General features: G+C 40.7%; 5 protein-coding genes across 9 annotated transcripts; 2 read left to right on the top strand and 3 right to left on the bottom strand.

Moving 5' to 3' along the window:
- Nucleotides 1-68,877: 68,877 nt before the first annotated feature.
- LOC108929686 (keratinocyte-associated transmembrane protein 2-like) lies at nt 68,878-73,981 on the bottom strand. The gene is made up of 3 exons (XM_018744374.2): nt 73,838-73,981; nt 71,436-72,097; nt 68,878-70,747 (listed from the first exon to the last, which is right to left on the bottom strand). Exons 1-3 carry the CDS (start codon nt 73,944-73,946, stop codon nt 70,616-70,618), a joined length of 903 nt encoding a protein of 300 aa, XP_018599890.1. The 5' UTR covers nt 73,947-73,981; the 3' UTR covers nt 68,878-70,615.
- Nucleotides 73,982-84,919: 10,938 nt separating this feature from the next.
- LOC108929645 (lymphoid enhancer-binding factor 1-like) lies at nt 84,920-116,177 on the top strand. 3 transcript variants are annotated; one of them, XM_018744326.2, is made up of 11 exons: nt 84,920-85,490; nt 85,608-85,677; nt 86,774-86,874; nt 103,151-103,277; nt 107,317-107,404; nt 109,224-109,310; nt 110,051-110,170; nt 110,868-111,030; nt 111,534-111,641; nt 113,001-113,049; nt 115,216-115,909. In XM_018744326.2, exons 1-11 carry the CDS (start codon nt 85,251-85,253, stop codon nt 115,371-115,373), a joined length of 1,311 nt encoding a protein of 436 aa, XP_018599842.2. In that variant the 5' UTR covers nt 84,920-85,250; the 3' UTR covers nt 115,374-115,909. The 3 variants fall into 3 exon arrangements, with proteins under 3 accessions (XP_018599842.2, XP_018599843.2, XP_018599845.2); XM_018744329.2 differs by lacking the exon at nt 115,216-115,909 and adding an exon at nt 115,925-116,177 and having other exon boundaries at nt 84,926-85,490; XM_018744327.2 differs by lacking the exon at nt 109,224-109,310.
- Nucleotides 116,178-119,705: 3,528 nt separating this feature from the next.
- On the bottom strand, nt 119,706-122,826 carry LOC108929701 (S-phase kinase-associated protein 1-like). 3 transcript variants are annotated; one of them, XM_018744399.2, is made up of 6 exons: nt 122,717-122,826; nt 121,877-121,973; nt 121,224-121,297; nt 120,695-120,838; nt 120,262-120,402; nt 119,706-120,166 (listed from the first exon to the last, which is right to left on the bottom strand). In XM_018744399.2, the coding sequence occupies exons 2-6, from the start codon at nt 121,971-121,973 to the stop codon at nt 120,131-120,133; spliced, it is 492 nt and encodes a 163-aa protein (XP_018599915.1). In that variant the 5' UTR covers nt 122,717-122,826; the 3' UTR covers nt 119,706-120,130. The 3 variants fall into 3 exon arrangements, with proteins under 3 accessions (XP_018599915.1, XP_018599916.1, XP_018599914.1); XM_018744400.1 differs by lacking the exon at nt 122,717-122,826 and adding an exon at nt 122,411-122,483; XM_018744398.1 differs by lacking the exon at nt 122,717-122,826 and adding an exon at nt 122,195-122,361.
- Nucleotides 122,827-123,942: 1,116 nt separating this feature from the next.
- On the bottom strand, nt 123,943-130,263 carry LOC108929745 (serine/threonine-protein phosphatase 2A catalytic subunit alpha isoform-like). The gene is made up of 7 exons (XM_018744490.2): nt 129,877-130,263; nt 127,286-127,495; nt 125,489-125,662; nt 125,281-125,370; nt 125,025-125,186; nt 124,667-124,785; nt 123,943-124,560 (listed from the first exon to the last, which is right to left on the bottom strand). Exons 1-7 carry the CDS (start codon nt 129,976-129,978, stop codon nt 124,488-124,490), a joined length of 930 nt encoding a protein of 309 aa, XP_018600006.1. The 5' UTR covers nt 129,979-130,263; the 3' UTR covers nt 123,943-124,487.
- A 6,433-nt stretch (nt 130,264-136,696) lies between these two features.
- Nucleotides 136,697-143,976, top strand: LOC108929647 (ubiquitin-conjugating enzyme E2 B). The gene is made up of 6 exons (XM_018744334.1): nt 136,697-137,055; nt 139,405-139,485; nt 139,858-139,883; nt 140,221-140,310; nt 142,179-142,267; nt 143,291-143,976. The coding sequence occupies exons 1-6, from the start codon at nt 137,012-137,014 to the stop codon at nt 143,417-143,419; spliced, it is 459 nt and encodes a 152-aa protein (XP_018599850.1). The 5' UTR covers nt 136,697-137,011; the 3' UTR covers nt 143,420-143,976.
- The last annotated feature ends 203 nt before the right edge of the window (nt 143,977-144,179 follow it).

Below are 144,179 nucleotides of genomic sequence, written 5' to 3'. Positions count from 1 at the left end.
TAAAAATAAACAGGACTTTTTCCAAACGGGAGGTTCAAATAGCCTTAATTACTTGTCAGTTAGTATGAAGAAAGAGCCATCCTAGTACAAGGGGCAAAATTTATTCTAAATAATTTAATGTTCTTAGTTGAATTACTTAGTTCAGTCACCTAATCTGTAGTTACAGCATTAATCAATTTCTGACTTATCACTAATTAGTCATAAATACACACATAAGTTTTCTATTCCTGCTGTACTAATTAGTATCCTTTCACAAGAGGGTATTTGTGGAGAATTATTGGGATTTATTTAATACAGTAGATGCCTGGCATGCATATAAATAATCTTCCTAGCATTGTAATTTTATGAACACAAATTTGTTTTGCTCAATAGCTTATATTTAGCATTTATTAATGTTTTATTCCCGGTAACATAAAATTGAGCATTCCCATCACATAAATAAAGAAAAAGCCACGAGGCTGAGAATATTGATGCATAGCTCTAAAAATAATTCCAGCAGAAAATAAAAAGCAATAAAAAGCCATTTTATATAACAATGACAGGACTAATGTGAGACTCATGGCCACTTACATGACCGTGTGCTCAAGGTTATTCTGCAAAATGAGTATTATTGACTGTTTGAGAGGCCTTCAGTAGACCATAAAATCCCCGTTGCCCAAGTAGCTTCTATCATTACAAGCAACCTCCAGTCAAGATGTACTTCAGAATGCGGGAGACAAAAAGAAAGAAAGTGGGGTAGACACTTACCCTGAAGTGTGATCCCTGTGGGGAGCTCTCCGTTTGGTTCCGTGTGCCCGCGGCCCCATTTCCTTCAGCCAGACCATGGAGGGCCACCAGCAGTAAAGGAACCGCCCAAAGATCCAGGGCACCCATCTCTGCAGATCTGAGGAACAGCACAACACCTGTCAGATACCACCACCGCATCGCACCTCGCTCCAACATATAAATTGCATAACTTCTCCACGAGGAGGCTAATAGACACTGAAAACCAATGTCTGCTTCTTGTTACCTGCCTGCTCAGTTCAGCTCAGCTTAGTTTTACAAAACATGACACGACTGCCCTGTAAACATATGTAGGCATTGTTACCCTGGGCGAACAGATCAGTGCATCCAACCCTTACCTTTAAAAAAGGAGGGCCTTAATTGACATTCTAAACTAAATCCGCTCATTTAGCAGCTCAGTGTGGTTAAAACGCTCACTTGGGGGAGCAGAAGATGTTAATCTTCCGGTCCTGTGCCCTTCAATCAGAGTGCCGTGCCTTGGCACTGAATGCAGAGTGACTCGATGATGGGCTTCGAGGGCTGACGGGCGGGGCCTTATCTGCATTCCGTTTGCAGGACAGCCTCTCGGGGCCGCGAGCGACAGCCTGTGTAAGCACAGCCGCCATATTGACAGCGTAAGACGGCAGGCCAGCACCATCAGTGGGATTAGTGCTGTCCTCAAAACATTCTTCAGCGACGTACTTGAGCCCAGCAGTTACCTCCTCTGTACTCAAACACCACCCCCGTCAGAAAAAACATATTACATTACAGTCTGCTTTTCCGTGACAGCCACTTAAATGGAAACTCTCCTTTAAGTCACATTTTATCGTAAGTGAGAAGGAGTGGAGACCTTGCTGATTAGGGATGCCATAGGCACTTGGTTTTATGCCTCAGACTGACATTGATGTGCTCACAGCCCCAATTAAGTGTGACCTCATCTGGCATAATCCTAATAATTAATCTGAGCTCTCACAACAAATTAGCATGTAGTTCAATGATGTCTGATGTGCATCAGTAAATTTATGATAAGGAGATGCTCAAGCCTGTAGGCTTGTATTGCCACCTGGGGTTTTACCTGTGCTTCACTTTTGATTTCTGTCTTAGACCATGTCATGGGCTCCAGTAGCTCAAGTCTTACAATATAATGGAACTGTGGTCTAAAACAGGAAAACAATGCATGTTTTATTAGGAAAAACACTAATTTGCCATGTTACTCACTTTTCTCCAGGTTAAGGTTTTCACAGTTTCATAGAAAAGATGAAAGCTCATTCTATTTATACCATATAGCCTATATAGGACAAAAGGCTCAGGGTAAAACTCAGGGTTTTATGCCTTTAAATCTTTCTGCATTGGCCAAGGCTGAAAAATGATCTGTAAAACACTGAGTGACATCTTTGTAAATAAAAATACAGCCTAGGGAGTTGGCTCTCTGCTTTGTTACACCAATCTTTCGACGTGTTTGTTTGTCTTTCCTTGCGGCCACCGCAGAGGCTATGGGAGTTAACCTTATCATCCACTAGGAGAACAGCTCACATGTTACCTCCTATCATGCTGACACCAGGTTAACAGGATGAATTCCTTGCAGAATTTCACATGACAAGACAATGTGATGAATTTTCACCATCTGAAGTTTAGAGGCACAATACAGAAATTCGAGCTTGTTCAAATCTGTGGATGACGGCGTGCTGCAGAAACATCACGTTATAAGAAAGCAGCATATCGCATATTCTCTCATCTGTAACAAGAATTTTTGTGAACAGTAATCAAAACTATATAGTTCATAATAAATGTATTTAGATGCTATATACCGATGAACACAAAGATGCAAAATATGAATTGTAAAAGGCGACTACTTCCATATCAGCAGAGATTCTACAGGCTTTATTTTGTGCTTTCTTCACATAAATTCATTTGTGTAGGGTCCTAAGCTGGAATAGCGTACTTACTTCTAGTGGCATTTAAATAAAGCCCCAACGTTACTGTATCATGTGCCTTTCTTATATTTGTTTTATTTAGAGCTGTTGGACCCCTTAGCAGAAGTACCCTAAGTCATATCGTTTTACTGTACTTTCTTATTTTTAAAAAGTGTCTCGAAAATGCTGTCTAGTTAATATATATAGGATCAATAAGCACAAAAATTAGGTTTTCTGATCCTTTCGAGTTTGACAGGACATGGAAAGGCAGTGTCACATTTTGTCGTCACGTAAACACGCGTATGTAGAGAATTTAGATGTACTGCCAGCAGCGACGAGCTTACTGCTCACACTTGGAAGGGTCAAATACCAATTAAGGACGGAAGTGAATTCAATGGCTGGTTCAGACGTTAACTCCACGAGACGGTCTAATTACGGCGCTAATTCCACACATTGTTCGTGATGTCACGTTGTCTCCTCAGAGGAAAGTAATTGCCTTCAGGACGACAGAGAACCTGCTATTCCAGGTGCAGCCAGTTTGATAGGGAGTCAATTATGCGCTCTTTTCCAAACAGCTTTGCGTTGGCCCAGCTCTAACTTGCAGCTATTAAATCTAAACCATGTGCCACGCAAGGTCGTTCGGCGTGGTACAAAGGCAATTAGCATTTCACTAGAAACTTGCCACACGCTGTCGAAATGCCAGAAAGGAAATGGTCGCTCCAGTTCTGCTGAAGCCTATTACAGCTGACAGATCACAAAAATCGCAGGTAGAGAACACGTCTAAGGTTAATTCCTCTACGCTGACCTTAAAGGCACTTTTGATATGTAATTAGGGCTTTTTTGCACCCCCCCCCTTCTTTCTGCAGTACATATTTTGTTAAGCAAAGAAGGCTGAGATCAAGATTAAAAGCAAATTCCCTCAGAAACACAAAGAATCTGCAACGGAAACATAACATGAATTTTAAAAAATGTTAGTGTAGCTATACCGTGTTTGAACAGCTCCTTCGCCCCAGATATTACTGTGATCACTGCATTCACGTTTACCACCTGTTGATGAAAACACAGGCTGCAGCTCCTGCTACTATTTAAAGTTGTCCATACCAACAACTATGATGTGAATATTATGAAAGGTGCTTATGAGCTGGTGGTGTTCCTCCACACAATAAAACAGAAGGTCTCTGTAACAGCTTTGTTTCTACTGCATTTATCTGCTAGCCCTTGACTGGCTTCTGCATGAGTGGAGCCACCTGTTGATCACTAGCAATTATAGCAGTCACTTAAGACTGCAGTCAGTGAGGTACAAAAATGATTGATTATAAAATTCAATTTGGGTGTGTGAGAGCAATTTACACAGAGAAAGTGTGCATAAAATTGTTATAGGCTTACATTCCAAAACACATTCATTTTGCATTCTGAGGTCAAGTAATGTATATTAATGTAGGAATAATTATGTTTTCCAGTCCAAGCAAATGTGCCAAATGCAGAATCAAAGTCTGCAGTTGCTGACTGCATAATGCGATACAACCCAAAGCTTTTTGTGGTGTATAGTGCTTGAAACAGTAAATTACTCCTAAAACCTTCCCATACATTACTGTAATTGCAGTGTAAAATAAATTGAACCTGAAACCAAGGACAGCTAATTTATGTCATTATCATTCAATTAACCATGAAATGAAATATGACAGTTTGGGTAAGGAACCTATGTTACAGCAAATATGTCTGAATTTGCAATTTGTAATAAACACGGAAGGTCATATTGTTGTTTTTTTCTTCCACCCACATACAGGACCACCCCATAAAAACAAATGTGAAAGCTGCAGGCATCGCTCTTCAATAATGGATTCCTGTTAGATAACGGGCAACAAGAGTCACAGAAGTGTAACAGGGCTTCTCGTTTACTTTTCTGCAAATGAAATAAAGTCGCCTTAATCTGAAGCGACTGCAAAGAATTTGTTTCTCACGTCAACGCAGAATAATAAACACTGTGGATAAAATTTCTTGAAATTAACAGAGGACTGAAGATGGTCAAACCAGAAACAACTGAACCGTAATAACGGCAAGACCAGTTTGATGTTCCCAGTATTAGTGAAACTTGTAACAGAGGGATGGTGACACATACTTTACACCTATCCTGCTTGATCTACCTTACTGGCATGTAATTCAAAACACTGAAGTTGCTAGATAAATTTATGTTATTGCAAGGCAAATATATCACATTTGACTGACTGCTCAAAGGCACTAAGGCAGTAGAAGAGGAGGACAGAAGCAAAGGGACACTGCAATCAAATCAACACTGAAACCATGGTCTTCATTTAGCATGTTTGACCTTGATTGAAATGAGACCTTCATAAAAGCTTAGTTTTTGCTGAAGCTACATAGCCAGAATCAAATACACACACACACACACACACACACACACACACATTTTCAGAACCACTTGCCCCTTACGGTAACACGGGGTGTAAGGCCAGAGGGGGAGGGGACACACCCAGGACGGGACGCCAGTCCGCCGCAAGGCACCCCAAGCGGGACTCGAACCCCAGACCCACTGGAAAGCAGGACCGCGGTCCAACCCACTGTGCCACCGCACCCCCCAGAATCAAATAAACTTGTGAAATAGCGGGTTTTTAAAAGTGGTGGGTTTCAGAACCCCATCTGTGGACAGCTCCTTCTTCAAATGCCCACTCAAAAATGAAGTTTGTCTTGACAAAACCTAAATTCAGGTTAAGGATTCATTTATGTTCCACAAAAGATGATGCTTTATGCCTTATTGAAGTTTAACTGAGAATAATGTGCAGTGTGAATCCACTGGGTATCCGTTGTCCAACTTTGAAAGGCTGCAGATCTGTGAGGACCTGTCAAACATCTTCTCCACACATCTGCTCTACATTCGGCTACAGAACATTGTGGAGAGACCAGGAACCTCAATGATTCAAAGTTAGAAAACCTTTGGTTTTGCAGTGATCGGTAGATGCGGAGACAGCATGTTAAGGAGCACCTAGAACATAAAACCTCATGGTTTGGTGTGCAGGAGAAACGGTGCATTTTCAATTTCGAGCATTACTGTCAATCGCAGCTCAGACTGCCGGTCCCACGCGTGGTGTCGAGATGCCACCAAAGCAGCAAAGGATCTTTTTTACCATGATCCCGTGCCGTGGATCACAGTGTGTCTGAACATTTCCAACTCAGCTGTCAACAGGAAGGATCAATACTCGTGAAAGACTCGAAGGTCAGGAGCAGTGTCGTCCTTGTTCGCAATTTAGCACAAGAACAAATGGAAACAACGTGAACCAGCCATTAATTTCTCTCGCCTCCTCCTTCTCTTGTTTGTTCATTTTATATACAAGTTACATTCTATGTTTTATTAATAAGCCTTATAAGGAGAAAAAATACTTATCAGTTTGAGAAAATCTGTACTTCAATCAGTGCAACTGACAAAGTTGAAGGAGGACAGAAATGTTATACATATATATAACCTCTTCCTTCCTAAATATTATGCTTTTGTTGTTCAGTCCTTCCAAACCCGAAAAGCGCGTAAGACTGTTGAAAGACAGCTGCCCGTCGCGACCCTACCGTCCGCGATCCACCACCGGTGAAGAAGCCCCAAAGCGGCCGCTCGCGGTTCGGTCCGGTCCGGATTCCGCCACTTGCGTTTAGTTCCCCGAGTGTTCGGACCCGCGTGCGTGGCGCTACGTGCGCTCGCGGCCGCAGACGACGAGGCTCGTGAACGCGCGCGAGTATTCCCGACCAGGCTGGAGGGCTGCGAGCTGCGCCTCTCCATCCAGCGGCTCCTCCGCGAGTGGACGCGGGGCTCGTCGGCGTGTCCTATTTCACTCGCTCGCTCGCTCGCTCGCTCCGCGCCCCTGTCCACGTCACGCGCTGCATGCAACGCGCCGTGGGTCCACATTCATCTCCGCGATAACGTGCGCACGTGCGCTCATCTGCATAGCAAAGGCTTCACCCCGAGACTGCGAGGCGAGTACATCAGATCTCCCCACTGCGAGAACAAACAAAACGGCGCACGAAGGATCCAGGGGCACTTGAAAGGAAACATTTGGGGGCTGTGTTTTATGCAAATAAAAGCAAACAGAAACATGAAGAAATAATACAGTAATAAAACAAATAGATAATTGTGGCAGTATGCAGAATACAACGATAAATAAGGTGAGAAAAGCAGTGTCCTCATCACACAAGATTAGTTCATCCATCAAACGAACAGTGCGGAGGTTCTGCACAGTCCTATATTATATATTACTCCAAATCATTAACAGTTTCCTGCTGTGTTATACTTCTGTAGTATCATACATCCTTAGTTTGAAACTATTATTATTACTATTTTTACTGTTATTACTGACCTTCACTTTGCTGTTGCTTTTGTCCAACGTGACAGTATCAGATGAACATCTTACAATGCTGCACCTGTTTATACAGCAGGATATTCCTAGAGAATCAGCTGAGGGTAAATACCTTGCTCAGGGGTACTACAGTAGCAGGAATGGTGAGATTGCGACGCAGCAGCTCTAGGCACCGTGTTCCCTGTTGTCTAGATTAAGGCTAGACATTAATCAGCACTGTCAGTGTTATAATCACACTGGCATGAGCAGCAGCACTAAAGTAGGTATGTAGCTCTTTGGATTGTTCTTCTTTGTCCAACAGACTTTTCCATTTGGGTAGTACAGAATCTGCTAGTAACTGCTGGTGACTGTTGGAAAACTTTACAGATTAACTAGTATTGTTGTTACCAGTGGTAAAGAACTGGTTAAGAAAAGGCCCATCAGAGGAGCTGCAGCTTGTTTTACTGGTTAGTTCAATTTGCAACATAATCGTCTATTAAATTTACAATAAATTCTTCAAAATTACAAGGCTGACAATCACATATGCCACCGTGGTGATTCTTAGCGTGCTAGTGTAATATGGTATAAATTACTATAAATCACGGAGCCAATAGATTGCTACTTAGTTCCTGAACATAATCATGACCAGAATGTCTAATGAGCAAATTGTCATATATCAATGTTCATTTAATGCAAAAGACATCATTACTCCCATGAAATGATCCAGTGTCTTACTGTTTTAACTTAAACTATTCAGATTCAAGAAGGGGGTGCGGTGGCGCAGTGGGTTGGACGACAGTCCTGCTCTCCGGTGGGTCTGGGGTTCGAGTCCCGCTTGGGGTGCCTTGCGACGGACTGGCGTCCCGTCCTGGGTGTGTCCCCTCCCCCTCCAGCCTTACGCCCTGAGTTGCCGGGTTAGGCTCTGGTTCCCCGTGACCCTGTATGGGACAAGCGGTTCTGAAAATATGTGTGTGTGTGTGTTTATTCAGATTCATGATTCTGTTCTACATCATAATTACAAATGATATTTTATGAATACCGGAGTAAAACTGGACACTCCATCATCTTCACACAGAGGTGAGTGAAATTATTTCTGGTTATGCAAGTGTATGACATGTTAACTATATTAATAAATGCCTCTTTTATTTTTCATATGCGAACAGTTACTCTGCTGACCTGCCCTTGGGTAGTTGTCAATAAAGCCATTTATTGTAGTGCAATGGTCTTCATAGCCTAATCAGGATACACATGCTGTTCTGACAGTATGGGAAAATGTGTTGTTTTTCAGATCAAGTGAACCTATTAGCTGATAGTTGTTTGTTTCTGTGTGTGTGAGTGTGTGTGAGTGTGTGTGTAACCTATAATAACTCAAAATGTTTTGCCACACTTTAAAATTTGACACAATCTGCCACTATGATTGTCCTCCAGTAGGTGCTGTAGACACTGTAGATACTTTGAAGTGCTGGTTTAATGTACATTAGTTAGCTAGCTGTAATGATACCCTGTCAGATGTGTCGAGTTCTTATCCTGAATATATTAAATAAATCCGGCTGATTTACATTTCTTACATGTATCGCTGAAGAAATGATCACAAAATCCACATGGTTTCTCTAGCTCATCACTGACGAAGACTACAGAAAAAGATTAGAAGATTGTTTGCCAAGTTATCTCGAGTACCAGATTTCCAGGCAGAATAAAAAGAAGTTCACAAGATGACAATAGTTTGGAGCAAGTGGGTGTAGAATATAGAGTAGAAAATGAACATTTCGCACCTGGGTTATGGAATGCCATTCTAACGTTCCTATCGCACCTGCCTCCTGACAGTCCAGCCCACAAATACCCAAGTCTTGTCTGTGATGGTCTGCTGCTTTTTACCTGAAGGCAAAGTAGGAGATTTAGCACAAATGAGGCGTTTGCTATGGCTTCCCCAAAGCTATAGCCATTTTCATGTTGTTAAATTTCATGGGTGGATAAAACAGTACTTTATTAGTTTACTTGCGAAAGCACTTACTCTTCCATGGAAGTTTTTTGATATTGTCTAAGTTCATAAACTGACATGATTTAACTTCTTTTAATGTAAAAGAACTTTTCTTGTACTTGGTAGTAGTTTAGGCTGCTGGAAAGAAGCTTGTTAGTATTCTGCAGACATTTACATTTATTCATTTGGCAGACGCTTTTGTCCAAAGCAACGTACATCTCACGATTCAGACAATGTTTCATCTTCTTTCCAGGGTGTCCAGTTTGACTGACTGGTCACTGTGTTTAATAATTCAGTCTTACTGTATATGTTCCGCACAGAGTTTTGCAGATCAAAATAAATCAAAATATCTCTATCACCATCAGCAAGGTTGGGCACAAGTAAGATGCTCATTGTGTTATTTTTTCATGAAAGCACAACACGTCTTGTAAAACTGTGACTGTAATTTGGTCAGCTTCATCAGTTAGAGTGCATCTTACACCAGTCCTCTGTTATATCATGATAATTATGGGCTGTAAATGAGCTTATCACAACACACAAGTCTCAGTTCACAATATTATCCATTTTGCATACATGTTTTCCAGAAAACTGCAGTTTTGTCGGCATCACTGTTTTTAGACAGCTTTCGCTTGTGTGTAGAACCTGAGCAGCTTCCCTGGAACCGCGTAATAAGGTCATAGCTCCTTTTTGATCTCAGCTTAGGGCTGACATGACCATCCCATCTATTTTGATGAGATCACTTTTGAGGTTGATCACCTCTGCATGTCCACATCTTAAGAGCATTCCCACAAACTGAAATTCCCATCATTCTGATTGAAGAGAATAGCGCAACAAAAATCTGGAGAGCAGCAAACACAAGCCTGTTTCCGCGAACTAGTATGATCTGAATTTCACAGGGCAGGCTTTTCACACCTTGCTGTGCATAGACTGCAAATAGCACCCAGTGATTTTTTTCTGTTAGTGTTTTTCATTTCTTACACACAAAAGGTTTCATTGCTTCTGTTTAGTATATAAACAAAGCAGGCTGGTGCTGCATTGTTTTGAAAGTCGGTGCATCCACCGCTTTGCGCACTGTGGTCATTCTCAGTTCTTCTGCATTAATGAATGAATGAATGAAAGTTTCATCGAGTTGAAGGAGACCCTCTACAACGGCTTGCATGGTTTGAAAGGCAAGGGCGGGAACAAAAGTGGTTTACTGTTGCCTTTGTCTCTGTATGTTTGCAGGGTGTAAACACAGGGAGTACATGCAGAGTCTGCATGCCCTGAGATGGATCTGAACCCAACATTCACTGAGCAGCTCAGGAGGCATGCGGTACCAACATTATCCACTGCACCACCATGTCAGATTATGTGTTGACACTGCCACTGAACTGGCCTTGGATCAGGATGGACATGTCAGCTTTTAATCTCATTGATCCATCCCCAATCCACAGCAGTTGGGGCTGCTTCACGGCACTGATCATACATGACACTGATAGTCACTGCCCACCACATCAACAAATTTAAGCACACATTAGTGTTGAGAGTAGGGTTGTATGTTCAGCTCTGCTCTTTCCACACACCACCATGCACAAACTGTCCATCTTCACAACAAATGGGCATAAGTGTTAGTATGAAGAGTATCAGGTGAAGCAGGCCAGGGTCTTCGCTGAAGGTTGGGGGAGCTCTTACAGTAAATGGCAGACTTGCTACACTCAACAGCAAGGTCCACACTCCTCAGTAAAACCAACAATGTCCAGGATCAATAAAAGTGATTTATTACTTGGGTTTCCAGGTTGAAATTTAATTTGCTGGGTTTGTACAGTGCAATGAGTGATTGTGAATTGTGTGACTCCTGTGTGTTTGCGCATGTGAGTATATGTTTTGAGAGATGTCAATGGTTAATATTAGCTGACTCCTACACAGTACAGCGCTGTACTGGAGGTATGATGGATTATGAGGAGCCACTGCTTTAGGTAAAATAATTAATTATTTGACTACAGAAAAACATGGCTTATTGTGCAGCTGTACAAAAAATTTTCAAATAACATCCAAACGGAGACTATTGCAAGAATTTTGATACAGCGGGGAAAACATAGTGTTTGTTATAATGTTGCAAGACATTTGTCTTCTAAATGAGAACATAGTCTTTCAAAAATTTTAAGTTAGATTATCACTCTTCTGGAAAATGCAGCTACTACAGCATAGTACTAATTGCCATTGTGCCAGCTTTATGTCACATAGAGTCTTCCCTGTCAGGAATTTGGACTGACAAGTACATGTAATTTATATGCTAAAATTCATATATTCAGCTATCAACTAACCAGAAGCACAGGAACAGAAATTTTACTTCTAAATACAAGCCTGGGTGTCATGAAGCACTACACAAGGCAAACAGTCTCCCCACATCCCACCCTCACATGAAAAGAAATTTTATTTTAAAGAAATATTTTTTACTTATTACAGTGTAAAACCACCATCTATCATAATAATGAACCCTAAAACAAAAACATTTCAAAGAAAGTGCTGAAAGAAGTTGAAAAGCCAAAGAAAAGCCTTAACTATCAGTCTAAAACTTGAAATGATAAAACTCATGGGCAGTATCATCACGAATGTTTTTTGTATCATTTGAAATTTGAGTTAATTTTCATTTGTTGCAAATGACACTTCAGGAATAGCGCAGCAAAGGGGTTACAAACAATAAGAGTGATTACAGTACTCACATTCTAAGAATTCAATAATTAGTATTCTAGTAAAACAATAATCTTTATTTTATACAACTCCTTTAAAAGCTTCTTAAAGTCATGTTACGGTAAGAAGGAAAGATTCACGGGGAAACACTGTAAAGCAAATAAATTTACAATAAATGTTAGCATTTAAACAATTACAATACGATTAAATACAATACAATAAAAAACTTAACAAAACACCAAAATTAAAAAAGAAGTAAGATTAAAGATGAGAGGGGAAGAACATAAAACGAGGCATATAATGCGTTACATTTAACACATATATAAACATTTATTTTATATTTATAATTGTTAATTGTCATATAATTTATATACAATTATGTTATGTATAACAAATTTATATACAAGATATATTGAACAGATCTTAATCTTGGATTTAAAGCTCAGAGTAGTTATATTTTCCATACATTTTAAATTAGATTTTCTCAGTGTTTAAAATATAAGGCTGGAATTTAGCATATTTGTTGACAAAAACTGGTGAATCTCTTGTGGCCGAGAAATGCATTATTTTCCCCATGTAAATTAAGGGTAATTAAGAGTTTGTTTAGGATAATTTGTTTCAGTAACCGATTATGTTCAATATGCAAGGTAGGTATGTCTTGCAATTTCTTGAAGTTCCTGTAATTCCTTTTAACTATTAATTGTTGTAACTCCATGATTTTCAGTCTGTGTTCCTACGAAGAGACTAATTAAAATAACTTTAACTGTAATAAAAATAATAGTACTAATTTGACAACGTAATTAATTGAATAGAAATATTTGCTTTAATTTTAAATCCTGCCTTTATTAATGTGTTGATCAGGCCATGTACTATATCATTACTATAGCATGTGATTTACATAGGCTTACTTGCCATTATTCTTTTACATTCCCACTCTGAGATATGGGAGGGGAACGAGTAGAAAAAAACATCAATTTTGCTTTTTAATACTTTCTTCCCCTTCTCTCTCATCCCCCAGGAGACCTGCTGTCTATTCAGAGGAGTTTCATTCCAAAGTGCAATTTTCAATATTGCCAAAATGACCCCATCAGAAGGCACACTGGCAGCACAGAGGCCTGGCCCTTTCCTCTCACAGGATGCACTCTAAGGACAAACTGATGTTTTTTGATTCTGTTCACAGCTGCAGTCATTCCTTGATGTGCTGATAATTTCTTTTTTTCTTACTGTTTTTGTCTTTTGTTTGTTTCCTGTCCCCGCCTCCAATTTAATGGTGCACGGGGCTAAAGATGACTATGAGATGATGCTGACTGATAAAAGGTTTTGCAAATCCAAGGCAACAATGTTTGCATCAGTCCCTGTGTATGGCATTCTGCTTCTGCTAAGGGATCATACTGTGCAGCCTGGAAATGATGCTGGTTAAATATGAATTATAAATATACTGTTCACTGAGCTCTACTCAACCTCACACACAAACACAACAGACATTTTTGAAGAAGACTGCATCATCATCATCATCATCATCAACATCATCTTCATGTTCATTTTCATTATTATTATTATTATTATTATTATTATTATTATTATTATACTACTTACCTGATGGATTTTTCAAGATAACTTTTATCTTCTGTGTAGCGGTAAAGGAGTTACAACACCACAGTGCATGGGAGACAGCAACTTCTTACACCGACCTCAGAACAGCTGTAAACAGGGCAAACTAATAATAAACATTTCACAAGGTCATAAACACAATGGAACATAACAAAAGTATTGAATTAATAAAATATACTGTAGTTGCAGTGATCTTGATGGCTAAGCATAGTGCTGTAACTTTATTTTTAATACACCTATCATTTTCAGCTTCTTCTCATGGCATGCAGTGATTTCATAGGTATTAAAGGGCTTGAGCTGTCATGTTGCCTAATATGTGTTTCTCATATAGCAAGCTCCTTCAGTGTATTACCAGATAACTTTAACAGCAGATCTCAAAGCTTTATGTTGTGTGCGTGTCTACGAAATTATACAAACATAAAAATAACTATACATTCAAGAAAAAATATTTTATTATACCCAAGCTGCCAAAATGAACAGTTTAAAAAATTAACACCTTAGCTGCAACCAAATATAAGCGCTGCTGATGACAGTCAGCTGCTGTCACTGAACTGTACCTAAGACTAGAATGACAGAATAGTGAGTTCTAGAGCTTATTCCTGTACCTCTAGATCTCTGTAACGGTTGTGTAGTCTTGAATGAATTTAAGTTAGTTATCCATTAACCGTTCCACATGGCTTAAAATCATCTCAAATAACCATCTTCATTTTCAGATAAACCATCCAAAAATAAATCTAATTTCTTCAAACTTTGTCACTTTGTAAGTCTACGAAAAATATATTCAAGACCAAAGTGAATAAAGTCATAAAAATGTAGGAGTACAAAGCAAAGAAACATTTCTTGTACTATCTGGGGCCAAAAATAACAAAATGCACATGGGTACATACTATTATAGTGGCTGAATCATTAGTATTGTATATGCAAGCAAAATACTTTTCTGTAACAATGTAAGGTCTTGCAGGATGTGCTGACCTTTGATTTAGACCTTTCTTTTACCAAATAATTGTGGCCTTTGTAATTTTCACATTAGCATTTCTTTGAAGTCTCAAAATTAATCAAAAATTCACCAGAATGTAAGTTATTGGTGTCCTCTCTTCCCAGTTTGGCAGTTAATAAGAGCAAAGGTGCATGCATTTCATCCTCTCCTTGAAGAAGTTCCTAACTACATACATCCAGGTGTGATCATCATCACAGAGCTAATTCCACATCCATGACAAACACCTGTACCTCATTAAAACACTCTTTTAAAAAAAACCATCTAGCTACAGTATTCATGGAATGTCATTGGAAAAACCTTTTGCTCAGTTCCACTTTATTAATTGTTCTTTGGATTATGCTTTCCATACTTGAATCGAGGCTCTTCAGATAACAGCCTTTGCTTTTCAAACCACGACTACTTAGACTCTGATCTTCATCGTCACACCCCAACTCTTCAGATCACGAGCCTCGCTCTTCAGGCCACAACTACAACACTCCAGACAATAAACTTTGCACTTGTGTTCTGACCCTCATACCACAGGAAAAATGTCAACAGGTTTTTTATCTCTTCTTATGAGACTTCGCACAAAACCTGTTTCTGAGAGTATCATAATAGTATTATAATTTTGTGTATAAAATATATAATAGATATATCTATGGTGATCTTTTTTAAAAAAAAAAAAAAATCTTATGCTTAGCCAAGCAGGAAAATGAAGTGTTCTTGAGCAAAATCAATGCCTGGAGTGAAACAATCCAATCAATGCACCATATCAAGCCTGATTGAGAACACATCAAATGAGCTGGTTAGCTGCTCATTCTTTAATCCAGGTTGCTTAGTTCTTTCTGAGGCAGCTAGGAGGCATGAAAACCTCTTATGTTACACTTATTCATTATGCTGATGCATTTCTCCAAAGCAATTTACAATGTTAAGCTGCTTCCAATTATTTACCCATTTATACAGCTTGGTAATTGTCCTGGAGTAATTTTAGGGTAAGTACCTTGCTCACGGGTACTACAGAAAGAGGTGAGATTCAAACCTGCAACCTTCGGGTCCAGAGGGAGCAGCTCGAACTACTATCCTATCAGCTGTCCCCTGTCTGCTCTTACAAGCAAGGGTATGCATTAGGTGTTGGCACACAATGGGCTCCCTACAGTCTCATATAATGAGACAAAACTCATCAGTACAACCACCACAATGATAATATTTTTCCAGAGTAAACATTCACAGGAGTTATTTTATTTATTAGCTGCTCCTTACACGGGATCTTGACAATTCAGGTCACATTAGAGCTGGGCTTTTCCTGCGATCTGACATCTTCAGGTTGTATTAGTATCTTTAACAACTACACTACAGATTGCATGGTTATTTGATGTGAATGTATGGAACATTCATTACATTTTAGTTGTCGCTTTCCTCCTTATATAAAATGTGTTTAAAATAGGTTACCTCTCCTTCTGGTACCTTATTTCCAAAATAAAACCCTAAATGCCAACCCTGCTGCGATTGTGACAGGAAAGACAGTGTTGCTCTAAGATTTTCTGCCCTGTGATGTCTTGTAGCAGGACCATGATTTGACCATCAACTTTTCAATGGTTGATGCTGTCTGTCTCATCAGCAAGTGGACACATTTAACCTCCAATGGCTGTCACTTATTGAACACGCAGAACCATTCTGTAAAGTCTGTAGTCTTTCATTTCACATCAATTGCATTTCACGCCACCGTAAACAGACCTTTACAGCTGTTCCGAGGACTGGAGGCAATAAGCAGACTTGACCCAAAAACAAGACAGTTCATGCAGCTTCATCATTTTGTTTCAAAAATGTCTCAACCTCCCTTTTCTTGACACTAAAAATATACGAGGAAGTTTGCAATATGCAGTTGTGTACAGAATTGTGGTTTGAATGGGTATACAATATATTACACTGACATTTTCATGTTCACATGTTTATACCTATGTTAACGTTATACGAGGTCTGTTTTCCACATCCTTGCCTCCTATGAATGGATATGGAACCACTACATGTATCATGATGCCGACATAAATAAGGAACTTTTCCTCTTCCGATAGTAATTTAAAATGCTTCTTTCTGGAGATGGACAATATGTTCATTTCTTGTCCAGTTTGCCTAGATATGGGTGGGGTATCACCATGGCAACAAAGAATATTAGAGCTTTCTGCCAGTTGTTTTTGAAACCATTCCCTTGGTTTGAAATGGATATATGTCCTGTAATGAGACCATATAAATACCTGGAAAGAAATACATTTTAAAAAGCAATCCAATTTACAGAAATGTTTTATTCTTTCAGTCAAAAATGTATTAGCCCTGTATTTACAACATTAACAACCAACAATTGCTAACAATCCTGTAATGCTTTTAGTTTTACTTGATTTGAACTGTGCCATTTATTCAGTAAACATCTAAATTAGTACTAACGAATTACAAGTTTGGAGGGGGTGCGGTGGCGCAGTGGGTTGGACCAGGTCTTGCTCTCCAGTGGGTCTGGGGTTCGAGTCCCGCTTGTGGCGGACTGGCGTCCCGTTCTGGGTGTGTCCTCTGGCCTTACGCCCTGTGTTGCTGGGTAGGCTCTGGTTCCCCGCGACCCTGTATGGGACAAGCGGTTCTGAAAATGTGTGTGTGTGAATTACAAGTTCAAGTTAAAAAAAAAAAAAAAAATTGCATACAGAGAGGAAAACCATAACCAAGACTGACTACCTCTGGTCTATAATTTTACAGACAAATACAAAACTGTCTGACTGTATAGTATTTTCTGAGTCAGTGGAATCATTCATCCATCCATCCATCCATCCATTTTCAATAGCCACTTGCCCTGATCAGGAGTACAGTGATAAAGAGCCTATCCTGGAAGCACTGGATGCAAGGCAGGGGCAACTGCCTTGGACAGGACACAGTGTCAAATCATTTTTTTTTTTAAATTAAGCCAAACAATGGACAGAAACACATACATACTGGCTCATGCCACTTGTCCCAAGCAGGGTTGCAGCGAACCAGAGCTGAATATGGCAACACAGGGCATGAGGCTGGAGGGGGAAGGGACACACCCAGGACAGGACGCCAGTCCATCACAAGGCACCCGAAGCAGGACTTGAACTCCAGACCTGTCAGAGAGCAGGACCCAGGCAAACCCACTGCACCTCCGCATCCCTCTGGACAAAAGCTTTTCTTGAAAATATATTTTAAAAAATGAGGATAAAACATGGAAAGGTCTGATTAGAGTTGTATTCTTCTTTTGAAAATGTTATAGATCATAAAAATCAATTTTTAATAAAACACCTTTAAAATATACATTACTGTTTGTATATTTAACATACAATCTATTAAATAAGTTTTATATTTCTATTCTTACACGTGCACAGATCATAAAAGTGTCAAAATTAGGTATAACACGTTTTCAAAGGTCAAAACTTCCACTGAAATGCGTACAGTCAATTACTCTGTACATGGTGTTCTATATGCACCTAACATTCTTTTCATGAAAGCAGAAATAATCCAGACCCATGCACTGAGCGAACTTAAGTCTAATTTTCATGGAAATATCCAGCTTCTCATGAGGCCAGTCTTCTCTAAGCAAATCCTCTTGGCCTGCTTAAAGACGACTGTAAGAATTACATACAAGAGTTTTATGAGAGACATTTTGCTGAAATGGATGTGTCTGACTTAAAAGATCTAGAGCTTAAATTTAATGTCTTTATATGTCAGTTATATATATTTTTTATGTAATGCAATGATGATTACTTATTATTTCACTAGACTTCATGCAGGCCATTGTGATGTATAAACTTTTTTTAAACTGATTTTTTTTTCCCATTACCTATATTTAACTACATCAACAAGAATTTTAAATTTTAGATCTTTTGATGTTATACTTAGTATTAAGTCAGTATAAATCAATTTTAGTTAACATATGTCAAAGTAGTTATTTTTAAGTATGGGTTTTATTTCAAACATATATTATTTAAACTTCTCTTTTTTTATCTGTTGCTAATTCCACTGACAGCCTATTTGACTACCATAATTTAATTATATAATGACTTATAAATGAATTTAATTAAACTTTAAATTTCAGTTGCAAAAATTATTTTTTCACTGCATATTATTTACTTCTTGCAGAACCAGTTGCAAATTTTGTCAGACTCTGCTGTTATAATATAAACAAATCAAAATAAGGATTCCTAACAATGAAAGCAATACTGTGAGCAAAAAATAAATATAATATTTATAAAATGTGGGCAAATTTCTTTATTCGTTTGTTTGCTACTTTTACTTCCTGTGTACATATGCAATTATTTTGTGGCATACAGAAGCTGTAATAAATACATTTATTAGTTAAAAGTGTAATGTCCTGTATGCAAATAAAGATGAGGGGTATTACTGTGTCATTGCCACTTTCTAGATTTCCTTGTGAAAAGAATGTGATAAAACATAATTTTCAGTGTTGATAAAAAAAAAGGCAAATGTACCTTTCCATTTCTCCACGGTAATGTAAATGCACTACAAAACAATTATCTCTGCTTCTCTATTTATCACTATCACCATCTATATCTGCTTCTCCATCTGTCTGTTGTCTCCATCCAAGCTTCTCCATCCTATCTCTGCTTCGCTAATCTATCCATGCTGCTCCATATATCTCTGCAAGCTATCTATCCCTGCTTTACCATCTATCTCTAGATCACTCTATAAAAGTCACACTTTGCTTTCTATGGCATTTCTTGTCCTGGGGGTAAATGTAAGTAAAGGTCACGGATGGAAGTTTGATTCCTACCCTACTACTTACTTAATGATGAATTCAAACACAAGACCACAAATAATTTTCTCCCAAACCTCCTGAAGTGTCAGTTAAAGAAGGCTTTGAAGGGTAATTAGTGGAAATGCTTGATTTGGACGAAGTACTTTTTTTCTTTGAGCACCAGGAACACACATCAATAAACTTAGATCCTGACAGAAGCTTCATATAATAAAACAGAAAACCTTGTCCCAGTTACAGGGTATAATGAGCTCATGGTGCTTGATATAGGCAGAATCGTCTTCAAGCACAAAGAGATAACATCTCCTTGTCATGTTCCCTAGAGTTGCAGAAGAAACTGAACTGATTCTGCAAACTAACTGTGTGGACTTCTCTAAACCCGCTCTTCATGCTCAGGTTTATATACCACATTTCTTCCTCTTTAAGGCTGCTCTGAAAGCCGAAGGATGGTAGAGCTTCCCAACACTCAATGCAATACCTGTGATCTTCCCTGAACTTCCTTTCCTTCAGTGGAGCAGAGCTTTTGTGGACAACACATACCTCCTTGTGCTTGTCAGCTGATCAAAGCTACAACTCCTTAACTGCTTTCAGGTCAAGATCAGTTTTTTATGCAGAAGGTATGTGGGTTTTATCATAAGACAGCTGTAGCTGTTGATATGAAAGTGTAGGGCTAGGGTTCAATGGCATCGCTCCTTTTAACATCGCCTGCAGAACAACAACAAAACAAATCACTTAAAACCTTCAACCTTCACTGCTTATCTTATTTCACTTTTTTATAGCGTTTCACCCTACCATTGCCAACATGTGTAATATCTTTTGCTGGTCTCTGGTACTGTTCATTTTCATTAGATCCCCATCTCAATTTCTCAGAATCCATGCAAACCACATTTAATTATAGCAGTGAAACCTTCGGAATGAAGCTCATTATCGCTGTCATTCATGGGATTCTTGCAAGGAACCCTTGTGCCTGTTTACACCTGGTTTAGACAGCACCTATGTAGGGAAAATACTTTTTTTCTTGGATGATCACCACTTCACATCCTGTTAATTAGAAATCATCCACAGCAGTCTGGAATCCTCTGTTTTTTGTCATTTTCACATTTCTGCAAGATAGGACTTTTTAACACTGCTGTTGGGGCAGCAGGAAGTACAGTAGATAGATCTGTTGCCTTGCACCTGGGTTTGATTCCCACCCTCTGATGTTCTTATACCCTTGAGTAGTGTACCCTCTGACTTGTTCCAGTAAAAATATTACCCAGCTGTTTAAATAGGTAAGTCATTGCAAGCAAGTTAACGTAGTAAGGTTCAAGAAAAACAGCAGCTAAATGAGTAAATACACACGTAACACTACAGCTTAAGGTTCCACCACTGTGCCACAAGGACCTTGGTGAAAACCAGTCCAGGTCGCTACATCATCCACATAAATTCATTAACTGCATCTGAAATCTGTTTGATGTAAGTATTGTCACATCCCCAGTAGTTACGTTAAATGAGACGTGTTATGAGACGTAGCCAAGTGACACAGTTGTGCAGGTGCCTCATAGCTCTTGGGTTGTAGGTTTCAATCTGCTTCTGTCTGTGTAACTTCTCCCCAGCTTCACTTGGTTTCCTGTGGGTGCTCCTGGTTCCTCCCACAGTCTATAAACATGTTGGTTAGATGAACTGGTGAAAGCATGTAACACCCGTGAACCTCTTAAAGAAAATATGCTTATGATAATTGTACTTTGCCTCGTTCTGAAATTCAGATATTCTGCATTAACACTAATTTTACTAATTAGGTTTTATCTCAGGTCAGAAACTGCGGTTGTTATCTCTGATTATAATATTCCCTGTGAGACACATGTCACGCATGCAAAAATGTCATTCATCTTGGCAGTGCTGATAGATTAAAGGGGCCTCTCCTCTTCAGGGAAGCTGAAGCTCTTGTTCGCACTTTTGTTGCATTATGTCTTGTCAGTTTTACTAATTCTCTTTGTAGGAGAAAATCTGGAATGCTTAACAAGCGGCTTCAGCACATTCAAGACCATATAATGTGGTCACTTGAAGGCCTTTACCCAACTTTACGCAATACCAGAGCCTTCGAGCTAATCACCCCAATCCTAGAGCAGCTGTACTGGCTTCCTATAAAATATCAGATTGACTGTAAAATCCTACTACTTCTCTATAAAATGTGAAACAGCACAGTAGTCCGCTAAGTGAACCCTTTCAGGTTTATGCCCCCAATAGGAGAATTTGCTCAGTCTTACAGGGGATGCATCTCAGAGGAACCAAGCAGGACTGTGACTTTATTGTTTTCTTGGGGAAAATTAACCGAAGTAGCCCAGCTGGATGTATTCCAAGAGCAATTCAGGTTAAGCGCCTTGCTCCCCAGTATGACCTCACACGGGACTTGAACCACCAACCTTCCATAGCCCTAACCCCAGCAGTCGTTTCAAAACTCAGACATCTTTATATATTCACTCCAACTGACTTTCATTAACTGGTTATTCTTGTCACGGTCAGAGTAGTCCAGAGCCTATCCTGGAATCGCTGAAGGGGTAACCCCTGGATAGGACGTCAGTTCATCGCTGGGCTGCCTAGGGGTATGTTATTTTTTACTATTAAGATTTCAGGTGGGAAGTCAATGCAGAAAAGAAACACAATGTACAATAAGCAGTAACTATACCTGTACTGGGGCGCGGTGGTGCAGTGGGTTGGACCACAGTCCTGCTCTCTGGTGGGTCTGGGGTTTGAGTCCCGCTTGGGGTGCCTTGCGGTGGACTGGCATCCCATCCTGGTTGTGTCCCCTCCCCCTCCGGCCTTACGCCCTGCGTTGCCAGGTAGGCTCCGATTCCCCGCAACCCCATATGGGACAAGCGGTTCAGAAAGTGTGTGTGTGTGTGTGTGTGTGTATATACCTGTACTATGGCTGAAAATTACCTCATCCCTTGGCTATGAGAAGGCAGTCTGCTGTTCTGGCCCAATGTTATTTTCTCAGTTTATGACAATGATTTTACTAAAATTAAGAAAATAGGAAATGTTTTTGTGTGCTGAATTCTGCATTCATTTAAAACTTATTTAAGTGATTAACTGATTTAAAGTGATTAAAGTTCATGCAACTTTTTTCATTTCTACAGATCATGGAGTATGTCAGAATCAGAATCAGAATCAGTACAAGCTTTATTGCCAAGTATGTTCACACATACAAGGAATTTATCTTTGTGACAGAAACTTCCGCAGCACAGACAGAATGACAGTGACAGGATGCAGATGAGAAGATAGAACATGTGAATGAAGGATAAAAACTATATAAAAATATAAAGTACCCAATATACAAAAATAGTCACTAGACATTATATGTATGTACAGGTATGTTCTATACAAATGCAAGGGAATGTGAGTAAGAGATATGGTGTGATAAATAGATATAATTATAAATGTAATTAGCATTGTGTATTGCACTGGTTTACTCTCCAGGAGGGATTTAGCTGTTCATGAGGTAGATGGCCTGAGGAAAGAAACTTTTCTTGTGCCTGGCTGTCCTGGTGCTCGGTGCTCTGTAGCACCGGCCAGATGGCAAAGGTTCAAAGAGGAAGTGGCCTGGATGTGAGGGGTCGAGAATGATTTTGCTAGCCCTTTTACTGACTCCGGACGAGTGCAGTTCTTGGAGAGCTGGGGGGGATGTGCCGATGATTCTTCCAGCAGTCCGAACTATCTGCTGTAGTCTTCTGATGTCTGATTTCGTAGCTGAGCCGAACCAGACGGTTATAGAGGTGCAGAGGACGGACTCGATGACTGCGGAGTAGAATTGCATCAGTAGCTCCTGTGGCAGGTTGAACTTCCTCAGCTGGCGAAGGAAGTACAACCTCTGCTAGGCCTTCTTCACAGTGGAGTCTATGTGGAGCTCCTACTTCAGGTCCTGTGAGATGGTGGTGCCCAGGAACCTGAATGACTCCACTGTTGCCACAGTGCTGTTCATGATGGTGAGTGGGGATAATGCTGGGGTGTTTCTTCTAAAGTCCACAATCATCTCCACTGTTTTGAGAGTGCTCAGCTCCAGGTTGTTGTGACTGCACCAGACAGCCAGCTCTTTAACCTCTTGTCTGTAAGCAGACTCGTCACCATTCCGGATGAGGCCGATGAGTGTGGTGTCGTCTGTGAACTTCAGAAGCTTGACAGAGGGGTCTTTTGCGGTGCAGTCGTTGGTGTACAGGGAGAAGAGTAGTGGGGAGAGCACACATCCCTGGGGGACGCCAGTACTGATCGTCAAATAACATGCCAGTTTCATATTCATTCATTGCCTGTTTTACTATTAATGCAGGCAATCATATGAAACACTTCTGGCTGATTTTACATTGAACACATGAGAAAATGTCCCATAAGCATGGGGAATTATTTAAATGACTTAAATAGCTGTGCTTCACTCCTGTACAAATAGTCTGTCCTTCCAACCCAGTCAGAACCAATGGCCTGATTATTTATGAACTGCATTCATAAGTCTAAGTATTTAATGGTAATTTCATCTAGCTAATGTTTCACTATATCAACGTCAATAAATTCTGATAATCAGCAAATACTTAAGCTTTCAGTATTCATGCTCATTATTTCTGACAATTAAATTTACATGAAATGGGAATAAAGCCAGTTTCTGCTATTTAATACTTTACAAAACATAGTGCACAAGTGGTATTTCAATTGTGCATCCTCACATGTCTTCACTGTTTTTAGTGACCTGTCATAACATGCAGTGGTTTGCATTCATTACCCCAATACTCAAAGGGGTATCCAGAGAGAGTGGTCGGGATGAAGTGAAGACCCCCAAGACAAGGCCAGTAAGGTTCTAGTCAATGACACCGTTCAGCAGGCCACTGCAGGGCAGATTTCATCATCACTTACCTTTTGCAGTTTGTGACTTCGGGTCAGCTATGGTCCCATATATTGATTTAGCAGACACTTTCCCAAAAAGCGTGGTAAACTAATAGTTTCTTCCTTCTGTTCCATGGCTTTGCTAAATGAAATTTTGACGTAAGTATTGTCACATTAAGTGGTAAAAGTTGAAGTGTAACTGCTGTGTGATCCATTATCTTACTTATGTAACTCATGCAGCATAATGTACGGTATTCTGCATGTCATAAAAGTGCCGTATAAATTAAATCAATAGCTGCCGTCACTCAGCAAAGTACTTAAGTTTGCATTTCATTAATTACTTGAGCATGTTCGTGTGCGTGTACACATCGGTGAGCCTTTGGTCTTTTCCTCACAGGTGAATTACCATAAATATGTGCTGCAAACTTGTGCGGTTATGTCTCGTTAGACACATCAAAACAAGACTCTGACTCACACATAGTCAAAAGCCCCAGAACAGAGTAAATTAACTTGGCACACATTGTGCCCAAACCAATCTTTTTCAAGGTGAGCAACAAATTCACATCTTCAGTCAATAACCTTGAGAAGGCACGGTGCTACGGAACAGAAATGAGCTCCGGTTTGTGTTGGGCTACTGTACAGGGTTCAGGCCAAGAGAATTATAAGGTAATACCCCAAGAAGGAGGGGGTGTGATGGCATGGTGGTGCAGTGGGTTTGATTGGGCCCTGCTCTCTGGTGGGTCTGGGGTTCAAGTCCCGCTTGGGGTGCCTTGTAGTGGCCTGCTGTCCTGTCCTGGGTGTGTCCCTTCCCCCTCCGGCCTTACACCCTATGTTGCCTGGTTAGGCTCTGGCTCCCAGTGACCCTGCATGGGATAAGCGGTTTCAGACTGTGTGTACCCCAAGAAGCAGTGCCTTTGTTCTTTTCAGTGAGAATTTTGGCCTAAATATTTTAATTCAAGTTTGGTTGTATAGAGGGACACTAAAGTACATGTATAAGTACCTTTGAGAATGATATCTGCTGAGCAAATATTAGAGAGGACTCAACACCAGCTTATTGTGTTACATTTTGATTGCACTACCTAGGGGTGTAAAAATATTCCCTACTAGTGACTTTGTTAACTCAGCATTATATAAAAATGTTTCAAACATTTTTTTATGACTGAAAACAAACATAAAGCATAATGCTTTACAGTTTTTCTGTCAATGATGAGATATAGGATTTGGCATCTTTCCCCTCACAGATGGCAAATTAACCATATCCCTTTCTGTAAATGCCACAAGGACAGTGAGGTTGTAAAAGCATAAAGATGAATTACACCCAGGCTTAACAATTATGCTTAAATCAAAATTTATCAAAAACATAAAGCAGGATGTGCAGAAGAAATAGCAGCAGAGCTGATGGCCTGTTGTGAACATGACAAATGGTAGCTGACAATGTTGGAGAAATGATATTATGACAACACCAGGGAAAAAAATGCTCTGTGATGATTTGTGTAAAACAATGGTGTCAGCGTCAAACAAGGTGGATGCTAAAACAGGTGTCATTTGCCCAGCATTTGAAACATGGGCTGTTGACACAATTGAAATTATTTTTTGTTTTTTTTTTTTTTGTTTTTTTTTTTGTGGAAAAACATCTCCAACACAGCTTGATACACTAAGGGTTAAGGTGCTTTTGCCTTTTTTCACCTGTTTCACCAGCTGCGTTGTGTAATACAAGCACCAGGAATCATGATGTGGAAAAGCTCTTCTAATCTGCTTCATCCTCTGACTGCCTTCAGCCCCCACTAATGAGACGGAACAAAATCATGCTAGACTGCTTCTTAAAAACAACAACTTCTCAATATGTTACCTTTACGAACACTAGGACTGCAGAGGATGGAGAAATATAGCCTTATTTTCCAAGCGGATCACTCTCTGCACTGAACTTTACTCTTAATAAACAGAGTGTTACTGAGGCTATGATTATTGTTTATATGCCTCAGTGCAAAATACTGACTATTTTTCAGGGCCAGGAGTATTTTTGCACCAGTAAAATGAGCTGAATTACTACATTGACTTGACCACTGCTATTCTGATTATAATTTTTGCAGCCCCTACAAAAGATCTTAAAACCTGAAGTCCTCTTCAGCTGAGTAGTTTATATGGCATAGCATCATCATTTCCATTAGCTCTATTTTGATTCACGTAGCACAGCCCAAAATAATTGCTTCTTCCCATGATTTGATGCCACTTATCTTCACAGTAGATGATAAATATATGATGTTGCACCTGAAACAAAAGGGCCTTTCTTTATAATAATAAGGTCTCAGCCTTAAACACATGTAATCTGGGATGGTATCATACTGCTATTATATTGTGCCTACCTGTAGTAAAAGGTGGTATTCATGGCAATCTGGGCAATACATCTATGGGACAAACTGGGCAGGACGGTGAAAGTAAAGCAGCCTGTAAATGTCCTACACATCTGAGAAGTGCTGTAGATGATGCGGGAAGACACGACACCTCATTTTCTGATTAAATTTGTGAACCAAGCGCCTCGTAGAAAAAAAAAAACCTAGTTTCTTGCAAGTGTACTCAAACTTCTGACTCGTACTCTAAGCACAGAACACTAAATTACGTTTTAAGATGTCTAGATTTGTAAGTGAAAAACACTGAAGACTCACAAAACTTTTTTTTCAGGACCTCACACAGGCGCCACTCTTTGGAAATGTATTCAGCTCATTTGTTTTGCAGTCTGAATGTTTTGTATTTAATTAAAATCTGCTGCTTCTGTGTAATTTAGTTCCATCTGTGAATGCAACGTGTCTCCCATTTTAACACGAGACACAGTCCTCTCTGCTCCGAGTTTCAAAAATGTTGAAAAGGTGCTTCATTAGCATAGAACCTGTGTGGTTTTGACGTGCCAGGTTTGTATGTGATGTGTTCTGTCCATTGCAGCCCCAGCCAGTGGGGAAACACACAATAAAACCCCTGAAATCAGAACATCGGCACTGCATTCAGCACACACGCAACAAGCACAATTAACAACACGTATCGCTCGTATACTTGTTTGACCTTTTCTCCATTCAAAATCTCCGTCTCTTAATGTAATAAAAATCCAAAAAATATTAAAAGCTAAAAGGTTTGCATCTTAATTGCTATTTTCATTTCTATTCATTCTTATCTCAGCAATTACAAATTACCGGTTTCAGATCCTCTGAGAGCTCAGATGAGGCCTGGGGTATTTCACAGCGAAATACAAGGTTCCCTCATTGTTTGGGAAGAGATTTTCATCTAGAAAAAATGGCACGTAAATATTTTTTATTCGTTGAATGCATGACAGTATAATTTTATTTAGCTTCAGCTATTAAGCTCGACCAGTTTGTATAGCGTACCATAATGCTCCCTTGGCTGACGTATGGCCTGCTGTGAGGTGAGGTCCAGGCCAATGGCCCTGTTGCCCCCCCCCCCTTGTAGGTTCTGACCACTTTAATGGCGGACGAGGCTCATCGTAGACAACTCCATCCAAACTCTCTACAGATCTGAACTTCTGCCCTCATCCCAAAATTCAGCTTTGTGCACGACTTTATGAGATGTGCTCCAGCTCGTTATTTTCAGTGCTGGTTTGCAGTGGCTCTGAGCATAAATTCAGCGCTGTGTCCTGACCTCACTCCGCCGCGTGAACAGACAGGAGCCGACAGGCTGGAAACACAGACGGCTTCACCGCAGCTGGGGCAGCACTTCGACTCCCATTTTCACATCAAGCTCCTCTGCGGGGGAAGGAGCAGAACACCGCAGCAGGGTAACACATCGAATGGTGTTAATTGTCGCCTGCTAAGCAACAAAGAGTATACCATTCTAAAAAAGTCAACAGGGGATGAAGGTTTAGTCCTTTGCATGTTTTCTTTATAAGGGAGCAATGTCTTTAAAGCAGGTGGGGGTTGGAGAGGAAACATAAGAAATCAGCACAACTTGGAGGATGCTCTAAACAATCACAGTGTTGCACAGGGCCGTGTTACAAGGAGACTGACCTGACAGCAGGATAACTTCAAGGAAGTATTTCATTTCGAATGAAAGTCTTTTGAAATATTAAAATGCATTAAACGCATAGTTTTGTACAACTGCACATTCTTTCAGTAAGAGATAAATTGAACATTTAGCTGTAAATTCCATTTTAATTGGAATAAAGGCATTAGGGATGCTAATATGCAGTGTCATTATAATAAAATTTGTTGACAAAATTGACACCTGCGTTTGTTTTCCATGTCAAAAGCAAAAATAGCTTCTTCTTAACTTACTGTGTTGCACATGGGGAGCCTTGGCACCTCGTAGCTCCTGGGCTGTTGTGTTCCAGCCCTAGGTTTGAATCTAGCTCAGCCTACGTGGAGTCTTCATGCTCTCCTCCTGTTCGGATGGGTTTCCTCCCTATCCAAGCTGTACACTATCTCACGTCCTGTGCTTCCAGGATAGGCTCCAGAGCACTGCGACCCTGCACTGGACAAGCAATTATTCGTATTGGATGGATGGATGGACAGACAGGTGGACGGAACAAGATTTTACACAATATACGAAATGTTACTCAGAAGATGGCAAGGTGGGTTTGATTGTAACCTTTACATTTATTTATTTTGCGCACGCTTCTCTCCATGGGTCTCAGAGAACAATATAAAAAGTGCATGACATCAACAGATGGAGAAATATGGATGTAGACAAATGATTCTTGAGTGCAGCCAATTTGTCACATAGCACTGTATAAATCGGTATACTGTACATTACGAGTAACTGCAGATAAACACATACGCATTGGCTGAAGCCGCTTGTCCCAAGCAGGGTCGTGGCGAGCCAGAGCCTAACCCGGCAGCACAGGGCGTAGGGATGAAGGGGGAGGGGGTAACTGCATATAGGCTTTTTCAATTATTAAAGAAATTGTTCCTTTAAAAAAATTTTTGAAAAGAAAAATACAAGTAAATATTTATGAAGCACTTAGGAGATCAGGGGAGAGGTGAGTCCAAAAGAGAAGAGTTCTGAGACCCTTCTTGAACGTACAGAGAGATTCAGCAGTTCTGAGTGAGAAGGGGGTCATTCCTCCACATGGGAGCCAGAACCAAAAACCTTTGTCCTTTTGGATCTCTTATGCGTGTGGCCACCAAGCAGGAAGAGATAGAACAATGTAACAGTCTGGTTGGGATGAAGTGAGTGATAAGGTCTTGTAGTCACACACACACACACACACAGACAAGTGATTAGGTCCTGCAGACACCCACCCACACACACACACACACACACACACACACACACACACAATATCTACAGCCTCTTGTCCCAGCACACCAGAGCCTAACCCGGCAACACAGGGTGCAAGGCTGATGGGGGAGGGGACACACCCCGGACAGCACGCCAGTCCGTCGCAAGGCAACCCAAGCAAGACTGGAACCCCAGACCCACCACAGAGCAGGCCCCCGCCAAACCCACTGTGCCCCTGTGCCCTCGCACCCTCGCACCCCTGCACCCCCACCCGTCTTGTAGGTATTAGGGAGCAAATCAGAGGCAACCAGAGTCTTCAGTTTGGTGGTGGCAGCAATAGGAAGCCAACGGAGACAAACAGGGCAGGGGATACATGGGGATGCTTTTTTCTCAGATAGGGTATTTTACCATATGTATGACACTTTGACACCCAATAAGTAAATTCATAATAATAAAGTTAGTCTCATTAGAATCTTTCTGCCATGCCAAATCGGGTTTTATGAAACCAGTGCTGTGAGTTTTACTCTGCTACCTTCAATAACATTGTTAGCATAAAATAGGCCTTTAGTCAGCAACAGATGGGGTAGCAGTAACTGGCTGTCATCAATAGAAAGGACTATTGACCAGATGGTTGAAAGTTCAGTACCGGAGCTGGGGAGGGAGCGCTGATGAAATAGCTGAAGAAAAATATTTGGCTCATTAGCTTCAATAGTTTTTTTCCACTGCGGAATAGGGAAAGAAAGCTTCCCCATAAAGTACATCTGTGAATGTCCTACAATTGACCAAGAAACATTCAGAACTTTTAATCTTTGAAATTGCACAATTAATGTACTTATTTTGGTAGCAACAAGTGAGTCTGTTAGCTTTTCAAACTGAAACTAATTAAAGTAGTTGCCATTTTCTTTCAGTCCTCATGTAAGTAATATAAACAGTTACTGGTTGGGATTGTATTGAAAGCATCTTGTGATGTAATTGTATTAATTATATTCACTTATGTATGTAATTGTAGGAATCACTTTTAAGAGCTTTAACTAGTAGATTTTTTGGCATGCAGCTCTTCTTTGCGTCATTAAGTCTGATTCACTGCAGACTAAGGGCTAAAAATGAATTTTGCAGCATCTCGTCAATCCCTGTGAATACCGGAGGAGACTAAAAATACAGAGAAGGAGAAAAACTCAAATAAAAATTACTAGATCACTTCAGAGAATCGGTTCACCTGAGATGTTTGGCAGAAAAAAGTTATAATATCAAAATATCACTTGAAGAAGTACATCTTTCCTCATGGGCTTATAGTTCAAGTTCAAAGCGAAGACTTTTCAAACAAAATAAGTAAAAACTGTATGATAGGGGGTAACTGGGAAGGAGGAGAAAGGGCAGCGCTGAGAACAACAGCAGGTCACTTTTGGTGCTTCAGATATGCCGAAGCAGAAGTGAAGACAGCCACCAGATGTTGTTTAAACCTCATCCAGATGGAACATCACACCCTTTTCAACATCTTTCGCTGGTACAAGTTGACAGACTGGAAACAAAGGCCACTGTAAAACAGCAAGCCCTACCCGTTTGATAGCTCAGAACAGAAAATGTCCCTTAGGATGAATAGTATCCTTCTAATGTATTATCTTCAATAGTTACCTTGGTTCAACTGTCCATTATCTGTTCTCTCATTTTATATGCCCACCACTGGGCCATACAGGCACACCTGTTCATCTTTTGACTATGAAAGGAGACCACTTTGGAGAAAAGTACGTGTCGAATTAATGATAGTAAATGTCAATGTAAATGTAAAGGAAACTTACGGAATGCAGGCCAGCAGGGCATCAAGTGTGTGTGCAAGAGTTCAAAGATGAGACTAGAGCTCTAGCGTGGTGGAGCGGCGGGTTCAGCTGATGCCTGCTGTGTGGCGTCTCTGGCGTTTGAGTCCTGCTCGGGGTGCCTGGCGGCAGACCGGCATCCTGCCCTGGCTCTGTCCCCTCCCCCTTCGTCCCCGCACCGTTTTGTCGGGTAGGTTCCGGCTTGCCGTGACCTCGCTTGGGACGAGCGGCTGTTGACGACGGATGGACTACAGCTCTACCTCCTTTGCCAGCATGTCACTCAAAGCAGATATTTTCACTGCAATATTTGTTTCAACTGGCTCAAAAGTTACCGCGTTCTGTTTTCAAAAATGCGTATCATTCATTTGAATTCATCATCAATGCCCATTTAAACATTTATTACGTGCCATCTCTTTACAGTACTAAAAAGTAGCAGCTAATGATTTTTTTCATCCGTTCAATTTCCGAGTTAACGTGCAATCAGTGACGATACATTAAAAGACTTTTTCAAGCACAATCAAATTAATCATGGATTGACTGACTTGCGACTACCATAACATTGTAACATCATCATAATTCTTTTCAAGGTATCGTAGACAGGGGTTCTTCAAATTTTTGCTTGATGGTCTGGTGTATATGCAGAATTTCATGCTACATTAGCAATTAAGGGCTTGATTGAATCGGTTGGTTCTCTAATTGAACTCTGAATATTTCCCACTAGTGTGATTGCTGGTTGTTCATGGAATGCAAGGTTAAGATTTGAAGAACCCTTTCTGTAGCTATCACAGGTCCTTTGCTGGTGTCCACATTTTTCTTAGTCCCTCACACCTCTACAGACAAATAGCCTCAGACTTCACTTTCTATGCTTTTTACATTAACTCGTAATGAAATGTAAGACGACTCAAGAGCGTGATAGCATCTGCACCGTTACATTAATGATGCACCAGTTATAAATGTGAAAACAAACATTTTGTAACGAGGTCTGCACTTTCATTAGAAGCTTACAGCTGTAATTGGCCTGCTTTAGCAATTTCTTCCTGCAGTAATTAAAAAATTGCCAAACAATATTTGAAATTCATACAGTGTAGCCATGTATGCTTCAAAGTTGCCTATGTCTCTTTATCATTCAGACTCACATCTTGCATCTCCAGGCCTGACTGCTGGGGATTTTACCCCTGTCGTCTTGCAAAGTAGCTAGGACATATTAATGCGTCTCTTGTCTTATAAATATATTATTGTTTGTAGGCAAGTTATTAGTTTAAGTTGCATGCTGTGCAATTACAAATGCAGTGATGCTGGATATCAATATAAAATGATTTTGCACTGTTCCAAATGTTCCAGCAGACACCGCGAAACTTAGTTCACAATAAGCAGACGAACAGTAGCACAGCAGGGAAACTATGTTATATCTTTCTTCATTTGGTTGATGCCTTCATCCAAGGTGAACTGTAGTGTGTGCAGCATCGGTGTCACATTCTCTGTAAGAAAGTTTATAAGAGCCCAGCTGAGGTGAAGGCAATCTCTTCAGTTCAACTCAAGTCACTAGTAAATATATCATCTCTTGTTTTGGCCTGTAATAATCTTGCAGTGCATCGTTTTACAATCCCCTACTGCCAATGGAAAGAGAAGAGAGTGAGGGAGCTTGTTTACAGCTGTCCTTTGTTCTGTTTACATCCTGACAAAGAGGCTACAAAACAGACAGCGGTACCCGTGAAAACCGATGCAGCTCCCGTCCCTCGGTCACACTGCTGAAAAGCTGCAAATCTTCAGGGTGCTGCACTCCAGGATAGACCAATACCATTGAAAGCAGCTTTCCAGATTGTTCCCATCTTGCAATTGGAGCAATTTTGATTATTCATTAAGTATGTTTATTACTGTTTTTAGAATACACCGAATGAATATTCATAGTCTGAGACAAATAAATTACACATAAAGACAATTCACTGGCGTGCAAGCACATAAAATTAAAAGAAGCCATTCATCTAATTGTTTTTAGAACTATTTCTCTAGCCGGTTGCAGTCGAACGTAGGAATATTAACTGAAAGTGTGACACGTCGGTTTTTTATTGCTTTTTGTTGAAGTTTGTTTGCTTTTTGTTCTCATTGAATGTAGTTTGTCCAATGGTTCAATTTCTTCTGTTTCCTATAATTTAAAGCACTGCAATGCTGTGATGTCCTCAAGCAGTCAATTATTTTAGACAAAAGGGCTTTTGGCTAAAATTTTATGTATTTGATGTTTTATTGTGCATGCACTGCCCTTGAAATAATCCACATCATTGCAGATTTAAATTACTCCTCTAATACTGGCACTATTCAGTGCAGATATATAAATATATCTTACTTCTCTGAAAGTCCACAATACTTTTATTCATTTTAGGTGTACTTTAGTGTCAAGTATAGGGCTAATTTCAGGTTCCAGCAAGTGAATCGTGCACTGGGTGAGACAATGGCCTCAAAACAGAGCTGCGAATCACACCGATACAAACAAAGAAGACAGCTGGACAAGCATCAGTTAACAATGATAAATAGGCAGATTCAAAGCCTTTGTGCACAAGTTTCCAGAGCATGAACATGTGATATAACTAAGAAAGTCTCTTTCCCTCGAGCTAACAATTATGTGGCATGACTACACATTTGTGGGGGACATTAAGAGCAGATGTTGGTTTAAAAGCACTATGGTCACATATTTACGAATCCCTTCAGGGATGAGCTGTTTCAGATGCCTCTCGCGGAAGACCAGCATTTCTTCATTAGGAATAATTACCAGTAAATGAAAAACAAAGTCCGCTAATAAATGGGATGAGGGATATCTCAGATGACTCATGCTGTCGCTGATTCAATAACATCACGTTGGACGGAAAAGGGAATACAGAACATGGCAATTCAACAGAGGTGCAGGTTTTGCCATTTATAATGTTGATCTACAGAAATGAATCCTCACATTCTATCCCAAAGGGTGTTTTGGCCTGGGAAAGCACTTCATAGGACCTTATCGCATAGCAACCCTTGGAACAAGAACATTAAATAACCATTCATCTGCACAGCAACTATTAAAAGTATTGTATTTTTTATCAGGCCTAAAACAAAAAGTCTAGGGAAACCAAACACGTAGAGCCAAACTTCTGGGTCCTGAAAACAATAAGATAATCATCTGCGATATCAGACACAGAGAACCCTGGCTGTGTTTCCTTCTAATTTTAATTACCTGGAATATGTGAAGGTGAAAAACCTGGAAAATAAAAATGCATTATGCTGCATTATGAATCACTGGAAGTATAATTGCTTCTTTTGAATAATATTTTGTGGCCACACTCTCATGGGCAAGGACATTAGCTGTATGCACTGATTCCATACAGCTTGCATTCTTAAATTAAATACTCAGATTAAACAATGCAGATGTTTTTTTTTTTTTTTTTTTTTGTGAAAACATATCATCTGCTCTCACTGAGAGGGGGGTGCAGTAGCACAGCAGATTTTGCCTGTGCCTCCCCTCTGGTGGGTCTACGGTTCAAGTCCCGCTTGGGGTGCCCTGTGACGCACTGGCTCGCTGTGACCCTGCTCAGGACCAGTGGTTTCAGACTATGTGTGTGTGTGTGTGTGTATGTGTGTGTTCTGACTGATTGTGGTGCTGTGAAATCTCTACAAAATAAGGAGAATATAGTATAAATACATTGATAAAACTACAAAATGTTTTAGATTCTCTACAGGCTGCAGGCCTGACAACTCACACTGATTTTTAAGTAAGGTTTACCTTACCTCTTCTTGGTCAATATCAGCGGCTCAGCTGCAGCAAGCACATGGTGTTTTGTAATGCAGGTGCTTGTAAAGTGAAATGAAATCTGTACTATTGACAAGGTAATAAAACGCTGCGTGGCTGAGGAACACTGGCTCTTACTCAGGTGGCCGGTCGCCTGCAGATGTTTTTATGACAGCGCAGCTCGCCACAACAACAGAGTCAATGGGGTGTAATTGCTGCTGTCTGTCGCGGCGGTTTACTGCCATCGTGCTTGTTATTGTCTTAGCATCATTATGAAGTCCTGGACTGAGAGGGTGCGATCTGGGAGTCCTGTCAGAGGACACAAAAGGCTGATCGCTGGAAAGGCACCATTAACAGCATCACACAGGAGACCATCCATCAAGAGAAAGCACAGTAAATTACATGCTTTGGAGTCAAGCAGTATTTCCGCCACCAGTAGATTTTCAACATCTACAGAATAGACTGATCAAAACTATTTTTAGTACGCATGTATTTAAAATAATTAGTACCAAAAACGCGGAGTAAAGATACACATTAAAAAAGTTTGGAATGCCCCTTTCTTTTTTGATTACTTAGACACGAGGCATAGACAAAAAGTTTGGAAAACTTTTCTTAATATAAAATAAAAAGAATAATCATAATCGAGATTATAAATGTTAACAGCACCCAACAATGAAGGGCTGAAAGGCTGTATAACACTGCAATAATACTGATGGGGCTGTCCAGAAATTAAAGACAGGGTTTAAAAATACGATATTAGCTGACAAAATCTTCACAGAGTTAAAACGGTGATTTGGAAAATCACTGATTGTTATTGTAAGTTTTGCCTAATGAATAAGAACTCAGAAGCAGTTGTAAGTGCCAGCTAAAATAGCAGGCAATTTGCCGTTCTGGGCAGTGAATAGAATAGATACAAAAAAGGACTACATGATGTGGAACCGCCAGACAGTGAGTAGAAAACTTGCAGAGATGTTTGAGACAAATATTGCTTGAGGCATTTTGGGGAAACATGAGGGCTAGGTGGTCCATTCTAGCGAGGGAAAATATTGCTGAGAACAAAGAAGGGCTTCAATTATGAAGAAAAAAGGTTTTATCGGGCAGCTTCCTGGAGTGTGTTCAGATGTGAGAGCTGAGAGTAATGGGTTTGTGTTGTCAGACTTGTGTAAAAGAAACCTTCCGAAGGTTATTATCCTTAAAAAGAGTTGCCCTGGAGCAAGCTGAAAACACTCAAAAGTGGTGATTGAAATCCATTTTACTTTACAGTGGTAATTGTTATGACTTGAAAATATGTTTCAGAACATGATTAAGACACCAATTAATAGAAAAAAAAGTACAATGAAGGGGGCTGGACAGCAAGTGAAATTTTATTTTGGAGTCACTGAAGTAAAGATACCTCCTCTAAATAGATGGAAATGTTCTGCATCTGATGTTGCACAGTACAGATGTGTGTTCCGTCATTTCATTGTCCAGCTGTGAAACTCATTAAAGTAGGAATGATACCAGTTTTAACTGGGATGAAGCTGGACGTGGCCTCCTTAAATGTGACCAACTCAGGCACTGGGATCTTAACCCTTCTGTTTTGTTCCACACCCTTATGTAAAGTCATCAATAGCAGAACTTGAACCAACCAAAAAGATCATTCCTAATCATTCTCTGAATAACAGACCTGCTGGAATGAGCCTGTTACAGTCCCAGCGTTCTTTAGATTTGGACCAAGGCAAGAGACAGGGCGTTATCATCAAAAGCCATGTCCATGCTTTTTAACACTGATAAATGTTTAGATAAACTGGATTGCACAAAGTTATGATATAAAATGTTTTGCCTTTTAGCAGTTTTGCCTGCCTGCTATCTCCCGTCTCAGTGTTATACATGCGGGTATCACTTCAGCCAAAAGGTCAGTCACTGACAGGGATGAAGTCTTGGCAGAAAAGTGAGAGACTTTTTGATTATATGGAACTAATGTTTTCTTTCTACCAAATTTAACTCACTGAAATTTAATAGCATCGGTATGTGACTGCCTTTCAAAGATTAGTAACTAGTAGTAGAGAGCAGTGGTTAGAGCTGCTGCCTTTAGACCCAAAGGTTGCAGGATCAGATCCCAGCTATAGTATGCTTGAGAAATGTACTGACCCTGAGTTGACATAGTGAAATTACCCACCTGTATAAATGATTGAATTTTTGTAGGTAGCTTAAGTAAACTGCTTTGGAAAAAAGCATTAGCTAAATTAATAAATGCATATGAGACTCAGAATTAAAACCTGTGGATTTACGGCAGGTGAGGAAAATCCTTTGCATACATAAGAAATTGGATTCAACATAGGTATAGTGTAGGATGGTCATTATGTGCCTTGCTAATAAGTTGCCTTTTCCTCTGCTTATCACAATTACATTGAAGAATAATTATGTTGAAGAACTGTATATGACACCACATGTAGTTCACCATGTTATCCAATCAATGTAATCCATTCACTATGCAATATAAATACAGTCAGAGAGTTACTGAATTTAATGACATGGGACTATAACAGCATTCGAGGACGTTTAATCCAATTTATTTCATTATCCAGCACAGATTCACAAGCAAGACTGCACATATACTTTAGAAATAACTGCAATGTTTACAAAAATAACTTTAGAATATTTATTGAATGTTTAAAATGTACTGATTGTCTTTCAATTGTATCGTTTTGGTTTTGGTGACACATATCTCTCTAGTTCTTATCAGCAGTAATATTCATAGGTAAATAGAAAGTGTACTGTCTGCCAGCAATGTTTAGTGCCTGGAGCACAGAAAGCACTATTCCAAAAAAACAATAGGCTGCTCACCCAGAGGAAAAAAACAACTCAAAACAAAATGTGATTAAAATCCAGACACAGATCATGATAAACACACACACACACATTTTCGGAACCGCTTGTCCCATACGGGGTCACGGGGAACCGGAGCCTACCCGGTAACACAGGGCGTAAGGCCAGAAGGGGAGGGGACACACCCAGGACGGGACGCCAGTCCGCCACAAGGCACCCCAAGCGGGACTCGAACCCCAGACCCCCCTGAGAGCAGGACCCGGTCCAACCCACTGCGTCACCGCACCCCCATCATGATAAACACTGAAGAGTAATAAACTAATGGGATTAATGAAGATGAGAAAATCCTATTTGATAAAAATCAATAAAATGTTGACTTGTGGCATTAAGCCATATGTTGTTAATTAAAAATAACCAATGCATGCAGAGAAAAATGTGATTATGGCCTATGACTGAAGACGAATACATGAGAGGGGATGTATTTCTGACATAGTACGTTGAATATCAGCACATAGTTTTTCAGGACTAAATGGCACTTTTGATGATAGGGAACCATTCGGATTAAACCAATTAATGCTTGAGGGCTTCAAAAAAATTACATTTTTTTTTCTGACAAGGACACGTCGAGCAAACTTCTATGCAAACATCCATTTCAGGGGTGGAGCAATGGAAGTATACTTGTAATGTGGTCACAAAAGTTGTCCAGAAATAATTTTAAAAAAATGTTAGAATTACAGAGGTGGAGGGAGGCAGTGGTACAACAGGTTTGGATGGGTCCTGCTCTCTGGTGGGTCTGGGGTTTGAGTCCCGCTTGGAGTGCCTTGCAACAGACTGGTGTCCCGCCCTGGCTGTGTCCTCTCCCCTCCAGCCCCACGCCCTGAAACTGAAATTTCTTTGCAGGAAACTTCACAAAAATGATAGCTGAGTTAGAGAGCAAGCTTTGACAAAATGTCATAATGGCTTTTTTCATTATGGTAAACATATGAACTGATAAAGATGCTAGTTTTGGCAAAATACCAACCCAAAGACTGTGAATAGTAATCTCATCATTGGGACAAATACACACACACACACACACACACACACACACACATTTTCAGAACCGCTTGTCCCATACGGGGTCGCGGGGAGCCGGAGCCTAACCCGGCAACTCAGGGCATAAGGCTGGAGGGGGAGGGGACACCAGTGGGACAAATATTCTATGTATTTTTATATACAATTCAATCATTTATCCACAAAATATTCAAATGTTTCAGAACGTTGCTGATTTCAGTGAATCAGTATGTACTGGCCGTCTGATAAATAACTATACAATATCACTGAGTTAATAACGCATAGGAATACCATTAGCTTTCAGGTGACACCTCTGCAAATAAACATGCAAACAACAAGAAATCAACAAGGATCGACACAAAGTAACGAAAGGGACCAATGGATGATCAAATGAAACTTATGAGAACTTTAAATATTTTCAGTTCCAAAAACTGAAGCAAAGAACTTTAAGTAGGATTCCAGCACATTTTGAAATATTTCCCGGTATTGCTCTACCTTAAAGCAAAACAATAGCGGGAACAGAAAGGACACCAAGGACCAGGACTTTTTCTGTAGAAAATTATGGCCATCATGATTTTCTCCTCTTGTACACGTTAGCAAATTTCAGAGGCACACTGGCATTCATCTTAATCATAAGATACAAAATGTAATTGTGTTTTTTTGGGTCACCCAGATGGTGCCTGTGCTGAGGAGATTAATTACCCAATTGAACACATTAATAAAGAAAATATCTTAGCAAAAAACCTATCTTGAGGAGGGCCAAGAATGCCAAAAAACAGGTGAGTCAGGCACCAGCATGCATGAAAAGCCTCCCTTTGCTCAATTAATCCTTATCAAGTTGACACAAACAGGAATAAGAGAATAGGAAGACAGACCAGCACCAAACATGGTTGTACCATGGTGCAGGATGGTATAATGAGGGCTGGCATTGAGAACTGTGATTTTGCATTTTGAATTCAAACGAGGGTGAAGTCTCCAGGAGCACCACTGACTTTCACTCATTTACTGAATGAAATGTTTACAGTTAAATATTTACTGTATCCACAGATCCAGTTCACAAGCACTGATTCTTCTTGAGGAAAGTGTGCAAATTGTTGCAAACTGCAAGTTATTTCATTGCCTAGCTGACACCCTCACCCAAGGTGAATTGGAGCATTTGACCCACTTATAAACGTGTGAATGCTTAGTGGAGCAGCTCAGGGTAAGCACAGCGTTTGAGGATAATACTGCAGTAGTGAGGAGTGGGACTGGAACCAACAACCTTCTGCCTTTAAGGGCATGTCTTCAGTGCTTAAATATGCTACCTATATATTGCCAGGTGTCACCAGGTAACGTAGTGGACATGGATACAAACCGTTGCGTCCAAGTCCCATCTGATAATAAAAAAGTTAAGAAAATAAAACTATAAGCTATAAATTGTAAAGCATTTTTACCTATGGCTAAAATAAACAGCTATTTCATTTTAAAAAAAAAAAACATCAGCAATGACAGTCTTTTTTGCAGTCTCTGAGTTTAGTCATAGCTTATTATATGCACCTTATGCCTTCCCCTCAAAGCCTAAAATCGATGGCAAATTGGGAGTTTGAAGACAGACACACACCTCCTCTGATGCACATACTCTGATCTACACACGTTTTTTCCCTCAACGGGATGCAGCATTCACCCAGGTACACCTTCAGACCTTGTGTGCTGCTGTGGGTGGAACTGGGTGAATGACAATGAATAACAAGAGAGCGAGAACGGCAACAGCCACAGGGACCAGCCCGAGTTCCCTCGCACCCCTCGCTACACATAGCCACCGGGGCTCCAAACAGGGTTCTCACCACAGGGTATAAGTTCATTTTCAGTTTTTTTTTTTTTTTTTTTTTCAAAAATTGTGTGACAATTGTGAAAGTAATTAATATACTAGCTTGAGGGTTAGTTTTTTGGCTATTTGTATTGAAAAGAGTATAGTCATATTCTCTGCGTTTTGCCAAGAATGTGGCGTGGGCAAAAATGCAGCAGCTGCTTTGACCCTAATGACAGATTCCCAGTGCTGTGGTGCTCAGAAACAAGGTCGTGGAGTGTAGCACTAAATAATTTGTTGAAATCCATGTGATTGACATTGTCCGTAACTCTGAGCCAGATTTATTCTGCTCGTGGCAACCTGCTACAGAGGCAAGCGCTCTCAACGCCCATACAGTTGCGTTGGAAATCTGCTATAGGATGTCTGTGGAGGAAGTAGGACAGCTGTGTTTTGGGGAACATTCCTTCAAAACACCCTGAGGTCAAAAATGATTTAAGGCATCCAGTGGGAAAAAAACAATCACATAACAAGCACAGCAGACACTTCAAAGGTGAGTCTACGCCTCTGGAGAACGAAGCGTAATTTGTCTGAAGGCAGTGGCAGGGAAGCCTCTGGTCGGAGGAGGATCAATAAACCTGGAGATAATGGAAGGTAATGTACGCAATGTAGTGTGGAGAATTTGAGAACAAAACCAGAGTATGGTGGGGGCAGGAGAGGATAGGTCGCAGTGAATTTTTATTTTGTGATTTTTTTTTTTCTCAATTTAAGAGTAGGCGGCACTGGAAATCTGCATCCGCAAACCAAGAGGTGGGAAGAGAGAGGAGGAAATAAAATTCTTAGACCTGATCAAAGTTGGTGCTATGTAATTAGCATATTAACCCTTAGGAAGAAAAATATATAGAAAAATCTGTAAATATTTGAAAATGGCTTCTAAAATATTTTAAGAATTAAATCCAACTTACGTGGAATCAAGACTTTAGGTAAAGGAACCTGTTAATTTTTTTTAAATGAATTTATTTGATATTGGATATTTAAGATAGATTGTATAGCACCATGCGCAATGGTATGTTTATTTAATAATTTCCTAGGGATAGACAGTTTTTTTTTCACTGTAATGTATTATTTGTACCTGCCTGAGGAGCACACTGCTGGCCCTCAGGATCCACAAAACATCCAGTATGGGAGGCCAGTCAAGTATGGTGCCTTTCAGGTCAATACTCTCCACAGCCATCCTCACATGTAGCCGTGTGTACATCTTCTCACAAAGCCACGATCCATCTGGGCCTCCTCATCTGCTCCTTGCCTACTTCAACAGGACCATGATCATCTACCCAAGAAAAGAATAATCACCATCATCCTCCTCACCTTTCTTCTCAACTGACTGTTCGAAGTCTCACGTTGACACATTGCCATCTCCTCTCTTTCCACGCCAGGTAATACAGTTTATGACAGCTAAGCTGGAGTGCTAATAAATGGAAAGTCCTCCACACATTAACTGGCAGTCCCTTTTTCTCCTTTGCGCCTGAGTAAACGTGAAATAACTCATTGCTTCAATTAGTACCAGGGTCAGCAACACATTAGTGACCTTCATATACAGCAAACTGGCTTTTGAAATCAAGCAATAGTATATTATGCAACAAAACAAAAACAGTAGTAAAAAAAAGCACTGGAAACAAGTTACACTGGAAATTCATGTTTCCATGTGATTTAACAGATGTGCATTTTCCAGTTTCTAAATTAGTTTGGATGTTTGGATCAATGTGATTACGTGAATCAGCATTTTCGTTGATAACTTTGATCACACAAACACAGATGTTCAATTGCAGACATGAATTTCGAGAAGGAGAGGTGTAGACCGAGTTCAGATGTTCTACCATTTTTGTCTCATTCTCCAATCCTGGTGCCAAACTCTCTGTTAATATTTCAGCTGTTTATAATAACACATACAATCTGTACTGACAGTACTTATGCATTATCTGATTTTTTATGTCATGTTATTCATTGACATGTCATTGCCATTTTAATGGCAGACTACATAGTGGGCCACACTACGATGTATTACATTCTAATAAAGTCACGAAACAAGTTCCCTCCAAAAATGTGCTTCCATTTTTGTGGTAATATGATTTCAGATTGTATAAAATTTTACAAGAGTAAAAGTATACACACACACACACATTTTCAGAACCGCTCATCCCATACAGGGTCACGGGGAACCGGAGCCTACCCGGTAACACAGGGCGTAAGGCCGGAGGGGGAGGGGACACACCCAGGACGGGACGCCAGTCCATCGCAAGACACCCCAAGCGGGACTCAAACCCAGACCCACTGGAGAGCAGGACTGTGGTCCAACCCACTGCGCCACTGCACCCCCTGAGTAAAAGTATATTATCAGTCAAACATAAACCTCTAAGAAAAACCGATTGGCTGCAGACTTCCACTTTTTCCTTTCCACCAAAAAAGTGTAAAACCCTCCAGCAAAGAGGAAAGTTTATTAAGACAACTGCCTCCCTGTCCGTGGGCTTCTGGCCCTGAGGCTGGAATCAGTAGGTTCCATCCAGTATTTACACTATAACATATTTGATGTACCATGGCAGCCAGTTTGGCAAAAACTGTTAAATGTTAACTGGCGAACCACATTAGAGATCAGAAGAACATATAAATAAAGACAGCATGAGACAGAGGGTCATGGTAACACATCTTAAGACTTTAATTTATAATTTCTAAGGGATAAATAATGTCTGCACAATGGAAGAACTGTGCTTGTTGAAGTATACGAGTGTATACTGTATACGTGTCTGCATTTGTGAGCGACTGTGTTTAAATAAACACAGCAAATTCATCCAATAACAGAAAAGTGTGAAATAAAGCAGTTTAAGAGCTCACAATTTTTCTATCGTAAAATCTTGTGATAAAAATAGGCTCTTATAGGCAACTGAGAGCGAGGCTCAACACAATGTGTGATTCAGGCAGTCAGGAGGGTGTGGGGGCACAGCGGGTTTGGCTGGGGCCTCCTGTGTGATGGGTCTGGGGTTTCAGTCCTGCTGCGGATGCCTTGCATTGGACTGGCGTCCCATCCGGGTTGTGTCCCCTCCCCCTCCAGCCCTGTACCCTATGTCTTGGGACAAGCGGTTGTAGACTCTGTGTGTATGTGTGTGTGTGTGTGTGTGTGTGTGTGTGTGTGTGTGTGAGAGAGAGATTCAGGCATTCTTTCAAAATGGATGTATCAACACATTAGGGCACTACATGCCACAAGTATCCTCCAGGCTCTGTCTTGATTCTCTCCTTTATACCGAGAAGCAGTTTTAATTACAGGAGAGGAAGATTCATTCTCAGCCCCCCATTCCATCCCTTCTGCTTTTATATTCTGCCGTCTGAAACGAGGGGGTCGGGTTGGTCTTCCAGGAGTCTTTCTGTGAGAGGAAAACGGGCCACCGAAGGAGCCTTTTCCAGTGATGCGCCTTAGTGTATCGTGAGTCTACAGGACACAGGATACAAAATAAGCCAAAAAAAAAAATTGTCTCATAAAAAATGGCCTGTCTCCTGTTGCCTTGTGCAGTCATTGATTTACTGGATCTAATTTAGGTTTAGTATTGCATTGCACTCTGCTCCTGAGTAAATCTGTTTTAGTGCCTCTTTCTTCTGGTCTTTGTTCAGCCCAAAATGTTCATGCACATTGTAATGATGGCTCAAGGCCATCTGGATATTTTATGTTATCCATGGTTATTATTTTTAAGATTTCTTTACAATATACTTCTTTATAACATATATTTAAAAAAAAAAAAAAAAAAAAAACTTTTGAAACCCCTATCAATTCTACATGCGGCCACTCATGTAATGTGCTCCAGCAAAAACCACAGAATTGGACTAAGTGACTGTACTTTGAGAATCACTGTCTGCATGTAAAGGTCTCTGTCTGTCTGCAAAATGTTCTTTTCTTTGCTGAGTAGCGCATCTCTTTGGAGAAAAGCATTTGTTAAATTAGTAAAGGTAAATTATAATATTTTATTTATTGATTTACCTAATCGTTACTGATAAATGTCTGCTCACATAAAAAATACTGTAAATAAATAATGACAAAACCTGAAAATGATTTTTTCTTCTTCTGCCTTGTTTCTGAGGAGCACGGTTTCTTTTATATCTAAGGCGTAGATCTCATATGACCCCAGAATACTATTACAAGAAGGTGGCAGCTCAGTTGTAAATGGGGTTCAGAAATAGCAGGTGTTTTTAATAAAGAAGCTTGTAATAAAGGAAAAATATGAGGTTGTGAAATGGTTTATGAAACGAAACAATTTTCACAGTCTTATACTGCAAGCAATTTTGTGTATTTTATCCTTTTTACAAATTTTTTCATTGTTTTTGGAGACCAACTGGTGCTACTGCGGCTTAGTTGCCGCCAGTATCAGTTACAACGCACTTCCTTTTAACAGCGCAGAGATGTAAAAAATGTTATGGATGGTGTGATCTGCCATACAACCAGCTGGCAATAACAAATCTAGTATTTGGAGCTTGATTTTAAAACTCTCTGCTTGGAAATCTGTCACATTGTATTCACATGAGTAATATTCTGACCGTCTGGATTTATGTAGTACAAAATTAAAAGTAATTTTAGATAATTACTTTAATTTTTCACAATATCCACCCAAAATCTTATATACATTTACTTGACACTGTTCTCCAAAGAAACTTGCAGTGTTACGCTTCCTACAGCTGTTCACCCATTTACACAGTTGGGTAGAGTTAATGGAGAAATTTAAGGTTAGTATCTTGTGTAAGGGAACTACAGCAGTAAGTGTGACTAAAACTAACAACTTTCAGCTGCAAAGGTAGTAGTTCTAACTACCATAGAGGCAGTCCCCGGATTACGAACGAGTTCCGTTCCTCAGTCTGTCTTTAAGTGGGATTTGTATGTAAGTCGGAACGGTTAGGTACGGTTCGTGTATAACGTCAGTTAGTCAAATGTTTGTCTTAGTATATAGTACAATCGTGTACCTTTCTATGCATAAAAACATTAAAGAAACACTTCCGGATACACTAAAACATCTTTATATATAACAATATAACAATACAGTAATAATAATACAATGTAATTATGAAATGATAATAATGATAACAATAATAACAATAATAATAAAAATGGAACTACAGTATTTATAATAGAGAGAGAGGAGGAGAGAGAGAATGTGTGTGTGAAGGTATAAAAAACATCACAGAAACTTTAATGTTCCCTTTTACAATGTTCGTTGGCATTTCACCTTTTCCAATAGCTTCATTATTTCCACTTTAGTTTCATTCGTTTTTGTGTGTTAGTGAATTTGGCTTTAATTTTTTTTGTAATAACAAAAATTACTGTTAACAGCAATGTGGTCCGTGTCATACTGAGTAGGCAGGAGACCGAGGTAAGTGTGGACCCAATTTCGGGATCTTGTCGGTACACAAGAGACCAAGTGTTGGGAGCCATGGACATCAGGAGCGGAACGAGGGAGTGAAGAGAACAAGGGACATGGAGAAGGACGGTTAGGTTGTCGTGGGTTCACGAGAAAGCGATGGTTTCTCAAATGAGATTCCACAACCAGGGTGCAAAGGTATGACATCTTTATACCCTGATGCTCTGATTTTGGGCAGGTGCGGATGTTCGGGGCGAGGTCATGACAGTCCGACTGGAAAGGACGAAGTCTTTGTCCTACCTCAGGGTCACACGCCCATGAGCCGACGAACCGCTGTAGACGCGCAATGTTTTGATGCCCGTTGCAAAGTAGTGCCCATTTGTTATTAGAACAATTGTATGTAATTAGAATTTTTTAAATAATAGGCTTTACATTTACATTTATTCATTTAGCAGGCACTTTTCTCCAAAGTGACGAACATCTCATAGAAAATACATTCCATTAGCTGAAAGAGAGACATAGATGCAGACATGTGATTCTTAAGTGCAGTCTTCTTGCTTATTTCCACAATATGAACTAATGTTCATTACATGGGGGGTGCAGTGGTGCAGTGGGTTGGACCGCAGTCCTGCTCTCCGGTGGGTCTGGGGTTCGAGTCCTGCTGGGGGTGCCTTGCTGTGGACTGGCGTCCTGTCCTGGGTGTGTCCCCTTATGCCCTGTGCTACCGGGTAGGCTCCAGTTCCCTGTGACCCCATATGGGACAAGTGGTTCTGAAAGTGTGTGTGTGTGTGTGTGTTTTTTTTTTTTTTTTATTACATGAGTAGCTGCATAAAACTTTATCAGAATATCCACAATTCCTGATCACACACACTTTCAGAACCGCTCGTCCCATACCGGGTCGTGGGGAACCAGAGCCAGAAGCTGCAAATTGTAATTTTATTTGTTCTAGTCATACACATTGCATATGTGCACAGAATCTGGTGGTATGCTGTAGTACCCTTGAGCAAGGTACTTACTTTAAATTGCTCCAGCAACATGACTCAGCTGTATAAATGCGTTAGTAATTGTAAGCTGCATAACATTGTAAGTCGCTCTGGAGATATATATAAGATATAAATAACTGATGAATAAATGTAAGTGTAAATGTAATCTGTTATACTGGAAGCATTGTTTAAGAATAATACAACTTTCTGTAGTTAACATTACATTCCCCGAGTTTTGGAATATATATTAAATATGAATTTATCGAGAAAGAAGCTGGCTGAAGGACACGTTTTGTTCTGGTCTAAAATGTTGTGAACTATGTATCAACATCCCTGTGGGGAGGGAGTAGCCCATTATACAGTGAAGGTGAGTTCTGCACATTGATGTCACATTGACAGAGGATTACGTCTTCAGTTTTAGGGCTGTGTTGGCCTACACTGAAGGAGAGTGAACTTTACAGGCTTTCTCCACAGGAGCAAAGAGGCAGAAGCCTATAAATCTTGTTGTCAGGTTTACTGATTTTAATTGGGATGGCAACGCCGCCTTCCGCTGTCAGCCAACATCCAATCTTTTAAATGTGCTTCTTGCACTCCCCAGGTAAGGACAGACAGTGAAAACAATGTGGATGTAACTCTGTGCCTGAAGACATTTCTTTTATGAGGAGTTTGTTTTATTCACCAACTTTAGCAAATCCAAATAAAAGCTAATTTTCAAAAGAAAACTGCACATGCTGCCTTAATGAAGACCCATTTGAGTTTTGTATTCCTAAACACGTAACGATAACATTATATTGTCGAGTACATTATCCCATTGAAAGAAACTGACATGGTCAGAACTCAGTGAGACACATTTAACATTGTTTAACCACACTGAAGTAACAAAGTATACAATAACAAAGAAAATATAATAACTACTCTTTAAGTTGTACAACTGTGTACTGGAATGTGTATGTGCATATATAAAAGTCATATGAGTATAAGTAATACAAAAAGCAAAGAACTAAGTACAAATACATCGGTGCATCAAGTGGAACATAATAAACTAGGTTTACTTAAGAATCACATGTCTACAGCTATGTTTCTTTCTCTTATGTAATGCACAAATTGCATTTTCACTGAGACGTACGTCGCTTTGGAGAAAAGTGTCTGCTGAATGAATAAATGTAAATGTAAATATCTGTCGTAGAGGATAATTATTAATATGATGGCTTCAGTATATATCTTATATAATATGGTACCAGTACAAAGTTTTAACTGTATTCCGATTGTAAAGGAGCTCAATACCAACAGTAGAATCTTATTGCCCATTTAGGAGTGGTATGGTTTTTAATGCGCCCTTTAGAGACTAATGAGAGACACCGCCTGAGGGCAAAAGCTATTTTTATGCCATGTTGTTTGAATCCTGATTGAATAAATTGAACAAGAAGGAAACATTTCAGTATGTAAACTGTTTCTGTACATGTTGAATACACAAATATATGTGCTGTGTGGTGAAATAGCACACATGAGATGTATGGAAAATGTCAACGAATGAAAAGACGTCAACGACATCTTCTATTTTTTCAAATAATTGTTCCCCAAGAAGCATGTAGTTGAAAACTGTGTTGTATGACCCCAGTGACTATGGCTTCCCTCAGTATCTGTTCCTCGGTGGTGTTACCCGAATCCCCCGCACATTATACACATTGTCCACTTCACATTGTACATATCAGCAGCTTTGCTCTCATTGCAGCAATATATTCTGTTATTCTGGTATTGATACTGTTTTCCCTGAGTAATGAGTACAAGAAAGTCTTGTGAAATTGGTAATTTATTGTAATCTAACCAGAGACATCCTAAGGACAAGTTGAGTAAATGGCATATTGTTGCTCCTTCCACACAGTACATTACAGTGTTACTCTACAGGACAGTGCTGTTAATCCTCATTCAGTCTCAGAATTATATTATTTTTATTTTTTTTATGTTTTCTGTTTTGAAATCCAATTAAATTAAATTGAAAAAAGGCAGACTTCCAGAGGACATTAAGTGCCCAGTGAAAAAAATTAAACTTTTGAAGAATAAAAAACAGAAAGACATTCACAGAAAGAGAACCATCCATTCATATATTAGATAAATAATGACAGGAACGTTCTCAGCTGGATGCTCTGAAGCATTAGCTGAGAAACGTCTGCTTTCCTGGCTGAACAAAAGAGTAAAACAGATCATTAGTAATTTTCATGTCTTATTTTCTTTTGCATTCTAACATTTATTTGGGTTTTTATTCTTATATTTAAATTAGTAGCCTTGGTTTCTTGTGGCTTCCTTTGCACTTTGCGTCTGGAACTCTAAGGGCTACCACGAATACAAAACTGAAGAAAAGACAGATAATCCTGTTCAGTATTTCACCAAATGAATGTGGCAGAAAGCAGGCCAGACCACACCTTATCTCCGGGATGGACAACCACAACTGCACAGCCAAAGTCTGAGTACCTGCACTCCCACTTTTCAGCTGCAGGTCTGACACCTCTCGGAATGTCCGTTTCTGAAAGTGACCGTGGCATGTGGCAATCATGGGTGGACTTACAATTTATGATTTCTTATATTAATGTTTTGATATTTATTAAATCTGCACTCTATAACCACCAAACATAATAAGTTAATACTATCAAAGAAGACTCATCAGCTGAAACTCCACAGGAAGCAAGGAATTGAGTTACATTATGTGACAAAAGACCACAGAAAGCACACCACAAACACACACACATTGTCTGAAACTGCTTGTCCCAAGAGGGGTCGCGGCAAACTGGAGCCCAAGCCAGCAACACAGTGCACAAGGCTGGAGGGGGAGGGGATACACCCAGTACGGGATGCCAAACCGTCGCAAAGCACTCCAAGCAGGACTCGAACCCCAGACCCACCGGAGAGTAGGACCTAGTCAAACCTGCTGGGCCGCCATGCCCCCCACTATTATAATAATAATTTATAACTTTTATAATATGCTTTACGTTTCCCCATAATGAACTCTCACCCAACTGTGGCTGCTAGTCAGAAGATGGGCTGTGGCCTGTTCTGCTGTTTGCCATGATATAGTGAACATATATAGAAAGACATGGTGGCGCAGCGGGTTTGGCCGGGTCCTGCTCTCTGACGGGTCTGTGGTCCGAGTCCTGCTTGGGGTGCCTCGTGATGGACTGGCGTCCCATCCTGGGTGTGTCCCCTCCCTTCCAGCTCTGTGCCCTGTGTTGCCGGGTTAGGCTCATTTTCGCCACGACCCTTCTTGGGACAAGCAGTTTCAGACTGTGTGTGTGTATGTGTGTATCGAAAGACTGTATGATTATTTGCTGATTACTGGGTAATTTTGTCCTAAACCTAATACCCTCCAGGGTCCTCAAATGCTGCTGGGTTTGTGAGTTTTCATCCCAGCTTAGCTCCTAACTATTTAGCAATGACTGAGATTTTCCCAGAATGCATTTCCCCGACTTCCTATTAGTTTCAGAAACAGCCAAACATGTCCACTATATTTGCTCATTATTTGTCCCATCCCCGATCTCACTGACCTGACTGACCTTTTTTATCCTGTGTTTTTTCAGGGCTTCTTACTGCATAATATTGTTGCAGTACAGTTAAAACTACCAGCTGAATTATTTTCTGGGTGTTTATTCATGGCTGTTATGTTTTGTATGGGTTTTCATCTTTTGTCTTCTTCCACATGTATGATGTAACTATTGCATAATCATTTATAGGTTGGCACAGAATTGTAAATACACTTAGCTGTATGCCTGTCAGCAGCATTAGCATTTTTAAATAATATTAACTCTGCTCGGCAAGATCACCCTTGCCATTGCCCAAAGGCAAAATCAAACCAATTTACCCCCCTCTTCATTAAAAGAGTTCTCGGTTACTTTAGATTTCTGGTGCTTATTATAATATTGATAAAAGAAAATGTATTCTCTGTAAACTGAGGTAAGAAATTCAGTGTGTGAGCATCATGCTGTAATGTTCTCTGAGAGTACAAAAATACTGCAGTGTTGTGAGCTGGGTCAAAGAGGGTTACAATTGTTAATGACTGAGGCCCAGGGTACACCAAAAACCACTAGAACCTGAATACATCGTTGCACACAGCAGAGGTGAGAAACAACGTTGTACTTACGTTAATAAAACATATCTAATGCAATTTCTGAATCACAAAATATTTACTTCTTGTCTAGTGAAATTGACTTGTGTTGGAGTCCACAGGGAGAGCCAAAATACTAGTGGGTTGTGAAAATAAAGAGAAAGCAAGTCTTGAATTGTATTCACATAAGAAGGAAATTCTACAAAACTGAAGAAAATTTAACTTGGAAGTTTTCAGTAGAGTTTAAATGGTTCAGATCCTAATTCTATTAGAGCTTGTTATTCAATAACTTCCTTTTATTATCCCAAAACTGAAATGTGACCTGAATTGTATCAAAGCAGAAAAACCGTTGCAAGAAAAAGTTCGCGGACCCTTTTGGAATAGCCCGGATTTCTGCATTAATCACTCATAAAATGTGCTCTGATTTTCAACTAAGTCACAAAAGTAGACAAATACAACCTGCTTAAACAAGCAAACAATTTTACCTTCCACTTGTCAATACTGAATATATCATTTAAACATTCGCACAGGGCTGGAAAGGTATGTGAACCCTGTAATAACCTCCATCAAACACTGTTGCTTGCTGCTGATCAGACTGGACAGTGATTAGGAGGAACCATTCCTCCATAGGAAACCGTTTCGGTTCATTGATATTTCTGGGATTTCTTGCAACTTTAGTGAGAGAGGACAAGCTGTGTTCTCTGTCCCTTCATCACTGTGATTTTCTCCATGTGTCCTGGAGGGGCTATTGGATAGAATGTGCTGCTGCACACTTTAGGCCATTGGTATTCTCATGCTGTAATTCTTCACCTTTTTCCAGTGAAAACCAAGCAAAAACCAAGTGAGTGACTGAGACTTTTTTGCTTTTATTTTATTCATTAACATAAGCCGTGTTGCCATTCTCACAACCCCAGGTTCATGACCTGAGAAATTATGCTGTGCGCCATTCTCCATTGATCTGCTGGTGCTGAACTGAAGCTGAAATGCACCATTCTCACCTTGAAGGTTTGTTTAATTTCCTGAGATACCAATGGTCAAAAAAGCTTGAATAAATCCCTTTTTTGATTACACATAGGAATTAAGATGAAACTCGGCAGACCCTTAATAGACCAGAGCCTGTGTTTCCTTTGGAATATCTTTATGTATTACAGAATAGATGCTTAGAGTTCTTAAAGTGTCAGTCTTAGAGGTCTCAAACTTACAGAAATGAATCCTACCGGAAAAGAACAAAAACTGTTCGATATTCTGGTGGATGTGGTGTGTAAAAGCGATTTGGGGGGGTAATGCACTGTTTTCCAGGCTGTGAGATATAGAAGTCAAAAGGGTCATTGAAAGCGAGTTTGAAGCCCCACATTGGTATTAAGTTAATTCCATCTGTAAGGGCATTTACCCCACATTTCAATCACTCTTGCAGCTCCCAATAAATTGTACAGTTCATCTCGGCTGAGAACTCAGCTTGGTTCACACAGAGCATCTACCCAGGTCAGTTTACAAAATTTAGTTGGGAATAAGTAATTTTATATTTTAGCAGCAAAGGGCAAAAGCTTTCCTCTTGTGGGTGTCAGTTTTTCATTTGCATATTAATAGTGTTTTCTAAATGTCCACCATTTGGCACATGTCCTTTCTATTATACTTTTGCAGTTATATTTGGACTGCTCTCTGATGCTGCTGTTCTGCTTCATTGAAAAAACGGCTGAACGCCGTTACTTTGGACTGTTCAGTAGAGCTGTTTGTTCACCACCTGATCAGAGCTCATTGTGATGTGAAGCTCAGAACGAAGATAAAAGTTGGACATGCGTGTTTGTGTGTGAAAAAAAAAACTTGCGTGACAATGTCCCTGTTCCTTCAAAATGCTGCTGTTATTCTGGAAGCGTTTTATGCAAACAATAACATCTTTCATTCGCCAACTCTCCTTGCCCGAATATATACCCCACTCAGGCTAATGCACGTTAAGTGCAACAGCTGCTGTCTGTTAAAATTCCGAAATCAGAGGGAAAAAAATCTCAGCTTTCCGATAATTGCAATGAGAGACCTTATTATATAAATCAGAAAGGCAAACTCTCTAAATAAGAACAGTTGGTGAACTGCCCAACTAGGGAAGGGGAACCCTGAATCATTGCTACATGATAATAAAGGATATCTACTGCGCATTGCAGCACATACCACTGGGGAGCACCGACTGCGATGGTTCATTGAATTCCCACTTATAAAACATAAACTGAAAATAAAGCTTAAGAAAACTCATCTGAACTGTTAACTTGCTGCAAGCTCGCCTTTATAGAACTGGATGACTTGGTAGGAGGAGGTCATAAGACCGAGGTGACGGAGGACACAAGGAAACTCTTGCTGTGGATCCCCGTAAAATCCAACCTGAACATGCTACTTGGACCATTTCCCAAATCGTTATGATCCAGTTTTACCATACCTGCATCAAGAGTATCCTTGTGTCCTCTATCACCTTCTGGTTCTGAAGTGTGTTGGCTCTGAGCACAAACCACAGAGTTCTGACTGTTCTTCCATAAACTGCCACCGGTCCTCCACTGAAAGCCTACACAGCTGCACAGCTCTGGGCCCAAGAAAAGAGCTGAGTGGATTGTCAAAGGCTGTTCCTCTTCTCACTGTCAATGAGTTCATTGAGTGACCTCACCAGAGAGGAGTGCTGCTTTTGCAGAACATTGACAGTTATTTTTTTTTTTTTTTTTTTAGAAAAAAAGTAGGGGAAAAGGTGAAAAAACACAGCTGGAATTGCATAACGTGCAGCCTCCATGAGGATTAACTGAATCAGCAGGAGGCATAAGAAGTAACCTGCAGCTTGGGTTGACGGAGGTGGCGCTTCACCTTTTCAGATTTTCACTTGTAGGCCCCCTGGGTCACGGCAACTCCCCGAAGGCCGTGAAAGTGAACGAGACTCCCTCTCAGAGCAGATAGATGAGAAAAGAAATAATTTGGCTGACTCTTAACCAAACCCATGTGACAAAGTGCATATCTGTATTCCTGTGTATATAGTTCTCTGTGTGTCCGTGTGCATATATGTATAGAAATTTTTCTGAATAAAATATGAACAAATTAATCAAATATGTATGTACATGTTAGTATGTATTTGTGCAACACATAAATAAATATCAGGTGACATACAGTCATCTGCTTCTGTTCCTTCTAATGAGTACAATTACACATTAAACTGCAGAATATCCTAACTACTATAGCTGTAGTACATAAGACAGCCTTTTCAGTATTTTACCTGCCCTTTGTCAACATTTCAACATAGACCATTTACCACACACAGTAGTAGCGTTTGCCAAAGATATGATCAGTTGATATCCAAAAATGTGATATTTGGTCATATGTTTGACATTTGTTTGAGGGGTTTCACCTGGGATCACAAACATCTTCCAGTGTTTCAAAGACATTAACTAACCGACTGACTTTAACTGGTACATATATGTACACCAGCTACAACATCTTGAATAATAATTATGCAAAAAGCAAAATGCCGCATAACTTATTTCCACTGTTGAATTTAAATGTTACTCCCACATGCAGACCAGCAGGAACATAAGGCATAAAGGTATGTTGAACACCTCTCATTAATTCAATTTATAATATGGTTGCTCACCAAACTTTATTCATCGGTTAAATTTTAACATTTTACCTTGATACAGTAGCAATGCACTTAGCATTTAGTGATCCACTCTCCTCCTCTCTGTATTGGTTAAAAATTTAGTCTGTATTGAAAACTTTAGTCTGTGCAACCCTTCGACATTCAGGGAGCAAGTGAAATTCAAGTGAACGGGAATCTGTAAAAATTGTTCTCAAAGTGAGTTTGCGAAAATACTGCTACCAGCTGATATTCCATTTACTGTGTGCCCATACCTAATAGCATATATTTCAAGACTCATTGTGAATGACTGCAGATTTAACTGATTGCGTGTTTGTGTGTGATTGTGTCGCACAACAATTAAAGTGCAATTATTATGTTGTCGCCATCTTTTTTTACCTATATTAATATTCATTAATATTGTGATGTTTCTTTAGTTATTCTGAAGAGCAACATTGATACCATGTACGGGTGATGTATCAGGAATATTACAGATGCATTGCTGTTTTTCTCTCAGGCTTTGTTTTGTATTCAGTCCTTCGAGTAACCAAACTCTCAGATGTATACGCAAGTGGACTTCTGAATTCAAACGCCTACGGTGTGAAACCAATCAAAAAACATATTTCACTTTTTCTTTTAGCATGCAAATATTCGCAGTGTTCGGGTGCATGTTCTTTCTGTACATGCATTCACTGGAAAACTGTTGCTGTTCCTCATAACATCGCAAATAAATTGCATACAAATTTTCTCTTTTTTTAAAAGCTGCCAACGAAGTCAGCGCTGTTTAAATCACAGGATGTGGTCTTTTTACAAGCTATATGTAATAAATTTAATAATTCATTTCAATTCAATTCAGTTCCATTTTCTCATTTGAATAAGAAAACTGTGCATTATGGAGGAACACAGAGAGACTTAACAGCAGAGATCTGAATTTTGGAGGTGGAAACAAATGCAAAGTGGGCTGCATCTGGTTGAATACAACAATATATGCAAAGTATCCTGTATGGACATGAATTTATAAAGCTATTTATGGTGAAATTTAAAAAGCAAATTCCTGGAACCCGTTTTTCTATCACTCGATCTGCATACATTTCAAAAGGAAACGGAACAAAATTATTCAAAGTGTACAGTGTACTGTACTTACTATAGGAAACTCTCTCTGGCACATTGACTTTGTTGCGGGGTATGATGCTGTAGAAATTCTCAGCTTTGGGAGTGGCAGGATGTATATGGTGGTTAGCTTTTCTAAACTCTTTTTGAACTCTAAAAAGGAAGCGAACATGACTAGTAGCATAGTGGCAAGAGCTTTTCCCTCAAACCCAAAGGTTGTAGGTTTGATTTCCCCTCCTACTGTAGTACCCTTGATCAAGGTGCTTACCTTAAATTGCGCTCTTAAAAAAAATTCCCCAGCTGTATAAATGGGACAGGAGGTGTGGTGGTGTGGTGGGTTGGACCAGGTCCTGCTCTCTGGGGGGTCTGGGGTTCGAGTCCCGCTTGGGGTGCCTTGTGATGGACTGGTATCCTGTCCTGGGTGTGTCCCCTCCCTCTCCACCCTAATGCCCTAAGTTGCTGGGTTAGGCTCTGGCTCCCTGTGACCCTGTATGGGACAAGCGGTTCAGAAAGTGTGTGGGTGTATGTGTATAAATGGGTAAATAATTGTGAGTACCCTGACATTGTAAGTTGCTTTGGAGAACCATGTCAGCTAAATAATTAAATGTAACTCAAGATTTTTAGAAAATTCTCAGCAGAGCTGCTCAAAAACCCACACGCTCTTTTATTCTTTATCAGCTGAACTGCTTGTCCAGTACAGGATCCTGGTGGGAGCCTCTCCCAGAAGCATGGAGAGCGAGTCCAGGCCCGACCCGGTAAGGATGCCGGTCCATCGCTGCAGAGTCTCCGTGTCACCTGAAACGTGTGTCTTTGGGCCGTGTGCCGAATCCAGAGCACCCGGAAGAAAGCCCGTGCAAACACATAACCCGTAAACCCCACGCAGGCTGAGCCAGATATGACCCCATGGTCAAACACACAGCCCCAAGCACGGTGGAGTACGAGCACCACCCGCTGCACCAGTGTGCCGCCGTGCTCCTGCAGAAATGTTGTGTTTATTATTTATTAAAAGTTTTTAGCTGCATGAATTCGGATATAGAACCGTATAAATAACGACCTACTGGCTCATGTTAAAACTGCTCAGCCAGCTCTCCTGTAGTGCACGGTGAGACAAAGTTGTAGTGACAACTTATGCTGAAAAAACATATTTGCTGAGACATCCTGTTAATCCCGGTGAGTGAAGACACTTGCTCGCGCAGATAAATCTCATTTGCGCCTCAGTGCGACGACGCGAGCGCGCCGAACGACAAGTGGTAAACCAATTACAACAAATAACACTTCAAGACCGTGATTATGTAGGTTACAGTAATTTGTGTGGGGGAAATTAAATGAATTAATCAAATCCATTTGGTCTCGAGAAGACGGCAACAGAAAGCACGGTGGCGTCTCGCGGTCTCCGGGCCCCTTTATCTGCTCTCCTTTATTGCGTTCCGTTTTTAATTGTGAGAGACTTGAAATTAACCTCCGAAGTGCTCCTTGCGGGAAACATCCCGTGCCACCGTGGAGTGCGGGAAACTTCGGACGCGTCGTGCTGCTGAGTCATGGCGACGAATACCTTCACGACGAAGGGCGGGCAGAGCTCTCCGCAACTCTGCTTAGGAAATATATAAATATTATGCATATCTCATTCCATCCATTTCTTAAAAGGGTCAATGGCCCCTGGGGAATTAAATTGCTATCAGGCTGCGGCTGCCGCGAGCTACACCGCCGCCAAAGCAGGCAGAAATTAGTTTTACTTCATGGTGGGTTCCCGTCAGTGATTGCAGCCGCTGATTGATTGCAGTTAGTATGGGGAAGCTGTGGCGAGCCAACACTTTACAGTCCATTTTTTCCCACAGGAGGGGAAATGCGGAGCTGCCGCATTCACTTTATTATTTAAATTATTAGAACGGCTGTACCGAACCTCTTCCGCTGCTTTTGCTCCCGCCGGGCTACGATACAGACGGACAGAGTTCACATAAGTTACACATTTTCGTCACGCCGCCCAGGAACGGCAGCACGCGCTTCGGCTCATTGGGACGCGTTGTTGTCCGCACGCACGCGCAGGACGGCAGCAGATCATCTCTAGTCTGAACGTTGCACTTCGGAGCAAAGTACGAAGGTGTGGTTTGAGCGGGCCGGAGTCTGAAAGGGGAATATTTGCTACCATCTCTCTTCGACGTTCCGTGAAAATTATGAGCGCTTTGTCTCCCGTACGTTAATGTTTAAACAGCAGGCCCAATTATGCGGCTGCATTGATCCGTTTCTGCGCAAGAATAGCTTCCTGTTTTTTGTGATGCTTCATGCTGAGTGTGTCATCTTGCACGGTCACGCCTCTATGTCTAAAAATACAGCTCCCGGCCGTTGAAGATGTACATTTACACCGGAACAAAACGCGGGGAAAAGAGATGAGCTCCCATTCAGGAAATTACTTTTAAGTGCCTGAAAAGAATACTTCTAAAAGACTGGATGATTATTATATTGTTTCCTTGCATTTTGCCTCCAGTTTAAGGTATCTCCATTGCATCCGGGTTCAGCCTGATATCGCTTCTCCTCTAACCTTCTTCCAAGCGCCTAACAGGTGTCACAGAGTCACTGGACATGTAGCTTGGGGTTGGTGGGTCTCCTGATGTCTCTCATCTGTGCTGTTCTGGACCCATTTTCAGTAGGTAAGGCCTCCCCCATCCCCAGCTGGACGTAATCGTGCATTTGAGAGGATCTATGTGCCGCTCTCATAAACGCGCCTGCAACCAGCTAGAACCCAAAATGAAACCTCAGGGAAGGACACGAAGTTCACGGAACAACAAATGGAGAACTTGCAGATTTATTTATTTTTTTCAATGAATGAATCAGTGAATGAGAATTTTATTGATTCCAGAGAAAATTGCACAGATGCTATACTAGAAGCCCTGATTTTTATGAAATCCATCCATTATGGTTAGACAAAACTAATTGATATGGTTGTGCTAAGTTGCACTCTTTGTAATTATGCCAACAACCGTGCATAGAAGATACATTCAGTTTACTTTTCAAAGTCCTCAGTCAGGGGATTTTAGTTTTATTTGTCTGAAAGGGCACTGCTATCTCGACATATATTACACTACTGTAGCATGAACAGTGTAAAGCATATATCCATCAATCCATCCATCCATCCCTCCATCCATACTCTTTTTTTGAATAATTAGGTCTACAATACTTGCAAAAAAGTGATCAATTTAATGTTGCTAAAAGCCTTACATCTTCTTTTCACATATTTACAAGTTCAAGAATAATTCAGCAACCTTTGCAATTTCACAAGCTAATATACAGTACAAAGCCTGAAGATGTTATTGTGGAACCTGATGTATTGGAGCAAGAAATTAGTTTCTATGCCGTGAGATCTCGGGCGTATCTTCGAAGAAGTTGATACAATCCTGCTTTATTACAGCAAAGTGGTCCTACACAATGTCCCTCTGTCATATGCAAAAAGCAACTCTACGTTCTTTAAAACGGAATCAGTGGCTTTGTGACAGGATATCGTTCCATCTTTCATCCCAAGTTCCCCTTACAAAGGAGCAGAACTGCTGAAGTCTGTTTGTTTTCACTCTTCCTATGGCCTCAGTGAACCAATTATAGTAATTAATGGCTGGACTAGATGACAGTTTTCTGTCCTCAACACTGCCCCATGGCTCTGTTTCTAACATGGCAAACTACAGTTACACAGTTATGTTTCACTGCTTTGTCAATATGGCTCCATCGTGATTTATTTTGTTAGGCACCGACCTTTAAGTAATATTCACAATTCACTGTGTCATAAAGAAGGATCTCTATGGTAGTTGCAACGTACTGAATTTTAGCCAGTCCTCATGACCAACCCTGTTTTTACCTCATTGGCCAATTACACCTGACTTTTGAAATGATTGTTATACTTATTTTTCTTATTATTTAAGTTTGATTATTTACATGTGTACGCGTTTACTTGTATCTCGTATACGTGTATGTATAAATGTTGTACATTGTGTGTTGTTGAGACAAAAAGAATTACCCTCCAGGATTAATAAAGTTTCATTCATTCATTCATTGTGGATCTAAAACACACACACATTTTCTGAACCGCTTGTCCCATATGGGGTTGCGAGGAACCGGAGCCTACCCGGCAACACAGGGCTGTAAGGCCGGAGGGGGAGGGGACACACCCAGGACGGGACGCCAGTCCACCGCAAGGCACCCCAAGCGGGACTCGAACCCCAGACCCACTGGAGAGCAGGACTGTGGTCCAACCCACTGCACCACCTGCGCCCCCTTTACTACAAACACTTCCCATGTAATGCAGACTGAGCCAAACACCATTTGAGCCATTTCTTTACACCAATTCTTATTTGGAAATTTAGATGAGACTAATCGACAAGTTACTTTACCTCTTCAGCCACGAAAATCAAGGCTGTGTACGACACTGATCCGGCACGGTACGAAACCCTACAGCAGATCCTGCATCTAAAACACTGAACCAGAAATCATACCTACATTTTGCCTCCTGCAGAGACTGAAGTGCGGTCTGGAAAAGTGACCAGCAGCAGGCCTTAGTGGTTCAACGTCCAGTTACGGCCCTGGAGCCCACAGTGACAGCCCTGGAACTACAATTCCCTCCCCCAGCAGGCTGGAGCACTCTCAGCCACTTCTGAGAAAACATAAATTTCCAAGCACCAATATGAGGATTGCTGTATGGATTCAAATATTAATCATCTGACAAGGCTGCATGCATCGGAGATCCATCAAAGCTCCTCTAATACATCTTGTCACTACATTCTCCTATATGACAACATTTTAGTTTTTGAAAACAAAGAGAAGATAAGATTTAGTTCAGGTCTGTTGAATCTCTGTGCTTTGCAATGCAAAGTTTGCTTAACCTAATTAAATTTACCTGTCATAGGCCAGAATATAAATGAGGTTTCTCGTGACAGAGTGGAAAATCCACCCTTCAGGGGGTATATATGGTTCGGACCTGATTTAGCAGGGTACTTGTAAGTCCCTTGATCTCCACAGTGAACATCATGATACAGCTGGGATGGGAGCCCAGCGGAGTTCTCCCTTTGCGACAGCATCACAGCGCACATCGCACACTCCTGCACTAAAAGGGAACAATAGGTTACTGATGTGACCCTGGTTCCCTGAAGAGGCCATTGTCACACTTCTCTTCCGCTAACTAACCCCTGTGTGGGGTTTATGTGGGGTTCACAGGGAAAAGAGAATCTCACTCGCTGATCTATGGTCTGTCAGACACGTGTCCCACAGGACTTTTACATAAAAACTTCAGCCATTCCGTATCAAAGGTGTCCAGCAGTCCTATCCTCCCTGACGAGATAGTAATAATAAGGACGACGTAAACCTCACGCAGGTACGCTTCACGTGTTATGGTTTGTATTAAAATGGTAAAACAAACTTTATGGTTGCGCTGTAAAAACGTTGGTTATTACTGTGTGTATTCAGGTTACTGTGTTTGTACTGGGGTACATATAAAACAGCAGGGAAGAGAGTTTTAATCACTTTTAGTCTCCTTGTATGAGGTGATCTCTTCCTGGGTGGTGAAGAGCCAGTGAATTATTGGTGAAGAAGCTTCTGCGAGCCTTGCACCTGCCTTCGTCCTCCCCGAACAGCTGCGCCTCTGACATCCTGGCAGATGTGGTGGAGAAATGGTGACGTTCTAGTTTTGTTCCTCTTTAGAGCTGGCACATGATGCCATCTGCATGCGGCCGCACTGCTTGGAACACGGCTCTATCAACAGTTCCCTAATACCTCCTGCCAATAAGTGCGGCTTTACAAATACAATAGAAAGGTTAGACGAGTTAGTTTAGGCCACTTAATTCCCGCTTTGTCTTTGTGATAATGTGAAAGGAAGCCAGTCTGTTTGATTTGGTAACTTCATTGTATTTAACTGTCTTGGGCCAAAATACATGGGAATCTCTGTGAACATGGTATGTTTTTGATGAGGAGACAATCTGAGCTCCAGGATCTATGTGCTGAGGGATTTATCTATGGAGCTGTAATATTGGGTTTGAAGCAAGACACACAGAGAGAATATGCTTGATGGAGACAGATCAGTTATTCCCTGCCTGTTTAAAACCATGTCCAGATCAAACCAGCTATGCATGTAATTTTCACAGATTACATTAGTATTGCATTTTACTGCAAGTTTAAGGCCAAGCAGAAACTCAGCTTCAAACAGAATGTAACAATTCTGGTATGTGACCTCAGTGATTTGCTTCTCAAGTCTCCACACACCTTCTGTTACTTGGAATGAATGAGAAGTGTTCATTTTATATGAGTGGAAAAGCAATGCATTGTAGAGATTGGTTTTATACTTCTTTTACGGAAACACACATACCTTCCTCTGCAATTTCCTTTGGCATAAATAAAGTTATACCTGTATATCCATCTGACTGGACTTATAAAAATAGAAATTTTGTGTGTGTATATATTTTTTTTTTCTTCAAATAAGCCTGTGAACTAGCAGCAGCAGATACCAGACTGGTTACAGCTGCTACCTTTGGACCTTAAGGTTCTAGGTTTGAGTCCCATCTTCTGGTGTACTGCCCTTGGGTGAGATACTCGTCCTGAGTTGTTCCAGTAAAAAATTACCCAGCCTGTATAGGTGGGTAAATAATTGTAAGATGCTTTAGAGAAAAGTGTCATCAAAATGTGTAAGTTTAAATGCAGTAAAGGAATATGTAATTCCCTTGGTCTTGGACTTCAAGGATCGCAGTTGTCGTTTTTCCTTTCATAAACATCCAAAGTGGCAACAGGTAGCAGTGGTTGGGGAACCGGTGTTACAGTAGAGCGCCACAGGTTCTTTGCAAATTTGCACAGGAAAAAAAAAATGTCAGAGAATTTCCAGCAATGGTCACGTGTCCAAACGGGACATGGTGTGTGTGTGTGTGTGTGTGTGTGTGTGTGTGTGTGTGTGTGTGTGTGTGAGAGAGAGAGAGAGAGAGAGAGAGAGAGAGAGAAGAGCACAAGTCGGAGCGAGCACAGGTAGGGGAGCGTATTTTCAAAGTCGCTGTAAATACGGGAATTCATAGAAAAGGTTGTTGCACGAGCTAAGCCTAATTAAATTATTTCGATGAAGAAAAGTGGGTTTTACTAATTATCCAAAGGAATTAACAGATTTGGAAGTCTAAGTAAACCTGTTCAGCATGCGCGCTAATTAAGCCCGGGCTCCTCAGCGTCGCCCGTGATGCTGCGGTGCGACTTCAGGCGGCGCCGAAAGAGTGCCACCTAGTGGCCGAGGGATTCTCTGCAAGTGAGGCACAGCAGCGGGGCGGGCGAAGGGCTGTGACGTCATAGGCCTTGTGTTCCTCTGGGCAGCGCGGGAGCGCGCGAGCACGCGCGATGAGGACGCGCAGTGTCTTTAGCCAGAGTCCGTCTGTGGTTGAAGTGTCTTCTGACAAAAATGAAGCAGGTAGAATAGTGCTTCAGGATTCCGCCTTAGAAAGCTGCTTGTTTCAGTGAAATTTTAAGTCACTTTGATTTTTTTTCGTTTTAAAAACTTTAAAGTTAATTGCTTTTCCGTCACTGCTACACTACAGTGGGTCAAGAAATACACAAACGGACAACGGTCAACAAACACAGTGAAATCACCATTATGCGTAACCTTGTGACAACTTTCTCCCCCAACTAGCCTCTCCCCTTTTCTGAAAGTGCTCTTTATTTGCACATTTTTTCTAGAGAAGACAGCTACACAACAGCCACGTCTCTCTGAAATGCACTGGCGCCGTCAGCCCTGTTACAGGAGCTCCAGTGGCGAAAGGTGCAGCTGCCTCAGCAGCACATTTGTTGTTCGAGTGCCATTTAAAGAAGTTCTGCGCTGAACTGTGTTTGACCCCGAAAGCCCTTGTGCTATTAGTGTTGGACGCGAAACTACTTTGGCTGCTCCGACTGAACGACCGTGGTGCGGAGATCATTTAGGTCCATTTGCTTCAGCGAGACACACTGGTGATGTGGTGCGGTCCTCATGGTTACTTCTTATTCCCTCCGTCTGCGGCTTTTCACCTCTGAAACTAATCCCCCAAGTTGGCCTCATGTTACATTTACGGGAAAAGACTTATTAAACAGGAGACACAGCAGGATGCGCTGCCTGCTCACAGCACCGCAGAGGGTTAGGTTGGAATCCAGGTCAGTCTGCAGGGAGTTTGTCTGTTCTCCCTGTGTATGTGTAGGTTTCTTACGCATGCTCTGGTTTCCTCACACAGTCCAAAGATGTGCAGTTTATCAGAATTGGCTATGCCAATTTTCCCATACTCTGTGTGTGTCTGGGGCTACCCTGCAATGGACTGGCATCCTACCCTGCTTGTAGTGCAGCCTACCCTTGTGCTCAGTGAGCCCAGGATAGGCCCCAGACTGCTGCAACCCAGACAAGAATAAGCAGTTACTGAAACTCAAGTTTAAGTTAGAAAATATCACCCTTTTCATAAAGAATAAAAAATAAGCAGTGAACAGGTACAGTTAATTGTGGTTCAGCTCCAGTTCTGATTCTGTGATGAAGGTGTTCAGGGTCAGCGCTGGACTCAGACTTTAGACTAAGGATTAGCGTTGGACTGGTAGGAGATCAGAGATGAATGAGAGTCTCCATGGTCATTCTGATCCCAGTGGATCCAGATCTTCTCACAAAGAGTTCAGTTTAATGCAGGCCATAAGCTTGAGTTTTGAGGTTCCCTTCCCAGCTAGAACAAAGACCCAGACTGAGCACTCCAGGACTACAGTTGAGTAGCCCATCTACTGTACGTAGTGTCCTCTGTCCACAAAGTTTTTTTTTCTCATTTGTTTCTGGTTCCCAATGGGTCCCAACTCGTTCAGTAATTAGATGCAGAATCTGTCTACCCTCAGATGCCGCACATGGAGGCCAGACAGCCCAGCAGCACCCTGCTCAGCTCCATCAACTATTAACTCTTCACTCCCCCCCCTCTTGCTGACAGCTGTCTTCAGCTCCACTGCATCGCAGTCCCCAGCAAGGTCCCTTCTCCACACCGCCAAACCGCCATTCTTCCCAGTCCAGTATCCCTTCCGTTTTTTTTTTGTCATGGAACCGCTTCCTGAAATTGTCACTTGCTTTAACGAGCATCTGTTTTGCCATCTGCAGGCTATGCAAATATAAACAATGAATATTCAAATAACTTTGACAGAACCACGTTCCTTCTAGCTCCTACTTCCGCAAAAAGTATAGCAGAGACACCGAGGACTGTATGTTTTCTTGTGTTCCATTTGCTTCTGACCAGAGTACAGTTGTTAAATGAATCTTAACAAATTTACATCAAACAATAACTGACTAAATGATTTTTTAGCATATTGTGCGTGCCCTCATATGGATATGATATGTTGACAGCTACTTGGATAAATTAATTTTCATTTATTGTAATTAGCAGTAATCAGTGATTAACTGCATGTATAGATATCATTAAGACAGACTAATTACAATCATGTTACTCTATTTTAATACGGGTCATATCAAAGTGCAACCACAATTACATGTATGAATTTTTTCATCTTCAGCAACCTGGCGCTGCTTTGTGTGAGCTTTTAAATTAGTTTCTGAGTTAATTATAGAAATTAAAGGTCGCCTGATCTGCTATTCCAGGTATGCGTTACACACTAATTTAAGTTTCTGTAAAGGCCTTCTGACTGCAGCTCATTAGGACCGTGGTTGGCCAGTACTACAGATTATGTGCTACTGCTCATTTCCACTTTCAGCTCACTTCCGATATTTGCTTTGTGAAAACAGATTTAATCGAATTAGAGTCAAGCTACACTGTGTGAGCTTCCCAGTATGGAGCCCGTCTTCCTCTTGCGTTTAGCCCTACTTTCAGAACTCACCAATATGTGAACCATGTTTTATACATTAATTCTTACATTTATTCATTTAGCTGACACTTTTTGCCAAAGCAGCTCACAATGTTAAGTTACCAATTATTTACCCATTTATAAAGCATGGCAATTTTTGTTACAGGACTAATTTAGGCTAAGTACCTTGCTCAAAGGTTCTACAGCTGGAGGTATGATTTGAACCTGCAACCTTTGTGCCCAAAGGAACAGTTCTAGGCACTATGCTTCCAGCTATAAGCCTTTAAATTTTTAAATTGCTCTACTGCATGTTCAAACAAAAATCATATTTAAAATCCCAGTGTGTTTTATGTCCAGTGTTCCCTGGCAAATACGATGTGCATGTGTTAGGGCTCAGAAAAATTCAATCCATCACATACCTTCTTATAACCATCAAACATTCATTCTAATTGGTATTATTCATGTAATAGCAAAATGTAATATTCATTTATACCTAAGAAATTTTGTGTTACTTTTTAATGCGTAGGCCTATTATCCATCACTCTAAATTGTAAGACTGCCACGCCCACACCTCCGAGCCAACACGGAACACCTGGGACGCAACGCAGACTGCAGCATGAAAGGCTTCGTCAGACTAGCAGCTGATGCGGAACCTTGTTCAGCTTCCTCGTTTGCGACCTTCTAGCCATTTCCTGTTCCCGTCCCTTCTTACCACGATCCTGTGCCTCTTTATGATCATCGACCTCTTGCCTGTGTACCGACCTCGCCTTTTGAATTCTCCGTTACGACATTCGCACCTCGAAGACCATTTGCCTGTTCTCTGACCTCCTCTCTTGGATTTCCCCGAAGACACCACGTATACCGCTCTGCACTTGGGTCCGCCGCTTCCTTCCAGACCCAGCCATGACAAAGTCCATTTTAGAAATATCAAACTGCTGCTGTTATTTTAAAATAATGCTCTCCATGACCTCAATTTTCATTCTTAGTTATCATCAGTGCTAACATCATTAACACTGTAGGGAGTTTAAACAGTTACATAAATACATGCTGCCACACTCCAATTTTTATGAATAATACTTTTGATAATTAAATGACTTTGGAGATGGGGCAAAGAGACTAACAGTAAAAAACTGGAAAAAAAAAAAAACAGGCATAATTATCAGGTTTCCTTCCTGACTCAAGAGCTGTGAAATATGTGTATCCTTTATATTTAATATTACATCAGGGAGGTTTTCTGAATATAAAAAATTTATAGTGCTGGTGATAAGGCCTCTGCTATTCCCCTGACAGAAAATGCGGTGATGTTTCATTTTCATATGTGAGATACTCACAAGGATACTCATTTGATCTCTCGTCGTGGTCATGGCATGGGAAGTAAGGGCACTGAATGTGGAGTAGACCCTACATCCCACGTACATCAAACTCAGTGAGCCAAAGTGCCACAGCTCCATTATAAAGCTGATGTTTCCTTTAGCTGAGGAGAAGAGCCATATGATCATTGTATGGCTAGACCTGAGCTGGATATTGAGGAGAAGATGCTCCACATCTTGGCGTCCTTACCAGTTTCATCAGTAGGGTTTGGCATTTGTTCCCGATCTCGAAGCAGCCCTGGCAACCAATGCACTTGTACTCATCTGCCTGCTTGCGAGATCTACTGCCAGGGCAGTGAGACAGCAGATGGACATTCAAGATCTAGAGAGGCCAGAAACCCCAAGAGATTCTAAATAAATATCCCAGCTCTCTGCAAGAGTAAGGGTCCGACATGGCAAGAGTTTGAAGGACATTGCATTGCATTTTTGTGTAAAACCCCGGTATCGGTTTACAGGATGGATCAAGAAGAGCAGTCAGGTTGCTGAAAATACAGCCCTTGTTAATTTTGTTCTGAGTCTTCCATGTGTTTTGCTAATTGGTCTATAAATCACACACTATTTAATCTGACAGACTATGATTTTCTTACAAAGAATCAGCTGAAACTTCTATTTTTTAGTGTTTTCCTAGTCTCTTTTGAGACTAATATTGACCTCCTCCTCTGTCCATTTAGATGTAAATGGCCCAGCAATGGAGAACGCTACTGCAAAACCAACCATTGTAATGACAGAAAACAGTGGTTAAGGACATGGTTGTGTAACCAGAAGGTTGCCAGTACAAGTCCCCACTCCCCTCTGCTGTGAAACACCCTTGATCACGGTACTCAGCCTAATGCAACACAGTAAGAACATCCACCTATGTAACTGGGTCAAGCACTTTAGATCACTTCAAATGAAAATCATCTGCTAAGCAATCAATTAATAGCATTTACAGACTACTGAGCAATGATATGTGTCACTGCTGTGGCGAAGATTAATTCAAATACATTTAGAGGCTCCCCTGAAACACAGAAATTGTTGGCCACAACACCAAAATGCACATTTGCGTGTTTATGCCTTTTGGTGAACACACCACCTATGACAAATGGCCCTGAAGGGAACCTAATTGCATGACTGTCCATGAAGAAGTGAGAAATAAATTACCTCTTAACAGCTTCATTAATCTTCTCATTGTGTTAAATATGTACAGTCTACGTACCGTCTGTTTGATGTAAAGTAGTCTGTGTGTGAGGTGCCATTTGAGCATCAAGATAATGTTGAGAAGGAGGCATTCTTCTGCTCTGCCTCTGCTGTCTGGGACCTGCTCTGAAGGCCTTGATTAAGCCATCTAGTGAAGCTGCAGAATTATCAGTAATTTGATGATGCGCTGTGACATCTGGAGCTGATTCAAATGTCAGACGCTCCAGATGGGCCTGGCAACATCTGAAATGCCTCCATACGGGACCCATACTGATTTCAGCGCAAAGGGACAGGGCCAGGTGCTGCCCCCCCAGAAAACAACATAACACAGTTGTGTAGCAAAAGGTGAAGAAAACAGGTGACCCGTGTTACTGAAGAAGCTTCAGTGTTCGAAGTAAAGTTTTCACCGGTTGGAATTACGCAAATTCATTTTTAACGCTATAGTATGTCTTGCCCAAAGAACCGTTGGATCAAAAATCCAATAGATAGAAAAAAATCATCCTTCAGATTCCTCACAATTGCAGTGTACCACAGGTCTGATTGAATGTTGACAGACTTGATGCTAGGTGCTGGTGGTGTCTCCCAGGCTCTGTGGAGATTTAAGTAATGACCTATGATGCATTGTGAGTACTTTAACTGGTGGAATGGCACATCGCTTCTTCCATTTTTTTAAACCAGCTGTTGACCTTCTGGCATGCATGCATGTGCGTGAGTGTGCAATGGATGGAATCATGTTCATGTATAATTTCTCTGTTCTGTTTTGAGTTTTCAGTGCATTGTCTGCTTGTTTATAGTTAAGGAAATATGTATTTCTGCAGGCTATGGGGCAAAATAAGATTAATAAGAGTGATTTTGTGCTTAAAGGGTTCCGTCTTAGATGCTTAAAAACCTAACACTACAATTTCAAACACATGCCAACACTACCAATGTTAGATTTAAAATGGGTTGAATAGATGAATTCATTAGTGAGTACTTGTTCTCTGTATACATAAGGGAGTGCTATTCTACAGTAAAGTATTTTAAAAACATCTACTTGAATAGTCCTTGATAGAGGGACAAAGCAGAACCAGGCCCTTGTTGAATTGTGTTTTATTTAAAAAAAGTTTTCATGCATGACTGCCTTACCATGCTGAAAATATTGTGTGTAGTATTTACAGAAATCTGTGACAAATCTCCAACCCATTTACAGAGAAATGTTCAGTTAACAGAAAGAACCAAAGGACTGTGGATATTTCATTTTCGACCTTCAACAAGGATAGTGACCTTTTCTGCTTATGTCTTACTGGGTTTTACATTTGCCAAAACTCATTTGCTTTTACAGAGTAGACAGATCAAAATCAAAATCAAATCTCACACACAGTAATTCTACCAGGCTGCAGAACAAAATGTTTACAATGTTGAACATTTAGGACATCTTCCTCAATTGAGGAATACGTTTGTCATCCAAGTTAACACTAAAACACTGCCTAATAAAAACAGTTACCAGTGAAAAACTGACAATCCTTTTGCCGTGCACAAGGTTCGCAGACTTTTTAGTTAATGTACAAACCACCATTTAAAATTCCTCTTCCAAATAAAGATTGATTTTGAATATATACACACAAATATTGTGTGAAAAAGTGGGGAAATTCTATGTGGATCTGTGTTAATATCTGTGTAGCTCCACTCTTACAAAGAGCAACTTGGGGCACAACCCCTTCCTTGTTGCCTGTTTTTGAGTCTTAATGCTTTACTGGCATAATTAAGAAAACTAATGTGCTCATGCAGCAGTAAGGATTAGACCACGATACAAAAGTCTAACTTCCAATCTCAGAATGTTTCTGAAAATAAAGGTGGCGTTTTTAGAATTAATTTTATTTGTCATTAATTGCTGTGCCAAAGTTCTACCTGGACTAGGGTGGGTTAAACACCTTTTCAGTAAAACAGGACTTCACACCCAGTGAGCTACAACACAGAATAGTTTATTCCTAAGATATCTTGTAAAGAACACAACCTTTGTTTACAGAGGTGTGCAATAAAGACTAAGCAACTTTTGCAGACTGAAAAGGTTAATTAGATATGCATGGAACCTGTGTAGTGATAGCTTTACCATTGTAAATGACCAAAAAAAAAAAAAAAACCTGATGAAATATATTCAGTCAAGCAGTGAAAATTTCACATGTCCAGCTGTCTTCTCCCGGTAGCATAATCTTTTAAAGTGAACTAACTTACACATTTCCTGCTTGTAGTGTTAAATGCCATTTTTTATTTCACAGCATTTTTATATTAACAGCATCATACTCATGTGTTCAGAAATCTTCAAATAAGCCTAAAGTTTTTTTGGTACTATACAGGACCCTACAGGGTGCTCAGACCACTCAGGAAAGCCCAAAGCCATAATGGAGAAAGGTCAAAAACAGGGAAAACATCCCCTTTTCTTTGAAAACATGACATTTCTTTTTTAGATTCCTCATTTTTCCAATTTGTGCAACTTCTGTGCCTGAGTATTTGAAAATAGTCAACATGTTTTCACTAGTGAATACATTAACAAGAGAAGGAAGTTACCCAACTCAAAAAGTCTTAGAAGATCCAGACATACACACTTACATATATTCTCAGACTGGACAGTGCAACATCAATTTGAAGACATTTAAAGACGTGAGCAGATGTGGACACTGGAAAAAAAAAAACAACTAAATAGCCCCTTCCCTGGGTTAATTACACCAAAGATTTCAGTAACAGCATAAATTTTAAGCCTGAATAACAGCTGTGATCACCTTATGAACAAATCTCCCATGCAGAAAACAGCATTCTGAGGATCTCTGTTCTCCAGGTTTAGAAAATGTAGTCGTTGGTCATCTTGAGTGAGGGCATGGCTTCATTGACGTTCTGGTCCAGTCGGCGGTACTCCACACTGTGGGAGCAGAGGCTGTCCCTCCAGCGTCTGCTCTGGGCCAAGAGGAGGATCTGGAGAGAAGGTGGCCAAAGAAAATGTTAAGGAAACCTAACATTTCAGAAACGCATCAGCAACACAAAAACAACAAAGGGCAGCTTCCAAGCAACCAATTATACAAAGATAAGTTTTACACAAATACTGACTATAAAAAAAAAGTTACAAGATTAGAGCACAGAAATAACACTGCCTTGATCTCCATGTCAATGGTGCAAGTTTATTCAATTCAGGAAGTGTGTATTTACTACTGGACTTTTAACTGTTACATGCTTCCAAATGAGATTTTGCCTTTGGCTACATCTGAAAACTTATTGACAGAACTATTTTAATTATACATGGTTATCAGAAGAGATTGACCTGCACTACCAAGTCATCCCAGTTTATGAGACTTGTTTTGTAAACACAAACGCAGCATATACAGCTGTTGGGAAAGTTCTATATTCCCCAGATGTGCCATAAAGAAAAGAGGAGACTTGGCACTTGAACTAATTAGGTACTTTAAGTCCAGATTATTACAAATTCTGACTGTACTTCTTCCTTAAGACTTGAACATAAATTCAAAATATTGCTGCCCATTACTGGAAATGTATATTGCAGCACTTCTACATTTCTGAAGAATGATTTATTTGGCAACTGGTAGTTTTTAAAAAATCTGCTCTGTTCTTTATTATTATGCTCAGTACATTTCAAAGCAGATGGTACCTTTCTCTTGTTGTGGTAGGTAATGTAGATGATGACAACCAGAAAAGCTATAATAACAAGGTGAAAGAAAAAGTGAGTGTCCTCATCCTCAGCCTTGTAGATGGTGGTCGCCTTCATGACAGCAATCTTGTTCACATTCTCTGCCTGACTGAGGGCAGCCAGGTCCTTGTCCATCTCCTCCATAAACTGCACTTCTCCCTTCCCATCCATGCTTTCATCCTCATCTAGGACATCCTTCCCTAGCTCATTCTGCAGGTCCTGGTCATAGGAATAGCTCTCTGTCTCCACATCTGGGTCCGTGACCAATGGGTTTTGGGTGGAGTCATCATAATCAAGCGGCACTGGTTCCTGCCTTTCAATGCTGAGGCTTTTAGTGGGTTTGGCAGCTCTCTGCAATGCTGCTTTTGTTGTTTTGGCAGGTGGACTGACAGTTGCCAGAGCTGATGAAGACCTTGTGGGTAGAGCTAGTGTCGTTCTTTTGGTTGGAGGTTTTGTTGAGGTGGCGATTGTGGTGGTCCTGGTGGTAGTCACATCACTGTGTTTCTCCAGTAATGTTTGAGAAGAATTGTTCCCAGTTTGACTTGACAGTTGTAAACCTTTACTTGATGCAGAGTGGTCCCCATTACCATCTTGTGGAGTACTTTGAAGCAAGGAGTTTACAGCTGGAAATTGTAACAAAAAAATTAGATGCTGTAACTGAGCTCTAGATTACAGGGGAACAAACTGGCATTTTCCCAAATAAGGAAAATTTTACTGTGCAACTTTCTGTAACAGGATTAGTAATCAATTCTGTGGAGAAGCATTCAGACAAGAATTTCATGGTACTTGTACTTATGACAATAAACCTTAAACTTGAAATACCTCCCCACTGACTGACACCACACTTTCTCAGTCCCCACCATAAATAAGTGTCATAAACGGATAAGGAAATACAGCTCCACAGCACAATTTGTGATTTAGATCCCTCTTGGAGCCATTTTAAACACAAAATTATACACTACAGTTTAAAAAATAAATCACTTGAACTTGGACAGCATGGTGGTACAAAAGGTTATCGGCTGGATGTGCATTTGGGCATAGATTTGAAGCCAACTCAGTTGGTGTTGTTTTCATGTTTGCATGGGTTTCCTCCAGGTGCTTCAGTTTCACTCCACAGTCCAAAAACACGTGTTTCAGGTCTCATGGCAAACCTAATTCAACCTTAGTGTGTGTACCAGATTGCACTGCAATAGATGGTATCCAGTGTGTGTCCTGTCTCTGTGCTCTGAACCACGACAACCCAGCACTGAACATGCACTTATGAATAATCAGTGATATGATGGCAACAACTGAACTTGAGTTATTTCTGCATTCAAAGACTGCCATCATGTGGTGATAAAACATCACTTTCCAAAATGAGAAGTCAATCTTCAGCAAACAGGACTCTGAAGCCAAATCCCTTATAAAAAAAAAAAAAAAAAAAAAAAAAATTTTAAAAATTCATTGCCCAATTGCTATACTATAGTTTCTAACAGGATTAGCAAGCCTTTATCGCTACAGATGGTCAACCAAATATAAGTTGTATTAATTGCAAAGTGACACTGAAGAAATTTAAAATGACCACCAACAATACTTTAATGACTTCTATTAATGTCAAGCATCCTAAATCAACTGCTTCTGGCCCATAAAACCCACTAGACAAACACCATTCCTGACAAATTCAGTTAGGCTTTCAATCTCCAAAGTTTCAAACAACTCTGTACTTCACTGACCCATTATTCCTTTCGTATGAAGTGCTACCAGCTTATTACGGTTAATAATTAACCAACTATATAATAACGTGACCTATAACTTATTTCTATAATCTATTACAGTGCTAATACCACTTTTACCTGTGTGGAATTTAATTTCATGACATCTAGTAAAGTAGTGCTAACAATACAATTCTAGTAATTTATAGAACTAATTATCATCATTAATAATAATAATAATAATAATAATAATAATAATAAAAAATGTACATGCCATGGAAAGTGGCTCACTATTTCAACCTTCCTGACCACGCTACAAACGAGTGTCAATCATTACTAACAAGCACGGTCAGAAAACGCGGTATTATTCTCAGTCAGCAGCAGTAGTGAGGTCAGCGCGGCCTGAGTCATGTACGTACCTTCTGCCCGTAGTAGTTATCTAAGTGTAAAAAACGTAAACAGCTTCCGAACATTATTACAAATATATTCCAACTAACTGAAGTATATCTCATATTATCGGGCTTTATGTTTATCTTGGAGCTTTGCGCTTGGAACGGCTGCTCGAGTCGGGTTATTAACTCTGACTGACGCCTCCAGCGACTTGACCATAAACACAGCTTCTTGCCCAGGAGCTACTTATTCTTACAAACAGCAAAATAGCAGTCTTCCTACCTTCATGTGTAATCGAATGGCACAAGTACGGAAACAGGAGCAGTGCGGAAAAAGACATGAAAACACAGTTCACCGTTAAGCTCTGTAACAGGCCCCTGTAAACCGCCATTTTGGCCTCCGAACGCAAACTTCCGCATTTGAGACGTTCTGTCTTACAAGTACGGAAGCTAACTGGGTCAAAAAGCGTTTTCAAAAAAGCTAATTTCCTGCGGAGTGTGTGACAGTGAGGAATACGGAATCAGTTTGGGCCAAAAAGCCCATTCCGAACATCGAGTTTCTCATGTACTATTGAGCGCGATAAGCTATTGATACTTAATTAGTAAAATACCTCCCACTTCATAATTAACACAAAACAAATCCAATACAGTATTTTGTCTGGAAGGCTTTTAATGCAGAAATCCAGAGTTGGGTCCTGCTCTCCAGCAGGTCTGGGGTTCGAGTCCCCGTTGGGGTGCCCTGCGACGGACTGGCGTCCCAACCTGGGTGTGTCCCCTCTCCCTCCAGCCTCATGCCCTGTGCTGCTGGTTTAGGCTCCAGTTTGCCGCGACCCCACTTGGGACAAGCAGTTTCAGATGTATAATTGTCTTTTAGATTTCTTTGGACAAAGTGTTATCTGAGCATCTAAATGAAACGTTTTTCTTAACAAAGGATCTTAAAAGAGCAAGCAAAGCAAAGCCAATGATACTTAAGAATCACTGGCTTCTGCAGTACAGGCCAACTGATGGTCTGTTATTCACTTTCTTATATTACAGCAGGAATTTCTATTGCTGTCTTTCTTTCTTCAAATTCATCACACCCTCATTCACTAAAGTTACTTACAGTGAGTGTAGGCAGAATGTGTGTGTGTGTGTGTGTGTGTGTGTGTGTGTGTGTGTGTGTGTGTGCGTGCGCTCGCATGCACATCAGCCTTTTAAATTACAGGTGCACTGTAGAATCTATGTACAGCTGTTCCAGTTGTCCATGTGTAGCTGTACAGTGTGATACTTGTATTCTGTATTCTGTGTAAAATATTGTATCTGCACTGAAGAACATTCATCTGTAGATGGCAGTGTTTATGGCAAACCAAACTTGTGGCTTTTGGAAGGTAAGAGTTACTCTGCCTGTTAAAACAATGGGAATCTGTATGATGTGATGATTACCCATTAGCGTTAACAGCACTGGACTCCTATACTAATGTATATTATTCATCTTAATTTGCTTTGGTAAGAATTTCATTCATAAGAAGCATAACATTTATCTGCTGTCCTCTACATTCATTACTAATACATTGTTATATTACCTTCAGCTGACAGTTACTTTCCTCTCCAATCTCTGTGCTTAAAGGACACCAAAAAAAATTGCTTAAAAGACTGTTTCCAAGCATCTTGTGTGTTTTCTTTTCAATGAATGCAGTGAGAGAAAATGAAAGGGAAAATAATTATTAGCAGATGCAATAATGCTAAACACATTAGAACACAAAATGGCATTCTTTTTCAAAGCGGGGAGTCAAAGAAGGTCGAAATGCCTGCAAATCCTTTCCTCTCAACATCTCCTGAAGATTCTGTGTTTAGTTAGTGTTTACTTAATATCTGGCTAAATATTTGAAAATACAAGACTCCACATTGCAAAGGCTGCCATCTACTCATCCATTCTCTGTGTCCAAAACCTGTAGCTATAATAATCACCACACGATCTATAAGGCCAGTAACAATTACATTTCCATATGGAAGCTCCAAATCTAAATGAAAAGGTAATCCAGACATAGGTCAACACCTAAACTGAAACCAGTTATGACTCACATTAAACTAAGTAGGATTAACAGGATCAACTGATGGTTTCTGACCATGCAATAATATCGCAATAACCAAATCATTAAGCATATATGTACCACACTCAATTTCAAACAGAATATTTTAGTAGTATAAGTGCAGCACATTTTACTGTTCTTAATTATGCCAGTAGTTGGAATACACACACACACACACACACACACACACACCTTCAGAACCGCTTGTCCCATACGGGGTCACGGGGAACCGGAGCCTACCCGGTAACACAGGGCGTAAGGCCGGAGGGGACACATCCAGGACGGGACGCCAGTCCGTCGCAAGGCACCCCCAGCAGGACTCGAACCCCAGACCCACTGGAGAGCAGGACCGCGGTCCAACCCACTGCGCCACCGCACCCCCTTTTGGAATACACTTTGGGTAAAAAAATGTCAAGAAATGATGTCATGTGCTTAACTTTTTTATTGTGGGTCTTTTCATTTCAGCATTGAGCAAGACATCCAGCCTGGAGGGTGACATCAGTGATGGAATTGTTATTACCCCACCATCTTCCCTACTGCTTGGCTATGTGAGGGGGCGGACAGGGGAGCAGGGGAGTAGGGAGTCTTGTTCTAAGGGTACGTGAAAAAGAATCTAGGAGCTGATTTGTACCTCCAAAACATTTCCACGCAAACTGTTTTCTTTCTCGTGAGCAGAGGTAGGGGGGCTGTGTGATGGTTTTGATTTTCAGCCCTGCATCCTTAGCCCTGTGTTTCTGTTGTTTTAGTGCAGCACACAGTTTAAAGACTACTGCGAATACAAGTCTATAGCAACCAACACACACCTTGGTGAAGTCTCCGCACCCTGAGACAACCCATTACCCAAAAGCACAGTGAAACAATGAAAAGAGAGAAAGAACTGGAAGAGGAAAAAAAAAAGAAACATAAGTATAGTACAAGAGTAGAGGAGAGAGTAAATAGATGACAATGTACTTGGGATGGTACAGTATATTAAATGTAAGTACTGAGATACAAAAACAGGTAAGTGAGAGTTGGGGAAAGTAGATGATATGAAACTATTTTCATAGTTAGGTTGTACAATAGAATTTTCTGTCCCACTGAAATTGTGAGGTTTACTTTTTTCATCCTGTCAACAAAACAACATTCAGGACTGATGTCACTAAGAGTGGTTTTTAAAGTTATGGTTTCCTCACCTTAGACATCACAGAAGCTGTTGACATCACTGGAAAAAAGCAAAGCTTGTTTTTTTTGCATGAACTTTGACAAGTACTGGAAGGAATGAGTAATATCAGACCTTCGTATCATTCGTACGGCATGTGGTCAAGACTTTCTGGCATCTTTTGCTATTTAAAAGTGAATCATTTTGTTCTTGTCCTGTTTTTTTTAAGACAGAATATGAAAGCTTTATTTGAACAAAACAGGTTATCTCAAACGTATTTTGAAATGTTGCCTGTGTGTTGTCTCCTTCGCATGCAGAGTTAGCAGAGGACATGCTCTTATATGCATTGCCAGTGCAATATTTTTGGCACATAAAAAATTACTTTTAAGTAATAATTAGCTTGTACATTTGTATTGTTTTATTAGATGCTATCTTTTAGATCACATATTGTGTGGTTGCACATAATGTGGCCATTTTCTATAATTAAGGGGTCTTTTGTGAGTTTTAAGGGAACAAACGTGTAACTAAATGCCATGCTGCTTTAATTTTTTTATTGTATAGTTTAGCTCTTACTAACACATATGTTTGTCATTTACAATTTACAAAGACACTTGCCACATTTATTTAGCTTGACAATTATTCTTGATTTAAGCATAACACTCCATTAGTAGTTGTGATGCCATTAACATGAAAGTTTTAATAAAATGCATCATTGCATTGTATTTTTTGTGGCACTGTATGTTTTGAAGAATTTTGTGACTAATTTAGGTTGGCATGCAGAAGAGAAATGTCTTAACACCGAAGAAAAATATGTTTTGTATAGCAGTTTCCGAATGACCCAGAAATTGGCCTTTGGATCATAAGAGCCTGTATTAAACAGAGATAATATGATCAATTTTATGGAGTAGGAGATCTGTGGGTTCATAACAGACATCTTTTCATTTCAGTAAAAAACGAGATTCATCTCATATTCATGCACTTCATTTTGGTACAGAAACAAATATTATTACAACAAATAATCCTTTGTGAAGAAAAGTGCACACTGTCTCCCCTGGCGAAAATGGCATTTTTAAAATAGCCACTTAATTTTCCCTGGTTTGAGCTTTCTGTAAGGCCTACAGAAGTGTCCATGCTCCTTTTGTTCCTAGAGCAGTTGTCAGCCCATATAAGGTTTCGATATATTTCCATGATCACTGTCACAGAAAAAATAATATGAAGTTGGCATTGAAACCAAAATGCCCTTGTCGAAAAAGCAGTCACTGGGAACAGGTGTGGGATTCAGGACAGCTTCAGTTGCTTGTCTATAGTAACAAGGTACATTTGACACACTATGGTTTCTACAACAATATGAAATGCAGTTTCAAATGATCTTAAAAACACAGCTTTGCAAAATTAAAGAACAATCGTATTCATTTAAACGTATGAGTAACTATGGCATTAAAAGACAGTTCAAGTCCTTGAAGTGACTAATACAATGATTTATTGAATGATCAAACTGATTTCAAGTTCAGTGTCTTTTTCCAATACTTTTTTACTCTTGATCCAAGTAAATTATATAAATTAACAAAAATTGGAATCACAAACATTTCATGGGAGAAAAAAAGAACAAAAAAGAGCAGTTTAAATGTGCGATATGAAAGCAGTAGTGTATTTGCAAGAGCAGTCCTCAGACAGTGTTCGGACGAACACACACTTCTCATGATATCGTGAACATGAGCCTTCTGAAAGATTGCATGCATCACTTTTAATGTGGACATGCAACAATAGAATATAAATTATAATCCATCTTATTAAGATCATAGAGCTCCCCCAGACAAAGCACTAACTACTTTTTTTTTTTGAAGCATGTCACATTAAATTTTTCACTTCCTTGCTGACTGGAAGTCATGTGACAGAGAGAGTCAATTTGCTTTTACAGTAAATTAGGGAATTTAATATGTCTTGCTATTAGTCTTTACTTCTTAACAAAGTATTTTATATCTTAATTTTCAGTTCAGGATTTATATTCCTACATGAAGGCATTATTGTATGATATGGAAAGGTAATATGTAGTCTTGGCATATGGGCTGACCTAAAGTTCACACCTTGAGTCAATATGAACAGGGTTGGTAAGACATTACTTCACTAGATTTTTGGAGGGGGGGTGTTATGGTTGCGAAGGAAAAGACAGATAATCATATGCATGTTTCCAGAGCATAAGAGAAATTTTGAACTTTACCCTTTAGCAGTGGAAAATTTCTGTCTTCAGAAGAACTTGTAAGAAGTGGAAGACAGCACATGTTTTCCCCAGAGTTATAAAATGGAACTTATAAATAATTTTTTGCACTTTTTGGGACATTTGTTACAAAGTCATGCTTCCTATTTCAGTCAATCTGCTCTTATAAGACACAGAACAGATATTTTTATTCACAACTGAAAAACACTGAGGAATTGTATTCAGCAGGTGTAGTATACAAGAATGTGCTGAACAATTATATTTTAGACATACTCCAATCATCTTTATTCTAATTGGTTGATCTGTTTTGACAGCTTAAAAGCTGGAAGTATTTATTCCAATGGATGATGAAGTTATTATCCCCATCTGTTGTAGGATACCACATTTTTATACTTTGGATCACTTTCATTACAAATCATTGTATTTTGCAATACTGGTTCAGATGCATGGCATAAAATCTATAAAATGATAAGGAATTTTAGAGCATCTATAAGGTTGTGTCAACTGGATGAAAGCCTGCTAAAAATTCCCTATTTTCAAATTGTACAACTTTGCTCATAATGAACCTTGAGGCCAACAGCTAAAAAACACAATTTTTTAAAAAAAAAAAAAACATCTTTTTCTAAAATAGGAAAAATTATATCGCAAGTGTGATGACTGAGTAAAATGTAGAAAATCCAGACTGCATTACATCTGTATCATGCTTAACTGTTTTTCTGTTGACAGTGCTTGAATTATTGACATGTTGCAGGAATTATTATACTTTTTAATAATTGTTTGAAGTAAGATTCAAAGTAAATTTGAATTTTAGTTTTAGTTTAAGATCAGTTTTATAGTTTAGCTGTCTAAAGAATCAGTTTAATTTCTGTCATCATACTTGTTGAGTCAAGTATTGCATACTAGAAATAATTCCTACTTAGAATCAGGATTGTAACAGCTTGTCAGGTGTTGTTGACTAACAAATATTAGAAAGTGTACTTGGGAGTTATACATAAATACTGGTGATGAGAAATTCGGATCAATTAGACCCCCCTCCCCTCCATATGTTGTCTATGATTAGAATAAATTTCAAATTTTCACTCTGTAGATAAACTCATTGAAAAATGAATTTTGTAGCAGCAGGCTGATGTGTAAAGAGTAATGTGATAGTGTCATCAGCAAATACATTTTTTGTCCACATACACACAATAAAGTCAATCAGATTTAACTGTATACAGAACACTTGCTTATATGCATGATTAAAAACAAATGCAAAAGTTTCACAAAGATTGTGTTAGACAAAGTATAGAACCTGCTTTACATTCACTTTTTTGTTTTGTGCTCTTCTGCGTTTAATTTTAAAAAATTGCACTCATCGTAATAAAGGAGACACAAAAATGAAAGCGGCAGCTGAGGCTAGTTTCACATTTGAAATACATAGCTAACTAATGTTAATTCATTCCATTCAAAATGTCCTGAAGGAGTTGGAATTATAAACATATTAGTGGCTTTCATGAAGCAGTTGAGATTATTTACATATGTTACCTAGAACTGTTTGTGAAAACTTTACTAATTCCCTGATGTTCTTTCAATATTTTGTCCTTTCCATGATACAGAATGTTTCTGAGTATATTGAGAAATGCTGACAAGCATCACGTAATTAAAGGAGTCACATTTTTGGCCTTAGGCCTTCCAGGTATTGGTATGATAATGTCACAACATCCTAGAATCCAGATTCAGGAATCTGGCATCAACAGTAACCTCAGAACCCCTGGTCAGCAGGACACTGAAGAAAGGAATCATGGGAAAAACACATCTTTAATAATATTTTTATGTGACAATGCACAGCACCAAATCTTTAGATCAAAACATAATTCTTATCCTCAAATCAAAAAATACTGATTATTTTTTCCATTTTGTTCAAATAGCAAAGTCTTAACTATATGTGTGTTGTTAATAAAATATCTTGGATAAACTATGGAAACAGCAACATGTAATGGACATCTCTATAATTATTATCAGCTTTATTATATAAAGGAATTATTACATGGGGGTGTGGTGGCAGAGCGGGTTTTGCTGGTGCCCGCTGTGTGGCGGGTCTGGGGTTTGAGTCCTGCTTGGGGTGCCTTGCGATGGACTGGTGTCCCCTCCAGAGGGTGTATCCTCTCCCCCTTCAGCCCTGTGCCCTGTATTTCCGGGCCTCCGGCTTGCCGCGACCCCACAAGCGGTTGTTGACATTGGTTGGTTTAAATTATTTCATCTGAAATTTTGACACTATGAAAAACTCAGATGAAACTCCCATACTTACTAAAAATTAAGACTTAATGGGCTATCAGCTACCAATAACACATTTTAAAACAAAACGTGTTTTTCAGAAATAGGACATATAATATCACAGTGTGATGACTGAGAATAATGTAGAAACTCCTTTCATAAAAGCATGACCAGCTGTGCAACATGCATGTTCACACACGTCTGTGTGTATGTTCCTGTGTCTGGTCTCTCTACCACTCGAGATCTGGCCAAAGCACTGCGGCCACCCTGCCCAGTACTGCGTGCCGGAGTTAACTTTTTCATCTAGGATTTCCTGCATCACTCCCTTTTATGGTCTTACAATCAGAGTAATTCAAAGTAAGGTCCCAACCTTGTGCTCCCAGTCAGTTGCAGTTGGAGGGTGACACTGTGTCAGTGCAGTTCTCATGGTAGCTCGACACATATGGAGTCCAGCGTTGCGATACAGGCAAACAGAGCCGAGTCTTTCAGAAGCTAGTACCCTCCGAGCTGTAAACATCACCACTTCAGTGGCAATGAGACAGTGTGTCACCTCCCGTAGTAAAAAGTCTCAGAAACACATCTCTTCTTGGAAATCAGCCACAGTGAACTGCACAGAAAGGAAAGGAAAGGAAAACTGGGAAAGAAAGAAAGCATTTATCAAGAAAACACATACTGTTCTTGGATAAAAGGTAACAGTTTATGCTGGCATTTTACACACACACACTGTCTGAACCGCTTGTCCCATACGGGGTTACGGGGAGCCGGAGCCTAACCCAGCAACACGGGGCGCAAGGTTGGGGGGGGAGGGGACACACCCAGGACGGGATGCCAGTCCATCGCAAGGCACCCTAAGCGGTATTTGAACCCCAGACCCGCCGGAGAGCAGGACCCGGTCCAACCCACCACGTCCCCCCACTGGCATTTTGATATTCTAAAAACAGCTTTATCACTTTCCAATTAAAATGACTGATTAAGACTGCCTGAAGATTTATCAGGCTTGACATTTTTAAGATATTTTCATAACAGAGATCTTCCCAGGCAAGTGCATGGGCTCCAATCCCTGCAATGCAAGAGCAGCGAATGAGGCATTACTTTCTGGAGGAATCCGTTACAGCTTCCTTACCCTGTTCTGTAATCTTTGAGGCTTAGCATATTATGATTCAGATCAGATCACACTCTTGATATATGACTTTCTTGTGAATTACAAAGTCTGTAAACAAACCACAGCAATGCATAAAGCTGTTTTTGTTTACACTGTGGACTGTTTAAAAAAAAATAATCAGTACCGCACATGTGGAAAGCATGCAGTTGAAAAGCGTGCAAACAGAAAACTGTACTTTCCACTCAACAAACCTGTACTGGTGCAAAAGCGTTGCGTTACTTCAGTGTGCCATGTCTTTAAATAGCAAGCCAGGTGAACTCCTGCAACTTAGGGCCGACGATGGGGGGGGGGGGGGGGGGGGGGGTGACGGGTTTGTGTGAATGTATCTGTGTGAAGGAGGCAAGCAGTGAATGGCTTGGTTCCACATCAAAGGCTCCTGGTGTCTCTGCATTAAGAAGGCCTCTCCGTCTCCTCCATAACCCATCTTGAGGCTGGTGCGACCCACCGCCACCTGGAGGGCTCGTCTTGAACCAGAAGGCTGGCAACGTCTCACATTTGAGACTATCTCTGCTTTCACGTGCCCAAATAAGATGCCACTTAGCCCCTAGTCAGCCCGGATGGGGTTTGAGGGGTGAGCTTTATCAGCAGGTTGCATGTTCCTTTTTACTCACAGCCTCATTTATATGCCATTTCTTGTCACCCATTCGGAATTTTTCCACAGCATCTAGCTAATCTGCAAAACTACAGTTCAGCCACAACTGTCGTGCTAAATATTTAATTAAGTGGAAATGATTTGTTGAACACGGGATTCTCCACTGGGATCACCACTCTGTTTATATGCCCACTGTAAAACTGAGGCTTTAGGAGTCTCTCCTCACAAGAGTACACCAAGGAGGCCGAAACACATGCCACTTTGATGCATGCCACCGTATTTCAGAATCAGAATCAGAATCAGAACGAGCTTTATTGCCAAGTATGTTTACACATACAAGGAATTTCTTGAAGCGAACCTGCGGTTCTCAGCGTGGGCAAACCTAATCAGGGTTTCTCATGAGTTAAAGTTTGTAGAAAGTTTTTGATGGGGAAAAAAGGTTGAGCAGGCAGGATTCAGTTTCTTTTCTTGCTGAACTTATAAAAAAATCAAATTCCTTAAACTGTGAAAAACATGGAAATTTTCACTCACACTAAATGTGTGGTTTGAGATGTGTTTTTATTTTCGCTTCTTTTTCTTCAGTATCCAGAACTCATATAGTTTTTTGTTAATTTACCTTTTTTTTTTTTTACTGTCGTTAAAGAGACGTGTTGGTTTTTTTCAGACACACAAAAGAACTCAGCACTGTACTCACTCGGTACAGGGTTTCTGAGCACCCAGCACTGCCAGATGATGACCTTCTTCTTTGCTGCTACTGCACTTCCTGCCTTATAGTCAAAACAGAAAATATATGTTTTACTAAAGTCAGCTGTCCTGTCAACAATAACAGCAAGATAAAAGATGGACAAGAACCATATAGGCCCAAACAGATTCATTGTACAAGACCAAACTGGTGTTTGGTATGGAATCACAGAGTTAGTAAATCTATCGTTGTTGTTTTCTGTGTATTCATTAAAAGGAAAAAGGGTGGTGGCGAAAAACCAAGACAGAGAATCGTGAAATTCAGAGAGAGCAATCTGTGAAAGAAATGTGTGTATTTAATCAAGGCAAATAAACAACATTTTTAAGCATCTTATTTATGATGTGTGTGTGTGTGTGTGTGTTATTTATGATTTAGATAAGCACGTATTAGACCAACCATGCTAATTTTCTATTAATATGCATGAAAAATACTATACAGTGCAGTTTTATTAAATTATAGATATACTTTCTGTTCGTATTTAATTCCCCACCCCAGCGTGGATCTTCATTTCCATAAAAGCAACAGATTTAGCCAAACATTAAGTCGCAGCATGAAACAGAACATCAATTTCTCAGTTAAATCGCCAAAGACACACCAAAAAGGAGACAGGGCTTGATAAAATAATCCTTTCCAACCAACTGATTCAACTGTTTCACGACGTGTTACGAAGAGACACAGTTTCATCATGTATTAGTTCGTCGGAACAATCAGCCGGATGTATTAAACAATTCCAACCAATAGATTCATAGCTTTTATTCAATATCTAAATCTTTAGATTCTGAGGTCTCTTTTTTTGCGGTTTGCTTATCTTTGTATGTCTGATTGCTTGTGTCTACTTGTTAAACTGTTAGCCTCTTGCTTGTTTGTTTGCTTTCCGTATGTTTTTGCCTTGTCTGCTGTTTGGTTATTTTATGTTTTGTCTGTGTTTTGTCCTTCAATACATTTTATGGCAGACGAAAAGCTAAAAAACCGAAATGATCAAAATAAATGGATGTCTCTAACTGTTTCGACTTTTTATGCCTGTTTTTTTTTGTTTTTCGTTACTGGCAAAATACTATTTAAGCATACGCTTGCTTTGTTCACTTCACACTTCTGCCAAATTATTCATATTGCCGAATTTCGCCGCTGCCTTCGCGCCGTTTTGTAAGTCGTCACGCTTAAGATGCGTGAAAGTTGAAGAGCGAAGTGTCCGAAAAGCAGCAGTGTCGCTTTAAGAGCTCGAACCTGATTCTGAAACAATGGTTCAACCCCCAACAAGTCATTGAAAGTGTCAATCAGCGGGCGGTTCTCTTTGATGTGCGCGGCTCGAGCGCTCCTTACAGCCCAAATGCTCCGCTAATGTTACCGCGCGGCCACCTCGGTGTCACCGGTCCGAACAGCTGCTCTGCTCTGCTGCGGCGCCACACACTCCCCCGCTGCTCCGGACTTGAGATAAATAAGTTTTAGCCGTTTCGTTCGGCGACTTTTTTTGTCATTATTTACAACGAAGAAAAAGTTTCAGTCATTGTTGTTTTTCCTCCGGAAAATGCCTCAGCTCGGTAGCGGCGGAGGGGATGACGATGAGTTCGGAGCCGACGACGAGATGATTTCCTTCAAGGATGAAGGAGAGCAGGACGAGAAGAGCCAGGGGAGCGGCTTCACCGAGAGGGACCTGGCGGAGGTGAAGTCCTCCTTGGTGAACGAGTCGGAGATCAACCAGAACCAGAGCCTGAGACTGAGCCTGAACCAGAACCATAATAACCAGAACCTGAACACGGGTCGCGCGGTATGCCGGGGCGGGGGTCTCAGACTTTACTTGGTGGTTAAACTTGTGTCTTGTACTATTTCGCTGTTTCAGTTGGATTTCAGTGTTGTTTTTCTGGAATTGCTCTGGTGTTTTCAGGTGGCCGGACAGGGGCAGCAGAACCCGCAGCAGAGTTATTCCAGCAAACACACTGACGAGCTCGAGGACGGTGAGCGACCTGCCACTGGGGCTCGAGGGGGGTCGCGAGCGGGGGCTCACCGGGGGGTAGGGGGGCGTGTTCACGGTCAGGTGGCGGCGGGTCGCACCGGCGGCAGCGTTTCCCTCTTCTTTCCGCACACCACTTCACTTCAGTTTCACTTATGAGATGCCAAGTAAAATAACTGGAAAAAATTAACACACACACAGTCCCCAGTTCAAAAGTTTACTCTGAGGAAACATGATTACCGAACACACAGCGTTTGGTTTGCTTTCTGTAATAAATTTCCATAAATGAAGTAACGCGAGTTTTTGCCGTTACCTTGTATAATTAAACTTTGTCTTTGACTTGAAAAACGACAGGTGTTAATAATTTGGAGGGCATAATGTGTCTTTTGCGAACGATGTTAAAACTGACGTGCGCTCCTTACCTGGGCTGTAAAATACCTAATATGAGCGCCTAAAAACTTGTCACCTATAGCTGTGGCACCACAAGTTACTGTTTCCGGGGGGGGGGTAACGTGTCTTCACTAATTCTAAAGAAAGATAGCCCTAAGGAGCTCATCCTACTACCACTGTAGTTTATGACCAAAGAAGAAGGTCCATGCAAATATTATACCCTTTTCTGTAAGGGCGCACATTAATGAGTTTAGAACTCGTGATTAAATCTCATCATGAAAACATCACAATTAAAGAGGTCTAGCTAATTCTGAATTTTTAAATGAAGGGGAAATGACAAGTTATGATTAAAGCTATTATGTAGTAATACTAATAATTTGCATAAATGAAAGTATATTATATTTACATTTCTTCATTTGTATCTAGGCATTTGTTTTCTTCATTTTAGTTTCCTGAGTTGAGAGATGTTTAGAACTGTGTTCTTAAGTGAATTACAAGTAAGTAAATTCCTTGTTAATGCAGAAAAAGTTCCACATGGCTGCTTTATCATATTTTGTTTCTTTTTAATGGGGTGTTTTATCTTGTAAATTACTTGTAGAGGTGAACATTCAGTTGAATCTAGAGTGTTACGTCTACAACATGTTAGGTACTGATAAAGAAAGATTTACCTGTGTCCTGTTTTTTAATTATTATTTGTTTTCCCTTCAAAGTATCAAAACCTCAAGATCGCGAAATTTACAAAGGACCTGCCTTTTCAGGATACCCATTTCTGATGCTGCCAGACCCATACAATGGATCTATGTCCCCATCTGTAAGTCCACATCATATTAAGTCTGCTTTTAGTGGCATTCTGGATGTTTTATTTGTGTGTTCAGTACATTTAGAAAGGTTGCATTTAAAATCTGAGACAAAAGTCCTGCTGTATTTAAATTATATAACATTTAGGTGGCAACTGATGTAAAATGTGAATTTAGTTTATTATCCAGCTGTGAAAGCTGGTGTGTGTTGAACTGTAGAATATGTCATTAACAGTTAAAACCTGCATTTGCTTTAGAGAATGCAAGCACTTCTTTACTGGAATAAAGTTTTAAAAAGATCCAAGCTTTCCACAAATGGCGCACAACTTTTTGACAGAAGTATGGTCTTTCAGTTCTGTTTATGATTGAGCTTCTCTTTTTTTTTTTTTTTTTTTTTGTAATAGGGTTAAGTCATGTTGGAGTGAGTACATCTGAGTTGTTGCTCTTTCTGTTTGACACTGTCAGTCCACAGATTTCCCCCCCAAGTAAAAACCAGTTGTAATCAGGGACATGCATGTAATTGGCTTCTTTATTGATGCCAGTAAGGGGGGAAAAAACATTTTGTGGTATTTTCCACTTTTTTTTTTTTGCTGTACTATATTTTGTGATGTGCTATATATTTATTCATATAACTGATATTTTGAGGGTACGTTGGCTTTCTAGGATTTCTTGAGTTTTTTTTATTTCTATTTTTTTATTCTTCGTCTGGTAATGACTTTGTGCTTTTTTTTTTTTAAATTTATTAAAAATTTTGTCCTTCAAATGCATCCATGGCAATTTTACCACTTCCTTGTAATTATCTTGGAAAGGAGAAATGGTTTTACAGGTCAAATGCTTACATAAGAGCATTGGTGGGAATATTGTCAAAGATTCCAAAAACAAATATTAAGTCAATTGGTGTCTCCCATAATGGGGCAAAGTGGCACTTGCTTTACAGCTTTGGGGTCTACTGCTTCTTGTTTGTGGTACTAGCTGTGTAATTTGTCAGATTCATATATTGTTGTTTCTAAATTGTCCCATTGTTTATACTGGTTATTCATATACTTTTGCATATTTCCATAAACACATTTTTGCTTTTCATAATTTTAAACTTTCATATGCTCATGACACAGGACCTTTTTTTTTTTTTGCCTAGCTATTGTGGATACTGTTCTGTCTCGTGTAATAATCCCCCCCCCCCCTCGTCCTTCAAGTGTCTGCTCCTACTTCCCGTATTTGCTTCATCCCAGAGTAAATAGACTGCATCTATTTTATCACTTTGTTTTTTGAGCAAGGGGAAATAATGATGCTCCTCCTGAGAGACTGGCACTGTTCAGCATGCACGTGAAAAAATAAAATGCAGGGGACTTAGGCGAATCTCACATAAAATACTATGGTTTTATTTGACAGAGATGTGCACTTTTAGAATTTATGTCTTGGTTGAAGCTTATAGTTCTCTGGATTAAAGCAAGATATTGTTTGTTTGACAGGATCAGTGGCTCAGGGCAGGGTTGTCTCTGGAAAAAGGTAGGGGGTTGAAAAGAGCAGTAAACCTCTCTGTCCTGATTTTAGATGAACTGGGTGGCTGTGTCTTCCCTGCTGACCTCTTCCCTCAAGGGGGATTAACCGTGCTGGTTTTCCGGCTTTGGGTGAACAGGGCTACCCTCTCTAGGTAATCGGCAGTTTTCACAGAGGCTGGGATGTATAATATCTCTACTCTTTAATAAGAAATCCAAACCTTTGCATGTCTGGAGAAAGGAGCAAGAGATTGGAGAATTGTTTGAAAATGTTTTTGCATGTTTTTGTGCTGATCATTGAACTATGAGGTCTTTTAAATTAGTGAACTGAAACTAGTTTTGTGATTTCAGTGCTTTATTAATTCAGATCATGATACTTCAGTGAATTATTTAGAATGAGGTTGGTACTTCAGCTAGTCTACATGTTGATACATTTGTTCATAATTCCAATCTTTTCTGTTTTTAATTGTGCCAGACTTTACATTTACAAAAGGCAAAGAAAATGAATGTATCTGTAGTGCGAATATCAATTTAGCATCATTCCCTGTACAGATGACTGTCGGTAATGTCACTGTAAAAAGCTTTAATATTCCTACACTGACCTTTCAGAAAAGGTCAGAGTTCTGTTGGGCATTTTTTGTTCTTCTCATTTGTTCATTTGCCATAGTTAAAAAATGGGGGAAAAGAAGCAAACTTACATTTTTTTCTTTTTTGTGACTTCTCTTATGCTGACTGAACAGAAGTCTGAATTAGTTTTTTCCAGATCAATAGATTCTTTGACATAGAATTTAATATTGCCAGAGAGGAGGTTGATATTTTTGCAGCTATAGCAGAAAATTAGAAATTGTAAAATCCTTCATGCACATTTTCATTTGCTGGTGGAAAAATTCATGAAATAGACAAAGGCAGAGAAGTACTAGTAATTCTGATTGCATTTTTGAGTTGTCTAGTGAGTAAGGCTGAAGATGAAGATAGGAGGCACACCAGCAGTAAACCCACTTTACACTAAGGTGCCCTGGCAGGAACTACAGGACGTTGCTTCAAAATCTAAACTGCACCTCTTTCCTTTTGTTGGGATTAAACCTAGAAATGTAAAGAAAATGAATTCTTTCCCCAACCCAATGTCACACCAAAGCCTATCGATAGCTTATTTCAAAACTATACACAGCTCGGCTGTCATTGTTGAAGGCTGCTTGGAGATGGGATATGTGGTCTTTTACCTCTGAGTCCACAGAGAAGAACTTGCTGTACTGCAGCTATGGATCACTGCATAAAACATGGAAAAAGCAATTAAGTAGTATGAACGTCAAAGTTCCAAGCTGTCCACATCTTATGTATAATTTATCAATTAACTCTACGGAATTGGAAAGCTGGATTCAGTGTGTAACATTCAGAGCGCTGTTGCTGCTTCACATTGAGCACACGCCAACATTTGGGTCTTGAAGAAACCCATAGTGGTGATTTGCAGAGTGACTGACTTCATGACAAGGTCTTAGCAAGGCCATTTCTTTGTAGCTTTTGCTTATGAAGAAGACAGAACTCCTCCAGATGCTGGATTCACAGACAAGTTAATAAATTAGAGGGAACAGCTTAAATTTGAAGCCTTGTAGCTTAGATCCAGAGCTACAAAAACATGAGGCAACAAGTTGGTTTTGGATATAAAGTCAGTTTGAGCATTGTGCAGTATAAAATCTGTATAGTAATGATTTTGTGCAAAAGAACAAACGCAAGCTTTGTCAACTGCAGGCTCTCTGTTATGAACGGATATAGCAACATTTGTAGAATTGTCAGAAAATGACATGCTTAACTGGTTTATCAGTTCACTGCTCTGATGGCGTTGATGTAAATGAAGCAACCATCATCACTCTCTGGGATGAAAATAAATCTTGATTAGTTGAAACAATATGGTCTTGTGAAGGATGATGAGATCATCAAATTGGTATAATGGGTTTGATCCCATCATGAATTTTACTGCTTAAAGTGGTGCTACGGGACTGATGGATTCTTTATTGGCTCAGTCTATAGAAGACTTCCCAGAGTGAAGAGGTGCTTATTTGATACATTTATGTGGTTTATTTTATCTTGAAGAGACATGGATAGCATTAACAGAAAACCATCTAAAGACCTTGTTTCCTGAAATGGTAATTTTAAAGATAGGGCTTTGCAACTTTCTTCACTTGTCTTTGTCCTCTACTGAATGGATTTAATGATTGATTTGCTGACTATGTATTGTGTCCCCTAGGGAATAAAGTCAGCCTGTTACATTGACTTGTGGGATATAGTCTCAGAGGAGTGGTCTACAACTTTGTACTACATTCAACTTGTATGGAAAGGTAACCTTCTCTCATTAGGTTCTCCTAAAAAATGTAATGTTTCCCTCTTTCCATCTTCAGCTTCTTTGCTGAAGACTTTACATAAATCTTTATTTTTTCAAATGTCAGAAATGGCAATACATTACTTTGACCAGGTTGTCTATAAATTAAAAGTATAGGGAATAAAGTAATTTTGCCATTTTTTCATCTTAATATTCCTACCCAGAAGCAGCTTTGATATTAATCTATTGATGACCAGGCCTGGTTCAGAATTCTGTGAAATTTGCAATTTTTTGACTGAGCTTCCTCTTGTCTGCTTAATCATACTTAATCTGTTAGTACCATGTAGATAGCCTTTAGGTATTCTGCATCCTAGCCTATACTTATTTTATTGTTTTTGGAGGTGTTTAAAATTTGGAGAAACAAAATCCAGTGTTAATGCTTTAGCTGTTTTTCGGGCATTAAATGTGAAGGTCCGATGAATGCTGGCTTTCGTGACCACATCCACATGTGCAGTTGACATGGCTCCGCTGGGTCTGGGCGATAGATCACTCACCCTGGGTGGGGGTCTGTAAGGTCCTCCCCCCAAACAGGCAGGCTGGAACCAAAGCATCACTGGACATGACTCTGCCTAACCCAGACTCTTGCCTGAGTTGTAGTAGCTGGAAAGAGAAATGAAGCCAGGCCTGGCCGCAAAGTCTAGTGCTGATACCAGAACTTCTCAGAGCTGTTAATCAATGAGTGGAGCCGCAACATTCATAACGCCTGAGAAGTTGTGCTGTTAGAGGTTTGTTTGAGAAGGGAAATATAGTAAAAGCTTCTGATTATTACCTGCTTTCAGTTAGTTCAGTGTGTTGTATATAATTTGTATTGTTGAAATACAACATAAATGTAAAACTTGGAGCTTAAAGTACTCTTTAGTCTTTTTTTTTTTTTTTTTTTTAATGCAAATACAATGTTTCAAAAAGATTGTGCATATTCTTTCTTAAAGCTGTTTGTCCAGACTAAACGGATGCAATTCAGTAATTTCAGCAGGTATGAACCATAGAATAGTAGCAGCAGTGCTGGGTATGTCCAATGAAGTCATGCATAAACACACTTAGTTTTTAATTGGTTCCATAAGTACCTTGCCTTCAGTACTTCAGATGTTGCAGGATTTTTTTATTTATTTATTTTTTTTTCCCTCCCCCCCCCCCCCATACAGTCCTTTTTGAACGAAGTGGAAATTGTATCTTGGTTAAAAATAGGCCTTTGTGGTTGGGACATGCTTTGCAGAAATCAAAAAAAGAATCATTTTGAAAATTGTATAGTGTCTCACAGGGTGGGCAGCATGAAAGCAATTAACATTATTACATTTCAGATGAATGAAATGGGAAGCTAACATTTAGTGGTTGAGCATATTGAGGAAAGAGGCATCCAGCTGCACCTACATCAGAAAACATCACTCAGCACACCCTGGTTGATGCAGAAGTAGGGATTGCTCATACTTGAAGGGTTACTCCATGTTAATATCATTGACAAATTGTGTGGACTCCCATATGACTGCAGTAAAGTTGGTCAAATTGTTCCCTACAGCACTCACTATGCTATTACCCACAATTTTTAAATCACTCAAGCTTGGATACTTTTTGACATCCAGGAGCTGAGTGTCTGCCCTCATTTGAGGCACTCCTTAAATTTAAATATAGTGATTCCAGAGTTGCATAATTACATCATGAGTGTGTGAAACATCAAATTCGGCATGCTTGTGGAACACTTGATTTCTGAGCTTCCTGCACAGATAGAAATGTGTTGCAGTAACTCTTCAACACTTTGGGATGGGGGTGGTTTCCCCTATTGATGTTGACAGCTATATCATTCACACTTTCCATTTCCAGCTTGGTTTGCTTTTTTCTGGGTGGTTGTCATCTTTCAGCATTTGGACCACAAGTTATAGAAGCAGTTGTGTGGGCACAACATGTGTAGACTGTATTCTTTCACCTTGCGTTTTTGTGAGAACTCACTCAGGAGGTCTAGAGCCCACAATGTGTTTGCTCCAACAGTTACAGTTAGGGGTCTTTGATAAAAGAGATTACACAGGGCTCCAGGGAGAGCAGTGTACTTCATGTTTTTAACGTGGTCCTGCTGTTTCTCCCTGATGTTCTTTCTCTCTCTCTTTCTCTGTTGGCTTATCTGAGTGCTGGAACAGAGTAAACAATGCAATTGGTGTGCAGGCTGAGCGCTCAGCGGAAGGGAGTCTGCAGTACACAGTAACCACACGTGCACCTGGTACACCTTTCCCCCCGCCCTTCTTTTTCTTTAAATGTCTCCTAACTGTGAGTCAGAAGTTGACTTGCAGTCCCTCATTGTCCCAGTTTAAAATGAAATGGCCGTGATTGTTACAACCTGGGGTCTTAATATTTGTTTCCATCAGCACATGTGACTCTGTGAGCTGGCTATACCCACAGCCCTCCTTTTTTGTATCAGCTTTAACTAGTGAACAAGTAGTTTTACAGGTGTGCAAGTTCAGTTTGTGTTCAAGTTCATAAAAACTTACATTATTACCATGGTACATCAGGATGCAAACGTTCTTAGGATGTCTACAAGCAGAGCTGCTGGCAGTCACGTGTATTTCAAATGTTAAAACTGTCCAATAAAAAAAGCTATGTAAGATATTATATATGCTGTATAACAAGGTAGGCTTTTCAAAGATGGTGTTTATTCTCAGTGCTCTTAGAATATCTAAATGGAATTTTTTATTCTGCATTTCTCATACTTGATAATTATTCATGTATTTCTTTAAATGCTTAGTATTAAGTGTCTTGTCAATAGTTTTAAATTGCTTTTTAGTTCTGAGGATACTGGTAGGGAGAAATGCATGTATGGGAGTTAACTAAAGTCATGTAGCAGAATTAAGCACATATTAAAGCTATTAGGCCCTATTTAGAAAGACATGCACAGACCAGCCCCGAACCTACAGTATCTGCTATCGGCACGCAGGGCACAGCACTTCAAAGTGTCCATTTTCCCTGTTTGTAAACTACAAAGCACTGCAGCAAGAAGAAAGGAAATGCATGTTGGCGGTCAGCGTGTGTTTGTGCAGCGTGACAACGGTAGTGAGCACATGGTTGCGTTTTATATTGCGGTGTTTTTTTCATGTCAGTGGGCCCACTCTCAGATCGGAGAACAGTTGAGACACGATTCTTCGCTCATTCACTACTAGCAAGCCGCAGTTACTTTGCATGAAATATGTGTGAGTAGCATCGGTTTATCGGTGCAGTTATAGATTTTCTAATGGTGGGGGTCGGTCTCTTCTGCCGACAGACTGATTGCTTTATTGTACATTTGAGGTTGAACCGTATGCGGTTCACCATGGAAAACAAACATTCGTTTCCATGTCTCACCTAAGCAGCAGATCACAAACTGTGGCAAGGGGGGTGGGGCAGAACGATGGAAACTTGCAAGTGTCCGTTCCGCTGTTTCCCTTTTGCCTCTCAAGCAAAAAAAAAAAAAAGTGTCTGTTACCTGAGGAAATGCATGAAGCCAGGTACACTGGTGACGCCCCTTCCTTTGTTGTTGCGCAGTGTGCACAGCAATGGATGTTTTTCATGAGCTGGAGCCCCAGGTCGAGTGCGCAGGGCCCGGAGCGGGGACAGCTGCCTGGAAGAGCCAGCCCGCCTTGGCACTGAGTTTTTTGGGGCTGGTGTTGGACTCGGATGAAACGAGAGGACTTATCTCCCCAATCTGCCATATGGTGGAATTGAGTAGTGGACTGTTTGGTATGCTCTTTAGCCAGAGACTTATTTATCCTGCATGTATCCACATATTTTATTCACAAATGATCAAAAGAATCGGTAACGCAGAAAAGTGAATGTCGTTCTTGAGGACCTGACACGTCATTGTCGTCGATGGATAAAGCTGCTGTGTTGCAAAACAAATTTCGGAGGAATCTGACAATTGTCGTATCATATTGTATCGTACGTGTCATCACTTCTGTAGGTGGTGGATTGCGTCACGTAACATCGTATTGTTCTTTAATTTGTTGGCTAACGTTCAGATCCAGTACCATACGCTTTCAGGATGTTTGGTGATGCTAAATTGCTTGTAGTGTGGGAATGGGTGAGTGAGTGTGTGCATGTGTGGCTATCCTGCAATGGACTAGCGCCCTATACCCAATAGTTCCCTAGCTACCTTGCTCGGGGGTTGTTGAAACTGGATGGATAAATTGTACGCTTAAGGTTAAGCACTTTGCTCAAAGGTAACTTCTATGACGGCTCCTGGCACTAGAACCAGCAACCTTTTCACTGCAAGTCAGTTTTCTTAATTTCCGTTCTCTCAGCTGAGCCATGTATTCAAATGACACCTGGAAAGTGTTTTTCTGCTGTGCCACCAGGCATAAAACAGTTTTCAGTAGGCTGTCAGCAGACCCCCAGATGTGCTGCTGGAGTCTCGGGCCTGTGTCTGCATCCCTACTGCAAAGCGGTAGTCAGCAGGGACCCTGAGACCTCTCTGTGCCTGAGGAATGACAACGCTCAGTAGACCCGAGCCCGTGCAGACGCAGTACTTCCTCGCTGCGCTCGCTGGGGTCTGTGTCACCCATCGTGCGCAAGCAGTACAGGACGTGAGGTCACACACAAACCGCTTGCTTCTCACCGCACTACCTGCATACTGCTGCTGTTGTTGTTGGAAAGAGCTCTGACTGCGCTGCACGTTGTCCTCTTTGTTTTCTGGCCATGTGCAGACTTGTCGGCAGTGTGTGTTCCTACCGATACTCTTATTTGCAGAACTATATGCCCGTTTTCTATAGAAATGTGAGTGTATCTGTTTGGCTGTCCCTTCAATGCTACCAAAATTATTATTTTTTTTTTTTTAATATAACTGTAATTTTGTGTGTGAGTGTTTGTTTCTGAAGGCATAAATACTATTGTTAGCAATCATTATCTAACATACCATCTTTGTATGATGGAAAAATTCCCATAAATGATAGATGCTAGCCTAGTTCTTTCATGGGAAATCTAAAAAGACCCTTAGATGAGCTGAAATTGGGGACAATCTAGAACTGCAGCTGGTAGCATTGCGATCATGGACATACAGTTCTCAGATGAAGGTTGCTGGTTCAAGCCCCATGAAGCGCTTATGAAAAATATCCATAATTCAAGTTCTTTGAATATTATTAGTGAGTGATTTTAGTAGCGTGACCTGTAATGTAATAATGGAGCACTTAAGTGTCAGATCAGTGGAGAGTTTGAATAGATGCATCTGTACAAGATTACATAACAAATTTGGGGTGTGTCTGCCTAATAGTACACATTAACTGATTTTTAGAAGCTCAGTATTGAACTCTTAACGGTGTGTGGTTCTCTTATGTATGCTAAACCCAGCAGGGCCTGCAGTCAGCATTGTAGGGGAGACCCTTCAGGTGCATTGTTATCAAGTTCCCCAGATGTTCTGGGCTCAACAGGACAGTGCTAAGGAAGAGTGGATCTGAAATACCGCTCCCTGGATCTTTCATCAGCAGCCAGCTGGCCCCAAGAGTTCTGGAATCAGTAGGTCCTATGTGTTTCAGGTCCTAAAAGCTGCTTAAAAGGAAAGACCGCATTTAGGTAACAAATCGTGTTTCTTTTGGAAAACACTCACAACGCTGTCTGTGTAGCAGTTTTCGCTGCTTCTGAACAGCCTTTCTGTCAGCAGACCCTCAGATGTGCTGGACTAATGGAAGATGGAAGCTGTAATGGTGGGGCCTGGGAAGATTCCTCTCTCAGCTGTTTCCCTACCCCCGTATTGCAGTCTGAATCTGGAGAATCAAAGACCCAAACGGGTGAAACAAAGGAAATATTTATATGCGTTCAAAACTGGCTTTTCCTTTTTACTTCAGTTGGGGTTTTCTGACATGGATTGCAGTTTGCTTTCATGCAAACATTAATTAAAACCAGAACTGTACAAAACAGAATCAATCTTCAGTTGTGGAGCAGTAAATCTGCACGGAGCAGCTCTTTACTGAGCAATAAGATGTGTGGTCTGTTTGTGCCATTGTTGGTGTTGCTTCTATAGGCCGTTAACTCTTGTTACCTCAGATCTAAAAGTTATAAGTTATAAATGGCCTTGGTTTTCCATGCTAAGCAGTTCCTTATGTTAGAACACACACTTTAGTGACCTGCGCAACAGTTAATGTTCTGAATGCCTTAAACATTCAGAAACATTTTTTTAACTATAGATAGGATAAAAATAAGGTGCTTTCTGGCCTCAGTACTTCATGCATGTTTGAGATTGCATACATTAGAAAGTTGAAAAGACAATATTAATTCTGCAGCAGATCGGGTCTCTGTGTATGTTGCCTGCAGTGATATCATGATGGGTGCTTAGATCCTATCAGGAGTTCTTTTCAAATTTATGTTGCTTGGTTCAACTTAAACTTGTGCCAAAAGTCACTCAGAAAGCACAGGAAGAACATGGCATGTAAAGGTTTTTCAGTACATCGATACATAAAAATATTAAATAGCATGCAAGAATGTGTACAGTGACAGGGATGTCATGTCACACTGACCACCTCCTCTCTGCCTGTGAGATCACAGCCCACGCTCTTTGGGTGACTCGTTTGTTTCCTGTGGTGGCTGTGCATTGATGGGGCGGGGGACAGAAAGGTCACGTTTAGCAGTGCTGCTTCTCAGGAAGGCCTCAGAAGGGTTGTAAATTCCAGCATTTAAGCACTGATGGCAGACACTGTTAAGCTTGTTTGGAGCCCCCATTAAGGAGGATGCCAGAGGGCAGGGTTTTAGCATGAGGACATATTTGAAGTTGTGGCATGTGCCGTGGCGTGCCCCCAGCACTCGTGCACAAAGAGTAGCGATGACCATGTTTTTCGATGGATGTGCCTTCCTTTGTGACTGTTGGAACTAAAAGCCAGAAGCCAAGGCGATGTAACGCCAGCCTACTTAACCTAAAATTCTCTAGTAAGATATTATGCTGCATAAATGCAAAAGGAAATGCAAATTGTGAGTGAAACTGTAAGCTCCTTTTGACAGTTGTTGGCTAGGCAACAAAATATGCATTGTGATATTGTGTTTTGTGTAAAATGCATGATGGATGCCAAAGCTAATTGAAATGTCATACAGAAAGGCCCTTTCTTTTTGAAATGATTTATTCACAGATATTCTCCGCTGTCAAATCCCTTCGGTCATTTTCTGGTCTTCATATTGGCTAATCCTCAGCTCTGTGCTGTTAAAACCTGCAGTCTGTCAACGAGCTGGGTGTGTGCATGGAAGTCCAACAAAATCCTAGTGCTCGTTGCTAAGCTGGATCCTGTGAGTGAATTCAGTGACCTGTTTAGTCACTTGAAGGGGCTTCTTAACAAACTTTGAGGTTTGTCAGTTGGTTCTGCAGGGTGCCGAAGAGACTCGTTAAGTACATCGGTATGGAGTATGATTAGCTGCCCCCTGGATGTCCATTTTCAGCCTGCTTCCAGTTTTATCTCTGAATGCACAGCATGGTCCCTCACTGCTGTGACCCCGCTGCGGCAGATGTCGTTTAACTTCTGGCTCAGTCCTGATTCCAGAGAAGTCTCCAGAGCACCCTGCCTGCTAAGGCCCTGTATCCAAGGGAACCGCATGTGTTCGTGCTAATGTGCTAATGCTCCATGCTACTCTTATTGCCCTGGCCAACTGTGAATACCACTAGAGTTGTGGAAAAGACGCTTAGAAGCACCACTTCAGGCACGTGTGTTAAAATCTGACCCACCATGCACCGCTGGAATCCCTGTAAAGTTAAGATACTAGATTAAATTTCCTGGAGTTTTCTGTTAGAAATGGATGACATGTAATCCACTGGGGGAATGCATTTGCTGAATAAATGCATTTTTGTTTGTGCACGTGTACATTTTCAAGTCCATAAGCACTTTTCCTTCTTGTGTTTACAGCTCTCATTACCAGAGGCTTTTTATACTTCACCTGTTTGTCTTGCTCTTGTTTAAGAGTGTTGGCAAGCCTTGAGGGTGTACTGTAAGGAAAACATTTTGGTGAGGACCACATCCCATTTCCTGTGTCGGTGTGCAAAATGTGCCTCGAGAACACCAGGTCTACCCCAACAGCCCCCCTACCCCGAAACTGACATACAACACCCGCCTCCCTGCGGCTTTATCGCTCACATCTCCAACGTGCACCAACAGAAGGCCTACAGCTTCCATCCGATAGCATGTTTACCCCTCGCAGTACTGTAATTACCGTTGCCATGATTGCTACCACTGTGAAGGGAGACGGCAAGGTGTGTGCACCAGAGTGGTGCACGGCTGCGTAGCTTCATGGGGCTTTCCCAGTGTGCTTTTCTGATGCTCGGCTGTCTGCGCTCAGGAAATGGCAGCAAATCACACGACTCTCACTCTTTCACTTTTATGCAGAACCATCTGGTTGAAAGACTTTCACACATCTTCAGCACACGAGATGCGATAACTCCAGTGAGATGGGTTGTTGGCTTGGTTTCCAGAACAGCAGCACTACGCGGACTAAAGTCACTTTTCACTGTATTACCAAAAAGAGAGGCACTGCGGTTGTGGTTCAGATAGGGCTTTACTTTCCTATTCAGCCTTTGTACTTAAGGCACGTTGAGCCACCGTGCCCTAATACCCATCAAATGTCTCAAATTATTTGTGGTGTGTTTTTTTTTTTTTTTTTGTAAAAACTTATTCCTTTTGACCAAAGTATGTACTTTGAGCTGATAGTATAATTTCCCCAGCTATATAAAAGGATAAATCTTTGTAGAAAGCTTAGTGTTTAAACCTGACATTGTAAGACTCCTTCAGTGAAGGTGCTTGTGAAGTAATAGTTAACTTTACCACTTATATACTACTTGCCCATAGCTGTACTAAGAGTACCCAAGGAGCCAAGGACTAAAAGGAGACTACTGTGAAAATGGCCGGAGTGTTTCAAACTATATCCTGTCAAAATTAATTTGATGCTACACTTCATTTACTTTTTCCTCCTCTCTTGAAATTCATTTTGTACAGAACAGTTTACAAGACTTCATAGCAATACAATATACATGAGCTGGGCTGTATTTTTTTTTTTTTTTTGTTCCCCCCCCCCTTTGAACTTTGCATAAGTCAATTTCATGTCAAGAGAGTAATAATTTGTATAAATTTTTAGCTTTTTTTTCTCATCAGCATTTCATGCAAGGAAAAATTGATAGTCCAATGGTATGGAAGTAATTGCACAACCACAAAGTAACAAAGCATTTAAAAAGTAAATTATGGTGACAGGAATTGTTATGGGGGGTGAATTAACTGTTGAAAAATGAAGGGTTTTATACAGTATTTCAAGCACACAAATGTTTAAATTGTATGCATTGTCATGTTGTGGTGAGTGCACCATTGATTTACAGTCTGGTTGAAACTTTTTTTTTTTTTTTGTGGATGATTAGTTTTTAGTTTTTGCAGTGCATCATTTATGCATTGGTTTAATAACTACCAAAAGACAGAAACATGTTTTGATCAATAGGAATTATGGTATTTGCTGTTAGCAATTTGAAATGGTTATATTTGCCAAGAGTTTTTGGTCCTGTGGGATTTAAATGTGTGTCAACCTTATGGAGGCATCAAAAAGGATGGTAATTCTTGGGGGGGGGGGGATTTTGATATCCATGCCTATTAGGTTTTTATGAATGTAGTCAGTATCAGTAAAATATCCTTTTGCTTTCTCAACATTCATGTGTTTTTTGAGTTTTGTTGGAGGAGAAGGTGGAGTTTGTTTATTGTATTAAACCTAGAGTCTGTAAATCCCCCAAAACGATAGGGATGTACTGTTACTTTGAGGTCAGTGGTTGTTGTCGTCAGGAGGGAAACAGGTCTACTCCGTTGAACTGATGATCTGATAATTCCTTACAGTTGTGATTGCCTCCACCAAGTTTCGTAGGGGAACATCTCTTGAGGTGGATTCAGCCTGTGAGTAGTTTGGTGAATAATTCTTAGTTTAGTCCTCTGGCCTGAAAGTATGACTCATTTTTGCAGCAATTTTCCAGAGCCAGGAAGTTGAGTGACATTATAGTCCTAGAGAAACATTGTGACTTAGTCAGTCTCAGGTGTGCATGAAGTCATACCTTACTGCTTGTCCTGTTTCTGTGTGTAAGGTATGTGTCGATCCACAAGCTCAGACTGGTTATTGTCCAGCATGTGAAGAGCACGCCAGCACAGGATGTCTTTGAGCTACTTGTTCATATTTGTCTGAATGTTTGTATGTGGGTTACGTCTGGATCTTTAGACTGTTTACTCTTCTGATTTCCCCCAAAACAAATGTTGGTTTACATAACCCTCTTTGGAGTATAGTGCTCTGTGTGCATGCGTCATGCTTTATATTTAACATTAATATTAGAATTTTTTTCTAATGTGGAGGTAAAGAATGAGTACCAGATTTATAGGAGATAAAGCGGTTAACTTCCCAGCTGTCCCCAGTAATTGACACGCTAAGTGTTCAAGCAGCTGTTCCCTACTGTTGACTTGGAGGTGGACTCTGGCTGCAACTTTTACAGCACAATAGTTTTTGAATTAAAAAAAAATCTAGCCACTGTTCTGTTATAGACACTACAATTGCAGCACTGCCTTGTAAGAATGGACTAAACAAAGTCATAAATGACCTATATCTGTGAACAATGGCAGAGGAGACCATGAAATTACTGCCTTGGTGTGAAAGTGGTCTGAAATTATGCCAGGCTATAGTGTGGATTGAGGCCACTACCTAGACTTCTCTTTAGACATCTCATGTAAAGGGGCAAACAACCTACTTAAATTATGTGGCGTTGACAGATTGTGGGATTTGGGGGTAGTGTAGCGGTTAGAGTTGCTGGCTTTGGACTTAAAGGTTTCAGGTTCAAATTCCAGCTCCAGCTGTAGTACCCTTGAGCAAGGTACTTACCCTAAATTGCTCCAGCTAAATTGCCCATCTGTATAAATTGGTAAATTATGGGAGGTAGCTTAACATTGTAAGTCGCTTTGGCGAAAAGTGTTAGCTAAATGAAGATATGTAAATGTTATCCAGTACCCAAGAAGAGTTTGGTACCGGTTCTTAGTCTATCTAAAATCACGGTCTCAACATGGTGGTGGTGTTCATTTGCACAGAGATGGTCTCTGAAAAATCTGGTAGAACACCTTCCCAACCCCAGGTTACCCCAAAGCCTTTTTTTGAACTAAATGTATGTGGGTTGTCTCGAAAGTGTGATGACTAATGTGGAGGATTTGGGTTAACTCATAAATCAAGCAATGCGAAAACCACACAGCTGAGCAAAGGGTGATGGAGAGATCGAAATGTGTTCCACTCACTGTACTTACTTTGGCAGCTAATGGCCCATTGTATGTGTTTCCTGTGTATGCTGTAGGGGCCCTTTCATTTGAGGGCACAATATTGGCTATAAGTCCCATTTTAGTCAAACCCATGTGTACAATCATGTCACATTTGAGTATGGTGTTTACAGATGGAGTCGGAATATTGAGAAATTGTAAATTTGCATCCTGTGCTGTAGTGCATTTTTTATTCAGAATTCAAGAAGATTTTAATGTAAGTTTGCATGTCATTTTAGTCATGCATATGTAGCCTTTCTCCTGCTTTAGACAAATGGGAAGTTTTATAGTATTTCAGTACATTTAGTGTTTAACATAATGGAATAAATCACTACTGGTAAATGAGGAACTAAATGTTAATTGGTGTTAAAATGTAAGGCATAAGAGGTGGTTAAAGCGTAAACTTTGAAATCTAGCAATTACACTGAGTTAACTTTCCCTCTGGATACCAGATTAGCCACCAAACTAAAGGCTAGAGTGCAACATCCACATACTTTTTTTTGAATAGTTGGATATAAATCCAACATTTAAACATGAGGGGAGTCCTAGTTTCCTATCTTGGCTATAACTGGCTATTTTATTTGATGCCTTGTACGTGTTTACAACAAGTACTAATTTCACTTTAATACACCTCAGAAAATAATACTTAAAAATGCAGTATGTATGATATGTTCTTACATACTGATGTCTGAGCCTTTGGAGTGCCCACACCTCATTTAGATGTCATGTGGCACAAAACATACTCTATCTGGTTAAAGCATCAGCTGCATATGACCACAAACTTTTTTTTTTCGGGGGTCATAGGTAGTGTTTGTGGTTAAGACAGGGTCAAGTCCCAGTGCAGCCCTGCTGTAGTACCCTTGAGCAAGGTACTTAAGCCGAATTACTCCAGTAAAGAATCTGTGTGTATGAGTAAAGACAGTTTGTAAGTGTAGTGGTTAGAGCTGCTGAGTTGTAGGTTCAAATCATACCTCTAGCTGTAGTACCCTTGAGCCAGGCACCTACTCTAAATTGCTCAATAAAATTACCCAGCTCTATAAATTGGTAAATAATTGTAGGTAGGCTAACATTGAAAGTCACTTTTGAGAAAAGCATCAGCGAAATCAATATATGTAAAAGTAAACCATGGTGAATAGAAGGCTTTGCATAACAAGAGTAATAAAGCTTTGTGTTTACCATCTTGCAGTCCAACAAGGTGTCTGTGGTCCAGCAGCCTCATGGGATGCACTCACTCACTTCGCTGCTGCCCTATTCCAGTGAGCCCTTCAGCACAGGCTCTGCACCACTGCCTGCAGACCTGAGCACAAAGCCAGGTGAGTCTGTGCTCTTAGGAGCTTCATGTACAGCGTGTCATCAACCTGAGATCTACCGCTGAGTCGTCAACCCCAGTAAGACTTTCTAAATAAAGGTGAGGAATATTGAAACTTTATTAGAGATGGAGGTGGACCATATGCTCAATGTGGGAAATGCAAATGGGGAGATTTGGGTACTTCAGGTGAGAAGAGGTAAGCCAGCGGTGAGTGCAGCAAGGATTTGTTACCTAGGTCCTAGGATCATAACTCCATCCTACCACTTATGGTTGTGTAAACAGGTTGTGGAAAAAGGTTGCAGTGAATGTGGAAGTATATGTGAATCTGAAAGTAGGGACCCAAATATTGAGTAAAGGAATACATCTCATCGTTCAAATTGATAAAATTTGATTTTTAATTTAAACTGCCAGGTAAGCAACAAAATAGGTGACTACAATAATTCGAAAGAGTGCTATTTAGAGACTGAGGACTCTTAGTGCCCACCTATAGGCATCTCATACCCACCTCAGAAGTCAGAGTGCACATTCCTCTAGACTTAGTGGGTTTTAGAGGAGTCCATCCCAAAATGCTGATTGATCAATCAGCAGGATTCATTACAGCCATTGCTGCTCAATCAGCTATGATGTAAAGAATTCTGTTTAATAAAGCCAGATGCAGTAGTGTAAGTATAACTGTGTTAACCTTGAGTTTCTTCTCCAAAACAAGTGTGACACAATCATTACAGAGAAGTAATGTTCAAAAAGTATGGTGTCACACAACTGACTGAGCTTAAGAGCATCTCTTGTTTTTTCTGTACAACTCCTTTTTATTATTCATAAAAGTTAACAATATCCCCTTGACAATTAAAGGCCATGTATGATTGGAAATCCCCTCTAACGTAGCCCTTGGAACATCTTCGTTTACAGTCAAGGACATTCTCAGCAGCAACTTCACCTGACCCAACAAGTAGTCTGTCTCAGCTCAGACTGAAAGAGTGCTCAGTGAGTAATGTGAATGTGTAATTCAGGACAAGAAGCAGCTCTACACACACACTGGTCTAAAACACTTGAGTTCACATGGATTGTAAAACAGGTTGTGGAAAAAGGTTGCAGTGAATGTGGAAGTATATGTGAATCTGAAAGTAGGGACCCAAAAACTCGAATCGCCTTCACCTCAGTTTTACTGTAATGTCACTACAAAGTTGCCAGCACTATATATCACTGTACAGTCATTCAGAGCATCATGAACAGTTTCATGTTTACAGTTTGTGAAAATACCAAACTAGCTGACACATCTTGTTAAATAACCGTATAAAGATGGAAACATCTTAACCTATTCTGTGAAAAAGGTCACTTATCTTTGTGTATAATGTAAAGAATGTAATGTAAGGAAATTAACTACATGTCAGTATTTTCATTTTAATGTTGCGTGGTGTCTATATTTACATTTGCTCATTTAGCTGATGCTTTTCTCCAAAGCGACATACCATGTTAAGGTTACAGTCATCACAAGCTTATAATTGTTTACCCATTTATACAGCTGGGTAATTTTACTGGAGTGATTTAGGGTAGGTACCTTGCTCAGGGTTGCTACGGCCGGAGGTGGGGATTGAGCCTGTGATCTTTAGATCCAAAGGCAGGAGCTCTAACCACTACGTTACCAGCTGTCCCGCCTGAATATAAATGTAAAATGAAAAGTCCGTTTTTTTTTTTTTATAATAAAACTGTTGCTAAATCCATGATTTTCATAACCGTACTCAAATACACCAACGGAAGCTTTCATTAAGCTCTTACTGACTGTGTAGATAATAAAGTTGAGAGTGGCCCACAGCTGACATTGGGCACACATACAGGATTAACCAGTCAGTGGGATTGAATGGGCCTTTGTGAAGATAATGCGATTTTAATTGTAATTTTTAAATTTTAAAAAAGTTAAACACTGAAATGTTATGGCAGCATGTCACAGCTGTACCATACCTTACACCTCATTCTTTAAGGAGAAAGCCACTGACACTGTACTTGGAGAAGCAATCATTTTATTAATTAATGGAAGTGTTACAAAGTTTTTTTTTTTTTTTTAATATTTTAATTATAGCTTTTTTCTCAGTTTTACAGAACCTATCCTAATAAGTGTACATGGACATGTTGGTTAGCTTTTATTGATTGCAACTTTGACTTAGGAGTAATGAACAAATCTTAAGAACAGACTTCTGGTCCCCATGGTGTTAGTAAGTTGAGGACCCATGGTATATTTTTCCACATGGAACCTTTAAGAAATTTAATAAAGAAATCTTGAGAGATTTTTTTTTTTTTTAAATAGTCTGAACGTGTCCAAACATTTGACACCCCAAGTTTTCTTAATTAGAAAAAAAAAAAAAAAAATCATTTTTTAGTAATAATTACAGCAGTCGTCATGAGGGAAGTAAGTATGGAACAAAGAGGACACAGGTGTCCTGCAGGGTGGGGCATGAGAGGACATTCCAGTTACATGCCGCTATGAAACGTAGAAAAAAACCCTAGAGTCACATGTAATTATAGGTGTGTGCAGCATTCTTTGGCTAACGTGCATGTCACTGCTCCCTCACATTCTGTTAAGTACTAGGTGTTTCACACAGACAAATTACTTCCTTTTTTTTTTTTTGTTTTTTTTTGTTTTTGAAGTTTTTATGTTGAGGTAACAACTTGTAGGACTAGTTCACTATTCTGCTAATGATAACAATGGTCCCTGGACAGATTGGCTTCTGCATGACTTGTATTTATAGCTGTATCATACTGTCATGCAGAAGCCAATGTGTCCTGATATTTTCTCCATCAAAGGCAATTTTTTTGCTTGGATGGTGTCTACTTGGTGGTTGCTATGTAGCTGAATGTAATCTGTTGAAATAATGCAGTTATCTTGACTGCAGACAACAAGGCTTGTGTGAAATACAAATTTAATCAAAAGGATAATAAAGCCATGAAAATCAGTTGTAATTGATTCCCATGGAAACATTATGGTCAAGTATTTTAAAATCATATTTATTTTAAAAAAAAAATCTTTACAGTGAGAGACTAGTAATAAGAGTGCATTTAATGTTGTGTGGAAGATGTAGAACTTATACATGCAGTGCTGAAGTGGTGCATTTTCTTGTGGAGTTCACAAAGAATAGGTATGTGTGTCTGACAGTGACGGGGAGTTCTTCACCTCGAGGTCGAACACCAGACAGGCTCAAAGGCTGAGAGAGAGATGTAGAACAGAGACATGAATCATTACTACCTGTAATACACCAGCCGCAGGTACCGTAGTGGTTAAAGGTGCCCTGTAATCTGGAGGTTCCCAGTTCAAACCCCACTCCTGTTGTAGTACCCTTGATCAAATTACTTATCCTGAAAACCCTTTATCTTGTAACAAGTGAGGTATTAACCTCCACTTTGAGTATTATGAGGACTTGTCTCTGGCTGTTTATTATTGTCTTGTTCTCTCTGTCATGGGAAGGATGCGTCTTAGGTGTGTACTTAGGAAGTGAAAGACAAGTAAATGGTACTGGAGTTTGCAAAGATAACTACAGAAATACTGAGACTTATTAATTTAGTGGACTCTTCAAATCAACATAGATCTGAGCAACTTAAGGTTACTATCAGAATCAGAACGAGCTTTGTTGCCAAGTATGTTCACACATACAAGGAATTTGTCTTGGTGACAGAAACTTCCACAGCACAGACAGTGACAAGACACAGATGAGAAGATAGAATATGTGAATAAAGGATAAAAAAAAAAAAATAGAAAAAATATAAAGTACACATCAAGTATCAGTGTTCAGACAATTGTACACTATACTTCTTGTGTACTTCCTGAGCTGTTTTCTCTTTCTCTCACACATACATACACACTCGCGCATATTTTCCGAGCAGACGTATGTTAAGGGAAAACTCTACCCGAGGCTGTAGCCTCTGTCTATTGTGGAGCTCCCAGTGCATTGACTGGGAGTCATACCGAAATGTCCAGTTCCTAGCCAGTTAATTATATGCTTCCAGGTGTGGGCTGGACTTGTCACTTAAACGTGCCCTAAATGTGTTGCCTCTAGGCATTCACAGGCCATCATCCCAGGACATTCCAGGCTTCTACTCCCTGCCTCCCAGCGGTGCAGGACAGATCCCGCCATCCATGGGCTGGTGAGTGAGGGGACATCCCACAAGTCTGCAGTTTTGGACCCCTGCGCCAGTGGACTGCAGCCAAGCAGCTATCACAGTTCCACTGGACACAGTGTAATGAAGAGCATTTAAGCAAGTCCTGTCACTAAAAGTCTGTTTAAAATTGTGTGCATTTGACTGCTATGCAAACTGGTAGTCACTGACTGTCAGCCAGTTGTACCATTGCGTGGTCCACTTGTGGTTCGGACTCCAGTGAAGAGCTAATGGTGCCAGCAGCTGTGGCCAGTGCAGTGACACTGTGAAGGAGACAAGGAGCGAAATGTGGGGGCCAGTGGCAGTGGCCTGAAACGAGCCATACTGGACAGAGTCCGCTGTGATTGGAAACTCGGAACATCGGTGGTTGCCTTGAAAGAACGTTCCTCATAAGCTGGGATGTGGTGGAATACTTGAGACATTACATGTGTTATCTCATAGGCAATACTTACACAGCACATACACTAGTGTGTTCTGCTGAACAGTGTTAAGGTTCAGTGTTAAGAACCTTTGAGTTTCCACTGTTAGGCAGCAGCTTATCTTATAAATACAGAGCAGGATGCTGATTTGAATCCCACCTGTACCACACTGGCAGTTTTTGGGGAGATTCTGAGGGCACAACGTGGCCCATTTCCTTAGGAGATGAGTTGACTATGGTTGTCTCACCGATATTCCTGGTCACCTAAAGAGCAGCTTGTGTAATGAAGTTGTAGCAGCAGGTACCGTAGTGGCCGGAACAGTCACTGCGCACACCAAGAACCCAAGTTGTAGTCCTGTTGTATTTCCTATGAGCAAGGTACTTATCCTGATTTGCCCCAGTAAAAAAAAAAAAAAAAAAAAAAAAAAAAAATTACCCAGTGGTATATGTAGAGAAGGTGTGTGCCTACATTCAGCCATCAGTGTTTCATGCTTCAAGATGGAGACATAAGATTTAGGTATTTGTCAATGACCAAATGGAGAGAAAAGTGGCTTTTTTTTTTTTTTTTTTTTTTTTTTTTTTTTAAAAAAAAGTCAGGTTAACTATGAAATTATTGAAACTTTGCCTTGCACAGTCTTTTTGGAGAGGAGCATTTTGACTGTTTAACTGCATTTTTGATGGGGAAAACTAGTCAAGCTGAATGTCAAGTTTCGGTGCCCTCCCAGTATCAGCAGTTATCACGTTTTGTTGGTTTCCCAGCCAGATGCCGGGGTGATTCAGCAAAATCGTGTTTAGTTTTTCCCCCTGTGAATTCCCCATGTGAAGCATTGCCTGTTGGTTCGTTCTCTAGGATGTTTCAAAGCGTTCTGAGAAAACAAGCTACTCTGACTCTTTCCACGGAGAGGTGGAGACAGTTGGCTCCTGCTGGGGCCACCGCATAGCCGAGCCACAAACGAAACGATTGGATTGTGGGCTCCGCTGGCTGGTCGTCAGCCACCTCTGAAGATCATGGTGGCCTTATGATGTGGCTCTTCATTTTCCAAGATCTCTGATCTGGCACATGAATTCCTGCCCGATGAGGGAAGGGGACTCTCCAGAAAAGTATGAGCCAGCTGACAGATGATGCTTGTCTCTCAGGCATCCTAAATATTGAGGATTTGTGTGACCGATCCCACTTCATTGAGCACGCTAGCTTTGATGTCCCCAGCCTAGTTGGATAAAACTGTTTTTAAGTGATGAGGTCTCATTTAATTTGGTCTCCAGTGCGACTTTTGTCCCATCTCATCCCCTCACCCACTTGGGAACAGTGATGGTTCCTTAGATCCGCAGTACGGCGCTTCCCAGTGGGCTCAAGGTAGGCTGATGTACTTTCTCTTACCCCGACCACAGGCAAAGTCAGTCTGTGTATCCGCTGTCCTCATGTGGATTCAGACAGCCATACTCCCCCAGCCTCCCCTGTGGCTCTTCCTTCTCCAGGTGGGTACCAGCTGCCCCAGGCTGCGGGGTAGGTGGGAGCGCTGGTGTGCTTGCCTCCCATCCTTCTGATGCTTTCTGCCCATCCTCAACCACAGCGTGGAACCTGCAGCGGAGGCCTTTTGGAGCCTTTATGCTTTCTGTGTGGCAGTAGACGTGTCCCAGTCTCTCCATGTGTCTGCTGACCAAAGAGATGTGCTGCATCACCTGTCGATCTGTCTGCTGAGGCCTGAGCTCTGTGTCATTGCTTTACTAACCCAGCTTCACTGGGAAGAGAGTTACTTGACCGTATAAAATAAGACTTGATACACTTGCAGTTTGTACATAAACTGGGAGGTTGTTTGAAATGTGGCTTTTATCAAGATGTGGGTGCTCTAGAAATGGATAATTTTGTTTTCAGAATACAATCCTTCACTTTTTTTGGGGCTGTGTTTTGCTTTTGTCATGAATCTGCAATTATTTATGTTGCATTTATGGGTTCCTTAAGATGTTAATCCTGCAAGTTTTGGTTGTTGAGCAAATAGAGGACACAATTATTACTTTGGAAAGTTTCCACACCAGCGAAAAATGTAATATTTCTTGGTGAGGCAATGAGTTTAACGTGCCCTTTTAATCTGTTGCAAAGCGCAAGTGCATCGCACTCTGGTGGCAGAGCACTGAATTTTTCTTGGAACCTCTGCTCAGACATGGAGGATGTCATGAGTGGCCCAATGTAATAATGCCTCCTGGATCTCTCTTTATAGGTTTCCTCACTCATTTATACTGGGAGCCTCCAGCATGCACCCTACTGGGATCCCACATCCTGCTATTGTGCCCCCTACTGGTAAACATGAGGAGGAGCAGTATGACAAAAATACTTACATGTGAGTGTTAAGTATACAGCATGATATTGCAGTGCACGTACTTGTTCTGTTTTTCCATTACCTCTGTTTTTCATGTACACCAATGCTTGTGCTTGAATGCACTGATACTCTTTGGAAAAAGCACCTGCCCCAACTCCTGAAATAATAAGGAAGCACATGGCATACTTAACTCTAGGTTGCTCTGGTAAAAACTACTCAGCTATATAAATAGGTTAATAATAGTAATTAATTTGCAAACCCCACATTGCAATTGTGTTTGAGAAACATTAGCTAAGTGGAAGAAATACACACACACACACACATTTTCAGAACCGCTTGTCCCTTACGGGGTCACGGAGCCTACCCGGCAACACAGGGCGTAAGGCCAGAGGGGGAGGGGACACACCCAGGACGGGACGCCAGTCCGCCGCAAGGCACCCCAAGCGGGACTCGAACCCCAGACCCACCGGAGAGCAGGACTGTGGTCCAACCCACTGCGCCACCGCACCCCTCGTGGAAGAAATAAACTTTTTGAAAGTATGGTATACAAAATAAAAAAAAATCAGATTTGGTTGTTGCAAGGTGAAGTTCATGAATTTAAAAAATGTATTTGAACTTGACAAAGTATGGTGTCAGATTTTTTTTTAAATTTGTTTCTGCATGCGTCTCTTTGAGTTTGAAGCATATGCTATACACAGTTTCTCTCCATGTGCTACAGGAAGCCAGATTCAGAAGGCAGGCGGGAGAAGGAGCCTAAGAAGCCTGTGATCAAGAAGCCACTCAATGCCTTCATGCTGTACATGAAGGAGATGAGGGCCAAGGTGATTGCTGAATGCACACTGAAAGAGAGCGCTGCCATCAACCAGATCCTAGGCAGAAAGGTGAGACTAGTATTCTGGAGATGTGGACACACACAGACACACGTGTATCGCTCCAAAGCTGCACATGTATAGTGCACTTCCATCATGTAAGTAACTTTACATCACTCCATATAAAAGCTGCTTTATTTTTAAAGCCACACTGAGGGACTCACAGGAGCACAGGCTCCAGTCACCAATCAGTAGTCTGATCAACTTGTAAAACAGGGCAGTTAGTTTGCTTTCTGTAGTGAAATGCTGCACTCTCATGTGCGTATGTATCCATGATGTTAGAACTCTCTTTTCATTGGCGCGCTAGTTGAAACCTGGCCACCAGATGACTTCACAAGCGGAAGAAAGGCTTATAAACAGAGAGCCCACCTCCTAATGCATAGGGGTTCATGCTGGCAGGGCACACATGCAAATGCATTATAAAGAAAGTCGGTAGCGAAGAGCAGCAGAAGAAGCTGTCCACGTTAGTCATATTATCCACACTCTCTCCAGTGATGTCCATCTCGTCCCCCCAGTGGCACGCTCTGTCCAGGGAGGAGCAGGCTAAGTACTACGAGCAGGCCAGGAAGGAGCGCCAGCTCCACATGCAGCTGTACCCAAGCTGGTCCGCCCGTGACAACTATGTGAGTGTCTCAGTTCCTCAGTGTGCCGTTCTACTTGGAGTACCACGGATGCTTCACAAGCCACCAAAGTCTGTTTGCATCGAGGCTTCGTGCCGGCGACATTCGTAATGAGCAACTCATTAGCTAAGTGAAGAAATAAACCTTTCCTTTAGCAACTCAGAACCTATGGGTAAATGAAGTAGTGTAAAATGAGCATTGCTGGCACCACATCAGCCTTTTGACTTTCCCTTGCAGGAGTTTCCTGTACCGAGTTTCGCTCCACATTGTGACCCTGTCTGCTTTCCCTTTGTTGTGGTGTTTCAGTCTTGTGGGTGTAGTGAACAGAGCCATGGTTGACGTGTGCTGTGGCCTCTAATTTGCCTTCATTAAGGATGTCTTGTTTCATTCGGTGGTATTGAGGAACCATGAAAAACCCCAGTAAATATACAATCGCTGTATTCTGCGTTAAAACGTTGCATTTCTCTTTTAAATCCTGTTAAGTGCCTTAATTTTGCTGTGTCTTTTCTTGGTAACTATTTTATATTTGGTAAACTAATATCTAGTGAAGGACTTTGCTTCAGTACAACAGAAATAAAAGTTTAACATCCTTCTCAGCTGATTAATTTGTGACATGGAGAGCGGTGATGTAGGTCACGCATGCCGCTGTCACAGGAAGTGCCAGGCGCTCCTCCCACGGCAGCGTTCTCCGCTGTGTCGCCGAGATTCACTCAATATGGGCTGTGAAACCAGAACGGCCCCTCTCTGCGCACTTTATTTTATTACAGAGAATGGAGAATTTTCAATTCCAGGTTCTCAGTTTTAATTTTTTTTTTTAAGCTAGGAGGAGGATAGCTGACGGCATAACTCTGAGATTTGCCATTCTGGGCATAGCAGGGGCCCAGCAGTTCAGTTGTTCCCTAGTAAAAACAGAGTATATAACCAGTTGCATAAACACAGCTGTAAGCTATAGATAGTTTTATGCAAAGCTGTCTCCTAAATGCCTGAAAGAAGCAAGCAAAATGCTTAAAGCAATTACAAGCTAGTGTTATTTCATAAACTGTTAATTGAAATTAAACGCAGTGCATTATTCCTGCACTGTGCAAATTCAAAGTTAAGCTTACGTTTCAGTGCAGTGTCCTCTTTTGGAATCATCCCTTGTTTCTTTGCAGATGTCTTATTGGGTGTATGATACCCTTACTTGGTGTAAATTGCTGTTCTATACATGTTTTGCAGTACCTATGGACTTGTTACAGTATGTGGACTTGGTGTTCTTGAAAATACTAAGTTTATGTATATTTTGTCTAAATTGAGCTTAAATGTGTTAAATGTATTTTTTGGAACACTTTTACTCACACACCTCTGCACCTTTTGAGAAAACAGGGCAAGAAGAAAAAAAGGAAGAGAGAGAAGCAGCAGGACTCCAACTCAGGTACTATTTGTTGCTTTGCAACTACTTCTGCTTCTTGTATAAAATATACATTTCATAGAAAACCCCAAACACATTACTCTGAAAGTGTGTACCAGTTAGCTGAGTTGTCCGAATGTTGTTTTTCGTCATGTGAAATATCAGGATTTCTTGTACCAGGATACACTCAGGCCTCGTGTAGTAGGGTCCCACACAATGAGAAATGCCTACGATGGCTTAGTAAAACGCATACCCTTTCTTAATGCTTATTATTGAGAGCAATGATGTTTTTACTGATTAAACACAATTGTGGTGGTTGGATAAATATTCTTTTATGCAGTTTAACATCTGTACACTTCCTCTATAATACAGCTACTGTATACATTTCCTGCTACACTGATAGTCATCTGATCACAGCCATCAATACATGTAAATATAAATTACAACTCAAACTGCAGATTCAGCACGATTTAAAAAAAAAAAAAAACTGCCACTTCAGCATACAATGTGAACGTTCTTAGTCATTTACCCATCTATACGGCTTTGTAATCCTTAGTTGAGCAATTCAGGGTAAGTGCCTTGATGGAGGGTACTACAGCAGGAGCAGCGATTAAAACATGCATCCTTTCATTGCACAGTGGAAGCTTGTCTGCTACCGGTCACCTCAATACTTTCAGAAATTAACTACAAAACATGCAACTATGAAGTTATGTGAATATAAACGGCTGTAAAACATGAATATTCTTACACTAATGGAAATAAAACCTTAATCTGGAGAGCAAATGAAGATCTAGAATCAAGCACTTGTTAGTAGTGCTACACAGTACCTTTAGTATCGCTGTGCTTGTGTACTTTGCGGAGTGACAGTCATGTGGCGAACCTCATTATATCATAAACATCTGTGAGCCAACTTATTACACTATCCCTGGCCAGGGTGTACCTTGTCTCACACCCTGTGTGTCTTTGATAGACTCTAGACCTACGATCCTGCATCGGACAACTGGTTATTGTTGAATGAATGAATGAATGAATGAAAATATTAAAATTATAGAAATATGTTTTGATTAAAATATAAAATGCTAGTGTCATTGTCATACCGAAAAATATTTATACCCCCCCCATAAGAAATGTTCATTTGAACCCATAACAATGGGGAACTTGTCCAATAGGGTGATTTAATGGTATGAACTATCCCTGTTCTTTGAGGGATGGGTGTGCTGCTTGAATAGAATTTGTCTGGGGGAAAAAATGCAAATTAAGCAAACTTCGTCTCTTCCCGTTAAAGTATTTTAATAGTGTTTTGATTGTCCGGTATCTTTCTCTTTGTCTCTCTGGTTTTAAAACTTAACTATTAATGTTGCCATTTATTTAACCACCACTGTTCAAGGCTAGAGTGAGGATTATACACTAAATTAATGCTTTCATGAGTACATGATGACAATTGCATGGTCATTCTTTAAGATGACAATATACTGTAGTTTATATAAGATGAGTTTATTAAAAAAAAAAAAAAAAAAAAAAAAAAACACTGGGATCAAACCAACAGAACTGAGTGATTGCTGTCACTACGAGCAACAACCCAGTGAAGCAGACCTTTTAATCGAAAGCCTTGGGGTAACCCAGTAAAGCAGCTATATAGTGCCAAAGTGTTGTGACTGGAGGTGGGTCTTCAGAAAGTGATAGAAGGTTAAGATCCAGTACTGAGAGGGAGCTGGAAGGCAGAATCACTCATCCTTTCTTGACGTATCCGAGGGGAGGGCGGCCAGAGGTGAAGAAGTTTTGTGGTGGACGGTAGGGGCAGATGAGTCTGGAAGTAATGGGGGCAGAGCCACGTAGGGGTAAGGGTGCGAGTCCTGAAGGCTCTGTCAATATTGAACTACAGTGTTTGAACAAGGAGATAGGTAAAAAGTGGATGTCATGTGTTTTGGCCTGAGTCAGCGAAGATGTTTAATGACTGTAGGTTCTTGCATCAAAGTTCTTCACAGTGGCTGAAGGTTAGAGGTTGATGGGTTTCGGTACTAGTGTTGAGAGGAGGATCTGTGGAAGGGGTAGACATGGGACACTGGACCTCAAGAGGTTGAGAAACCAGCACTCACTGTCCTTAATTTCCACGTGATTCTGCGTTTGTCCTGCTGGAGCTTTACTTCCGCTCTCTCTGCATTTTCCCCTCGCATGCTGCCCTACGCTCAGAGCGCAACTCTGCTATGAGATGCCGGGCTCGCTTCGGCCTCAGCCAGCAAACAGAGTGGTGTGCTCCTTGCAGGTGTGTACTGCGTGTAGAACTTCCTGTGCTGCGGCTCTGCCGTTTCCTGTTTCCTACTCTCCATAGACCCCTAACGGCGACGTGAGCCTCCGTACTGTTCATGACTTCTGTGTGCTGAGGCTGTATGATTAGCATAGTGCGCTGCAAAGCTGCCACTTGTTCAGAAGAAAGTATGACTCACCTGTACACACTGTGCACACTGTCATACGTGGTAACGGCATGACATTTAGTCCATGTGGACAGACTAGATTTGATCACACAGTGTGGGGATGACTAGTTCTGGGACTGCAACAGTTCATGTACATCATAGGCTCTCCTCCGTCTTCACAAATCACTGATCACCTTCATGCCTTTGCTCTCTTTCCTCACACAGAGGTCTGCCTGTGCCACCTTCCTATAATTGAAATATTGTCCCCATTTCTGCTCAAGCACCATGTTTCTGCATTTTCTCAGAGCTTCTCGTGCAAATTAACCACCACCTCAGTCATTCCTGTGCTCAGGGGCAGACCATCTTTGTGTTTGACACGGAAAGACGAGTTTCCTTTGTGTCTTTTCACTGGCTGTAAATGATGAAGAGAAGCATGGTGATACTTTGTATCCACATTTCACTTACAGATGACTCTCGACTGTTTCTAGGAGGAAAAAGAAGTGCATTCGCTACCTTCAGGGAATAGGACGGTGCAGCAGCCCACGTTCTTCTGATGGAAGTGCCACAGACGAAATGGCACTGTCCCCCTTTCCTGCCAGACAAGCTGCCAGCTCTCTTGCTTCTATGGAGATGAATGGCCCCATCCATCGCTCAGGCTACAGAGCACATGGACGTACTGTTCTCGTAAACCTTCAGACCCAGCACAGCACCTGCAGTCGTTTCAGTGGCACTTCATCACCATCATCAAAATCATCTTTGTCGTCATCACCTTCCACATTCAGACCAAACTGACAGGGACAACCATGGTGGTTTTGCTCATTGTGGACTGTAGGGATGACAAATCCGGCAACCAGCAGCCTTAGCCATACGCCTGCTTTTCTCATCGCTGTGGGGTCCTGGAACTGTCAGCCCGAACGCATCTGACATTCATGTTTACAGGCCATGAGAGGTTGAAGAGACTGAAATCTGCCTCAAATGACTGACTCTCTTCCAAAGATTAGTGTTTGCACCTTTTTTTGAAAGAAAAAAAAAAAAAAAAAAGCAGTTTGCTTAGTTTTGTACTCACATCTGTTTTGTTGTTTATTTAAGAAGCTTAGTTGACTGCATGGAGCTTGGACCAAGTTTTCATTTTGTGCCAAATAGTATAGATGCCCTGAAATTATATAATATTGGAGACGTTTATTACATCTTACAAGCATTCTGTCTGATGGAGCCAGTCTGCAAGGTGGGCTTTTTACATAGCTTCTCTACTGCCACTGTAAATACTGAGAAATACTGTAGATGGCTAATGTATGGACTAAAGGTAGAAATGTTTTATAAAGTTTTTTTTTTTTTTTTTTTATACACGAGTGGAATTTAGGTGCTTTAACATGTGTCAATACTTTTAAAAATGTTTCCAGTGGTTTCATGCCTTATTTGTTTTGGAAAAAAGGCTTGAGAAATTGCTAACTGTACATTTATTGCACAATTTTTACATTTTATTAGCAAAAATACTGAAATTTAAGTAAAAGGCCAATGTACATGTACTTTTACAATGCACCAAAATAAATGTTGCCAGATTGGTCATATTTGTAGCACAGGGTTCTCAAAGTGCTATGTAACAGTGTAAACTGGGCGCCACAAGAGGGCGCTGTTGGACTGAACTCTCGCCAGGAACGGTCGCTTAATGCTTCTGCATCGCGGAACAATTCTGACCAAGAGCGACAGAAAGTTGTCCTCTGACCTCTTCCAGTACAGCTCCTCTTCCTTAGAGCACTCTAATCTGGGAGCCCTGTTATTCAGAAAGGAAAATACAGCAATCTCTCGAGTTACCAAATTAATTTTCTGCGGCCATTCATTGAAATTTATTTTAAATGGAGAACTGTGTTTCTAGCCCAATTTTCCTAAATATCACTAAAACACTATATAACTCCTCTGACTGTCAACCCATACTGCCGAAATGATGTAAAACACAGGTAAGTACACGCGAGATGCTTTTCGCAGAAGCGCGTTACGCAAACGGACGCAGGGGCGCCTGCAGACACGTGACTCACGTCGTGATCATCAACGCTTAATGACGTCATTAAAAGCTATGTTTCTAGGCGGTGCGTTGCGGAAAGGAAGCGGCTTTCCCTTATTTATATAAGGCCAGGCAACGATTTAAAATAAACAGGGCAATTTACTGTAATTAACTATTCCTGTACGCGGAATGAAGAGAACAAAAGTGGATTGTTAGCTGTGGCGTGTAGAGGGAAGCTTAGCCGTCATTCTTGCGCTGCAACTGCAGCAATCCGCCCAGCAACTGCACAAAGCAAACACGAGCCGGGAAGCCGACAGGAAACTGCTGATGCCACAGTAGCGCCAACTGCAGTACACTGTTGCAATGTCGCGTCAGGTTCACTTTCGCGACGCACGAATTTTCACATTTTCTTTGGACACGCTTCGGAAATCTTCGATTGAATTGGGTACCAACACGGAGAGCCGTTTATACCAGTTTCGGATAAAAGGAGTTCCTAAATTGAAGGTTGTCTGTACATGAAAGTCAAAGTAAAATTCCCCTGCTCACTCGTTCTCACACCAAGTTTTGGAGGGAAAAAGGAAGATATGCTATTTGCTTAGCATCTGGGCTGCTCTCTTTTCCTCCAAAGCAAATTGCTGTGTCCCTCCACTTACAAATATTTAGCCATTTGTACAGCGGGCTCAGTTTTACCGGAAAAACTAACCTGTACAGGTAGTTTGCCTTCCGTGGGACACCACTGCCTCACTGCAGCCAGTGGAGCAGCGAGTCACCTCTACCACCTTCATCACACCTTAAGGAAGCTTGAGGAAACATCTCTTCAGTTTTCCCAAAGTTCCTATCACATTGTCAAGGCAATAGATACTCGATATAAAAGCAGCCTGAGCTAGACTAACCCAAAACTGCACAGTCTGGAGGAAGCTGTGGTCATGCGCATGCGGTGACTTGCTGGAACTGGAGGAGCGACGTAGCAGAGCTCGCCAGCAAAGGGTGGTAGAGAATATCAGCAGAAAGATGTGGAGAGGTTACTGGAGTCTCCCAATGACAGCTTAACTGTTGAAGAACTCGAAAAGTTGGCACAGAAATGCATCGAGATCAAAGATGAAGACCCTGATGAACCTTCTGCAAAGCCAGACATGATACCGGAGAGAGTCCTTGCCACTAGATCTCTCAATAACAGCATCACAAAAATTACAGAAATTATACGAGTTTACCGAGAATGACCATGACTACAAGCACCGCAGCAACACACAGACTCAAGACATGGTAACTGTAGATGCATGTGACACATGACAGGTGAGAACAGCATACCAACACCAAGTGTTGATCACCATGCAAGTTACCATGCCTTCCTAACGCATGCACCTCGCTACTGTAAACAAACATCTAGGTGTCATGACTCCGTTTTCCCATTTAAAGCCCTGCTTCGCAGCAAGAAGGTGCCGACTGCCCCGGAGAGACAAGATATCAAATACGACGGTACTGAAGTTCAAGTCTCTTCTACCCATTTCCCAGAACCATGTCCTGTACTCTTGAAAATAAGGGCTGCAGTTCAGTTAATCAAATCCAACTCCGAGCGCTACCCTGAAGAGAATCAAAGAGCCATCGTAAGGCTTCAAGAAACAGTCAAAACACAAGGAGGAGGAACCATAGCCTGGACCCTCATCCCAGATGTTGCCTTTGTTCTCCTACCTCCCATTGCTGCTGTATTACTGATTAATTGGTGAGTAGACCTGTGTTGAATAATAAAATGTTTAATTTTGTAATTATGGGTCTTAATGTATAACCATTAAATTAGCATGGTGTCTGAGACAGTAAGTCAGAGTACTTGCTCCTCCTTATCATTGCCCAATTTTCTGCCTTTTGCAGTGTGTGCTTAAAAATAATTTCTCATATTTTGATGAGATGGAATTTATACACTATTCAACATTTATATACGTCATGAAGAAGCAAGTTTGACCAACTACATAACATCACCAAATCAAGTCATGGCCATGGCATGTTGCTTCTGGCTTTACAGGATCCCAAAAACAAAAACTCAGCCACTGAAATACCACTTCTGCAAAACCACAATGCTGTCACAACAGAAATAAAAAATGTAAACACACTTTTTCTAATGATGGTGCCAAAACTAAATATGTAACATGTAAATGATCATCAGGACAGCCAAGTGGGTGGGGTAAGGGTGGAGCCATGCTGTTCTACATTCCACTAAGAACAATTGCATGATATCCCAAGCAACGTAAATGCATACTTCACTAAATGCACCAGCATTCACAGCACATTAAATATGTTTATTAATATTCCAGGTAATAGGTGATAACTCGTGCAACTTAAAGGTTTCAGCATGTGTGAAACACTTCTAGGTAAATGACATGACCATGTAAATCATACTTCAAAAGAACAAACTGAAAGGGTACATCACACATTGACTCTACCACTTATTTGTACTTGCTAAAAGATGCCAAACATGGATTGTTTTTGAAATATGAAATTGCAGATCATTTAAAAACCTGTTTATTCAAGAAAAATTCCAGTAAAAAAAGAGAAACCACAGTTTAATCACTAATCTTACAATTTTAGCAATACCTCCAAAATGAAGTTTAGCTTTAAGTTTTACAAGAAGTCATGCAATGAGTGGATGAGAATCATTAAGTATTAACAGTAGTGCAACAACGACTCTGAAACAAGCCTCGTCTCACTTCTCCTCACACCACTGGTTCTCTTTGCGCACCTGAAAAAGAATTCGAGACATGTAGAAACACATTGCTGACAAGCACATGAATCATGAATCCATTTAAAAAATTACACCTGCAGTACTAAAATTACCTGTGCTTCCTCCTCTTCAGTGAAATCATTTTTGATGTTGAATGTCTTCCTTATTTCTTCCGGAGTTTTGCCTTTGATCATGTTTGCAACGGTCTTGCAAGTCACATCTAATAGTCCCTTAATGTCCAAATAATTTGCAGCCTAAAATAAAACCATATTTTTAAAACAGATGCAAGCAACAGCACTCAGATAAAGGTAATCGAGAGCCTAGACATGAAACTGCTCATCTTAAAACAATGACTGTTGACCATCGATGCTTGTGCAACAAAACTTTATGGTTTGTGTAGCCATGGAGATAGAATTCCTTGTGAAAATACAGCAACATTTACTGCAGCGGAAAATGTAAATTTACACCAAAGTGTATTTTCTTGCATTCTGACTGGCTGCTTGATTTCAGGACAGACTGATTAAGTGAACCAACTGTCACACCCACCAAAATGAGCTCAAAAAGTGTTCCCTGATCCACTTTGAGGAATTCCTGGTCCCACACAGGGATGTCATCAGTCCTCTTCTCCTTGTTCTCATCATCCTCAGGAGGTGGAGGGTCATCTTTGTGGTGTGTGCACCACTGGATCACCTTACAAGCACAGAAGAGACAGAAAACCAGGTGAAAAACACAGGTACCTCATTTCTGATTAATACGTCCTTAAATTCACAGTTCAGGCATGAATAAGAAGTCTGCAGCCTAAACTTCTAAATTAAGCACTTCTATACATCTAAAATCAAAATAAATAATAATAGTACAATATTCAGTAAAATCACACTAAGATTAATCTTTTAACAGAAATCCTATACATAAGCCAAGGCCAACACTAGACTTCCCGCCAAAGAATACTATTTATCTTGCAATTTTAGTGGTGATGTCCTAGGTGAACCCAATGAATAAAACCAGCCTCGAGCCAGCGATTCACCTATGGTTCTGCAGGACTGAGCTCATGAATAAATGGCACAGCATGGTTTACCTTTTTGAGGATGGCTGCATTTACATTAGGAAGTGGGACCGGGTCGTCGTCGGCTTCGTCATCCATCCCCAAATCTGAACCAAGATAAACGAACAATGTATGGTGGCAATAACAGAACACTAGAGTCCAAACATTAATGTTGCGCTGGACTCTGGGTGACAAAGTACCTACTGTATGGTATTCCACGAAGGAAACCCCAAGCAAAAAGCTGTGAAATTTACAACCGAGTTGCTTTACATGAAAGTATTAGCCATATAATTATCTTGCGACACAATGCTTTTTCTTCTTCTGGGAAAGCTAGGACCTCTCAACTGAAATGTAGAGGTTAAGAAATAAGTGTCAAAAACTGCTACTCAAAACTGAAATATTTCATTACCAAACTTCAACTCATCACTTCCGGTTCAAAGTGTCCCAAGGCTTGTGTGTTTCAGCTCAACTTGACCGTCTAGTGTAATGAACACACTATTTTCTATGAGATGTACGTCGCTTTGGAGAAAACAAGCGTCTGCTAAATGAATACATGTAAATGTAAAGTCTAAGGGGTTTGTGTAGACGCTCACATTACGTACAGACATACAGAGGGTGCGTGAGCTCAGTGACCAGAAAGAGGGATTCATTCAACTGCAAAGAGCAGGAAGGCAGGTTTCACTCACCTTCCAACATAGTTTTGATGGTCACAGACTGTTTTGCAATTTCAACATCCACTTCAAATATCTCTCCGTCTGAACTCTGCAGTTTAATCGTAGGCATCTGATACAGAAGAAATGTAGACACTTTAGTTATATCTTCCACATTCGTTCCCCCAGAAAATGACCGTTGGAGAAAAGCCCATCTGAAGACGAGGAACATTAAGGGCCAGTAGGTGTGTGCTGGCTGGTCAGAGACACCCAGATCACACAGCCCATTAGAAACAAGATTTCTCTCTCACACACAACACACATTCACACACACACACCCCAATTTGGACACACCGAAATCTCACACATAGCCTTCATTCGAACCCAGAGATTTTACACTTTCTCTTTCGCACAGTCTTCACTGCTGGGACACTTGAGATTTCTCACTGTCACACGCAGCCTTAGTCTTAAGAAAGTGAGATTTCACCCAGGATTAGTCACTGGGACACATAGCAGCCATGAGCCGGTCAGGTGTCCGTCCACTCAGTACTAGCGCCTAGTCAGACTTACTAGTAGTGAAGGAAATGGGAGAAAGAGCGGAGAGAGAAACACGCGGAAGGTGCCAAGTGACGTGTTTCCACCGAACTCAGTCACCGCTCCGCTCCGCTCCGCGCCTCCTGTAGCGAACTACCTGGTCTGGTGGCACCAGCAGCAGCAGCAGCACCGGACCGGCCGGACTACTCTGCCTTTCCCTCCCACTAGACTAGTAAAAAGGCCACCGTTTTCTACCGCCATAACCTGTCACAGAGTTCTTACTGCAGAAATTGAGTGGCTTACATAAAACGTCTAGATCACAATACAGGAACAAACACTTACGGTGAGTGACAGCCAATCCAGAAAGCAAGGGACTCCAGTAGAAAGCCAATGCTAGTGCTAATGCTAATGCTAAGGCTCTAGCGCAGACACCACTCGCTACCCGCTGTTTGTTTTCTGGCGACGTCAGTGCTGGGCTGCCCGTCAAATTGCCTTTACGCAATAGATACAGCAGTTTGGTTGATAAATCTTAACACTCTTGCATCACGCTCAGAGAATGAATTATAACGTTTATTGAAATGTTATAAAAAACAAAGTTTTTAAAAATGTTTTGACTCAGGCAATTCTAAGGACAACCGCCGTTGTCGTTGGTTTGTATTAAAATAATGGATCAGTTTCGCTGACTTGAAATCTAAGTGGTAAAAAACTACAGGAGCAGTAAATCGTCTGCCTAGTTTTTAAGTTATAGTGGGCTCCCAAATTTTCTAGTTGATGGAAATTACATTTTTTATATATATATGGCAAGAAAAGCATATGCAATTCATGCTTGTAATCTAACGCGATTTTAATTAATTCCAATAAATAAGTTTCGTCGGTGGCAAAATTATACAAAGCTGAAACCCAGCAATATTGTTTCACTCAGACGTAGCATTTACACAAAATACATGTTGAGCAGGAAAAATTCCAACCTGGAGAACTGTGTTTACAAACGTCATCCAGTTAATTGTTTCTGGCCTTGTGAAGTACACCTTTTTGGGAGGGGAAAAAGCAAAAAGATGCTTCTAAATTGTTGCCAGATGTGCTCACATTTCCACTTTGATAAAGGACCTAGAGCTCAGAGCACTATCGCTGCCTATTGTAGCCATGTCTGCTACATGGATATCTTTGTTAAGCAAAAACTTGAGAGAAATGTCCAGGTTGGTTGGACAGTTTGAAACTGCACATTGTAACCCGCATTTCATTAAAACCATAAAAATGACACTTTTGTTTAAAAGGGGAGACTGATGTCACTAGTTTTGATGTTAATGTAATCCCTGCCCACATTTCCTTCTTGGTTCAAGGTGCACATGAGTCACCCACCGACACCGTTCAGTACCAAAAACCAGCACCACAACACTGCGAAGGAGCAACTTCAGCTTTTATTCACCTGGAGTCTTCCATACACACATTTACCCTTCACTTTAGCCTTGCTGTTCTGGGAGTTTACTTTCTGCCTACTGTCATTTTCAGGTGGATGCCTTTGAGAACTTTTCACAACATTGAGGGAGACAACTGCTAGTTATTTTAAAAAAAAAAAAAAAAAAAAAAAGGTGTAGTAAACTAACTGCAAACAATCTCATGACAAAAATTAATTTACAAAGTGCAGAGTCAATTTATATTCCCAGAACTAGGGATGTCATTTTATAACACAAAACAGTACTTGGTACATCTTTAATGTTGCAGCAGTAATGTTTTTCTGCCACCTTTTTTCTACAGTCATGCCAAGTAAAAGCTGTAACAAGAAGGAATCACTCTTTCATTAAAGGGTCCCAAGTCCATATTTTCAATTTCTAGTATTAATATGGTTCTTTTTGATACAATGCAACCCTTAACAGAACATGAACAGTGACAACAGATCAGAAATTAAGGAAAAAGGAATAACAAGCACATCAGTGCAGATCTATATTCTTGGACAGAGGCTTCTGCTTTTCATTTCAAATATGGCACGCCTTTTGGTCCAAATGTACACTTTTTTCCACTGACGAACAAACTGCTTATATACTGTGTTGTCTTTCTGCTGCCTTCCTTCACCACAATGATACAGCAGTTCTTCAAGGATGTGGAGATCATGCTTTTAAAGAAAGTAGTCCGGTGTTCGACGGGTCACGTGAGGCTCCCCTCTACGTGGTGCAGGGTCAAACTGAAGGCTATTCAGAAAGACAAAGTGGTTACTGAAAATTTAAAAAACTCTAACACTTTTACATCCATAAAGCCGAAAGAGAATTTTTTTTTTTTTTTTTTTTAAATACTTACAAAGAATACTTAAGAGTATCATCAAGTTCCATAATAGCTGCCTGGTTTCCACAACGATAACAGTAATTTGGTGCACTAAATATTGTTACAACATTCCGATCATGGCACCAGTTGTAACCCTGTATTAGAGGGGAAAAAAAAAAAAAAATTAGACAACAGAAAAAAAAACCTTGCGATTCATTTAAGCTTCTTAAAATATGAAATGCACAACCTCTCAGCCTGGGTGCTAAACTCAGTTCTCCGCTCATTTCATTGCAGTTGTTCCAGCTCAACCAAGTCAGCTGAGTGAACTGATCCACTTAACTGGACTATTCATATAAACTGACGTTTCAGTTGGAAATAAGTTGCATCACATCACCTCCATCACCAGCTGATGAGCTCTTGACACCAGAGTAAGGCCGTTGGCATGGTTAAAGGTTTCTGAGATATCCTGCCCGAAGGTGTAGCCAGCACCTCTGGGGGAGATGCCCCAGCCTCCGCGGTCATCCGGATCTGACCACAGCAAATCACACATGGGCCCCTGCAACAGAGGGGTTGTACATCAGTCAGCAAATCGAGAGGAGCATCATATGCCAATGAAAACTTGTAAACTGATTAACAGCAGAAGCATATACCTCATGTGGAACCTCCTGTAAGCGGTCCAGCGCTCGAATGTGATCCAGTGTGTCTATAGATGGTGACAGTCCTCCATGCAGACAAAATATCTAGGAAATTTAGTCAAAATTAGGTTTGGACATGTTTGTTCTGTTGCTATAGAACAAACACAGCTGTATTTATACACAAAAATGCAAACAATTTAGATATGAAGGAATGGTATCTCACCTGACCATCTACCAAAGCAGTAAGGGGGAGGTAGTCAAAGAGGTCTGTGAAGTATTTCCAAACATTTGCATTTCCGTATTTCCTTAAACACTCGTCATAAAAGCCATATACTTGTGTGATCTGTCTGCTTTCATGATTTCCTCGAAGAATTGTGATGCGCTCACGGAACCTAACCTAGAACACAAAAAAAAAAAAAAAAAAAAAAAAATTCACATTTTGAGTGGACCTGTCAAATTACAGTGCAATTCAGCTTTGTCACAGAACTCTTAAGCAAATTACTATTCTTTGATGAAATTACTACTTCGGCCATAGAAAGACGCAATCAAAGGCTAAAACTTGTGTGAAGCAGCGATTGAATGTATTGCACAAGAGCTTGGGGAGAGGATCAGAGCTTTTCATCACAGACAAATATAAAACCTGACAAATCCTGGAGACTTTGCATTCAGTTTTGACAAGTTTTTGCAAACATTGGCAAGTGATAATGCAAGCGGAAAGGATGTAAAGATTAGACCAGAGAATAGCTCATTTGACCCATTACAGGCTCTAGGCCTGGTACTTAACCTTCCTAAAGAAAAGGAGGCCAAAGCCCAGGTGCTGGGACAGTAAATTCTCATAACTACACATCTGTCTGTGAAAAACAAGGGAAACATCATGTAGCCCCAGCAGATAAGTCATATGGACCAAAAGTTCAACATTCAACTAAGTACAGATGTCAATAGACTCTTAAAATGCATGTTCTTTTAAGTCCAACATCTGCTCCGTCTGTATCCATGTCTTGATTTGGAGAGTGAAGGGCAATGCCAATGGAACCGATGAAGTCTCTTAATAAAACTTAATTGGTCATAAGGAGTGCCAGTGCTGACAGTAGAAGGCCTTTCCTCTTTAATCTTCATAAAATTACACACAAGTCACAGATTAGACCAAAGTAATCACATAAGATAAAAACAGGCCACATTTTGTCATTTAAAACCAAAATACTGCTACAAATAGTGTTGCATCATACTGTAGTTAATAGCTTCACTTGTCAGGCACAGAATATGTTGACTTTATTGTTAGTTCTGATACTTTTTTTACCCTCAAACATTCATGACCCTTTCACTCAACTGCTGAGTGAAGCAATGTCAGACAAAAAGTAAAACTTTTGTGCATTTGCAAGACTGAGTAACAGCCAAGTTTCTCCATCGTTCAGCATGTAAGAAGCGGACAAACTTAGAATTTGAGAACAAACCTAAAAATGTTTAAAAGAATTATATACATTTATTCATTTAGCTGACACTTTTCTCCAAACAACATGCAATGTTAAGGTTACAATTATTACAAGCATACAACTGCTTATCCATTTATATAGCTGGGTAGTCCTACTGGAGCAATTACTTACTGGGTACTACAGCTAGAGTTAGGGATCAAACCTATGACCTTTGGATCCAAAGCCCATAACTAACCACTACGCTACCAGCTGCAGTACCCTTGACCAAGGTACTTCTAAAATTGCTCCCATAAGATTTTGAATATACCTGAACATGGTTTAATAACAGGCTGTACGACACTAGATTATGCATTGAATTGTTCAAAAAAAAAAAAAGTGACATTTGTATTCACTTCAATGACTTACAACGTCCAAACGATCTCAGAATGCGTAATATTCCTATCATCTTCAACTGAAGAGAATGCCCCAAATATGCTATACATGTTATTTTCTCTGTTTCTTAGACTGTCAGCTATGGGTTCAGCGATGATTATTCTACCTTCATTTTACACCAGCTCACGAGAAATCACACAAGAGCTACTAACACTTACCTTAAGAGATACAAGCAGTGTGACTGTTTCCACAGAGTAATAGCCTCTGTCCACATAATCTCCCATAAAAAGGTAATTTGTGTCAGGCGACTTCCCTCCGATTCGGAAAAGCTCCATTAGGTCATGAAACTGGCCGTGGACATCTCCACAGACAGTCACCGGACACCTCACTTCTTGCACGTTGGACTCCTTTGTTAAGATTTCTTTAGCCTGAAACAAGACAACAATTTAAAAAAAAAAAAAAAAAGAAATAAGAAAACTACAGCACTAAAAGATTTGTCATTCTGTGAACAATGAGATCAGCTTCTGACATCACACTTTTACCATGTGACTAGTAGAATGAGTAAAATCCATTAAATTCCTGGGCTCTTAAGCACAACTGCTTTAAGATTTGGATTGTTTCCATGTAAAACATTTAACTCATTCATTTAGCTGACACCATTGCATAAGTTGCCAATACATAATGACTTACAAGAAAACCCGTATTCATGTGACTGAAAACAAAATATATGTTGTTAAGAAAAGTTGAGCAATTTAACTCTTTGATAAAGTCACAGGAAATTATTGGCCATTAACCATTTGGGTTGAAAGATGCATAACATGCATCATATGAAATGCTTATTTTGTCAACCGTAGCGTGTTTGAAAATAAAAATGTACTGTACGAGCTAAAATTTGTTAAACTGATTTAGCAACATTTACACAAAAAAAAAGAACATTGGTTGGTGATCAAGTTCCCACGTACATCAATCACTGCACAGCTAGCGATGTCGGCAAAAAGACTGCTGTTAAATCCCTTATTGTGCCGCTGATATGATAGGGAGTGAAGTAGGGAGCCCGGCTCCTAACATGCCTTCTTCAGAACCACCCTTTGAGCAGCAGTACACCCATATTCGGTAACCAGTACTAGTTGAGAAATACACAAGACTGCTATAAAACAAACCCGTGAGGAATTAGTGATGGGATTAGTGGAGGACTACCACGACATGATGTGAGGAGATGAGTGTCCCGCCATCCCTCCTCACACCTTCCTGTGGTAGCCCTCCACTTTGTGTTGGGGACATCCAGCATCTTAACACCTAAACGTGTCCAAATGCGTCCTCCACTACAAGCGTGTCAGCTTGTCCATCCCGATTCACCAAGTGAACACAAAGCCAACGCTGAAACTGGCAACAAACGGTACCAAGGCTCTTGAATATTTCACGTTTGCACTACTCTTCCATGGTTTTGGTGTCTAAGTGGCCATGGCTATAATCAAGTCTCTCTCTCACACACGGTATGATAACTTTTTATTAACAACGGTCTGTGTGGTTAAGGCTGATATCTTGTAGTCTTGTAGGTTCTGGGTTCAAATCCCACTCTTGCTGTAGTGCCCCTGGTCTGATGGATACAGTAAGAACACTGCTGTACAGAAGGGTGTAAAAATGACAATAAAAATTGGTCATTTAGCAAAAAAGTACATGTTTATCAATGCATTTGAAAGATCGGGGAGAAGTTGAAGGTTTCACTGTAGGATACTGCAGTTTGGAATCAAACTGAACAGTTACAGTTCAGTTTTTAAGAGACTTTGGAAAAGCCTATGCACCTACACGTGTGTATGTACACCTGACTGTGGTTCACACAACTGGACTGTATTCAAGAATGACGGGTCCATCCAGACAGATCTCCCTCTCTCTGTTCAGATGTACCTGTAGTTGTCGTCCGATGGGTCGCTGTTGGAGAACCTAATGAATCTTGTAGTAGAGATAAATAAAGCCTGGAGGAGGAGCAGCGCGAACAGCCCCGGTTTGGTTACTGCTCTTACTGCAGTGCATTTCTCTATTTTCTGCTACATCTCGATGGAACTAAGCATGGGCTAACAACACATTTAAAATCACATCTCTGTAAATGGGGGTGTTTCTAACGTCGAGAGCTATGGAAACAGTGCTCGCCGCCATTTTGGAGGCTGCGGAGAGTCGGCGGAGGAGCCGGAGCGTCAGTGCCTGCTGCCTGTGCCGGGCGCGAGGGCCGATAGGTCGGGATTCGGGAGCGCGCGGAGCCGCCGCAGCCGCTCCGTTTAAACAACCCGTAGAGCAGCATTCCGCTCTGTTTTACACGAATAATTGAATAGCGACGATTCTACGACGCGGACTGAACGCCGGAGAGACACTACTATTAGTACTAGTATTTTCGCGTCAATTTGAAATATTTTTTCCATTTCGTCAAACTGCAGTCGTTCCAGTCAGTTTTGCTAAAAAACGCCGCAGCAGTGACTTAGCTTACGAGCTAACTGTTGCTTTGTTAACACAAAGCCGGCTCGCATTCGCAGAAACGCTTCGTTAGCCAGTGTGGAAGCAGAACGCGCTGGTGGTATTTTAATCATGTTAAACCGACTTCAGTCGATTGGGCCGCGTGGTGTTCGCAGAGTCTGACGGCGGATAGTCTGCGCGTCAAGTCCGTCCCCTCCGCCATCATGTTCCTGAGCGGAGCGGCGCCGCCGGGAACGAACGACAGCACGCCGAGGGGGGCTCGCAGCTCACGGCAGCGCTCTGTCTGCGGAGACGGTGAGTGTACTGTACAGTGAGTACAGCAGAGCAGGGACGCGTTACCAACCTTCTCGCAGAGCGTTTTCACTTGGTTCTCCGAGAGCTGCTTGCACTCGTTGAGCTGCTCGATCCACTGATCCAGCTCCTTCGTGAACGCCTTTTCGTCCATGTCACTCACTGCAGCTGCCTTCAGCCCGCGAATAACTTAAGTGTAGCTTCGGCTAAACACACCACAACAGGGTTTGTAAGATAGAGAAGGACTAGCAGCCTAAAACTACCCCGTTCAGCCCGCAAACGACTGATTCTACTGTAACTGCGCCCACTGTATAGTATAGATGAGGTCGCGAGTAGCCAATAACAACGGGCTCAATGAGTGACAAATCAAAAGCAAAAATGAAGCGGCACCTCCTACATCCCACCCATTACGCGTTCCTGATCCCACCCCCGCGACTTCGAGCATGTCCAACTTCCGTCTTCTGCTCGTTTTCCGCCGAAAAGTGATTTTAATTGGTTCCTTTAATCACATGATTACTGATGTACGCCTAAAGGTTAATTGTTGCCATCTGCTGGACGGGAGGAACGTGACAGGCGCCACACAAATAAGTGAATTGCGCTCCGGCAGGGGTTTTTTTTTTTTTTTAAAGAAAAAAAAAAATCGAACACAATAGAAGGACGTTGATCCATAACAATCAAACCTAGCCAAGGGTAAGTAAACAAAAAGAAATAATAAAAATAAATACACAAAAAATTACAAAACACTCCAGTAACCAAAGACATTACACGAAACGGCTTAAGCGCTCCGGCACGAGCCTGGGGTTCTGAATTCTGTGACCTACACGACCAAGTGATTAGTTATCAAATCAGCTTTCGAAGTCATTTCCCCTTTATTCTAGGCATCACTTTAATTGACTTTTTACAAAGTAACATTGGTATTCATTTATAAATATTTTTCAGGCAAAGTTGGAATAAAAATTCGGCTGCTTAGTTACAGAACTTTATACATCTCTTCTTAGCAAACATCTAATTTTCTAAAATGACAACCTTATTTGATAGTTGTTTTTCTTTAGGTTGCTTTACAGAAGATGTCTGGGTTTTGAGTGTGTCAGTCACTTTTAGATTTTAAAGACACGAGGCGCACATTATCTCAAGTTCAGAGTTGATAAAAGACATTGAGATGAAATGCTTTGTTGCTTCATTCAACATTGTTATTGCATTATTCAGAAGGATGTGCGAGGCAGCACAGTGGTGCAGCAGGCAGCTCTAGTGCCTCGAAGCTCCTGGGCTGTGCGCTCAGATCACGTGGGTTCCCTCCCACAGTGCAAAGACCACGTCATTACACAAGCGGTTATTGATAGTTGCCGGGATAGAGGGAGTTGTAACCGGTACATTGTATTTCATTGTATCTCTTTTTCGAAATACCCAGTTTCTTCATGACTGCTCCCAAACAAGATGGGATGCTGAGAAAGAAACTGATGAAGCACTCCAGTGTCAGAGGGATCACACTAAACTCTTATAAGTATACAGCATCTGTCTGTCTATGGCTACTCAGTTTCAGCTTTTCTAAATCCTCACAGAATACTGGTGTGTTCGAAAGTGATTGGGGTATTAATGATGCATTGTGTAAATGTACTGGTGAAACGCTGAAGTTTTGTTTTGAGCAGCAGTTTGCAGCTTCAGTTCGTTAATATGGGTTAGTAAAAACTGAAATGTTTCAAGTATGTAAGAATGAATGTGTTTTTTTTTTCTGTAATACTGTGCAGGGTTGTGGTGATTTGTAGATGTGTTGAGGTTCATGCTGAAGTTTTTTTTCTCTCTTTGTGATTACACACACACACACACACACACACACACACACATTGTCTAAACCACTTGTCCCATATGGGGTCAAGGGGAGCTGGAGCCTAACCTGGCAACACAGGGTGTAAGACTGGAGGGGGAGGGGACACACCCAGGATGGGATGCCAGTCTGTCGCAAGGCACCCTAAGCAGGACTTGAACCCCAGACCCACCAGAGAGCAGGTACAGGCCAAATGTGCTGTGCCACCCCCCCCCTTTGTGATTATATGTTTTTGTATTAATAATGCTTATCAAAGAATTTTTTAAAATAAAAAATCTATCCTTCTCTGTGTATTATTTTTACTTCTCTGTATTTGTTTTACTTCCCCTCATTTTTTAATTTTATTGTCAACTTCTTCTGTCATAGTCATACTGCAGATACACTGAAACAGGTTCACATTTATTACAGTATACAACAAACATCACGCAAAAGTAAGTTAGAATTGTGGCTTGCCACCTACAGAGGGCTATGTGCAGAACTCCAGATGTCACTCACCCAATGTATGACTATTTTGTTAAATGTATGGTTTTTAATGCAGTAGAAGGCAAAAGATGAAGCCTTTGTGCAGGACTATATTGATGATTGACAGAGATGCTCTTTGTACAGTTGGCACACTGGGTCCGTCTGCACCGACACAGAAACACAAAGAGCCTTTCTGCATATCACTGTGACAGCTGTGGATAAGTGGCTGGCTTACACACACCTCCGTCATGTTTGTAGGCCTGTCACACACCACACACTGGCCACCACCACAAACAAAACACTTTTCCCACTTGCAGCAGACGACCAGTGGGCTGTTGGGAGGGACAGATAGTGCAGCACTGGCTCTCCTGAACCCTCACAAGAGTCCAGCTCGTTGGGCAAATCCCAGTTGTGCAAAGGTTTGTTACAGACTTATTACTGAGCTTTTCAAAGTGCCGTTTTTAGCTTACTTGTAAAAGAGTACACTTGTGTACAGTAATGATTTTCCATCTTCTAATCTGTGTGTGGTGGGATTTTTTGCACTAACTGAAAGACAAAAAACAGAAGCAGTTCCACCCTAAAGTGTATTTTTTTATTGAATATAATTTTTTTCCGTTTTTTTCACTATTTCTAATGTAGTATATATGTATAATGTTTATAAAATATTCATCAGTACTCAGAAATAAATACCGCCTTTGCTCTCATCTAGATGAATTACACTGGTGAACAGGTCTTTTGTCCCATGAAAAAAATGCATTGTTTTGTGTGTATTTTTGTATGCTGAATTCAAATATGTTTTCAGAATTTCTCTGTCAGCCATAGTTTTTACATACTAGTATATTTACATAACATATTGTATTGTATATTGGTACCAGTACTATATTTACATTTATATTTATTCATTTAGCAGATGCTTTTCTCCAAAGCGATGTACATCTCAGAGAAATACAATTTGTGCATTACATTAGGAGAAATAAACATACATAGCTGCACACGTGATTCTAAAGTAAATCTAGTTTGTTTCTTTCCACTTTATGCACTGATATTCATCACACAAGTAGGTGCACAACACTCAGGATAGATGAATCCTGATAACCTTCAACAATTTTTTTTTTTTTTTTAAAGGTACACAAACATTTACATACAATGCTGGAGTAGTGGCTGTGTAAAGGCTTATCTGGGGATGATCTTAAAGCCAAGGTGCAGGAATATTTACACCATACATCAGCTTAAGAGATCATGGGCCAAGTGAGTCTGGAAAAGGTGAGTTTTCAGACCCTTCCTGAATGTAGACAGAGTTTCAGCAGTTCCGAGTGAGAGAGGGAGGTCATTCCACCACAACGAAGACAGAAGTGAGAACCTCCGCACTTTACCTTTCATGCATGAAACCACCAAGCGAGCAGAAGTAGACGAGTGAAGCAGTCTGGTTGGGGTGTAGTGGTCGATCAAGTCTTGTAAATAGCTAGGAGCAGTTCTATTGATGCATTTGTAAACAATTACCAGGGTCTTTAATTTGATCCAGGCAGCTATAGGAAGCCAGTGCAGAGAAATGAGTAGAGGGAATACATGGGAACACTTTGGGAAATCAAACACAACTCGTGCAGCAGCATTCTGTATCAGCTGCAGAGGTTTGATGGCAGAAGTGGGAAGAACACACAGGAGAGAGTTGCAGTAGTCCAGACAGGATGTCACTATGGCCTGGACAAGCAGTTGGGCAGATTCAGTTTTGAGGTAGGGACAGATCCTGCGAATATTATGCAGGATGTATCTGCAGGTCCAGGTTGTAGCTTCAGTGTGGTGAGAGAAAGATAGACTTGAATCAATCATCACTCCCAGACTCTTAGCCGAGGAGGTAGGCAAAATGAGTGAGTTGTCCAGTTTGATCGATAGATCGTGACAGGAGGACAGGCCATCTGGGAGGTGAAGAATTTCTGTTTTGCAGAGGTTGAGTCGGAGGTGGTGATCAGACATCCAAGTAGAAATGTCTGATGCTCCAGGTGGAAAGGAGAGGAAGAGCTGGGTATCATCAGCACAGCAGTGGTATTTGAATCCATGGGAGACTATGACCGGGCCGAGAGAGGAGGTGTAGATCGAGAAGAGAAGAGGACCCAGTACCGAGCCCTGCGGAACACCAGTTGAGAGAGGCAGAGGAGAAGAACGAGAAGAAGCTCCGCCAGACCACTTGATAGGATTTGTCAGATAGGTAGGACTCAAACCATCTGAGTGCCATTCCTTTGATCTTAAGCTGACTAAGAGAGGAGAGTAGAATCCGGTGGTTGACAGTGTTGAATGATGCAGACAGATCAAGGAGTATGAGGACCAAGGAGAGGGAAGCAGCTCTAGCTGACTGGAGAGCATCAGACACCATCAGAAGCACCATCTCCATGGAGTGACCAACTTTAAAACCAGACTGATAACCATTGAAGAGATGGTTCTGGCTGAGGAAATTAGACAGTTGATCACAGGCTGCCCATTCTAGAGCTTTAGACAGGAAGGAGAGGAGGGAGACTGGTCTGTAGTCTTGAAATGAGTTGGGATCCAGGGAGGGTTCCTTTAATAGAGGTGAAATGAGAGCAGTTTTGAAGGCAACTGGGAAACAGCCAGAGGAGAGCGAGGAGTTGATGATCTTAGAGATGAAGGTGGAGACTTGCAGGGAGATGTTCTGTAGGAGTGAGGATGGGATCGGATCAGGCGAGGAGGTGGTGGCTCTGTGTGATATCAAGAGGTCAGAGATTTCAGATTCAGAGAGCGGTTTGAATTTGGAGAGCATGACTTCGCAGGGAGGTCCAGCCCGAACCAGGCAGGTTGATGCTGAGAACTTGTCCGTGATTGCTTTGACTTTGTCTCTGAAAAACAAAGCAAAGTCATTGGCAGTGAGAGAAGAAGGACAAGGGGGCAGCAGAGGACACAGAAGGGATGGGACATTTGAAACAAAAAGTTAGCAAAACACAGCTATTTTCATTGTTTGTGAAGTACAATAGCTTATTTTTGAAAGCACAAGCCTAGATAGGTGAGTCACTAGGGGCCTGCAGAGACTCATCTTGGTATGTTGGAACATGCAAACAGTCCCCAGCCGTGACTAGCAGTTCCCTGTCATTTGCCAGCTAGAGCTCACTGTGTAAACATCTCAGGTGCAGTGTTTTCTAATCTTTTGAAGAGTTGTGCTTTTGTGTTTTTAAGTGTTGTGAAGAAACCCCATCCACCATCATAATGCCAAGGAACTGTGTAAATAGCCTGAATTATTTCTGCAACATCTGCAGTGAATTGACATTCAAATCCCAAAAAAGTTCTTTCTCACCCTTCATTAAAAAAATGTTCTGAGCATTATTTTGGTTATACAGTGGGTGACTAGGATAAAAGTTGCCCCCCCCATTCTTGTTGTGTGACATGTGTCAGCTGTCTTACAGCCTGGGCAAAAGGTTCATGCCATATGTCTTCTGCCATTCCTTCGATTTGGAGAGAACTGAAAGACCGCACTTCAAATTGCTAATTCTGCCTGACAAATATAACTGGTATAACATCAAAATCCAAACATACTGTTAAATATCCTAATTTACCATCTGCCTTGAGGCCAGTACCTCATTGTCAGGAGTTAACTGAGTGATGATGAGTCTGTTAATGAGAACATAGACTAAATAGACGACAATATGGACAGGTGCAAAGGAAGTTGTGAATGACCTGTTGACTTCATACTAAGCTATGGGGTGCAATAAGAGTGTGAAAATTCACTTTTTGGACTCACACTTGGACTTTTTCCCCAGACAATCTTGGGGCCATCAGTGATGAGCATGGCGACAGATTTCACCAAGACATTTTAGATATGGGGGGTTGTGGTGGTGCCAGCTGTGTGGCGAGTCTGGGGTTCGAGCCCCGCTTGGGGTGCCCTGTGATGGACTGGCATCCCATCCTGGGTGTGTCCCCTCCTCCTTCGGCCTCGCGTCCTGTGTTGCCAGGTACAGCTCCAGCTCGCAACGACCCTACTTGGGACAAGCAGTTGTTGTCAATGGATGGATTTTGGATCTAGAAAAAGGTACCAAGACAAGCAGAGTCCCAGTATATTGGCAGATTATTGCTGGACACTGAAGAAGTATGTTCCTGAGGCCAAATACAGCCAAAAAACATACATTCATACACATTTTATAAATGAAAATAAAAGCTTTATTCATAATATACATTTTTTCAAAACTTAATTGCTTTATAACCTTTAAACCTTGTCTAACAGAAAATTTCCAAAACAGATCTGAATTCAGCATAAAAAGTACTATGAAGTACACATATTTTAGTTTGCGGGACAAAAAAAGTTAAAATTTCCTCGACCAACACTGCCAACAAGTTGCCTTTGCCCGAAAAAGGGAAAGTGTAAAATGTCAAATCACCTTGGAATAGCCGAGGAACTACCTGCTGCCCCTACAGTAAGCGTTCTATCAATGTGCGGAAGAATGCGGTTGCCATGGCAAAGACTCTGCCGTGGGCCGCTGCTGCGGGGTCACACCTCGCTTCTCTCCTTCGCTTCGCCCGCGCTGAGGAGTGCAACTGTTTGGACTGCACCACCTGTCACAAACACGAGGGGGCGCTGCGATCACATTTCCAAACATCACACCAAGCGTACTTAAGGCGGAATACGACACCACATTTTTAAATATGGACGTGAGCAAGTGATTTCTTTTCTTTCCAAAATAAAAGCTTTCAAGCTCGAACTCGCTGCCGTGTAGGATTCGTGGACGGTTTCAAGAGCTACCCCACCCCTCCCGTCGCCTCGCTTTTCGGAGACCATGAGTCATGACGTCACCGCAGTTGTTCAGGCAAAGAAGGGGCGCGGAGAAGCCGAAAGCCGAAGGCGGGAGAGCGCGCCGCGGAGCTCGAGGTGACGGTGTCGCGTCGCGTCTCGTCTCGTTTTGTCGCGATGTCCACTCCGGCCAGACGGCGCCTCATGAGGGACTTCAAACGGTACACGGTGCTCTCGCGCACGGATGGGATTAGCAGTGGGGCTAACGGTTCTCACACTTCGTTTACCTCACAGAGATGTTGTGACACTTCGTCGCCGAAAACATAATACACGAAACACTAAGTTAGAGCACTCCGTTTGCTTTTATGAGTAATAGTTTATTCTATGTGGTGACATTTATGGAAACAATGTTATTAAGTGTACAGACGCGCAGTGTGTGTTGAACTGAAGCGAATGGTGCTGTGCTGACAGTTCCTGTATTAATATTTTACTAAACACCTTTCTGTGTGTATGTATCATCATGTATGTATGAAGATGAGGGAACTGCTGAGTGAGATTAAGAATCACGTACGTGACTAATAAACAATGAAAAATAAATTTAAGTAAAACCTAGAGGCCCTATTATCATTATGTGAGGAAACGTGCGAAAGTAAACATGTCCCGACGTGTATTTTTATCATAAGAGGAGGTACGTTGAAGGGAACTTCTATTTCTTTGTTTCTCAGCTGGAAAAAAAATATTCAGAATCATGTTTCTGAATAAGTGTTACTAGCAAACTTGTAAAAACGAGCCATAAAAAAAGATCCCCAACTTTCAGTAACTAAGTTTGCTAAAATAACTGCTTCCATGATTACTTTAAGTTTTTTTTTTTTTTTTTTTTGTGTAGCCCAGTTAAATTTTTTAGTTATATTTTGCTTGTAGTTTGTACACTGTCGCGTTTAGGGCTCTTTCATACTTGAACAGCTGTACTGTTTGTAGGCATTTCATGTATAAAAGAGTTATAATTATTAATCATTCCTTATCTGACTCCTCTGGCCATGGTGACTTACAATGTTTGGTTTATTTTAAACACCTGACAGTTGTTTACCTATTTTACACAGCACGGTAATTTGTACCGGAGTAATTCAGGGTTAGTACCCTGGTCAAGGGCACTGCAGCAGTAGGTGGAATTCGAATCCGGATCTTCAGTTAGCCAGTGACAGCTCTAACCATCACGCCACCTGCTGGCTCAACACTGATCCCTTTCTTTAGAAACACAAAAGGATTTAGTAACACGCGAGTGTTCTCCACGGACACCGTACTGTATGTCTAGTGAAATGGATTTACAGGGATATTTTGCAGGTTACAGTCAAGTTCAGAGGCTCAGGCACCTGTTACAAGAACCAGATGAATTTAAAAGCCATGTTCAGATATAGCTCAGAGGAGCAGGTAATCCTGTAATATACTTTTCTGAGTCGTTTTGCAGAAAGTACTGTAAAAGGTCACAATATGATATCCTCTTCCGCTAAAATGTCTCTTTTATGCTTTTTGCTGTGTTTTTGCTATGTACAAAAAGTTCAACAGATGTCATAAAACAATCGCTACTAATATCATATTTCATAAACATCTGCAGATTTTTTTCTTTTTAACATTTTTTAAATTGGTTTACACGCATCTGCTCAGCGATGCGCTCGTCAGCCAATACCGAGTTTCTGTTTTCGTGCCATTTCCAGTTAGGAAGTTGCTTTGATTATTTGCACCATCGCCATCTGTCCAGACGACACAGCTGCCAGCTGAGATGAAAGCAAGGGCTGCAGCATTGCCATCAACTGCTTTGCAACCCAGCGGATAGACTTTGATTTAAGTAGTGCGTTTTCAAAAGGACTGCAAAAACAGGTTCATTTGACAGCTCCAGTGAGCTGGCTGGGTTTGTATTACCATGGTTTGAAAAACAAATCCTTGTAAATTGGACACTGAACTCAATTTTACATCAGTTTAGAGGTTACTGGAGTGGCACAGTAACACAGCAGGTAGCAGTGGTGCCTCGCAGCTCCTGATCTGTGGTTTTGGACATGGGTTTGAATCTGGCTCAGGCTGTGTGGAGTTTGTGTGTTCTTCCCGTTTCTCTGGATTTCCTCTCACGGTCCGAAGACGTAGGTTCTAGGTGAACCGGTGGCTCCAAACTGCACAAACTGTGTGTGGGTCAGTGAGCGTTTGTCTGATTTCCCTGTGATGGGCCGGCATCCCGTTCGGGGTGCACCTTGGCTCGCTTTCTCTGTCTGTTTTCAGGACAGGCTCTGGACCACCGTAACCCTGCATTGATCGAGTGGTTTTCGATAATTGGATATTTGAAACACATTTGTTACAGTGTCAGTCTTAAATTTCTGTAGGCCATTGTTGCTCGTAGGTTCTTTCACAGAGAGCTTCCTTTAGGTTGCCACTTTGTCCTTGACCATCACTACACCAACTGCCCTAATTTGCACATATCAAATTTGTTACTTCATTTTACTGTACCAGAGTCTTTATTAATGGCAAGAAAACATTTCCTGCCATTTTCATAATATTAACATTTTCACTTTACTTACTCACAGGCTTCAAGAGGACCCTCCCAGTGGAGTGAGTGGTGCTCCCTCAGAAAACAATATAATGCTGTGGAATGCAGTCATATTTGGGTGAGTAGTCAGAGATCCCCTCTTGGTCAAAGGAATTATGAGATGATAAAACAGATGGTGCCCGGACTCCTGCTCCATCTCACACTGGTAACATTATTTGGATGCCCATATTTTGGGCTGTTAACAATTATTACTTCTTAATTTTTAGTGAAGTTAGCCCCGACAAGGAGATGAGTCTTTTACATTCATGAAAATACTCTGCAAACTTTCTTACTGCTCTTCTAAGGTTTGGTTGGATATATGACTTGACCATATTATAATGAACCAGACTCCTTTTCAGTGGTCAGTGGTCCATGGTCAAAGGACAATAGCAACACATTTTCTTTTGTATTCTAATGTTGCTCCTCATTTCTCCTTCCTTGTCATTGACAGACCTGAAGGTACCCCATTTGAAGATGGTAAGCTGGTGTTCAAAATTGACATACAAAGGATTTTTATTCAGTCCATTGGATCAGTAGTCCATTTTGCATAATAAAACATGACACGATTTAATGGGCAGGAGCTTAAAGAACAGATGGAACTTATGCATGATAGTCTCAGGCATAAATTTGAACATGAACTCATTATTTAATTTTCTCTAATAACAGTCTAAAAACCTTGGCAGCTGACTCAGCGTTTATATTTAATTTTTCTAATACACTTGCCAACCACTCTTAATGGTGAGGCTGACTTTTTAGTCTTGAGTAATTCCTGTTATTTTTAGCATCCCTAATTGCTTGTCTTACCACTTTGCAGGAACTTTTAAACTTGTGATAGAATTCTCAGAGGAATATCCAAACAAGCCTCCCACAGTTCGATTCATCTCCAAAATGTTCCATCCAAATGGTAACAGCATCCACACAGAATTCAAGTCACGACTGCGGGAGCACCATTGTGTCTGTGTGATTTTAACTTAATGATGGTCAGGAAGGAAGGTGTGTGAATAACAGGCTGTTTTTTTAGCACCTTATTATCAAAGATCAGTTAAAAGTTCGTGATCACATTTTCATACTGACCACAGACGTTTCATACTAAGTTTGTTTGAAAATTTGTGTGAAAAGTTGTCATGCTCAGAAGAGCCACAACAAAATATAAGAGTAAAGCTTCGATTACAATGATGGTCAAGTGAAAATGCAGAAAGCAAAATGTGCACATTCTATAGGTCTGTATATCTTAAAATTTTGCATTCACTGTGGAAGTCTGTAGTGTAAAAGGCTTATGAGGAAACACGAACCCTTTTCGTTTTGTGGCTTTTTAACCAAAATTACACAGGTTAACAGGTAATTAATATGGTATGTTAATTCAGTATTTGATAATATATTATTGCACTTAACTGTATTATAATGCGTATGGGGTGCGGTGGCGCAGTGGGTTGGACCACAGTCCTGCTCTCCGGTGGGTCTGGGGTTCGAGTCCCGCTTGGGGTGCCTTGCGGCGGACTGGCGTCCCGTCCTGGGTGTGTCCCCTCCCCATCCGGCCTTACGCCCTGTGTTGCCGGGTAGGCTCCGGTTCCCCGTGACCCCGTATGGGACAAGCGGTTCTGAAAATGTGTGTGTGTGTGTGTATTATAATGCTTGTTATGATACATATTGTAAAATCTAACTAATCATTTTCTTATGCTTTTCCTAAAATGAAATACATTAATATGGGGTACTCCCATTCATCACATAACAGGGTTAATTAGTTCCATGAAAATCACCCCGTTAGGCAAATTCCTGTTGTCAGGGGCTTGTGTGTCAGTTTATTTTCCAGTATGAGAAATGTCACCTAAAATTAATGAATCTACCAGAATAAAAGGGTTTTTTTTTTCTCCATGATAGAACTAATACCAACATATTTCATATTTGTAATGAAACTGATTATTGTATTTTCATTTCATTCTTTCATTACGAATAACCATTTGCCCTAATGCTGTTTATCCAGGAAGCCTAGGACATGAGGCAGGATGTACGTTAGACAGAGACATTTTCATAATTTGGCTCATTGATATTTATGATATAAAGAAATAATTTGCACAAGATTACTGGCTGTCTTTCACTCTGCAAAGCATGTTGACATTTGCATTAGAGGCATTGTTCGTCGTCACTGCTGAATTTTGATTTAATCCCCATCCCTGCTGTAGTACCCTTGAGCCTCAAATGCTCTTGTAAAAATTACCCTGATGTAATAGATAAATAATTCCAAAGTAGCTTTGGATGATAATAGTAAGAATAATAACAACAACAACAATCAGGCTGTTAATAATAAACAGGCTGTTATGCTGAATAAAAAGCCAGTGGTATGAATAAAATGCATATGTTCTTATAAACTGTTGTTTTCCATTGGATGAGAGTCTGTTAAGGGCTGAGTGTAAATTTTTGTTTGACTACAATGTTTGGGCATGATTTTAATGTAAATCATTTGACAATCATTTAATTAGAACAAATCATTTGATCAGAAGTATTGAGTATTTGCAAAGCAAATATGTCTGTCAGTATTTGTATAGTCTCTTCCTGCAGTCGAGTTGTAACGAACCAGTGAATATCAGAGTTGCAGCTTCCTCATAAAGCCATTTTTAACTGAAATTTGTGATTCACTGTACTTAGTTGTTTCTTTAATCGTTCTTTAGTTATTGTAGTTGTTTCTTTATACTGACGTTACAAATTTTGTAAAGAAACACTGATATTCTCTGAAATGATAATGTAATAGTCATTATTTTCAATTTCTTGTCACAGTTTATGCAGATGGGAGTATATGTTTAGATATCCTTCAGAACCGCTGGAGCCCTACATATGATGTCTCATCAATTTTAACTTCTATTCAGGTTGGTGAAGTCCTTAAATCTTCCTAGCAGTGCATCCCCTTCCATGGGCAGTGTTTTTGTGAGCATGCTTTCAGCTGTTATAAGTCTTCCTGGCAAATTGGAGGCCATGCCAATAGAAAAAAGTTATACGTGTTTGGAAAGGAGTCATCACTGTTTGTTTTGGAAGCTCAGTTAACCTTAGCCAGCAAGGAGAGATTATATTTTCAGTCACGATTCTAGACATGTAATTAACTATTCTATTTAACTACATGAAACATCCACATGGTATTTTCAAAAATGGCACACTTGTGGTAAACAGCATCTTTAATGCATTAAGTGTAGTGTCATAGCCACCATTATGAGTATGATTTTACACAATTTTGAGTACTATATTATTATATGTTGGGCAGAGTACAACACTTACCTGATGCTTCCCCATGGGCAATGCTTGGTTTGTTGCACTCAGCTGCTGGGTTCATTTGTGAGAACATGGAACTAGAACAGGGTCTGGGAAAAGAGTAAATAAAAGACAAACAGGAAGTAGAGACTCTGAACCTCTGACCTGCAGTCTCTAACTGCTCGCATTTTTGCTCTTGGGGTCAGTCAACACCTTCTGTGCAGAGGGTTTAAACAGACAATTTAGAAGTATGGCAACTTGATCTTTATTTACAGTAACTGGGGAGGCATGAAAGCTAGATGCAGTTGTGCGCTGTTACTAGGGAGGTATGTTCCCTACCCCTCACATTGCTGCAAGATACATGGGGAACTTCTATTCATTCATCACTTAAATTCTCATTAGTGTTCCAAATTGCGCATTCCCTAGCTCTCACATGGGAGATCCCTTTCTGTCTGTCCAGTTTTTCAGTTGAGAGCTTTCAGACATGCATTTCCTGATCACACTATAGTTATGTGTTTTTGTGTCCTGGCTACCCTGTAGAGATGGCAGTGGGGCAGCAACAGAAGCACAGCATCTGCTGTTACATGGTGCCATGTTTCAGTGTCCATGATCCACTTTGCCATTTTCTCTCCTTCGTCCTCAACAAGTCCCTGTTGGACGAGCCGAACCCCAACAGCCCAGCCAACAGCCAGGCAGCCCAGCTTTACCAGGAAAACAAGCGGGAGTATGAGAAGAGGGTGTCTGCCACTGTGGAGCAAAGCTGGATTGACTCCTAACACACCGAGAGGCCTGGGGCACTCACTGCTCTTTCCAAACCCAGTCAATTCATTTACCTCACTGGGGAGAGATGTCCACAGCTGATCATCTTTCAAGTGCCACTGCCAGGAAGGAATTATACCCTTTTGAATTTTTTGCCAACATGAGTGCAAAAGCAGCCTTTTAAGAGGGGTGTATATTTATGTTTTGTTGCATGATGTGACAGAAATTATTGCTAAAAGAACTTTTATGTTTTACAGGTAGTCTTACAAATTACACTTTCAACATATGCAACTCAAGACAACACAGACCGGCCGTCCCATCAGCCTTTTTAAGTTATTTTTGATTCCCAGTGTTTGGTCGTAGCATCTAAAGAGGACCGCTTCACCTGCAGTACCATAATACAGGCTAGATACACTGCTGCAAGACACCTGTCTTTCTTATTGACTCAGTCAGTGTGTCTATCAGCTACTGCATTTTATTTACAGAAACATTGTTTTATTTACGGAACATGTTTATGACTCCATCTCAATTGCTTTTTCTTTAAAATGGCTAGCAGTCAGTATTAGTATTCTGGTGGTGCAGAAAACAAAAAAATTTTTAAAAATCTAGAAATTAAAGTGAAAATAATATTGCAGCATGAAAATATAATTATAATATTGTACTGTATTTTATTACTCTGTATTAGTGTTTAAACATGAATGTGCAAAATTCTTGAAAAATATAACAAAAATCCTTTTATAAAATGTAGCATTTATGCATGTTAATTGTTTACATATT

The sequence above is a fragment of the Scleropages formosus genome, chromosome 13, assembly GCF_900964775.1.
Source record: "Scleropages formosus chromosome 13, fSclFor1.1, whole genome shotgun sequence".
Lineage (NCBI taxonomy): Eukaryota > Metazoa > Chordata > Actinopteri > Osteoglossiformes > Osteoglossidae > Scleropages > Scleropages formosus.
Note: the sequence above shows the minus strand (reverse complement) of the source record. Positions and strands in the feature narration are given on the sequence as shown.

Coding starts and splice junctions, on each gene's coding strand:
- LOC108929686 (XM_018744374.2), bottom strand. CDS start 73,946: ATGGCGGTTTACAGGGGCCTGTTACAGAGCTTAACGGTGAACTGTGTT. Junction 72,098..73,837: donor CCATTCGATTACACATGAAG/GTAGGAAGACTG, acceptor TACAATTTCCAG/CTGTAAACTCCTTGCTTCAA. Junction 70,748..71,435: donor CCTACCACAACAAGAGAAAG/GTACCATCTGCT, acceptor CCTTCTCTCCAG/ATCCTCCTCTTGGCCCAGAG.
- LOC108929645 (XM_018744326.2), top strand. CDS start 85,251: ATGCCTCAGCTCGGTAGCGGCGGAGGGGATGACGATGAGTTCGGAGCC. Junction 103,278..107,316: donor AGACCTGAGCACAAAGCCAG/GTGAGTCTGTGC, acceptor TGTTGCCTCTAG/GCATTCACAGGCCATCATCC. Junction 111,031..111,533: donor ACCAGATCCTAGGCAGAAAG/GTGAGACTAGTA, acceptor TCGTCCCCCCAG/TGGCACGCTCTGTCCAGGGA.
- LOC108929701 (XM_018744398.1), bottom strand. CDS start 122,218: ATGAAGGCTATGTGTGAGATTTCG. Junction 121,298..121,876: donor CATCAAAACTATGTTGGAAG/GTGAGTGAAACC, acceptor ATCTTGGTTCAG/ATTTGGGGATGGATGACGAA. Junction 120,403..120,694: donor CACTTTTTGAGCTCATTTTG/GTGGGTGTGACA, acceptor GTTTTATTTTAG/GCTGCAAATTATTTGGACAT.
- LOC108929745 (XM_018744490.2), bottom strand. CDS start 129,978: ATGGACGAAAAGGCGTTCACGAAGGAGCTGGATCAGTGGATCGAGCAG. Junction 125,371..125,488: donor CTGCTTTGGTAGATGGTCAG/GTGAGATACCAT, acceptor TAAATTTCCTAG/ATATTTTGTCTGCATGGAGG. Junction 124,561..124,666: donor GATACTCTTAAGTATTCTTT/GTAAGTATTTAA, acceptor CTTTCTGAATAG/CCTTCAGTTTGACCCTGCAC.
- LOC108929647 (XM_018744334.1), top strand. CDS start 137,012: ATGTCCACTCCGGCCAGACGGCGCCTCATGAGGGACTTCAAACG. Junction 139,884..140,220: donor AGGTACCCCATTTGAAGATG/GTAAGCTGGTGT, acceptor ACCACTTTGCAG/GAACTTTTAAACTTGTGATA. Junction 142,268..143,290: donor CAATTTTAACTTCTATTCAG/GTTGGTGAAGTC, acceptor GTCCTCAACAAG/TCCCTGTTGGACGAGCCGAA.